The 135,008-nt window shown below is 38.6% G+C and overlaps 5 protein-coding genes across 7 annotated transcripts; 3 read left to right on the top strand and 2 right to left on the bottom strand.

The window, feature by feature from the left end:
- The first annotated feature begins 25,291 nt into the window (after window positions 1–25,291).
- Window positions 25,292–32,890, top strand: cxcl14 (chemokine (C-X-C motif) ligand 14). Its single transcript, XM_062999951.1, has 4 exons — window positions 25,292–25,533; window positions 27,929–28,034; window positions 30,128–30,241; window positions 31,790–32,890. Exons 1-4 carry the CDS (start codon window positions 25,470–25,472, stop codon window positions 31,803–31,805), a joined length of 300 nt encoding a protein of 99 aa, XP_062856021.1. The 5' UTR covers window positions 25,292–25,469; the 3' UTR covers window positions 31,806–32,890.
- Window positions 32,891–37,562: 4,672 nt separating this feature from the next.
- Window positions 37,563–92,025, top strand: fam13b (family with sequence similarity 13 member B). Of its 3 annotated transcripts, XM_063000596.1 has the most exons (24): window positions 37,563–37,719; window positions 48,219–48,375; window positions 48,906–49,086; window positions 52,168–52,380; window positions 52,977–53,154; window positions 53,646–53,787; window positions 60,449–60,564; window positions 71,416–71,457; window positions 74,411–74,536; window positions 74,695–74,794; window positions 76,278–76,387; window positions 76,725–76,779; window positions 77,490–77,610; window positions 78,032–78,097; window positions 79,686–79,896; window positions 80,006–80,144; window positions 81,923–82,004; window positions 82,301–82,441; window positions 83,890–84,104; window positions 84,367–84,450; window positions 85,168–85,263; window positions 86,617–86,909; window positions 87,901–88,002; window positions 89,376–92,025. In XM_063000596.1, the coding sequence occupies exons 3-24, from the start codon at window positions 48,936–48,938 to the stop codon at window positions 89,497–89,499; spliced, it is 2,907 nt and encodes a 968-aa protein (XP_062856666.1). In that variant the 5' UTR covers window positions 37,563–37,719; window positions 48,219–48,375; window positions 48,906–48,935; the 3' UTR covers window positions 89,500–92,025. The 3 variants fall into 3 exon arrangements, with proteins under 3 accessions (XP_062856666.1, XP_062856667.1, XP_062856668.1); XM_063000597.1 differs by lacking the exon at window positions 78,032–78,097; XM_063000598.1 differs by lacking the exon at window positions 82,301–82,441.
- A 10,858-nt stretch (window positions 92,026–102,883) lies between these two features.
- On the bottom strand, window positions 102,884–115,839 carry klhl3 (kelch-like family member 3). Its single transcript, XM_063000595.1, has 15 exons — window positions 115,574–115,839; window positions 111,229–111,348; window positions 109,881–109,987; window positions 108,937–109,058; window positions 108,120–108,282; window positions 107,906–108,015; window positions 107,068–107,184; window positions 106,821–106,970; window positions 106,591–106,708; window positions 106,314–106,511; window positions 105,448–105,549; window positions 105,119–105,247; window positions 104,886–105,026; window positions 104,335–104,478; window positions 102,884–104,231 (listed from the first exon to the last, which is right to left on the bottom strand). The coding sequence occupies exons 1-15, from the start codon at window positions 115,585–115,587 to the stop codon at window positions 104,203–104,205; spliced, it is 1,764 nt and encodes a 587-aa protein (XP_062856665.1). The 5' UTR covers window positions 115,588–115,839; the 3' UTR covers window positions 102,884–104,202.
- Window positions 115,840–120,113: 4,274 nt separating this feature from the next.
- Window positions 120,114–123,307, bottom strand: hnrnpa0a (heterogeneous nuclear ribonucleoprotein A0a). Its single transcript, XM_063000594.1, has 3 exons — window positions 122,414–123,307; window positions 120,423–120,558; window positions 120,114–120,280 (listed from the first exon to the last, which is right to left on the bottom strand). Exons 1-2 carry the CDS (start codon window positions 123,246–123,248, stop codon window positions 120,503–120,505), a joined length of 891 nt encoding a protein of 296 aa, XP_062856664.1. The 5' UTR covers window positions 123,249–123,307; the 3' UTR covers window positions 120,114–120,280; window positions 120,423–120,502.
- A 3,190-nt stretch (window positions 123,308–126,497) lies between these two features.
- Window positions 126,498–134,694, top strand: dpf2l (D4, zinc and double PHD fingers family 2, like). Its single transcript, XM_062999950.1, has 11 exons — window positions 126,498–126,557; window positions 128,289–128,449; window positions 128,524–128,631; window positions 128,740–128,936; window positions 129,441–129,530; window positions 129,977–130,058; window positions 130,140–130,271; window positions 130,409–130,540; window positions 131,862–131,974; window positions 132,095–132,176; window positions 133,989–134,694. Exons 1-11 carry the CDS (start codon window positions 126,526–126,528, stop codon window positions 134,066–134,068), a joined length of 1,209 nt encoding a protein of 402 aa, XP_062856020.1. The 5' UTR covers window positions 126,498–126,525; the 3' UTR covers window positions 134,069–134,694.
- The last annotated feature ends 314 nt before the right edge of the window (window positions 134,695–135,008 follow it).

Genomic DNA, 135,008 nt, shown 5'->3' with positions numbered 1-135,008 from the left:
ACATGCTATTTTACTTTCAGTCGGGTAATAATATAATGTCAAAAAGTGACATCCATAGTGTCGTAGATGTCATGAATGAACCAGTAAATACAGATCAATAAATAAATAAGTGAGTTCAACAATTTAGCTCAGTAGCTTAAGATCTACTTGTTACAGTAAAATAAGAATTGCATGTAGGCACTGTTCTATATTTTCAACTCCTAAACACCTGTTTGATTGCATGACCAGCCACATGCCAGCTCTTCACACCTGAATTTGGTTATTTCTAATCTAATTTTCCAGGCTGTAGCTCTGCAACAGCAGAGTCACTTTAATCACTGATAAATAAAAGTGAATGGACACCAGTTCCCACTGTATTATTTAGGTTCACTCACTCCCTTTCTTAACTGCTTATCCAATTAGGGTCGCGGGGAGTGCTGGAGACTATCCCAGCTATTCAATGGGCACAAGGCACACAGTAGCACCCTGGATGGGGCGTCAGTCCATCACAGGGCAGACACACACACACACATTCACCTATAGGAAAATTCAGTGTCTCCAGTTAACCTGACTGCATGTTTTTGGACTGTGGGAGGAAACCGGAGCTCCCGGGGGAAACCCATGCAGACACCGGGAGAACTTGCAAACTCCGCACAGAAAGGACCCGGACCGCCTCGCCTGGGGATCAAACACTGGACCCTCTTTGCCGCCCCATTTAGGTTCATTCTTTTGATATTTACAATATTTGTACAGCTTTACATTTTTCCATCTAATTTGACATGTATACACAGCTAAAACTTATGCTGCTAATGTCTAACATTTCTTAATGCTTCTTAAAATTTCTTAGCATGCAACAGTGGAATCTTGTTAACATTTCCAATAATTATTTCAGACAGCACAATTATTTGAAGGTGCCAAAGGGGGAGGTATTGATGTGCAAGCATGTGAGTCTGTGCACCTGCGAGGAGGGTGAACATGTGCAGTGTGTGGTCTGCACTCTTAGTGCTGTTTGTTTTGATTCCACACCACCTTCCAGATTCCATTTAGTCCTGCCACCAAACCCGAGTCAAGTGCATTTTGTAGCAGCTTGGTTTGCACTGAGCACCTTATAAATTCCACACCAGGGGAAAAAAATCAACAGTTTAATGATTTAAAGAAGAGCAGATTCATGGAAGGGCTTGGAGGCTTCTTGGTTGTTAGACCATTATTTAGAACTAAAAATGTAAACACTTTGAGGGGAAAAATCTGGGATAGTTCTAGGACATATATATATATTGTGTGTTTTCTCTAACTATTGTGGGCATATGCACAATAACACTGACCAGTTCAATTGCTCACTGTATAAAATATTGTAATATCTCTCAGTGGTAGCCTAGTGGGTAGAGCTTTGGGCTATCAACCGGAAGATTGGCGGTTCAAATCCAGGCTCTGCTATGCAGCCACTGTTGGGTCCTTGAGCAAGGCTCTTAACCCTGTCTGCTCCAGGCTCCGTACGATGGCTGACCCTGCGCTCTGACCCCAGCTTCCAAACAAGCTGGGATATGCGAAGAAAGAATTTCATTGTACTTTACAACTGTATATGTATATATGACAAATAACTTATATTTTATTCTTATTCTTAATAAACATAATTGCATAACCCAATATCTTTCCTGATTTCCCTTAAAAAAAAAAAAATTATTATACAGTATTATCCAAAAGGAACGTGTGGTCGTCAACTTTTCCCAAAGCCATGGACTTGGATGTGAAGACACTGATTTTTTTTCTTTCTGGCTGCTCCCGTACATATAGGGGTCACCATAGTGCATGCCCTTCCTGAAACAACCGTCCTATTTCTATCTGGGCATGCGACCGGCACTGAACGCGTACTGTCAACCCCTTCCCCATCTCGGACATTAGTGGAAAAATAGACACACTCTTGAGATTAACACTGAACTTAAATGAATTCAACTTGACAACTAAAATACAAACATAAGAAAGAATGGATGGTCTAAAGCAGGTTCCCTTACACAGCACCTTTGCAACAAATGTAAGCACACTTAATCATGTCTTCTCCAGGCTCACAGCACATGTGGACTGAATTGGCAAGAACTCATGATAACTCCCTTAGACGTGTATGAGGTGCTTTACTGTTCCATGACCTTGGTGAACTTAAGTTGTATATTGTTTCTTTGCTTCTTTGTCAGTAGGTCTGAGGACTATGATTATACAACCATAAATGAGAAAAAGTTGGGACAGTGTGAACAATGCAAATAACTTCTTACATATATATTGACTTTTATTTTATTGCAGACAGTATGAACCCAAGATATTTCATGTTTTGTCTAGTCAACAAGTAAAAACCCAAATATCATACCCCCACCCATCCAATTGTACACTTTTCCAGACTTGCTGTGGAGACTTGCCCATCTAAAAGATTTTGGGACTGCCCGTACATGTTGCATATGCTGCTCCCAGCCATTACTATAGATGAGAATGTAATCAATGTACTCTGCAGCATACGCCCTGAGTGGGCGCATGACCCTGTCCATCAGCCATTAAAACTTGGCATGTGTCCCGAAAAGCCCAAAGGGAAACATGGTGCAATCCAAATAAGGTGGAGAAGGTTGTTTTTATCTTGGACTGAGACAAGAGAATTTGCAAATAGCCCTTGGGTCAAATCCAGCGCCAAAGCAATCAAATAGCTTGTTAGTTCAAGGTATTGGGTAGAAGTCAAAACAGGACACCACACCGACTCTGTGAAAGTCTATAAAGAACCATTTTTTGCAGTTATATTTTGGGGGGAAACAATTGGGCTGTTTCAATTGTTTCATGATTCTTCTATCATCCGCATGTCCATCATTTTAATAAATTACTCCTAAACCACTTTTCTCTCGTTCAGGCAAACAATATGGTGGCCCTTCCCATATCAGCCAGCAGCACTGCAGTCACTCGCCCATGGCAAGAGAAGCTTCTTCTATCATGCCATTACAAGGCTGGTTTAGGTGGGGCTACAGTCAACAGGTGGAGCGATCTGCCATCTTTTGTGCATGCCACCCGGTAATGTTTTTTAACCAATTGAGCTCCTTACGCTAGCACCATGTTGCAGATGTGCCAGTAATGTTGTTTAGGGGTCCACCCCATCCACTCCAGTCCTGTATCTCCAGTCCTGACCTTGTAGCTTGTCCTTTGGCCAGCTGTGGCTTTGATATGCAGTCCTTACTGACTTTGTGGCCAGGATCATGCAAATACTGTTGTTTCGAAGACTTCCAGGAACAATTTTGTGTCATTTGCTGGGTCATCAAATGCCACTGTGAGCAAGAGAGAGGTATTTGGCTATGTGCCAGGCTTGCTTGGATCAGGGAAGGGTTTGATGTTCAGGAGGCAAAAGATGGCAGCTCGATTTGCAGCCTGGTTTGCCAGTCCAAAAGCCCTACACCCAACATCCATGCTACTTTAAAGAGGCATTAACCACATAACCCTAATCAAATTACTTTATTTTGCACATCTGTTGATTACAAAAACAATTTGTCCTCATGCAAACATGTATGACATGTAACATTTTAAACACGCTGCTAGGTTTTTGGCAGTGAAATTCTTGTTTTAGGTCTCGCTGGTCTACTGCATTCGTGCCTCAGCTTCAGCTCATAGACTGATGATATTACATTCTGTTTAACAATTTCTAACTGTCTAGATTATAAAATAGTAAGCACCACACAACCACCACCATGTTTTGACTGCTGGACAATAATCTTACTATAAAATGCAGTATTTGCATTTCATCAGACAGAAAAACAAAGTGTCGACATAGTTGTTGGATTTGTAAACTGTTTTTGTGTAGTTGTAGTTTCTTCTTTGCCCTTTCATAAATTTTATTTTAAGAAGATTTTTTGTATTGTAAAGTCATAAAAACTGGCCACATCTAGGACTAGAAATGTCTGCAGTTTTTCTTTTTTTTCTAGGATGCATTGTGGGTTGAAATGTGTTGTGTTTAAACAAATATAATAAACAAAGGCAACTTAAGTGTTACGATCTGAAATCAATTACTGTGATGAATATACAATAACAAAGGTAATTGGACTGTTACTTTTTCCCAGCACTGTAGGTTTGGATTTGGCATACATTCCAGCACTCGATTAAAGTTAGGTGGTATATCCAGCAAAGTAGAAGAGAATCCATTTGCAGATCTCCAGGTTTATTCTTTTCACTATTAACCAGATGGCCTAGATTGGCTTTGGTGTGCAGTTAATGCATTGCAGGCTTTTCACCTCATCTGGGTCCAGACCACCAGTCTACCACATACTTAGTACTTATTACTCACAAATCTCACATATATTGTACAATGTGTGAGTTATCTCATCTAGGGTTGCAGGGTCTGTGTGTAAGGAAGCATGCTGTGTAGAAGAGCAGAGGTTGTGTATGTATCTTAATTATTAAGGCATTTAAACCACATCTATTGTATAAAATGAATTATATAAATTTTTGATATGCTTCCAAAGCTGTGCCAGTTAGGTGACTGCGCTTTAAATTTATGACAACACAGTTTTAGATTCAGTGGGTTGCATAGAGCCCTGGCCTCAATGTCAAAGAACACCTTTAGGATAAACTGTCTGTTGCAAGTCATATTTTCTAGTCCATTGTCATTTTCTGTGGATCCTATTCTAGCCAAAGCTGCATCCCTATTCAAAACCAACAGCCATGGTTTAAAAATATGATGTCCAACAAGCTTATAGTCCGATGTCTACATATTTTTGGTGATATAGGTTAGGTACAGGGGTGAGTCAGTTTAGATACGTGCGTGAGAACATGAGTGCATGCATCTGTGTTTGTAATAAGGTCATGGAAAAAGATCCAGGCTAGCTTTTGCACAGTGTTACCCAGAGTGGTTACATAACTCCTTGATTTTAATTCACTGGAAAGATATTTCCTCTACCAACAAAGAGAATTAAGGGACAATTTACAAAGTATTTCTCAAACACACAGATTATCCTTCTTTTAATAGTAACTGATTATTAAAAAATGTTTCTGTCCGGTGGTCATCATGATGTCAGGTTTTTCTGTGGTCACGTATCACTTGCAATATAAGCTATACAACCCACTAACATTTGTAAGTGACGTCAAAGAAAGTAGAGCTGATTAACACAGACTATGGTTGAACATACTTCTTTAAGCAAACATTTTTGTTTTTTTTTGTCCTGTCAGTGTCTGAGTTATGGTTGTTGATTTTTCCTCTATTAATTCTGTATGCTAATTTTCTTAATTCTTCCTAAAATAGCTCTAATAAGTTACTTAAGGCATGCATCCTATTGCCTCTGGGTCTACTGTGTGCTCTAGTAATTGCATTTAAATGTAAAGATTTAAATAGAAAATAGAAAAAACATGAAAATAAGATGCTATTTTTATTTCTTTACTGGTTCAATGAGTAGTTTACGAAATGGTTTCATAATATTAATTTAATGTCTGTATATATTAGACACCACTCCATACAGATAAACTTTGTGGGTATACAATTACTGACTGTGGTCCAACTGTCACTCACTGCACTTTGTAACTTGCCTGTACCCCATTTATCAATCCAAAGGGATTCCCTACTAACCAGATTGGGTGGTGGACCATTCTTAGTACTGGAATGGCATAAATAGGGTAATGACATGTTGGTATGTTCTAGGTATTTAAGTACAGCGGGTGCGACAGTGTTTTGTTCTTATTTGTTTTAGTCTTTATTTCATTTTTATTTTATAAAATGACCCTAACCATTTTAATCTCTGTGGGGGTGCTGATCACTTGCTGATCACTAACCAAAAAGATTCCTTGAGTCTTTCTTACAGAAACAGAGAGGAAAGGAAAAAACACACAAGTTGTAAAATAAATATTAAGAGAACAATAAATAAATGTTCCCATTCTTATTATTTTCCATTTGTAATGGAGTTTCCAGAATGCCCACCTAAGCTGCACCTTCCCTATCATCCATGGTAAGGGCAGCTTTTTCCACCACAGGGCTGGTTTAGGCCATACGACTCAAGATCCCTTAAGTCTTTTTTACTATACATTAACCGGTTTATTGTAGAAGTGCCAAAAACAGATTTGATGAAAGTTGGGGTGTATTTCAGGTCACTGGTAAGAAGAAAATATAATGTATTAATGCACTAGTTGACATTTTGCTTGGCACCAGGTGGAAGCACATTTCTTGGATCAGGTTCTTTACTGTGCAACCTTTTAATTACCATGTTTGGCTTGTGTGGTTCAGGTTTCTGAGCGTATCAGTAAGCATTAGCTAAACATTGCTTTGGGTTGCAACCTGTTTCCTCATCTGAGGCAGCATTGGATTCTGATGTCCCACAGCTTTGCAATCCATGGTTTGGGCCAAACACTCCTGTTGTGCTGGTCTATGGTTACTTTTTATTGGTCTTAACCATTAAAATGGATTATGTCAGACCATCTGGATACATCAGCATAAGGTATCAGTTTGGGTTTCTTCTGGAACTTTGGGATGCTCAGCTGTAAATCACCAATAAGTGTAAAAGCTCACAAAACAGGACCACCAAATACTTAAGCAAGTAAAAATAGTCTGTTGAGTCAGCCCTTCATTTAAAAGCACCTTGGAAGCATGCATGCAAGTTTAGAGTCCATGCTGGTACAAGTTGCTGGTCTGTGGTTGGTGCTCTACTTTCCCTCCATGCCTCCACATTAGTGTCAGGAGTTCTTGCATGACCCACAATGCTGTGTACAGAAAGAGTAATTAGCTTCCTGCTGAGGAAGGTGGCTTTAAGGGGACATTCCCTGCTGCTTGTAAGGAATGCATGAACATCTTGCCATCACCTGTCCACACTGAGATAGGTCTGTGTTTCCTTTGCATTCATTTTCTGCCGATTGACCCCATCACGTTGTCTTTACTAAAACTTCTTTATGAGTAAATTAATAATTTAAATGGCCCAGATTGGATTATTGTGCAGGGTTTTGAGGGACTAATGTCATTGCTTATTCCAATAATGTAATCTTTCTAAACTTGTAGCTTTTAAGATGTTTCAAACAACATGATAGCTACTCATAAAATGTAACTGGTACACAATTGTGTATCTCTTTTGGCAGCAAAAGCCTAACCCCAAGCCTAACCCTAACCCAAACCCTAACCTCTCTTAACTACCTCTACCTGTAACTCCTCCACTTTCTCTTTGTTAATGGAATCCTTCACTCAGGTAGTTGGGAACAATATAATTTCTAGTCACAACAAAATCCTTACCATTACGTGTGCCTTTTGCAAAGAGGTGCAGGGTGCAGCATTTTGGCTGTGTTAAGAGTTCACTGTCCTCACCACCTTTTGTACCAGGTGTGGGCATTACATCACATCCCCACCTTTCAGAAAGAATTTGCTCCCACAGACCGCACCTTTCACATGGCTAATAGTGACTCAGCATGCAATATAAGTGCAAATAAAGTACATTGTGAGATTGTAGAGATGATTAAGGAAATTCATGCAACATATATATATGGATGTCGGCTCATCATCTAAAACTTAATCCCAGCAAGACAGAGCTGCTACTTATTCCTGGAGATCTCCAACCCAAGACCTAGTCATCTCTCTTGATGACTCCCAGATCAGACCATCTGATAATGTACGAAACCTTGGTGTTGTCCTGGATAACCAGCTGACCTTCTCTCCTCATGTAGCCAACATGACAAGATCATGCCGGTTCCTCCTCTACAACATCAAGAAGATTCAGCCATTTCTCTCCATGGAAGCCACTCAGATTCTTGTCCAGTCACTCGTAATCTCACAGTTGGACTACTGCTACTCCCTCCTGGCAGGTGCTCCTATGTCCACTATTAAACCCTTGCAACTCATCCAAAATGCAGCTGCTCAGCTGGTTTTTAACCAACCTAAACACTGCCACATCACCCCACTGCTGCGTTCTCTTCACAAGCTTCCTGTAGCTGCACACATTCAGTTCAAAACACTGATGCTCGCCTACAAAGCCAAAAATGGACCAGCCCCAAACTACCTTTGAGGTCTAATCAAACCCCGCTCTGTACCACGCAACCTCCGAGCCACTAGTCTCGCTCAACTTGATCCTCCACCCAGAACTCAAGGAAGACAAGAATCAAGGTTCTTCTCTGTACTTGCACTCAGATGGTGAAACAAGCTTCCCTTGTCTGTTCGAACATCTGAATCTCTCGCTGTCTTCAAAAGACGATTAAAACCCCATCTTTTTACTAAGCCCTTAAGCTTACTAATGCTCTTTATTTCTTGCATATTAAAAAAAAACTTTGGTTCTAACAGGGTTTTCAGCAAATTTGTATTCTTGGACTGTTGTCTTTTTAAACTAGAGTAAGGTAATGTTCACTATGGAAGCACTTTTGTAAGTCGCCCTGGATAAGAGTATCTGCTAAATGCCGAAAATGTAAATATGTGTCTGTTAAATAAATAAATACGTTTCTAAAAACAATCTCTGCAAAATGTTCTTCCATAGATAAAACATGCTATGAAGTATTCCTAAGGGCATCCACTGACTGAAATATTATTTACTTAGTTTGGTTTCAAAGTCCTCTGTTGTAGTGCTTTAGGCAAGCTGTGACGCACTCAGCAAAGGAGACAAAGCCTTTCTCCGTGACTCATAGCATGCAGCTTCTCAGCACCGCATTGTTCTCCAAGAACAAATTTGGATTATGCCAAGCTCTTAAGACCAGAATAAATCCTCATTGTCTTTGCATTGTGCCTTTCACAGGCTACCAGGAATTTGACATGTCTACCTCATAGTTATCTAATAACACCAGGGCTCTTGCTTTCTTTGCCTTTGCAGCTATTTTGATCCGAAGCGCACACACAAAAACCTCCGCATTTTTCTTTTAATCACTTGGAAATGAATCCTGAGTCATTCAATAGCAGGACTAAAGCTAGTAAAGGTCATTAAAGACTAAACCCCTATGATTTGGAGTTTGTTAATTCTGTTAGGATGATTTATTAACCAAATTTAATAGAAATTTAAATTTTGAACTAAGCACGCACCTTGCATAGCAAATCTGATGTAATGTTAGCCAGACTGACCGTATTTAGTCATCTGAGTTGGTCTCAAATGTCCTATTCATTCTTTGTTTGCAATCTAAATATGTCACGCAGCACTGTGCATAATAAGGCAAATATGATGTGATGTCAGAACTTCCTGTCACAAAACAATAAAAAGGCCTTTGTCTCGTTGCTATCAATTTTCTTGCATAAACAAGCAGATTGCACAACGGAGGGGGCGATGTCTCTAAATGACTGAATTATTAGCTCATTGCTAAGTCATATCAGAGGTTGAACAATGCTGTGGTCATTTGGAAAATTGGATATACAACTGTTTTGACATGGGACATGGGAAAAAATGAGTTAGAAAAAAGGTTTTAAAAAACTGCAAATTCACTTTGTAATAAGTCAAATAAAATATATCTTTTGCAAATATACTTGCCTTGTGCAATAGTTGTGGCTGTAAGAGTGACACACTGCTGTTGGTGCAATCACACCACTGGGCATCTGCTTTCTCTCCCGTGCCACCCATTCTAAGTAGGCTTGGAGATAATGAGAGTACAAAGCTGCCATTATGGCCCATGAAGAAATGGCCCTTCGGTTTGAGCACAAAATTGCCTTTGGACTTGTGTCTCATTCACAAATAGTTTCCGCAGCAGGTCAATGCCTGTTGCTAAGATGCTGCTTGCACTGCCTATTAGCAGTGCTATGTCTCAGCCAAGGTTCTTAACTCAGAAAAAAGGTGCATGCTTTTGATCAGAAACCTGAACTTTTGGTCAAAGTTTTATGTGCACTTACTTTAGTACAGAAGTAATGCACAATTTAAACAGCAGACAGTGTAGACTAAAAGGTAATTGGTTAAGTGAGGGGTTGCTTAGTCAGCTGAAAAAGATCATAAAAAAGGCTGTCTGTCAACATGTAGTGTTGCCAAAAATAGCTCTTAGGAGAGGTTGGACAAAGAAAAAGACTTTAAAAATTCACAGAGCTAATGAATAGCTAATGAGCATTTAGCTGAATGCACAGCCAAAAGCAATTTATTTGGTTGGCAGCCCATTCTCTTTAGGATGTATATCTTACACTAACAATAGCCATACAGTGCTAATCCTTTTAAACATATTCTTTTACGTTGCTTTAACTATTAATAGCTTTAGTCATGTTACTCTGGTTTAAAAAGAATTTTAAATTATTATAGTCAGACCTTTCTTTGAACACCTAAATACCCAAAAAATCATAAAGTACAAAGCCTAAATACAGAGCCTTAAAGTGAGAATCAGTATTAAACTAAAAATACACTATATGGCCAAAAGTATTTGGATACCTGACCATGATTTTGTTGGACATCCCATTTAAAAAAACAACCAGCCACTCTTCTGTGAAGGTCTCTCACAAGACTTATGTATTATGTCTGTGGGAATTTGTGCCCATTCAGTCAAAGGATCATTTGTATGGCTGGGCACTGATGTTGGTCAGAAAAGCCTCAATTGATGTTCCAGTGGGGTTGAGGTCAGGACTATGTGCAGGCCACTTAAGTTTCTTTAGACTAAGTTTTTCTTTATGTCTTTATAGACTGTGCTTTGTGCGCAGGGGTACAGTCATGCTGGGATAGGACAGCATATCATTTCCTTTATATAATTGACTTATTACACCTGTTGGCAACTGTTGTGGCCGAAACACATGAATTCAATTAGAAGCAGTGTCCCAATACTTTTGTCCATACAGTGTAGTTTTATGTCAATACATGATTCTATTTTCTTTAGCTGGCTGGGCTTACCTGGTGAGGGAATACTGACTACATACAGCCACCAAACTTTGTGTTGTTGGCACAGCATTTAGTGGTTTACTGATTTTTACCAGCTTCAGTGCAGGCCACACTGGAAGGAGGTTTCTAGGCCTTGGCAGCTACACTAAAAGTGTTCTACCAACTACAAATCCACTGTTCTCTCAGTGAATCAGTTTAGAAATAACAAATTTTTACCTGGCACCAGTGGTGTGTCGTAACACGTCACCACTAAATTTGGAAAAGTCAGCATTTACCCCCCAATCCTCAGGTGTCTGACTAACTGGAAATAATTTTCTCCTGGTACCTTATATCTAAGAGATTAGACCTAACCCCAGTCAAATAGGTTATGGTTTATTTAAATGCTTCAATACTTGAATATGGTTTACTTATATTTTAAAAATGTCAAGCTGCCTGTTGAACCCGACCAGTTCTTTCAGTCATCTCTCTTTGCTCACTTACTTGAGTCATTGGACTACATGCCACAGAAGTCAGCGGGAGGTCAGGTGGCACCGCAATTTCTGTCAGCAACTAACAACTCTGTATTTTGTTAAAAACTTGTGGGTCACCACAGCACTACTGGTGACACCTGTGGCTGAATGGTTTATGTGTATATAAACCCAAGTATATGTCTGATTTATTGCGAGGCATTGCCAACCTACCTTAGTTGTTTACCAAGCATTTGCTTGTTATTTTGCCTTACTGTCTGTTATTTTGCCTTATGTGTACTTGCTTGTACTTATTGTTTGTACCTAATGACTTCTATTTGGAATGTCTTGTTGTGTTTGTCTTTGTATTTGAGTTATGTCAGTATAGACCCAGATCTTTCTATCTTTTTATTTATTTTATATATTTTACATGTCTGCTTCAATCAGAAGGCCAATTTAAAAGTAACTATTATTCAAATGCTGATTTCTAGAAATCAAGACACATAGCAGGTCTGAATATATACCGCCCAGTGAGAGTGGTGACTAAGAAAAATAAAGAGAGAGTTAAGCCAAGTGGGTTTAATCAGGTTATTTAATTGCTGTTTATTTATGCAGTAATAAGATGATGACCTGGACTGCCTCTCTGTCAGCTCAAACCTTCAGGGCTTTCTTTTCCCACGAGCATCACTAAGCTCATGACACATGCAAGCTAGATTATTGTGGGCCCCTTTCCAATAAGGCATAAGTCTCCATGGGGCACTTTGCCTCCAGGCCATGCTTTAGCCAAGACACAAGTGGACTATTTGTCACTCTGAAGCTTTTCAAGTTGTAATGATGGGTTTCTGAAGAAAACACGCCAATAGATCACATCATTGCTATTTTGCTCAAATACGGCTATTACCATTTGGCAAATAACTGAAAATTTTTCTCACAGGAGGTTTTCTTCCCAATCTGCAGACAAGATTAATACAAAACCCACGTTTTCCCTCAGCTCATTACTTATAAAAGCATCTGTAAAATGCAGTACAAAAACAGCGGTGCTTTGTAACATTCCTCTGCGTAATGCAGCTACATGAGATCCAAAGATACCTGCCAACACACGAAGTCCTGGAGCCCCACAGCTTCCTGTGACTTATTACAGCTGTCTTTATTATTACTGAGTTGTCTGTTCTAATCTGTGGGCCAGATTTATATGAAGCAGTAATTTCCCTTAAGTTTTAACCCTATGCAGTAAAAATACATTATTAACTAGAAAGAATGTTACTTTTAACCTGCTTGTTAATGCCATTAAATCAGGATACATATGTAGGAGACGGAAGACTCTGCTGGGGCTGCAGCACCTTCAAAAACTTAAAACTTGACAATATGTCAACATAAAGCTCACTGTATAAGGCTAGACATAGAGCTTTTGCCATCTTATATTCCTAAAAGTGTGCTAAACTAGTTTTTGTGCAGTGAGTTTGGGATATTATAGCCAAATACACCGATCAGCCAAAACCACCTCCTTGTTTTTACACACATTGTCCATTTTATCAGCTCCACTTACCATATAGAAGCACTTTGTAGTTCTACATTTACTGACTGTAGTCCATCTGTTTCTCTGCATGCTTTGTTAGCCCCCTTTCATGCTCTTTTTCAATGGTCAGGACTCTCCCAGGACCACCACAGAGCAGGTATTATTTGGGTGGTGGGTTATTCTCAGCACTGCAGTGACACTGACATGGTGGTGGTGTGTTAGTGTGTGTTGTGCTGGTATGAGTGGATAAGACACAGCATCGCTGATGGAGTTTTTAAACACCTCACTGTCACTGCTGGACTGAGAATAGTCCACCAGCATCAGCACTAGATGAGCGATCATCTCTGACATTACATGTACAAGGTGGACCAACTGGGTAGAAGTGTCTAATAGAGTGACAGTGAGTGGACACAGTATTTAAAAACTCCAGCAGCGCTGCTGTGTCTGATCCACTCATACCAGCACAACACACACTAACACACCACCACCATGTCATTGTCACTGCAGTGCTGAGAATGATCCACCACCTAAATAATACCTGCTCTGTGGTGGTCCTGTGGGGGTCAGGACCATTGAAGAACAGGGTGACAGCAGGCTAAAAATGTATGTAGAGAAACAGATGGACTAGAGTCAGTAATTGTAGAACTACAAAGTGCTTCTATATGGTAAGTGGAGCTGATAAAATGAACAGTAAGTGTAGAAACACAGAGGTGGTTTTAATGTGATGGCTGATCAGAGTATTTTATGTTGTATTATTTTGCCAGTCAAGTACATTTGTGCTTAACATAAATAAATGGTTGCCAAGTTTCTGACAGTGTTGAATTCACAACCCAGACATTACTGTGCTGTTTACAGACCTTCAAATAATTATTTAATACTAATACTTGGCTGTAAGGCAAGGTTCTGCTCAGATTAGAGATAACATGCCTTCTTGGCAGCTTCATTACAAACACAGCACACTGCCAACATGCCTGGTAGATCATGAGATTACTGATAACACAGCTGATGTGCATTGGGGGTTCGATTATTCAGCACTTGTAACAGCAAGGGATCAAGTACATAGGTTAGTTGGTAACAATGCTGCCACACGGTTAGTGTTTGTTGAGGCTATTTGTTTCAACCCTTGTTCTTATTTGAAGTGCATTGCTTTACACTTTTACATTCTTTTGCCAGCCCCCCTCCCACTTTAAAATCTGGGTGTTATCTTATTAAATACTGACTATACCGTATGTATATTGGGCCAGTGATAGCTCAGTGGTTAAGGTACTGGACTAGTAAACAGAAGGTTGCCGGTTCAAGCCTCGCCACCACCAAGTTGCCACTGTTGGGTCCCTGAGCAAGGCCCTTAACCCTCAATTGCTCATCGTGTTCAGCTCATTGTGTAAGTCGCTTTGGATAAAAGCGTCTGCTAAATGCTGAAAATGTAAATGTAAATGTATGTTCCTGTATAAATATAAAGTAAAAGGCCATAGTTGGGGAAGATAAGAGAATACACAAATAAAAAGAGAAAAATGAGTCTTAGCCCCATTATAAAGAGACAATAGCTATAATAAAATTATAAAGAGAAAATTGTTGTAATAATATTAATATTACAACAACCAGAGCTGTAATAAATCTGTACACCCAGACAGTACGGAGGACAAAATGTCTCCAATAACTGTAGCATTTAGCAGTCAGATGCCATCTTTATGCCAAAAATATGTGGAAGGCACGCCAAAGGTGAAACTTTTCTTCAAACTTACATCAAACATAAGTTGCTAGACACTACTGGAACTTTGCCTGGAACCGGGTTGTATGGTCAGATAAGAAGACATTAAGCTTTTTGGCAAATTGGGTTTACAAAATGTATTCATAAACCCTAATTTCTGTACAGACAACATTTGCACACTGGTTATTTTCTGGTACTGTACAAAATGCTTCCTAATTTTTATTTTTCCATATATTTATTGATATGGAGTTGGGTCAAATTTACAATTTCATTGTATTTAACTGTGTACATGAAAAATACATGAACAACAAATGGTGTTTTCCAAACTGTTGCTACAAAGTTGGAATCATGCCATTTATTTTATGTAATTAACTTTTTACACCTGTTAGTGATTAATGTGGCTTAAACATAAACTGACTGTGTCTACATACCTTTGGCCATATAGTGTATATTGTAATGTGAATGAACAATTTCTTTCGGCTGCTCCCATTAGGGGACACCACAGCGGATCTTCCATCCGCATATTTGTTTTGGCACAGTTGATTTGAGTCGGATGCCCTTACTGATGCAACCCTTATTTATACAGGTTTGGGGCACTGTTATGTGTTATATTACATAATTATATGTAAGCCCAGCACGATATTCAAACCCTCAGAACTGTTAGCAGCAGTGTGGCTATTACCATTACACAACACGAGCTCATATAGTGTATATTGTAATGGGCTTCCTATCATCCTTAATTAAAATCAATATTTCTTCATTATCGTTATTATTATACACTGTGAGATAAAAATGAGATTACTTGCTGGAAAAAGGAGGATGTTAAAATTGCTGAGTAAGATCTGCTGAACTAGTATCTACAACAAAAGTAAAGTAATCGACTGAAAGCATGCGTATCTATGACAGCATAGCAAAAGTTTAAGAACTGGTGCTCAGCCAAGAGAACAAACCTCAGATTCATTTGTCAAACTTCAAAAGAAACTGGACTTAATCGATTGTCAGTCTGAATTGTTCATTGTGATCTGGCACTGCAACAGTGAAATCATTTTCAAAATTGATAAACATTTTCCAAAGCTTTGGGCAATTTTTGGACTCACAGTGTATATAAACAGTCTAAGTGTGCTACTGCCAGGTGAAATGGAAAGACTGATGTATGTCTAGTGTCAACTGATTTTTAAAAAGCATGAGAACGCATAAACGTGCTATTCACGTGTCTGGAAAAGTAAACATTAAACACATACTGTAGTCTGAAATGTAACTTAATATAGTAATAAAACCATTAAATTTAATACTAAGTAAATATGCATGACCATAGCCTATACTGGGGGTGAAACGTTAGAGCCAAGTGATTTGGTTTGCACTTTATGTAAACCAGAGCTACTTTAGAATAAACTGATTTCCCACTCGAGTTCATCGAGTTCATTCAGCAGTAAGATAAACAGTCTCTGCTATTAGTACCGCTAGTAAAGATTTAGCTGTTAATAAAATGACATTTGGATCTTTTTGAATCTATGTACTGAAAGCAGTCGTTATGTAACATTATCAGTGATCAACATACTCAAAACACTGTAGCCCACTTAGCTCATCTTAGAAATGTTCAGTTTACATAGTTTACACACAGAGATGGATAGAGAAGCATACAGATTTTGGCATGAGTTTGCTGTTTTAGCCATTTGCAGTGCAGAAGAGATTAGATCTCCAGCTTTCTGGTATGCTCTAATGCTCCATGTGTTTATACAGTATATCAAATAAGCTGTGAGAACGGTTTGGCTAAATGGAAAATGGAAACAGTTCTCTCAAGATCAGTTGTTATGAAAAAAGAAATATATTGCAGACTATAATAAATGTATTGCAAATGAAGGTCAGTGTCTCTCTGACAATGAACAGTGCCACCTGGACCGTTCAACAAAAGGAGCCAGAAATAAACTGAAGGGAAGAACATTAGCAAACTTAATCTCCAGCACTTTGAGGTGATAATGACACACTGCCCAGAAATTCCACAACGGCAGGTGTTGCTCAACACAACGAGTAAACAGGAGTAAATCTCACCCCACGGGCCAGAGCTTAAACCATTATGTGCATTTAAGTTAGATTTAACACGTGTCGTGCTATGCAGAGACATGTTTGATGGGTAACATCAAACAGGGTGTTTTCTTCCAATTTCCTGGTCAGAGAAGAATGGATTTTTCCATCAGGTTTGCTGCTTTCATAAACTGACAATTTAAACTAATCCAATAGATCCCTGATGAACCAATGTGAATGTACAAATGAACGTTAATGTATTAATACTTTAAATCCTAATGTCTGTTGATCACAGACATTATGATTTAGAGAATAAAGGTATATAGGTTTTATAAGTTTCAATTTCAAAAATAAAATCCAAAAAAATTCAAGAATAAAGTCGTAATTATTTTGAGAATGAAGTCAAATTATTAGGGTCATAGTACTCATCTCGTGTTAAAGTGTTCAGAATTTTGTAATGTTACACGTCCATAACGGTTTCACAAATAAAGAAATAATTAATCACCTGGCACATCAGCATCAATTTGTTAGAATGCTGAAACAGCTTAGTGTTTATTTAAAGTGTGTAATAGGTTTGAACTTTAAATATCAAACAAACGTTGAATATGAAACCAACTTGATGTTAATACATCACAGACTTTGAGGCAATAGTCTCTTCTGAAGCAGGACTGTCTAAGCTCCCTTTCCTCCATGCTTCTCTAAACCGACAAGCCTACTACGGCTGCACATCCTTCTGGTGTAATATTTAAAATTAATTTTCAAAATCATTTTGACTATTCTCGAAATCAAAACTTATATGGTAAAAACAATTCTTAGTGGCCCTAATACGTCATTATATATGTGGTGTGCAAGCAAGAAGTGGGCAAGTATTACAACATGTTTGCCTAAAATTAACTGAAAACCAACTATAGTGGATGTCTGGGGGCGTTTTTAAAGCAGCCAGTATTTATGGAGATAACATACTTTTGTACTATATAATTTTATGGGAATACCATACTTTTGTACTGTTACAATTCCTAACATACTAAGACTACTTTTTAAAGGAAATATTTGTGATTATTTGGTACAGTGTTACTTTACAGTGTCTGGAGGCCACAGATTTTAGCAAAAGCATAAGTACAATTTTCACAATAATGTTTTACCTTTCATTGTTTAAAAAAATGTCACATTTAAAGACTTATTATTAGAACAGTTATTTTAGAATGTGTTAGACCTCAATTTCAAAAATGTTGGTAAAAATGTAAATAACACCATTCAAAGACAAGCTATTTATTGTTTTATTTAGGTAATTTGATTGTTTTTAAGGTACAGTTATCTGGTATGTAAATTCATTATTTTATAAAGTACACCTGCCATACCAATGATCTTTGTGGCTATACAACAACAGTAGTCCATCTTTTGCTCTGTACCCTTCGTCAACCCCGTATCACACTTATCAATCCAAAGGGGCCTCCATAGGACCCCTAAATACAAGATGATGTTTGGGCAGTGGACCATTCTCATCACTGCAATGACACTACACTGGTGATGACATGGTTGTGGGTGTGTTCTGAGTGTATGAGGTGTGGCAGTGTTGTTGGAATTTTAAATACTGTTCAAGTGTACAGTACTTGCGTTGTTAGGAAAACATGTTCTGATAGCAGTACAGTTAGAAGCTATTTTTTGTGTTTTGCATGTTGTTAATATATGCATAAGTTATTTGGATTTGTAGATGTAGCAACAAAATTTTAACTGAAGTATTTTGTGCCCATTGGTTATATTAATTACAGAGGCATTAGGGTTTTTAATATAGTTACATCTGGGGTATTAAAAGTCACAGGCATCTTTGTTTTCGGCCTTGCCATTTACACAGAGATTTCATATTCACTGAACCTTTTAAAGATATAATGTAAGGTAAAACTTAAGTGTAAGGTAAAACTTATAAATCCCTGCATCATGCATTGAGAAACATTCTCAAACAGCTGGGACTATTCACTCACCTAGGCAGCAAACCTCAACTTATCTTTGCCCTTAGACAACAGAACTACTAATTTAATTGTCTTTTACATCGAGCCATAATAGCATTACCCTTTACCTATTCAACTATTTATCTGTGGAAAGTTTTGAAGCAGGTATTTTTGATCATTCCTCATATTCAGTCTTAGATCGCCCCTGCCCAAACTTTTTCTCAATCACATGTCCAACAAGCTTATGGTCAAGTGTCCATATGTTTTGGCTATATAATGTGGTGGACTAAGTGGACCAGCTGTATTCCAGTATTTAGATATTTAAACCAATAGAGCTAATACATTGTTGTCTGAAATTGCTATCTGTCATGTCAGCTACATTACTAATATGTGAATTGACATTAGGTTAAAAACAAACAATATTCTACTATTGATGGAAAATACAAATACTAATATGAACAGATTTATTCATATTAATGTTTCTGTTAAGGAGAAATTGAAATAAACCACATGGGCTGGAAAGGACTGGAACTAAACAGCATTTATGAAAATAGCTGGAATGTCCATGGCTGTCCAGAAAGATAATAAGAGCTGATTAGGCTGTAGCACCATTAATTGGTAATAGCTGACATTAAAAATTCCCACGGTTGATGAAATACATTCCTCTAATTACAACTCATGAAGATTCGTGCTTTCCCTGTTCCAATCAATTAAGAGGCCACAGAAATTGCTTTTCTTTTGTGCCAATATCAACTCTTGTTTAGCTTGCAGATAATTTAAATGGTATTTTACAATTCCAGCCAGTTTATAACGTAAACCAATGATTTATCCTTGGTCATAGACACAAGCTGAGCGGAAATTATTTGCATGTGGTGGGCCAGCGTGGGAGAAAGTGGCATTTCCTGTTTCGTTGTCTAGGCAGAGGTTGGACACTGGCCTCTCAACTGGAGAAAAATGTATGAAAGTTCAATGAAGATCTTGTGGCCCTGTGGGCAGCAGGGGTTCTGGAAACGTTCATAACTCCACTGTTCTCTCAGATTCATTTATCCACGGTTGAAAAATAGGAGACTACATACAGTATGTGTGGCTCTTAAATGATTGAGGTAGAAATAGAACACTGTCATCAACTGTTTGGCCTTTTTGTGGATATAAAATGTCCTCACGTTTGGAGCTGTATGGCAATGTGCTCACAACAAAGGGTTACTTTAACCTTACATTAACCTTCCAATTACTCTTATGTCACAAACTGCCAACCTGGACAAGTCAAAGCTCTAGAGAAAGCTTCTGAGATTCTTATTTCCAACAGTATTATAAACACCGCATTGTAACAAAAGTGGCAAGAAAACCCTGTAAATCCTTTGGTTTATCTTGAATTTCTGCATTAGTTACTTAGTAAATTAGTAAATAGTAATGCACCTGCAAACAGTATGTAAGCTGTGGAGCTAATGACTTCTCAAAGTCCAACTGGATTAGATTGATTGTGTGGGTTGTAGAGGTGCCATGCCCTATAGAAAATCACTGAGAGTCTAAGCCTTCCCCTTTTAGGAATGATTTGTTAATGTGAACATTGTCCCAATTAAAACACATTTCAAAAAACCCTAGGGAAAGAATTATAAAGGATTATAAAAAGAATTATAGCAAAGTAACAGCAAAAGACTTGTAAAACTTGCTAATGTCTCCAATATTTGCTTATGTGTCCATTATAATCAAACCAAGAATCCCACTGCTCGAAACAGAATCATTATAGATAGGAAGCATTGGTTTGGCATGTTATTTTTTTCCGACCAATAATCTTACCAATGTAAACCAATGTTTGTTTGTTTATTAGGATTTTAACGTCATGTTTTACACTTTTGGTTACATTCATGACAGGAACGGTAGTTACTCATTACACAAGATTCATCAGTACACAAGGTTATATCGAACACAGTCATGGACAATTTAGTGTCTCCAATTCACCTCACTTGCATGTTTTTGGACTGTGGGAGGAAACCGGAGCACAGTAAACCCACGCAGACACGGAGAGAACATGCAAACTTCACACAGAAAGGACCCGGACCGGTAAACCAATGTAATCCTTGCTTTAAAAGAATGTCCCATCTGATTTCATTCTGGCTAAAGTACTGTCTGATACCATTACATCACCACAATCTTCTTGCTCAGAGGGACACCTGCCATGATGAGAAATGGCAGGCAGCTTCACATTCAATCGTCATGCTTTCAATTTTTCCTCAAGCTTGTGATTGACAGCAGATGGGCATTTGATTGCAATTTAATATGTTTTTTGGCATGTAAGGAGTTTGCAGACAGAGTGTGTGGCTATAAGCATTGAGAGAACAGTGTGTTTGAAGCATTTAACCCTTGTCTTTGGGTTGTTTTTTTTGTCAAAGCATCCCCTCCCTCGTTTTGTCCTTTCATTTCAGAGTAATCTCATTCTAGAATGTGTGAACGGGCCACTTGTTTACACCTGCCAGCAAGTGATTTTTACAGAGAGCTCTGACATGTACAGAGGAACATTTTATGCCTTATTTATTCTTTCAGACAGTAGAAGACACTGATGTAGCAGCAAAGAGATGATTCCCATTCTGTCTGTGGTAAAAACCCTTAATGAAATACCCCAGAGACTGGATTATAAGTAGAAAAGAGTTTTATTCTTGTCTGCAGAGAAGGATCGCACTGACAAAGTCTCACATCAAAAACTGGTCTAAACCAGCTAGAACTGGGTTTTGGAGGTCATACAATGTAAGTGATGCACTTCTTGTCACATACACCACTTTCCAGTAACATTCCATAGCAGCAGTATTGTTATACTATTGGAATTTCACTACTGGCAATCATGCCCTAAGCATATCTACACGTTCCTAGTAGTAACTAAATATTAATACTTCTAGTGTAAATTAACATGTTTTTCCCCCACGTCTTAGGTCTTAGGTGGTTAGATGCCTGACCACCTGGTGATCTGGCGTGTTAGACTGCTATGCCAGCCAAATGCCCTGCATGTCTGTGTTTTATAAAGTGTAAAAAATAATCTATAGATAAAAAGTGAGCATGTTGTAAAAGAGATGTAAAAAACACATATTTGCCAAACAGACTTGTGTAAAGTCATCAGATGTCAAATAATATAGACCACATATTTTGAGAACACATATTTTGGTGGCCACAGCTGACAGTTCAGATTCAGTCCTAAGTTCTGATTGCTTTAGGTAGTTTAATATTCCAGGACACCTGACAAACTTAATATCATCTAAAATTGAGTAATTCTGCCAGTGTTTATGTAATTCACATCACATCTTGGCATCAAATGGTTTAAAACTCACTATAACTATAACTACATAAATCTGCACCAACATCATCCCTTAAACAAGCTTGTGTCAAAATAATAATACACCAACTATCCTTGCTTTCTATAAATCATTGAGACACTCAGGCCTACTGCATGTCATAATGACTCATTAGAAAGGATGGAAATTACTGTCATCTCTGCACAATAGGCCTCCTGGTGCAAATGTGTAGGCTGACAGCCCTGCATTTGAATTATTCAGAGGTGCAGCATGTTATAGGCAGGCCAGTTAGCTGACTCAGAAGTCAATCTTTGAGAACACTGCAGCTAAAACTGTTGCATATCTGTTAGTTACGTAAGCAACATTCCAAACCTTGAGTAGGTTTAATTGTGTTCCGCAAACAGTGTATTATACGTGTCACAGGGAGATAACAATAGAGAGGGTAAGGCACTAAATATCAAACATGTGAATTAAACATAATGTTAGTGTGTTTTTATTTCTATCACCTGAACTAACAAGACAACAAAGAAGAACAGATTTGTAAATGGTAGAAATAAATAACTTCCGTTCTGAGTGACAGGAACTCCGAAAAGGTTTTGTGGTTTTCCAATAAAAAATGTCAGGACATGTCTACACACTGAATGCAATACATAATGATATTTGTTAAAACTAACCATAAACCTACCATTAGGTTATTGGTTTGTAAAGCCACAATAGATTCAGAAAGTATTCAAACACATTGACCTTTTGCACACTTTACATACATATTGTTTTACATTTGATGGCCTTTTTCCCCTCAATCCACACTTAATGACCAGTAAAAACAAGTTTTTCAAAAATTATTCAAAACTAAAAAAAAACTGAAATCTCTTATTCACAAAAGTGTTGCTGTGGCACTAAAAACTGTGGTTAGATACATCCTGTTTGTCCTAATTATACTTAAGATGTGTCTAGAACTCAACTGGAGTCAAGGTGAAATACATGAAAACAGTTTGGAAAGTCACACACCCTTTATAAAGGGCCCACTTCATTTTCAGTACAGACAATAAGTGATAAAGTCAGAGGAAATGTCTGTGGATCTTCATGAGCGAATCATAGCAGAACGCAAATCTGGGCAATTAAATAACACAGTATCTAAGGCTTTGAGTGTTCCCAGGACCAGAGTAGCCTTTTTAATGAAAAACCTACAAGAGTTGGCCATCCTTCAAACTGGACATCCAGGCAAGCATCAGGGCAAGTTTCTGATTGTCCTTGAATGGCCTAGCCAATGTCTAGACGTAAACTCAAACATTTATGGAGTGACGTGAAGATTGCAGTCCTCAGATGTTCTAATGGAGCTTGAGAGGATCTACCATGAAGAATAGGATTAACTGCCCAAACCCAGGTTTGCAAAGCTTGTAGAGATGTATTTGACAAGACTTGCAGCTGTAATTGTTGCCAAGGGGGGCTTCTACAAAGTATTGATTAAAGGGTCTGAAGACTTTTGTTAAACGGAGATTACATTAATAAAAAAATGGCAATGACATATGCAAAAAGCCTGAATTCAAGTGTATAAGAGTTGTGGATGTACAAAATAGCAAAATAGTAAAATTTTGTTGATGTACAAAATTCATGTAAGTGATTAAATTTGGCACATTACTTTGTGCATGGAATCTTTAATAAATTTACACTGGATTTTACAAAGGCAGGTAAAGCATCAACAATACAACTAACACATTGGTAGATATCAATGTGGGAAAAACGATAAGGTGTTTCGCCCTAATTTTATGTTGCACTACTTGTTTGGAAAAAAATAATGCCATATTTAAGTGGGTCAACAGCTTTTCAATAAAGAAAATCAACAAAACATGAAATTTGCTTGGAATTTCTGTCAAAATGTCTCTATCAGAATGCTGTATATACATGTCTTCTTCATTCTTCTCCTCAAACTTCATTTATTACACAAATGTTGGTAATTAAAATGTAAATTGTACATAATCATTAAACACAGACAAATTAATAATTCAAATATACACTGATCAGCCATAACATTAAAACCACCTCCTTGTTTCTACACTCACTGTCCATTTTATTGGCTCCACTTACCACGTAGAAGCACTTTGAAGTTCTACAATTACTGACTGTAGTCCATCTGTTTCTCTACATATCTTTTTAACCTGCTTTCACCCTGTTCTTCAATGGTCAGGACCACCACAGAGCAGGTATTATTTAGGTGGTGGATCATTCTCAGCACTGCAGTGACACTGACATGGTTGTGGTGTGTTAGTGTGTGTTGTGCTGGTATGAGTGGATCAGACACAGCAGCGCTACTGGTGTCCATTCACTGTCCACTTTATTAGACACTCCTACCTAGTTGGTCCATCTTGTAGATGGAAAGTCAGAGACGATCGCTGATCTATTGCTGCTGTATCTATTGAGTTTGTCATCTTCTAGATCTTCATCAGGGCGCTGCTGGCTGGATATTTTTGGTTGGTGGACTATTCTCATTCCAGCAGTGACAGTGAGGTGTTTAAAAACTCCATTAGCACTGCTGTGTCTGATCCACTCATACCAGCACAACACACACTAACACACCAGCACCATGTCAGTGTCACTGCAGTGCCGAGAATGACCCAACATCCAAATAATACCTGCTCTGTGGTGGTCCTGGGAGAGTCCTGACCATTGAAGAACAGCATGAAAGGGGGATAACAAAGCATGCAGAGAAACAGATGGACTACAGTCAGTAATTGTAGAACTACAAAGTGCTTCTATATGGTAGGTAGAGTTGATAAAATGGACAGTGAGTGTAGAAACAAGGAGGTGGTTTTAATGTTATGACTGTAAAACAAATGCATAGCTGCAACCTTTTTTCAATCACCTTATAATAAGTTCATTGTTTTATATTATAATGCAATTATTTTAGCTTTTCTGCCAAAGGTTTACACACACACTTGTAAGGGACATGTGACAATCAGCCTGTTGTCGTATAAGTACAATGAATGCTAAAACGTTATGCAGAATTGTGTCATAAAGATGTCAGAGGTCAGTGGAGAATGGGCAAACTGGTTTGAGCTGAGAGTATGACTACAGTTACTTAAATAACTTAAATAACTATGTCTTTGCACCATAGTGAAAGGAAAAAGCTGGTGAATGTATGTCATAACAGTTTTGGAATTTCAGTGATTTAAGATGTGAGTAATGAGCAAAAAGTAGCCTGGCAGTTTTATATAAGCCTGTTTACTGGAAAAGATTCCAGTATCCAGTAATGGATGGTATTTCATTAATAAAATACGATTTTTAAAAAAATGACACATAGCTAGAAAAATGGAACTCAAGTGCTTATGCATATTTTGGATGAAAATACCATTATCAGTTTGTCCTAACACATACCAGCCTAAATGAACTGACTGTGCCAAACCACCAGCACACGTAATCCTGTTTAGATCAAGCCTGAGTGAAATAAATGAAAGACAACAATAGGCGTAAAATCGTATCTAATTATCTCCCCTAACGACGAACGAGTCCCAATGAAGTTTTCTAATTCAATTTCAGTCCTTTATGTCTTTGTGTAGCGGCGTTGTTGGAAATGCTGGGCTGTGAATATTAATGAGGTGGGAGCGCTTTTTAAACGCTGCAGTTTCAAGTGCTCTCAGTCAGTCAGTGTGAGCGCTGGTGCTGAACTTCCAACCTGCTCACTCCTGTCTCTTACCTAACAGCTTTAAAACACTTAGAAAGCGATTAAAGAATCAATATTTACACGCTCTCTGCCTAGAAGATTTTAAGTTTTGGCAGCACATCGATATTTTAGAGAGGTTGAGAGGAACTGACTGGTTTAAGGAGCTCTTTTGGGATGAGTCGCTGCGCAGCCGCATTATTTCTTCTGGTCATTGCTGTATATTCGCTCAACACTGAAGGTATTATTATTGTTATTATTCTTTTTAATTTTTATTATTATTATTAAAGTAAAAAAGACTGAAATTAAAACATCAACCGACTAGCTTACCCTTCAGTTAGTTCGTTTTGGCAGTTGTGTGGATGTCAATTACCGTCATCCTCACTTTGGGTTTGGGTTTATAGGTAAATGTTAAGACTATACGACAGACAAAACATCGCGATACTTGAATAAACGCCTCACTAAGTATCGCGATATTTCGTTTACTAAGCTTTTGTAATTTCATTAAAATTAATTAGTTTACGGTGGTATTTATTGAATAGTATTCCCCCAATATGCAACAGCTTAGTGGTTAAGGTACTGGACTAATAATCGGAAGGTTGCAGGTTCAAGCCCCTCCGTCGCCAGGTTGCCACTGTTGGGTCCTTGAGCAAGAAATCTTAACCCTCGATTGCTCAGATTGTATACTGTCACAGTACTGTAAGTCGCTTTGGATAAAAGCGTCTGCTAAATGCTGAAAATGTAATCCCAAGTTTTAACTTTAATCTTTATAAATGTATAATATTTATTATAAAGTAAATCTAAATGTACAAAAGTGAACAACTAGGATCAAACTGTTAGTCCTTTTGGACCATAATCAGTTATTACAGTGTATGTTTACCATAACCCTTATAGCCTAAATAAACTAAGTGCTCCAAATTATGTTTCATTTTGCTAATATTACTTACTTTAAAAGTGCCTTAAGCATTCATCAGGTACAATTTTTGGTTTATGTGTAAGCTGCAGCATTCAAATACAATATGAGTGCACTTACCCATCTCATATTATCCACCCCACAACAGATTTTTGGAATAACAAACCTTCAAATTGCTAATTATGTGTTTGGAGCCAAATCTGGCTGATTTCAATCGTCTCTAATCATCCTCAATTTATATCGTGAACAAATGTGTTGATGACTGGCATGGCACAGATCTTTCACAGAATTGCAAACCATCATGTTGTTGACATTTGCATAACTTGCTTGCAGACAGTTGGCTTAATTATTGAGGAACATATTAAGTAATAAATAGAGAAGTCTCTTGACTAACATTAAGTCAAATGATTAGTCTTAACAAATCACTAACACCTATTAGTACATCAAAATGTATAAAGTACTGTCAAAGGATGTTTGGGATGTTATGATTTTTAGTATTTGTATAGTAGCAGATACTGGCCTAAAATAGTGGATGGGTAAATTGGATTTACCATATTACTGTGAATATATGTTAAGGTTGCTTATATGTATCCTGTCACTGAATTTTATATATTTTTGTGTAACTTGGTTGCAGAGGGGATGTCAGTATTGACTAGTATTAAAAAGAAAACATAGCTCAGAACTTTATTAAATCAGAATTGGGGCAACCTTGGTTAATATATCTCTTTTAGTATTATAATAATGATACTGGGATGTCAGTATTATGTTGTAATACCATCTAGCCCTAATAGAAGTCTAACAGCAATAGTTTTTGTTGTTTCGTTGTACAGTTATACAGATTATCATAGTTTCAACATTTTCATTGCATACTAACTGAAAAAAAACATTCCTGCTTATCGCAGCTCAACTTTCAGGCCAGCATATTTTCTTGCTTTTAGAAAAACAAAGAGACAATGTTGGCACAGTGCTAGTGTATAGTAGATATTTGTGTTGGATAAGTTGGTTTTGGCCCCTGGCCCAGGAGATGCTGAGCGGAACAGGAGAAGATTGATAGAGCAGAAGATGTAGGTCAGACTTGCACCAGCAATCCAAACACTCGCGCACTCACTCACCCAGCATGCTAGAAGGTGCTGGAAATAATTAGATGCCAGTTTCATGGACTGCTGAACAGATAGTGGTGTTCATTATTTCTGTGGGTGAATTGTGAGGATTTGCAGGGGCCAGCTTGTAAACAAAATCATGGATGATTAAGGTTAGGGCAAGGATCAAAGTTATCACCTGTAGGCAAAATAACATACCATTATATTTGAACCCAATGTTAAAGGTTTACCTACATAGTGTTGGAAATTAGCAGTGCCACATAAAAGGTTTTACAAAATAGGGTGTTTAACTTCTTAAAGCACTTCTGTAGGCCATGAGTGGAAATAAATCAGGAAAGTATTTACAGGAAACAAAAGGGGAAATCAGCAATGGGCAGAAAAGATCATTTATCATTGGGTAGCCTGTAAATAACAGCAGTATAGAAGTAACACCTGCAGTAAGGACTGGATTAACACATAAATTGTTCAATTGGACTGCAGCTGCAGTTGCTAATCACAAAGTTATTTTGTCCAAAACTCTTAGTAAGCTATATACAGTATATACTGTTTAAAGTTTTTTTTTTATTTTTTATGAACAACTATATTTGAAATGATCTCATACAGTTTGCATCTCCTTTTTTCAGCATACAAATGCAGATGTACAAGGAAGGGTCCCAAGATACGCTACAAGGATGTGCAGAAACTTGAAATAAAGCCCAAACACCCCTTCTGCCAGGAAAAAATGATATTGTAAGTTGTATGATCACACTCTGTCCTCTTCTTGAATGTTACATCACCAAGATAATCTGTTTAGGGATGGATTTATCTACCTGACTCATACAGAAAACATATTCAGTGAAAATGCACTTTGGGGACATTTAATGTGTTTGATGTGGGTGGTAACCTGATGGATGTGTCTATCTCTACAGCTGAGAAGCTTTGCGTGGGAGCTGCTTACTGCTCATTCATTATTGATATTACTCTACATTAGAGTCATTGAGACACCAAATGGCCTCTCATCTCTTATTTATTCTGATTATCTGTCTGATTTGTATTTTAGTTTGTTTTCGGTAACCAAATCCTATATAGCATACTGAACTGTCCTAACCATAATATATAGAAGTATGCATTTAACCTTGAATTGTGAAAATTATTAGCATAAATGTAGAGTATCTAGCATTTTTTTTGTAGTATCAAACACAAAATACCTTAAATATAGACTAAATTTAGGTACATTTGTTCATGTATTTCATGCATTTAATATTACTCTCTCATAATTTGCCCTTAAAATTGTATAAAACACATTACAATACACAGCTATGTTTGACTATGCTATCTGACTTTTATTCCTTCTATGTAATGGCTTGAATTGCTGTAGGTGTTCTTTAATATTATCAAATTATCAAAGTGTGAGTTATCAAAGTTCATTTAGATTTAGCATTTACAAACAGAATAGCAGTAAGAGTATGTGTAATGCTCTAGCTTGGAGAGGTCAGTTCTCTTAATGCTATCTACTGAGCAAGGGTGAGTCATAAGCCAGGCTCCTTATGGTGCTTTTCATTTAAATTTTTTTTTTTTTTTAAGGAATTCTGTTTTATATTGTTACCCAGCACAAAACATTATAACACAGACTTCATTTCTATAAACCAGCTAACAGGAATAATAGCCTTCTCCTATGGCGCCACATCAATGTTGTTCTGCCCATGTTTAAACTTGTATTCCAGTAAAAAGATGTACCTAGGACGTTAACCATGGAAATAGGTTTTTTGAAAATGTACACACTACTGCCACCTGGTGGGGTGTAAGTAAGGACAAACTAGGGTGTATCACATTTGGTGCTTGGACCTTAAATGAAGATTAAATTAATACAACATATCAATAATTATTTAGTAATAGCTTCATTTATAATCAGGGTCTTAGTGGAACCGATGTTGCCTGAAAACAATGGGCATGAGGCAACAATACAATACGACAATACAATCTCAGACAGGCCTCCAGTCTATCATGGAACTGAACTTTTTTTTTATAACTCTTTCATGTCTTTAGACACTTGGCTGACCTATAGCACCGCTGGGGATTCAAACCCTGAATCCCAACAGTAGTGGGCTAGCACAGTTTACATATTTGTACATATCTGTCTGCAAAAGCCTCCCTGCTCTTTGTCTGAGTGTCTGGCAGTAAAAAAGGTCTCATAGTTTAGCATTCTGGAATGTTTGCAGGCCTGTATTATCCTCATCTCTGTTCAGCAAGAGTTCAGTGTAAATAAAAAAGTCTGTGGCAACAGAGGTGAAACTACAGATGATAATCAAGCCCATCTGCTACAGAAAATAAGACACAATTGTCAGCATACTTGTTGAGAAATTCATCAAAATGTTTATAGTAATAGTGGTGTGCAGTACTTGGTTTCTACATTCATTGCAGAACATATTTCTATCAAATTTAGAATAATTTTCACTTTCTGTTGAACTTATTACTGAACCAATTGTACTGACATATATAAAGCAGTGGTAGCTCAAAAGTTAAGGTATTGGAATCATAATTAGAGGGTTGACGGTTTAAGCCCCACCACCGCCTATAGTCATAGTTGAGCACCTGAGCAAGTCCCTTAACTCTCTATTTAAACTAGTAATCAGAAAGATACTAGTTTAGTCCTTCCTGTTATAAAATTGCCACTCAGTCATAACTTAAAATCATCTGCTAAATGTCAGAAATTGAATGTAAATGTTTGTTTGCACTAGTGATAGATTATTTTAAGATGGCAGTGCATGAATTCCGAACTCTCTATGTATTTGTCAGATGAAAAGAAGCACACTAAGACTTCTCGGCATTTTCTGTTTTCTCAGTGTCACCATGGAAAATGTGTCCCGTTTTAAAGGACAGGAATATTGCCTCCATCCCAGACTACAGAGCACCAAGAACCTGGTTAAGTGGTTTAGGATTTGGAAAGACAAACACAGGTAAGCTTTACTGTGGGCCAGTGATAGCTCAGTGGTTAAGATACTGGACTAGTAAACAGAAGGTTGCCGGTTCAAGCCCCGCTACCACCAAGTTGCCACTGTTGGGTCCCTGAGCAAGGAGGCCCTTAACCCTCAATTGCTTATTGTGTAAGTCGCTTTGGATAAAAGCGTCTGCTAAATGCTGAAAATGTAAATGTACTGACAACAGGACACAGACAAAAGAAGACAGGTTTACCTTTAATGTGCAAAGAGCAAAATCTTTTGTTTTCTGACATCCCTAGTATAATGAACTTGCAAAATCAATAATACAGAACACTGTATTAGCAAACAATTGAGGTCAAAAGTTTACATTCATTTTAAGAACGATGTAGATCATGGTAGCATTAAGATTAAAATGATTTCTGCAACTGTTCTTTTTCAGCTACTGAATGATTGGCTTCTTTGAATTTAATGCTTCACTGTGCAGTAAAACATAAACGTAATGTGTTTTTATGTAATATGTAATATGTTTTTAGCCTAAATGCCTGTCTGTAAGTGTTTGACTATAGCTGGAGACTTCTCTATGTCTTTAAGTGTTATATAAGTACCAGTAACATGGTAAAAACCTTATGTGTAATCTGTCACAATATTAATCCAAAGGATCCAATACCACAAATAGTATATCTTATGATGACATGGACTTTGAGTTAAGTACCAACCCACAGGAGTTTTTTAAATGCTTAGATTTTTTTGTATTTAAAAACACTTTAAATGCAATAATTATTTATTAAAGAACTCTATTTGAAAAGTTTTATTTTACACACACACATATACATGAAACTTTACAAGTTAATGTTGTTATTGTTATTGTTGTTGCAAGTTATTGTAGCTACACTCTTAAGGTGTGGTGGGAAGTATATTGTATACTGTAAAGTGCACTTGTCTGTGCTCTCTCAGTGCCGGTCTCAAGCCCAGATAAAAATAGGAAGGTTTTTATCAAGTGCATCCGGGCGCCCAGGTGGCACAGGGGGATATTCCGCTAGCATACCAGCGTTGAGATTCAAATCTCAGCTCTGCTACTGGATGGCTGATTGATGCTGACAATTGGCAATGCCTGCATCAGACAAAATTAGCCACTGAAGTGTGCTGGATGTGACTAAAAAGGGGGCGGGTCTTCAACACTGTGTGAGGACCCAGGTTAGTAGCCCAAAACGCCTGTACAGAGGTGGACTAATGCAGGGGTCGGTGTGTTCTAGCTGAAACTATGGGCAAATAAGAAGGGATCAGTGGAAAGCACACACGTCGGAGGGAGCATGTGTTAGGCAAATATACCCTCCTCGGACACGATCAGGGTCTCCAGCAGCGGAAGACAAAATTGGCTACGCTAAATTGGGAGAAAAAAGGGGACTTATATATAATATTATAAATGACCATTTTAATTAAGTTGATTAGTTTACGTGTCACTAAAGACTGTTTATCTTGTTTGTGCTTACTCTTAAAATGTACATTTTTGTCATTTTAGTGTAATTTCTGTTGAGATTTAAATCTCTGGTTACTTTTGTGTTGTAGGGTGTACGAGGCCTAAATGACACACGTGAGCGAGCCAGGCTTCATGTTCTGTGGAATGTACAAAACCACCAGTGGATCTGTGGATCAGCAGAGGACCAGCTTTCCAAGAATTGCAGGGCATTTGTTCAGAAGCACAAAAGAAAATTTCTTCAGGCACAATGTCCAGGAAGATGTTTGTAAAATAAATAAATAATTACCTGTATTTTAAACATCATTATGGTCTGAAACAAGCACTATGTATTTATTCCACATATTAGAATTGCAAAAAAGACTGTATAAGAAAGTCTGTGTGAATCAGATTTAGATGCAACAAGTGATCACAACTGTTTCAGGTGGAAACTGTATTCCCCTGCTGTAGGCTTTTCATTTATTCTCAGTCTAATTCATTGTGTTGTGGTATTTTAGGGTCCTACAACACATCATATTTAACTATCTGTTTGCTTTCAGGTGGTTCGAACAATATAGAGTACCTAAAAAAAGGAATGTTCGTTTTAATGTTGTCGTCTGTACATGAATACAGATTATCTTATTACGATATCTGAATAAAGCTAGTTTCATATGTGGTACTATAGAGCACAGACAAATAAATACCTTGTTGTGGTTTGTAATGTGACATACCACAATAGAGCATTAAGTTACAATTTAACATTTACAATTACAACAGTTAACATTGTTTCAAATCCAAATATGGATTAGTAACAGCAGTGACACATTATTTATTCCTACAAACACATACATTCATGAAATATAGGCACACAAATCATTATTTTCATACATACCCCATTCTCCAATATAACCTTTTCTATACAGGCCTTTAATGTGATTTTTTTTCACACAGACTTATTTGTTATTACAAGTCTGGAATGTTTTTGTTGTCTAATTTTTTTTTCTCTGATGTAAATTATGTACAAGAATTCATACTTGTAATTACCCAAAGTTGGCATAGGTGAATTCATGTTGTACAGTAGTATGTTGTATCGCTATTTAAATATTCAATAAAAGACACACGAGTCTGTTTGAAATGACAACACACCAAACATGGCTTCAGTTGCATTCCATGGAGTGTACAAGTACAGCAATAAAATTATTTAAATGACTAAATCTGTGTTTTTTTTGTCATGCTATTCAAGTCACCATTTATAAAATCATAGTTTTAGAATGTTTATTGATTAAATAATTAATTAAATAATTTATTTTGTATTAAATACTTCAACCACATCAGGGTCTAATGAAACATTAGTCCAACGCAGATCATGACATACACATTTAATTACTCACTCATACCTTAAAGATATTTGGTGGGGAAAAAACCCACATGGGCATGGATAAAACATTCAAAAAGCTTCACAGGAAGCGACCAAAAATGAGGTTTGAACTCTCTGGACTTTTTTGGACAACTGCACCCATTTTATTAAGGAAATAAGATATTAGTGAGGTGCACAACTATTTACTGCTCAAACACATATACGTTTTGGGCTTTAGTTAAAAGTCAGTCCCTCTTTTCTGCTATTGCAGCCCTCATCGTTTTGAGGTTTTCCACAAGATTTTAAAATATAGCTTTAGGGATTCAGTTTCATTTAGCAACAAGAGCACTTCAAAGCTTGAGTACTGATGTTGGGTTATTAAGGTTATTATAGGTCTTTCTCACAGTTGGACTGGGTTGAGGTCAGAGTTCTGTGAAGGTCAGTCAAGTTTTTCAACACCAAACTCCGCAATCCATTTTATAAGCAACTGTTTAAAGTATTGCTGCTAAGATAAAAACACACAGTTTTCTAATATTTTTAGACTTTCCTTTACTGAAACTAAACAGCCCTGCACAATCCATCAAGGACTGCTAAGTGACAATGAAGTTACATGGCCATGCTTGGCAGCTACAAAACAAAAAACAAACAAAAAAACAATGCATAAAGGACCATTTTTATGTGTTAAAGGCTTTAGACCCAGTTTGTGTTTGATCAGAATGAACCATTTTCTAAAGATTAATGGCTTAGAATTATGGAAGTTACAATACTTATATAGAGTTGTATGTTTCCTAAAAAAAATAAGGATTAGGATTGTAACGTCATGTTTTACACTTTGGTTACATTCATGACAGAAACGGTAGTTACTCGTTACACAAGATTCATCAGTTCACAAGTTTAATGTTAAACACAGTCATGGACAATTTTGTATTTCCAATTCACCTCACTTGCATGCATGGCTGGATTACTGACCGGGCCAGTGGGGCCAGCGCCCAGGGGCCCTTGAGGTCAGGGGGCCCCGGGGGGGCCCTGGCCCAAAACATTTTGTGATGCCTATCAACATTTATGATACAATATATTTTTATTTCCGAGGGCCCTCCATTTTAAGGATCCTCTGACTATTAGGGACTTTGACCCCAGGGCCTCTTGGGGGCCCTAGCCATGCTTTTGGGGCCCCTAGCCATGCTTTTGGGGGCCCTAGCCATGCTTTTGGGCCCCTTATGAAAATGGATGAGGCGTTGTGGCACTGCTCTGACTTCGACTTCTGGCTATTAGGGGTCTAGAAAGAGGGGGGCATATTTTTAGAGGGTTATGAGTGGTTATGAGAGCCCCTACCAGGGGGCCCTAGAGAAGAGCAGGGCATACCATTAGAGGGCCCTTGATCACGAGGGCCCCTGCTATGGGGCCCTTGACTTCCATAGAAGTCGTTTACCATGGCTCCTTGACTTTCTAGGGAACTACAAATTGCCAGGCAAGCTACCATATTTCATAACAGACGTTTTGTTGCAAATATGCGATTCAGGCCCTTACTTTTGCCCAGGGGCCCAGACTATCCTTAATCCGTCCTTGCTTGCATGTCTTTGGACTGTGGGAGGAAACAGGAGCTCCCAGAGGAAACCCACACAGACATGGGAAGAACATGCAAACTTCACATAGAAAGGACGCGGACCGCCCCACCTTGGGATCTTCCAGGACCTTCTTGCTGTGAGGCGACAGTGCTACCCACAGAGCCACCGTGCCCACCTATTTTAATTTAAGATCAATTATGTTAATCAAATTGTTGCCAGGTATTGATTTATTATCAAAATATCATGATGGTACATTTTATCTAGGGTGCTTAGTATTTAAATATTGAGGGTAGCACGGTGGCTAGCACTGTCACCACACAGCAAGAAGGTCCTGGGTTCGATCCCCAGGTGGGGCGGTCCGGGTCCTTTCTGTGTGAAGTTTGCATGTTCTCCCCGTGTCCGCGTGGGTTTCAAGCACCACCAGTAAACACTGTGTGCAAAGCAGGAATACTCACTGGAAAGGACACTAATCCACCAATGGACATGTCTTTTGAAAGAGGGGAGAACACTGGAGTAAACTGGGGGAAAGGTTAAACTACTTTCCCTGCACTAACTGCTGTACCACTATGCTGACCAGGTCTGTATTTATTTTGATTTGATTTTATTAGTAGTAGTACTGGGCAGAATAAAGGTGCAGTGGGCAGCAAGAGTGGCCTGGGTTTGATTTCCCGGTAGGGTGGGCAGGAATGCTCTGTGTGGAGTTTGAGTTTTCTGGAATTACCGCTGTAAGGCTGTGCTGGATAAAAAAAAAGTTTAAACAGCAGATGGCAGTCAAGTAAAGATTATATTATCCACCTCAGCTTCTGAGATGTCTGATGGGTAGATTCTCACTATCAGACAGTTTAACCTCATTATAAAAGCTATTAATTAAAGCTATATAACTCTCGATTCCACTCCTACACCACACTGGTATTATTATTGTTATTATTATAACTGTTAATAATTCATTTTTAATGTATTTTCTACGTCAGAAATAACAATTTGTGTATTTTTGCGAATTGATATGTTTTGGGATTTTTTTTAAAGTATCTTTACAAAAAAATAAAAGTTTGGCTCACCAGCTTGATTGTATTTTGTTAATATAAACAAAATAAATTTGATTCTTGCAACACACATAAAAGTTGGGACAGAAGCAAAATAGAATGATTAAGTTACACCATTTTAAAACATTACACATTAAGCAGGTGAATTGGTAACAGATGAGGTTTTTCACCAAAGATTGTAAATTACCATCTGTGGTACATAATTTTATATTTTCAGCATACGCAAAGTGACTTACAGTACTGTGACAGTATACAGTCTCTTGCTCAAGGGCCCAACAGTGGCAACCTGGCAGTGGTGAGGCTTGAACCGGCAACCGTCTGATTACTGGACCAGTACCTTAACCACTAGGCTTGTATACAACTGCCTACATAATACTCTAAAAAGATCCAGGAATTCTCAGACCTTGCACGGCAAGGCTTGAAACCACTGTTGAATGTGCATAACCTTCCAGCCCTTAGACTGCACTGAACTGGGATAAGTATAGCCAGTATAGTTTCCAAAGTATAGTACTTTTAAAAAACGTTTCTACCGCTGCATTAAAAACTGCAACCTGAACCTCTGTTATGTAAAGAGAAAGACATGCATCAATTATATGCAAATAAGCTGCAGAGTTCTCTTGTTTTAATGGAGTTTGTAAGAACTTATTTTTTTAATAAAAACTTTTTGTCGTTTTAAATGAAGTAAACAGTATTAATTGTTAACTTCCTAAAATTGCCTAACTTAAGCCTTTGCAAAAACCTGTTTTTATAAAGTTTTTAGTTTTTGATCAACTTTGTTAGTGTGCAAATATCATGTCTAGTCATTCAAGTCTAAACCTGTTTTTGCTTGATTTTTGTCAGAGGTTTATGCCGGTAAATGTAAATAAAAGGGAAAAGAGTCACTCTCCTGCTTAATACAGATTTTGATTGATTGATTTACTTTATTGATCCCCGAAGGGAAATTGCGGTGTAGCAGCAGCAATTACAATTATTACAAACATCAAACAAACATCACACAAAGACATTACAATGGGGTAGGAAAGAATAAGATATAAAGTCTACAAAATGTATAAAAAAGAAAATAGAATATAATAATTTAAAAAATAAGAGTATAGAACATCCAACAGAACAAAAAATAGAAACTAAGGAGGGAGCCTAGAGGTGAGGTTACATAAATTGTGCAATTAAAGCTGTGCAAATAAGAACGTACTAGTGATTCAGTTTTGTCTGACATTTTCAAAACTATATAGTTGTGAGGAGAAATAATATGATTTTAAAATGCTCTATTGCTTTTTCTGACATTAAAAAAGTAGCCAACCGTGACAGTTCCTCTTAGACTTCTGCTATTATACACCAGCAAGAGATGCAATGCCTAGCGTCATATTTTATTATACAAAAATGTATTTCCAGTCAGGCTTCCCAGATTCCAGTCTGCAAAAATGCAGATATTTTTGTTCACCGTAAGTCCCAAACCCACAACATAAACTTGACATTTGGTAACCCTAGTCGGTCATAAAATGAACAAATTATACATTAGTAGTTAACAGCATGACAATAGGCAAACAGATGACGCATTTTTAAATATTTGTTCACCTGGTTTGCATTTGCCACAACGTTTGATTATCTTTGTAGTTTTTGTAGTCTATTTGACCTGAAATTGGAAATGCTAACACATTTTATTTGACTAAAAGACGGAAAAGTACCACTTTCTCTGCGTTTATTGTTACAGACTAAAGCGTCTCACATCTAAACGTTCACTCAAATCGAAACTTCTAGAAACTGCTCTATTTATAAAGTTACCGGAGGTGCTAGAGCAGAGTGCGCACGCGCAGAATGAGAGGCGGGGACAGGGTGTTGGCATGTCTCAGGCCTCTGTGCTGTGGGTGTGAGCTGTAGATCTTGTAGCTCTACTGTAAACCATTTCCTCACCACTAACGCTTTTACTCCATTACTCAACTAACAGAGGCAGCTAGAAAAGTCGAGTAATGTCCTCGCTGTTCCTCAGTTAGTATTTCCTGTCCTGGTTGTAGGAAGGATACGCTTGGACGGTGATATTAGTGAAAAGCGGTTGGTTGGTGTCGGTTGTTGGAGTTGATCTGGTAAGTGCTCGCTGCTTCTTCTGAACTGACTGACTGACTAGCTGCGGCTAACGCTAGCTTCTACTGTCCTAGCTTACTAGCTCGCGACCTGTCCAGCTACACTTGGTCGAATATTTACTGCTTTATTGCTTGCAATAATTGCGTTATAATAGTTATGATGTATTGAATACATTGTTTAAATATGTTAATTTTGTAGTTTTTGTTATACGCTTACGTTATGGCTCTTGCATCTGCAGCAAGAGGGAAATGACATTCCACTGCTCATCACCGACATTGCTAGGTGACACGACTCTTAGACTGGTTTAATAACAATTTATGTTACATGAGTCAATCTGTTAACAAGTATAAAACACACACCTAATCGATTAATATATTATTTTTGATTTACCATATTTTAATTTATATATCTTTAGCCTGGGTTAACTGCCGCTTTTTTAATTCATCTTCATATCGAAACAAATGTTTTTCTTTCGGATTTACACATTAAAAGCTGCAGTACGTGACTTTTTGAAGATATGGAGGCTCAACATGAATGTATTTGCAATCATTTTTTAGGATAGTGGATGTATTTTGGAGACAGTTGAATTCTTTACTCATTGTTGTGACTGTAAGTCTGGGGCATTTATCAGAAATCCTTGAAAGTCCTTGTAATCTATCTGTCCTTGTCAGGAATCCTCAACTTGCTAAAACTGTCTTTTTGCTTTTGATGTTTGTCAATGCTGTAATGAAATGAAGGTGCTAATTATAAGAAACTTCAACTAAAATACAAACAATTAAATAACATTGGTTAAAATAGTCACATTTAACATGTTTTTTTTTTATCTTATGCTTTATTTCACTATTTATTTTTACATTAAATTTAGCACATAAATAGAATTTGTGCAAGAACATTCAGAAAAGACACCATATTAAAGTGTCCAAAATTGTTAAATCTGTTCGTATTTATGAGGAGAAATTTTGATCAGGCTAACAAATGTATAGCACAAACAGACCATTCTCTTGAAATACTCAACAAGTTTTACGTTAGCTACTGTACTAACAAACCATAACAAAATACTTATAATATGTGTAAACATAAGGATATTTATGGAAATGTAAAATTGTAGAATAGCTTACATATTGTGGAATAGTTTTGACAGATCTACCCAATTATAACTTTTACAGGGTTCTGTTTTTTAAAGCCAGCCAACAGTATAACAGTTTAAAATGAATGTCATTGCTACATCACTGATACTAATTACTGATATTCTTACACACTTCAATATTTTTTTAAATAAGTATTTAAATATTTACACACATCAGGCCTTTTAAATGTATATATGCAGGGGTTGGACAATGAAACTGAAACACCTGGTTTTAGACCACAATAATTTATTAGTATGGTGTAGGGCCTCCTTTTGCGGCCAATACAGCGTCAATTCGTCTTGGAAATGACATATACAAGTCCTGCACAGTGGTCAGAGGGATTTTAAGCCATTCTTCTTGCAGGATAGTGGCCAGGTCACTACGTGATGCTGGTGGAGGAAAACGTTTCCTGACTCGCTTCTCCAAAACACCCCAAAGTGGCTCAATAATATTTAGATCTGGTGACTGTGCAGGCCATGGGAGATGTTCAACTTCACTTTCATGTTCATCAAACCAATCTTTCACCAGTCTTGCTGTGTGTATTGGTGCATTGTCATCCTGATACACGGCACCGCCATTGGATGCACATGGTCCTCCAGAATGGTTCGGTAGTCCTTGGCAGTGACGCGCCCATCTAGCACAAGTATTGGGCCAAGGGAATGCCATGATATGGCAGCCCAAACCATCACTGATCCACCCCCATGCTTCAGTCTGGGCATGCAACAGTCTGGGTGGTACGCTTCTTTGGGGCTTCTCCACACCGTAACTCTCCCGGATGTGGGGAAAACAGTAAAGGTGGACTCATCAGAGAACAATACATGTTTCACATTGTCCACAGCCCAAGATTTGCGCTCCTTGCACCATTGAAACCGACGTTTGGCATTGGCACGAGTGACCAAAGGTTTGGCTATAGCAGCCCGGCCGTGTATATTGACCCTGTGGAGCTCCCGACGGACAGTTCTGGTGGAAACAGGAGAGTTGAGGTGCACATTTAATTCTGCCGTGTTTTGGGCAGCCGTGGTTTTATGTTTTTTGGATACAATCCGGGTTAGCACCCGAACATCCCTTTCAGACAGCTTCCTCTTGCGTCCACAGTTAATCCTGTTGGATGTGGTTTGTCCTTCTTGCTGACATTACCCTGGATACCGTGGCTCTTGATACATCACAAAGACTTGCTGTCTTATAATAATAATAATAATACATTTTATTTATATAGCGCTTTTCAAGATACTCAAAGACGCTTTACATAAGACAAAATGGTCACAGATGCGCCAGCAAGACATGCACCAACAATTTGTCCTCTTTTGAACTCTGGTATGTCACCCATAATGTTGTGTGCATTGCAATATTTTGAGCAAAACTGTGCTCTTACCCTGCTAATTGAACCTTCACACTCTGCTCTTACTGGTGCAATGTGCAATTAATGAAGATTGGCCACCAGACTGGTCCAATTTAGCCATGAAACCTCCCACACTAAAATGACAGGTGTTTCAGTTTCATTGTCCAACCCCTGTACATACATTTGCATACTAAGGAACAAAAAGTCTTAACTTTTGGATGATGTTTATTCCATGTAACAAGGAAGTAATGTGTGTCATTTTGTATTTTTGTAGCATCTGTCATATTTCCAGCAATAAGCAAAAAAAACTATTAGAAATTTAGTTTAAGTCTAAAACATATAGCAAAATCAAAAGCTTTATTTTTACTGTGAAGTGCTTTATTATGGTTAAGCGTTATTGTTTGTGTTTTTTTTGTTTAACCTTGCTCATTGCACCTATTGAATTGCAGACTAATTTGGATGAGAGTACCATGCCTTCAGTAAATATACAAAATCCCTCAGCCTACAAACACAATTCACCCTTTTTTACTAATATTATCAGGAGTATATAACAGAAAATGCCACAGCTCATAACCACCTCTTTAACACCTCTCTAGTGGCAAATCTAGAGTACATGATTTACCAACAAAAAGGCAGTTGGGGGATATTGTTATTCCTGGCTTGATAGACACATTGTAGTCATTCTTCACATTTTTTCTTGCTTTATCTACTAAAATGGCCTTAAGGAATGATCTTTCAATATTTTCAATGTAATGCCAAGCTCTGGCATGACAAAGTCTTTTGCTTAACTGCTTATCTCCATAGCAGCTTTTAACAAATGACTGAGACTCAGTGATGCAATTGCAAAGACGTTGATAGCACAATCTTACGTCAAACTGAATTGTTCTCTGATTAACCTTGTTCTTATCATCTGTTATGTGTATTTATACGTTACCCAACACCCCTTGTCAACATGTCAGTTAATAAAAGAAATAAATTTTTAAGCCACAGGTAGTGGGCTTATTTTGAAGCTGTTTCAGACACAAAACATTAACTATGCAACATTTATGCTTGTTGCCTTACACTCCCATACACACACACACACACCCTTATCTTCATTTATTTTCTAATGCTCAGTTTCAGAGCAAAATAAATATCACCTGATGAGTCGAGGACAGAATGTCTGAAACATGAGACAAACTCAAATGTTCACACCAGCTTGAAACCAACCCTCATTCCCAAAACAAAAAAGTGAATGCTAAAGTTACTTCTTTGAGAAGACACTGGTTGCCAGAGGGGCTATATGGTATGATGCTGCGTAGAGATGCCCTGACTTTTAAAACATGCTGAATGCGTATTGTACAGATTAAAGCTAAAGCCAGCTGTCCTCCTTTTTCTCACTTGGCTCAGATGAAGATCTCGTCGCCATCTGACAGATTTTCATCAGACTTATCCCGCAGTGAGCCATGGAAACAGTTGGAGTGCCATATGGGTGTGTGCGCATGCTAGATAAGCGCTATCACTTATCTGTGTTAATGCTATTAAAATTTTGACTAAATTCCAGGTCAGCTAGTACCTAAACAATTAAAACTGTTACATGACTTGAGTGATTTTTTCAATAATAATAATGAGTCCAATTTATAATAAAATAATAAAAGAAACAATAATGAAAGTGAAATCTGAGTGTGCTTCCTGTTGCGTTCAGCAAGAGTGGGGTTTGTTATCTCGAAGCACAAAACCGACAACCACACGAGTCACGAGAACAGATCAAAAAAGAGCACAAAAAAAAATTCATCAGCAAAAGTAATTTATTGTTCACAATCATGATTTGGGAATATATTTTGCATTACAGTTTGTGACATTTTTATCCTGTGGCCACCTCCTGCTTGTTGTCAGCAACTGATCAGCACAATTTGTCAGCTTCTCTGGCTGGCATACTAATGATTAGTGCTTAATTCTGAGTTGCCTATTTGCTTAGTATTAAAAGTATTTAAGGGGTTTGTGCAACAGTGTGGAAATTTCCATTTACTACAGGTCAGAAAAGAGCCTCTTTGTTTAGCTGTAGTAATTATGTGATCCTCATCATTTCAACATGCAATTTGTTTTGCTGTAGCAGTAGTGTTTGTTTTAGGTGGAAGCACTTGTATTGTGGCCACAAATCTGCCAAGCTGCTTCACAGAATATTTAATATCTGTGTGTAAAATGCAGACATTTACATTTGTACACCTTGTGTAAAGAGTTGTAATGGGCACATAAATTCACACAAAATTCTGTTCGACCTTACCAGAGTTGATTTACCTTTAAGCACACATATCACCACTGTGATATGCTTATCTAATAAATGTAATTTGGATCATTTAAATTACCTTGCCGTGACCTACCCCAGTGTGACCAACATGGCTTTTGTTCAGCTGTGCTTTAAAAGAGCCATCATTATTAATTAATGACCGGCATTGGAGTTCTACCTTCTAAAATCATAATGCCTGCGTGCACTAGCTTTTGCAGAAGCAGTTATTTTAATGTATCTGTGCTAGATCCCTAGAGCTTTGAAGTGAAATGGGTGAATCAGTTTATTAATATGTAATTTTAGAACAATCAGATATTGTATTGTATATTGGATTAACATATTTTCAAAATCCTGTTCATTGGCATATTTTATGCCTAAATGCAAGTCATTTTCCTAGACGTAACACAGATAAACCAAGGACTCTCTGTCTTGAAGTCACCCCCCTGATTCATGTTTTTTAACGTGCTCAATTTGTTTGCTGTAAGCCAGTTTTATTTCTGAAAGAACATCAGGATTAATGTTGTTATCAGCTAATACTCAGAACATTGATGTCAGAATCTTGATAAAAATTTCAAACAAATGATATACTTGAAATAGGATAAAGTATCAAATCACCTCGCCGGCAGTGAACTTCTCAAACAATGACTGACTTTGTGAGCTAAAAAGTCACTTGCATTGTGTGTAGGACTAACAGCCGAGTTATTCTGTGTTGCACCAAAGCCAAGATGTTTGCTCTAAGGGTCACATCATACAACTTCCCACTCAGCGTTCGGAACATTTTGTTCCTGTTCATAGAAATGACATTAAAAGGCTAATCACATTAAAGTTTTCTCTGATAATTTAGGAAACATATTAACTAATTTAAGGAAAATTAGATTTTAGAGTACTTAGTTAAAATATGGCTTCCAGCCATCCCTTGTATATGAATTTTAAACATGGGAATTAAAACATAAAGAGAAGCTATACATTTAAATAAAATAAATAAATACAAAATAAATCAGTAAAATGAACGTCAGTAAAATAAAATGTAAAAAAAAAGAGTAATAGAAAAGTAAAGAAATCAGGATGTATGAGGCTGTGATCTACCCGCTCATGAAGCACACTAAGCAGTCAGTCATAAATTTCAGCTACCTGCCTGCTGGACAAGGATTGTGGCATGTGTCTGCTTCTTTTCAGACATGCAATACCTAGGGATGCAACAGTTCCATTCTTTCCCTTCACATACAATACCTGATTCTCAAGTATCGGCCAACACCGAGCTCCAGTGCCATCTCTATTTAACAAAGCTTTATATTTTCCTGAGAGTCCTTGAGAGTGACATTTAATGTTTGGATAACTTCACATAAGAGCTTGGTAGTATAGCCAAAATGTGACTGTAATTTGTCCTATATTGACTAATTGTCATTGCAATAAAGACACAAAAATATTGTTGTAAATAATGGAAACTGGATATGCCAGATGTGAATGCTGCTTGTTTTTGATATCACCGTTTGCATGTAAGCAATCTGAATGTATTTGCTTATTCATTAAGAGAATTATTAGTTTTGCTGGTCATGTACATTTAATAGTTTAAAACATGCTTTTTAAAACAAAAATGTTCAACAAGGTTGGGTAGATTTTCATTATGAAGGAATAGCAAAAGACTGGATTAACTGCTGTCATAATTCCTAAATTAATACTACAAAACCAACTTAAACTACAAACCCCATTTAAGGAAAGTTTGAACATTTTGTAAAATGCAAGAAGAGCCAAAATTTGGGATATGCTAGTTGTCCTAAACTTTTATCTTACTCACAAGAATACAAAGAAATGACTTTTAATGTTCTGGCTGACTGTATTTTCAAAATATCAACAAATTTTGAATTTAATGCCTGCAACCCTTAAAGGTTGGGACAGGACGACATAAGAGTGAAAAGGCTGTAGAATATTCAAGTTACACTGTTATAAAACATTCCACAATTAGCAGGTGAATTGGTAACAGGTGAGGGAATTATGATTGGGTATTAAAGGAGGATCCACCAAAGGCTTAGTCTTTGCAAGCAAAGATGAATCGTGGCTCACTACTTTGTGCCAGACATCTAGAGAATAGTCAGGCAATCAAAACAAGATTGCATAAATTAATAACATCGTGAAAACATTGTGAAAAGATTCACAGAATCAGGAAATCTGTAGTGAGAAACCTGCTGAATGTGAGTGATAACCATTGTCGCTTAACACAGTCTCTGTATCCAAAAATGCAGCCTTAAACTAGTACACAAAGAGAAAGCCTTACATCAATTCTCTGCATAATGCTGCAAAGTTCTCTGGGTCTGACCTCATCTCAGTTGACTCAAAAGACCTTGGAAAGATGTGCTGTGGTCGGATAAGTCCATATTTTTTGCCGTTTTGTGAAAAACACTGATACAACAGTGTGGCTTCTTAGTTTTTCAATTGAACACAAATCAGGACTGCAGGCCGGCCATTCAAGCATACACTCTGTATCTATGTCACATTATGAAGTTGGTAATCAGACAGAACTTAGCAAAACAAAGATTCTTATTTTTATTGCACTTCAAAAGCACTTACTCTGCACCACTTTTTTGTTAAATGTGAATCATGCTATATACACTGCTACACTACAGTGGGGCCAAAAAGTATTTAGTCAGCCACTGATTGTGCAAGTTCTCCTACTTAGAAAGATGAGAGAGGTCTGTAATTTTCATCATAGGTACACTTCAACTATGAGAGACAAAATGAGGGAAAAAAATCCAGGAAATCACATTGTAGGATTTTTAAAGAATTTATTTGTAAATTATGGTGGAAAATAAGTATTTGGTCAATAACAAAAGTTCAACTCAATACTTTGTAACATAACCTTTGTTGGCAATGACAGAGGTCAAACATTTCCTGTAAGTCTTCACCAGGTTTGCACACACTGTAGCTGGTATTTTGGCCCATTCCTCCATGCAGATCTCCTCTAGAGCAGTGATGTTTTGGGGCTGTCGCTGGGCAACACGGACTCCACAGATTTTCTATGGGGTTGAGGTCTGGAGACTGGCTAGGCCACTCCAGGACCTTGAAATGCTTTTTACGGAGCCACTCCTTCGTTGCCCGAGCGGTGTGTTTGGGATCACTGTCATGCTGGAAGACCCAGCCACGTTCCATCTTCAATGCTCTTACTGATGAAAGGAGGTTTTGGCTTAAAATCTCACGATACATGGCCCCGTCCATTCTTCGCTTAACACGGATCAGTCGTCCTGTCCCCTTTGCAGAAAAACAGCCCCAAAGCATGATGTTTCCACCCCCATGCTTCACAGTAGGTATGGTGTTCTTGGGTTCTTCTTATTCCTCCAAACACGACGAGTTGAGTTTTTACCAAAAAGTTCCATTTTGGTTTCATCTGACCACATGATATTCTCCCAATCCTCTTCTGGATCATCCATATGCTCTCTGGCAAACTTCAGACGGGCCTGGACATGTACTGGCTTAAGCAGGGGGACACGCCTGGCACTGCAGGATTTGAGTCCCTCTCGGCGTAGTGTGTTACTGATGGTAGCCTTTGTTACTTTGGTCCCAGCTCTCTGCAGGTCATTCATCAGGTCCCTCCGTGTAGTTCTGGGATTTTTGCTCACCGTTCTCATGATCATTTTGACCCCACGGGATAAGATCTTGACCCCAAGGGAGATTATCAATGGTCTTGTATGTCTTCCATTTTCTTACAATTGTTCCCACAGTTGATTTATTCACACCAACCTGCTTGCCTATTGTAGATTCACTCTTCCCAGCCTGGTGCAGGTCTACAATTTTCTTCCTGGTGTCCTTCGACAGCTCTTTGGTCTTGGCCATGGTTGAGTTTGGAGTCTGACTGTTTGAGGCTGTGGACAGGTGTCTTTTATACAGATAACGATGTCAAACAGGTGCCATTAATACAGGTAACGAGTGGAGGACAGAAGAGCTTCTTAAAGAAGAAGTTACAGGTCTGTGAGAGCCAGAAATCTTGCTTGTTTTTTATTGACCAAATACTTATTTCCCACCATAATTTACAAATAAATTCTTTAAAAATCCTACAATGTGATTTCCTGGATTTTTTTTCCTCATTTTGTCTCTCATAGTTGAAGTGTACCTATGATGAAAATTACAGACCTCTCTCATCTTTCTAAGTAGGAGAACCTGCACAATCAGTGGCTGACTAAATACTTTTTGACCCCACTGTACATGGCCAGAAGTTTGTGGACACCCATTTTAATTATTATTTATTAGGGATGCATCAATACCATTTTTTCCCAACCGAGTACGAGTACAAGTACATGTATTTTAGTACTCGCCGATACCGATACCTATTTAGAATGATGCAATCTGGAGCATTATGGAATAGTGGAGTTTTTAGTGTAAAATAGTGCAGTGGAACAGTTGCTTGGGTTGCCATCACTAATTGTAAAAAAAAAAAAAAAACACCGCACAGACATCATTGAGAAAGCTTCTGACAAGCTAACGTTAATTAATAAACGCACGTAATTAACGTTGTGCACATCATACATGCGATGCGATTCTGCTGATTGAAATATTTACTTTAAAAGGATAATACAGTCCGATCCCATCTGAGCCGATTCTATCAGCACATACATTCGTGGTTCACCTCGGTAAATCGTAAACGACTCTGAGTCGGCTCCCGCTCTGTGGTAATAACCAGTATAATTAAGCCTGAGCTTTATAATGTAAGCGAGTCACACAAAATGTTCTGTAGTAGTTGGTGTTTATTTACAACCGCAACATTCATTATAACAGTAAACACGGAGAGATGACTGAGAAAAGAAGCTTAAAATGAGTCGACTCCTGAATCACTTGTATCGACACTGAACAGAGTATTGAACACAAACACGTCCTATAACAGCGGTCGCTGCTTTTGTAACCGGTTATCTTCGCTGTTAGCTCTATTTTGAAGTTTTTTTTTTTTTCAAACGGAACTAAATAACATTAAACGTGCGTGTGAGCGTGGTCAGTGAGAATAATTCAATCTGTCTCCCGTGGGTGAAAAATGAATTGCTTTAGTTTTAGAAGTAAAAAAATCTCGCAATGTCACGCCCCCCCCGGTCAGGCACTCGCGCCCCACAGGTTGAAAATCCCTGCGTTAACGCAGCAACGTGCACTAGGCACAAGGTATCGGATGTTTAGTATCGGAGCCTCGTTTGCGAGTGCGAGTACGAGTTAATGAGCGCGGTATCGGGCTAATACCCAATACTAGTATCCGTACTCATGCATCTCTATTATTTATTATACTCCTTGCTTACCTTGCTTAATTATAAAAATTATTGACAGAAAATGTATGTATGCCGTCAAAGTTGTGGCAACAGTTTAAGTAAGGCCCTGTTCCTGCTCTAGTTTGTCCTTGTGCTCAATTCAAGGGTAATAAAGACATGGTTTAATGAGTTTGGTGTGACGAAACTTCCGTGACTTGCATAAAGCCCTGACCTCAATGCTACTGAACATTACTAGGAAGAACATCAGTTGTGGGCCTTTTTGTCCAGCATGAATGCCTGACTCGTGAGCACAAATTCCAACAAAGACACTTACAAATTGTTGTGGAAAGCCATCCCAGAGTAGAGCAGGATGTGACATACTCATAATTATGTGACATGTAATGGGATGTCAAACCAGTTCATAGTTATGTGTCTACAAATTTTTGATCATATAGTGTAAGTGTATATGTATAACCTTTATATAGATAATAGTTTTTTTTTCTTTTAAGATAATGCAATTAATAGCTCAATGTGTCTTTTTTCTTATCATCAGCGTAAATACTGACGTCCTGAACGGGATTTGCGGTCTGTCAATGAGGAACTACAGGCTCATCTTTTGTCATAACCTGAAGCAGCCATAGATTGTATTCCATTTCACTGAGTAGAGCAGGAGAAACAGTGAACTTCTGAATTTTTTGAAGTAAAACAACGTAAGTATAATTCTGTTTGTAGAAAAAGCTCACCAAATACCATGAAATCCTATTTTCTGATTGTGCCATAAAATAACATGCAATTTTAGAAAACAAGAAGTTAATGCATTATTATTATTATTATTATTATTATTGCCCTGTGTATTTTTTTTATTTATGCACTAATGTCCCTAATTGGCATTGAAATTGGCTTTTGAAGTTAAAAAAAACTACAATGGCACTTTTACAGTATTACTCTCTATCCTTGATCTTGCATCGTTGCTCCATCAGCTGTTTATGATGGTCTGGAGACGACAGTGTAGCTACCACTGGTGTTTTGCATGCCACATTCAAACTTTGTCAGATTTATCTACTGACATTAAAATTTTCATCTCGGTTTACTTTCACCATCCCAGTCTACGTCCCAGTCTCAGGGCAAGATAAGATCTCCGGCTCCTAGGGCTGGAGCAACCGTGTCCACTCCCTGTCTTTGTTTTTGTGTTTGTATCCTTTCAGTGACAGTGATTTGTGTGTGTGTCTTGACTATGCAGAGCGACTTAAAAGGTGCGGCTGTGGAAGCGATGAGGAAGAGCCTCTCTCGTACTCTCAGCGAGTCCCTTAACACAGCCCGGGTGTTTGGCATCCCTTTGGAGGAGGTGCAGCAGAGCGGCCAGCCAGGCCACGAGGTCCCCCTGTTAGTAAGGACCATTGTAGAGTACATTGAGGAGCATGGTAAGTAAAAGTGGGTTTCTTAAAAGTCACGACTTTGTGTTTTTTTTAGGTAAATGTACAATACTAAAAAGTATGTGAACATGGGAGTTTAAATGAAGTTGATCTTCTGTGCTGCCTCCACGCATCCAGAAAGGGTGGCTACTAGGTTTTAGAACGTGACTGGGATTCAAATTGACCTTTGACCCAGTTTGCAGTGACTTTCCGAAATACATTCAAAACATATCATATATAACATGGTCAGAAGTAACTTGCAGGGAGGTTTGGGTAGAGCAGCAATTTAAAGTGCTAGTCCACCACTGCTAGGGTTTCGCAAAAGATTCTAGACCAGGCTGTCAGACTCCAGTCCTGGAGAGCCATCAAACTGCACACTTCCTCAGTTAAAAACCTGTTTCCTCCTGTTAGCTAATTTGAAGAACTAACTGGGCTTTATGGTAGAGGGAAACACACATCTATGTAAAGCTTTGGCCCTCCAGTATCAAGAACTAAGTTCCTCAAGGTTTCATTACACAGTAACTGCACTTCAAGTTGACCGAGACTACCCTAGCAGAACTGACCTGTTGGAAAGGTGCCACATTGAAAACGACTGAGCTATACAGTGTGACCTTCAGCTTGATTTGTATGCACGTGTAAGTGCCTAAACTGGTGTCCACATAATTTTGGTCTTCTAGGTAATAATGGTTTTTCTCTTGTTCTGTAGCTTTATTATCAAGTACCTTCAAATCAATGCCAACTTACTGCAACCAAATAGCTTTATTGTTCCTGTAATTGTAACCATCCATCGTGTTGTTGGCCATTCTCTTCCTCTTTCACCTCCAACTCTTCCAGGCATTATTGTCTTTTCCAAAGAGTTAATTCTTCTAATAATGTGACCAAAATAAGAGAGTCTTACTTTGGTTACCTGGGCTTCCAGGTTAGGTTTGATTTGGTCAATGATCATTTGCCATCCAAGGTACTCTCAAAAGCCTTCAGCCGCACCATAGTTCAAGGGCATTAATAATATTTCTGTTCCACAGTCTGGACAAATCTTTCCATGTTTGAATATCTTTTCCAGTTCCTTCATAGCTTATTATGCCAATATCATTAGTCTAGCTATGAAAAAAATGATAGACTCTCATCTGACTTCCTATACTCAAAATGAACTTGTATTTTCCAGTGGGATTTGTCAGCTTTTTTAAATCAGGCCACTCCTGGAAATAAATGGATTCAAAAAGTTATTCAAAGGGTGTAATTGTTTGCTCCTGTGCAGGTGTTTTTCTTAGAAGTTCCTGTAATTCTTGGTATTTCAGACCATCTGCATCTCTTTTTAGAGTGTTAGAGCATTAAGCACAAGAACGCATAATTACACAAAACAGGCAGCAAGGGTTTAGTTACATTCCTGCAGTGTGAAGTTGATGAGACAGCCAGGCATGTAAATGGTTGTCATTTAGTAAAATTTTGGGATTTGCGGAAGCTGCCTTTGTACAGGCAAGATGCACTTTTTAATGAGGACTTGAAATAGTTTCTGTAGAGACTTAAAGGAAAATGATTGTAACAGAATTGTAGCTTTAACTCATTTCTGGTTTGAGTTTGACAAGACCGATGTTTAACACACTGTTTTATCTGTTAGCTATTTAATAGCAACAATCTGTGCTCGGCCAGACTTAATGTACACTGTTAATCATGGCTCAGACTTGACACATAAACTATCCTGTGTGCTCTATGTAGCCTTTCACACCCTCACTCTCTCTCTCACACACACACACACACACACACACACACACACAGAGAAGTTTATATATGTATGCATGGGATCTCGATGAACAAATAATTCAAGTTGAAAATCTTTTCTGACAAAATTTGTGTAATTTATTAAGAACGAACGACATAACGACAGCCAATAAAAACCAAAATCATCAACCCACAGAGGCCTGGATTCAAAATGACACCATAAATCAAAGTAAAAAAAATTCAAATCACATTTGTATGATTTTCATCACAGCAACTCACTCACAATAGTGTGACTCAGTAGTGTGTATGGGCCTGTATGCACTCCCAACAATGTCTGGGCATATGCCTAATGAGATGGCAGATGGTGTCTCCCAGACCTGGATCAGATCATCACTGAACTTTTGGACAGTCTGTGGCACTGTTTTACGTCATCAGATGCACTGACACATAACATCCCAAAGGTTCTCAGTTGGATTCTTGTCTGGGGAGCGTAAGGGCTAGTCAATCACATCAATGCTTTCAAAATTTAGAAACTGTCAACACACACTAACCACATAAGGCTGCCATTGTGCTGCACTAAGAGGAACCCAGGGCCCACTGCACCAGTGTAAGGTTTTCATCTTGGTACCTAACAGCAGTCAGGGTACTGTTTGCTATCATATTGATTGACAGTTTGTGTAGCCCTCCATAGAAAAGCCTTCCTAGACCCTCACTGACCCTCACTGTCAGTCAAGCAGCATAACATTCACCACAGCATCTCCAGACTCTTTCACATCTGTCACATGATTAGTGTGAACCTGCTTTTAAAAAGAACGAGGCACCCAGGCACCAGACCTGCCAATTCTGGTGTTCTCTGATCAATAGCACTCAAGCTGCATGCTGCTGAGCTGTGAGCGCAGGTGCCACTAGATGATGTTGGGCCCTCATGCCACCCCCATGGAGTCTGTTTCTGACAGTTTGTTCACCAGTAGCCCGCTAGAGGTCATTTTGTAGGGCTCTGGCAGTGTCCCTCTTGTTTCTCCTTGCACAAAAGGAGCAGATACAGGTCCTGCTGCTGGGTTGATGTTTTCCTATGGTCCTGTCCAGCCGTAGACATAAGCAAAGCACAGACCCCGCAGAGAGAAACTGGTTCTTGCTGTACAGTTAGTCCTGTCAGTCATGGCTGGTTCAGATCCAGTAGTAATAATAAAGAACAAAATTGACATTGTTGTATATACTCATGGACAATAATAGTAGTGTAGATACATTTTTATTACATAATGAAATTTGATATATCCATATGGAATGTTTGGTTGTGTCAGCTGACATGTTCAGTGAGGTGAAACTCAAGAGAGAGTTTTACTGTACTGAATAATAAACTATGCACTTGTGCAGGGGGACTGGGACTTGAAGGTCTGTTCCTGGTGAATGGAAACGCCGAGCGCGTCGAGTGGCTGCGGCAGCGCTATGACAGTGGTGAGGAGGTGAATTTGGAGAAGGAGGCAGATCTGGCCTCAGCTGTAAGTCTGCTGCGCCTCTTCCTGCAGGAGCTCCCAGAGCCCATTATACCTGCAGGCCTACAAACGCACATTCTGCATCTTTACCAAGGTAAGTGTGGTGCTCTTCCACCTGTATCAACTTGTTGGTAGTAAGTGTCTGTCACACTTAAACAAAGGGTTATATTTAAGGCCCTACCCAATTCCCATCCATGAAAATTGCCTCGTAAAATCAGCTGTTTCATGTGTAATATGCAATTTGCTGTGAAATTCAAAATGTAAGGTTTGTATTTAGCGATCTAAAGCAGCTAAAAACACTACACGGGTAACTGATTTTGGAAAACCCGCAGCCAATTCTGTGGACGCATGAGGGTTTGAAAAACGAGGTCCATGAAATTAAGCACATTTTACCATGAATTTAGTAGGGCCCTAGTTATATTATAATGGGTTACATGTCCGACTGCCTTCTTACATCATCCGGTCTTCATTTCAGACATGAGTAATAAGCCGAAATAAAGTACACTTATCAACTTCCCTCTCACTCTCGCTCTCCATGTCTGTGACTGATCTCTGTAAGCCTTGAAAACGATCATGCAAAAGTCACTCCGTTTCTTTCATGTGCTCCACTTTTTATCTCAGATTGCTGGTTAATTTCCATGTGCATTTTTTTTTACCCTTATTCACCTGGCTGTGTTTCTCCCTCATTAGAGAACAGCGGCGAGGAAGAGTTGGCAAGAAACATGAAGTACGTTTTGCAGCAGTTGCCCCAGGTCAACCACAGTCTCCTGCGCTTCCTATGCCGCTTCCTGTCCAATGTGGCTTCTCTTCAGGCGGAGAGCTGGAGCATCGGTGCCCTCGCTGCCGTCTTTGGTCCTGACATTTTTCAGTAAGGAAGTTTGTCACCCACAGTGTGGGCTCTTATGTTAAACATAAAACACAAGAGCACAATGCTAGGACATGGAAACTAATTTTGTATATATGGAGGGGTAGTGGTAGGTCCAACCACCACTATGATGCCACTGCTAAGTCCCACTAATCCTCAGTTGCTTGCAATTGTACTAAGCTTAGTCAGAATAACAGTCCATCTGTGTTGTAAGAGAGCATAATTGCCCTGTTTCTGGGTGCAAAGCTTGGTTTACAAATAATGAAAACATACCCAAATCATAGCCTTTATTGAATGTTCTCTCACAAACATTTTTATTAAAGCAAAAACAAATTTAAATTCTTGTAAATAAAAAAAACAACCTTCTGGTGAAACACAAGGTTTATTGTGCTCTGCTTATACAAGGCTAGCTTCTTCTGAAACTTCAGTTGACCTAAATTGGCTCCAGAGAGGTTTGTTGGGGGCTAAAAATCCTCTTCTCTTGTGCACTGCAGCTTAGATACGGACGGGGAGGAGCTGAAAGAGCAGGAGTCTGTGAGCCGCATCCTGGTGGAGCTGCTTGAGAACTGGGAGGACTTCTTTGACACTGAAGATGATATTTCTACAACCAATGACTACAGCTCCATTAATGAACAGGTACATACATAGTTCATGCTAATCATAAAGGCAGTTTTTTTTCCAAATCTATTGTCTACTTAGTACACAAAATGGAATGGAAAAATGGGATGGAAAGTAGAATGGAAAAAGGGGATATTTCTTTTGCACAGATCTCCATAGTCTGAGTTGTAAACATTTTCAAAGTTAAAATTGAAGACCTTGGAGACCTGTCTAATAGATAGTCTATTGCTATTTCTCGTTCAACGTTACAAGGTGCAAGTAAAGACACTGCTGCTAATATTAATGCCGCTATTCCAGTGCAAATCTCTAGAGCACAACATTGACAGAGGGACAATAATGGGCATACTAATTAATGGTTACTGAAATGGTATAAAAATGCTTGACATTTACCAGCAGTGGAACAGGATTAATTTTTGGGACATTGGAACACTGGGAGAAAAGTAAAGCAGTATTTGGAGCACACTGCCTTTTGGCTCATGTAATACCTTTTTATAGATGTCATCTAAATATTTGGTTTTCGTGTCCGGCCTGGACATTCTCTCACTTCTGGCTTGTTATTGGACTTATTTTGGGTCACATTGTTGAGGCTAAAACTGTGCTCTCAAAGCTTATTTGCCTTTTAAATGAATATGGCTGCTTTGGGCCAGACTGCCATAAGTCAAGGAGCTGAGATGAACAAATATAGTTACACTTAAAGATATAATAAATATGAATGAGTTTTCCAATATATTGGATTCCTTCTCTTGTGTGTTTGTAAAGTCACTATTTTTTGGGGCTTGAACATCATTTTAGAAACATTTAGCCTGGCACTACAATAGGATCAGAGAATTGATTGAGCCATATGGGCCCATTTTTAAAGCTGCACCAATTTTTTTATATTTTACTACAATGAATATGATATAAAACAAGTATACATTAATCACAACGTTTTATTTAATTTGACTCCTTCCCACTCTCTTGATGACTTTTATTAACACACATGATCAGGTGTCCAAATACATTTGGCCATATTGTGTAGATGTTTTATAAAAATGTGACTAACTGTAGGCTTCTGTTGTAAATGGTTAGGTAAGGGTGGATCTAAGTTGATCTTGTTGTGTAAACAGGACAGAACAGGACAAAACAGGACAAAACAGCAGGTGATTGTCTTTATTGCTCTTTGAACGTTGCCTGCCATATATTTGCTGGTTCAGAGGCATTGATGCACTTGTATTTAATTAGAGATTCAGCTTTTAAGTTCCAGAATAATGAAGGACTCTCTGTTGTGCTTCATCTTCTGTTAGGGACTGGTTGGATGTGGTACGCTCTTTTAGAGAACAGTTCACACGTTGGCATCCATGCTTCTGATAATGCTGTGGAGATTCTATTCCAAAAGCAAACAACTGCCAAAGGCCATGCCCTTTTGTTCCTCACATTCTTACTGCTTCCCACTTGTATGGACAACCCCACTCCAGCAACTCTGATCGTTTGCCAGTGCTGCTGGAACATTCCAGTCATGCACAAACACTGGACCATGCTGTTTTTTTGTGACAGAATTTTCTAGAGGCAGTCTTAAGAGCCCTAATCAATGCCTCTGCTAATTAGCAAATCAAGTTGTTTTGTAGGCTTTTACTGTTATTGTTATTGTACTGTTGTGTAATCAAATCATTACTGCATATTAACAATGCCTTTGGGGCCAAACGAAGGTTCTTTTCTTGGCATGCTTCACCTGCTCACATAAAACTAACCTGTAAATAGGAATATAAACAAATCCAAATTTCTAGTGTCTTTCTGTGTGGAAATAAATATTTCCAATTTGTTGTGCTCATTTTGGGTTTAGGTTTAGAATCTGTTCCATATCATATGTAACAAAGCTTTAGCAAATAACACGGGGTACCAGAAACTTTATATTTTACCAAATACAGCTAAATGCTTTGGCATCTTTGCACATTTACATGTTGACGACAATATGATGACAAGAGGTAAAAGTACCACTAATATTTGGTTGTCAGACAATATAAGGGTTTTTAGAAGCTGGCAGTAATATTTAAGACAAAGTAAAGCAAAAACTAATGCAGATATTCAGTTGTAAGTAAGAAATGTTTGTTACAAAACTGTTGAATTAGTTCAATTATAATAGAGCATAATAACACTAAAATACTATCTTCATTTCTGGATAAAAATGGGGACAATTTGTATAATGCAATAAAACAAGAATCTCTGATGTCAATTATCTTGAACCTTTATTTAACTTTTAATAGTATTTAAAAAATATAAGCAAAATTTGAATTTAACAGTAAAAAAAAAAATAAGATGAAAAGTTTATTGAATATTGTATAATTTTGATCCATGTAAGGGTTTAATGCTTGGGTATAAAAGGAGGATCTGCCAAAATCTTCTGTACATAATATGGTTAAAAGATTTCGGGAATCCAGAGAAAAAAAATGTCACTTAACACAGTCCGCCACTGCATCAAGCAATGTAACCAGAAAGCCAAAAAGAAAGCCATACATCAATGTTATGCAGAAATGCCATAGTGCTCTGGGGTCATTTAAGATGGACTGAAAGACAGTAGGAAAGTGCGCTGTGGTCAAGTCCTCATTTTAGCTGGTTTTTGTGAAAAATGTGCAAAAGATGAAAAGGTGCCTGTCATTGTATGGGGGTGCAACAGTGCCCAGGGTATGAGTGCCTTGCATCTGTGTAAAGGCATTATTGGCATGAAGGTTTATATTTTGGAATTTTAGAGACACAAATGCTGCCATCCAAAAGTACATTAGGCCCACTAAATAGCACAGATTTCCCTTGATTTAATGAACAACTTTATACTAGTCGGTTAGCCAATCTGGTTGGCTGTATGTAATCCTTCAGCTGTTTGTCCATGCCTCTCTCAATCTGTACCATTGTGCATGGAACTTAATTTGTAGTTAATTTAATCTCTGTAGTCCTTATTGGCTCTTAAGAATTGCATTGCAAACAATCACACATAATCAGCATAACACAAAAGTAACAGTAGACCCAGTCAGCTTGTTGTTACTTCCTGATTCTTTTGTGCTTTTTTTTTACCCATTATGCTGCTGCATTTTTGTTGTGTGTTTTGTGCGGGTTTTAGGGTAGTCCCCTGACAATTGAGGTAAGATTTCCTGTGTGATTATGCACTACAAATAAAACTATAAGCTTCTTTTTTCAGTGCTACAGAGTTATTTTTAACTTTGACCACACGGACATTGTCTCATGGCCTATTCAAATTTGATAAAGGAATCGTCTAAATAAAAGTGCATTCTGTGGTTGACTTTGTAAGATTCATCAAAGGTTGTGGTCTCGTAAGAAGTATTTAACCTTATTTAATATACTTCCGGTACATATATTCACTTTAAATTTATGAACATAATTCAGTACACAAAAACAATACCAAAAAGAAAGAAATTATATTCAGACACCATGAATATTTGTTTGTGTTCAGATACAGGGGAAAAAATTATCCAATATCAACTGATTCTGTGTGGGGAAAAAAGTTTATTTAAATAAATTGCTGTAATTAATGAAGCAATCAGTTCTTCACACTACCAGAAAACGATGGAGAATCTCTGTCACACTGTGTTATTGAGCTCAAGCACAGCTGACCAGCCCAACCTCATGTATGTTCTTTTATGTTTTCCTGTGCAGCGTTATATACAGAGAGCCAAACTTTAAAGTGCAAGCTTAACAAATGCTCTTTTATACTTGTTCACCAAGAAACAGAAAACACAGAGACATTTTACTCTTGTTTTTTCTGCTGCCATGAAACAGATTAGTGGACAGCGTTTGTATCGATGCATTTGCATTTGTGCTCTGTGCATTTGCATTTATGTCTCACCCCATAATCCAGTCACATGTTGGGAAGATGAAATGGTTATTGTATTACCATGGCAGCCCAAAACTTTATTTATCAACAACAGCGTAAGATCAGTCGCTCACTGAAATGATTTAGAGTTAAACATGCCTTGGTTTTATTTTGGAATTAATCAAGCCAGAATCTGCAAGTTCCTCAGCATTATATCACAGTTTTCAGCGCTGTCCTTGTGTTCGTTCAGTATCTGTATTTGTTGAAAGGTAATAAAGGCTGTAAGCCTAAAGGACTGTGTGAAAAACTGCAGCGTGGTCATTACATTCAGCGCATGACTCATATCTGCATACAGGATGAGCGGCGAGCACACTTGGCCAATCAGAAGCTGGCTTTGTGGTTGCCATGGCAACGTGGCAGTAACACTGCAGCAGCTGTAGAGGACGTTTGAGAAGCGAGACGCTGCAGCTGGAGATTGTCTGGGACTTGGTGAAGGAAGAAAAACAGTCATTGTGAAAAGCCTTTTGTGTACATATCACCTGTCGTGCAGCAGTTCGTTTGTGATGCATTCATCACCAAGGCAGCGTTGTCCTGCACTTTGAATGTTGAACAATACAGCAGCATTCAGCTCCACTATTAAATAGTAGGCTAAAACTACTTATTTTAATTTTATTTTTAACATTAAAGCTTTGATTATCGGCTAGTAATGATGATAATATAGTACTCACGTCCTTAGGTTGTATTCACACAATATGAGGCAAAATGCTTCTGCACTGACTGTGCCATTGTTGTCTGTTAAGTAAGGCTGCAGATTTGCCGCTTTAATCCCATTTTTGCCGCTTGCCACTGACCTTTTTAAAGCACTGCCTTGAGACAAATGATGCCAAGTTCACACTACACGACTTTCTGATTTGCCGGGTTGCTGTACAGTTCACACTACACGACTGAATCTCTTGCACTCGGGAGTCTTTCAGTCGGTATGTATTTCACACTACACGACTGATCGGTGATGGGGGGTTTCACACTACACGACCTATCACCAACTGGAATCGTTGGCGAGCTTCTCTGCTCTCCCAAATATCGTTTTGTTACGAAAACACACGCGAGATGTGACGAAAGGTTTAATGATACCACGTCCTAAAATGCACAAGTAGCGAGCGATCAAAGTTTGTGCACGTAAAAACAAAGAGAAAAAATAAATGAATCTTAGTGGATTTGGCTTGGGTTGTTGTGTAGTGAGTTGGAGGTTAATAAATATTTTTGCAATGCAACGTTGGTGTTTTGTAGAGAACGATAAGGTCAGAAATACTGTAAAACTTGTGTGTAACACCTGTTTTTGTATTATGATATAAACTATATTAATGCCTGTACAGCCTTTTACACTCCTCCCCTGCATTTCTTCTCACGCTGTATCTTGCGTTCTCATTGGCTGTTCGACATAGCACTCATTGCCAGTTGGGAAACACCCATTCAGATATCTGACATGCTAGATATCTCGATCGGATCGAGTTGTTGAGTAGTTCACACTTAGCGATTAAGAGCCGAGTTTTGATCGCCGAGCGAACGCCGAGTTGCTCCCGAGCCGGCAAATCTAGCGCCGACCAGTCGCCGAGCGGAAATCGGGGCAAAAATCGTGTAGTGTGAACTAGGCATTAGACAAATTGTTGACATTGTCCAAAGTAAAGCACAGACATGACGCAAAGAAACTGATTCTCACTTTCACGTCATCCATAATTCAGTCATTACACCTAAAGAAGCTAAAACCATGACCATGAATCAAGACAAAAATATGGCATGGCGACTAGTGAGCTGTGAATTGTAGAGACAGGGTTTGCATTTTAGATAGCAATCCCACTTTTACTTACCTTAAAATCACTTGTTGTGGCTCTTTGATAAGACTTAATGCACTTTTTGAATGAAAAATTAATGTTACACCAACCCATATCTCCGTGCTTACTTGTTTCAAACTGAAATACATTTTATACAAAACTTCATATGAATAAACCAACAATATTGTCAATATTGTAGCGGCAATATGCCTTTGTTGTGAACGAAGCATTAAGTGTTAAAATGTTTGCCTTTAAAATAGTGTAAATGTAAATGGTAATGCACTTACAGCATAGTATGTTAGTGGACAGTTGTGGCGTAGCGGTTAAGGTACTGGACTAGTAATCCAAAGGTTGCTGGTTCAAGCCCCATCACTGTCATGTGGCCACTGTTGGGCCCTTGAGCAAGGCCATTGACCATCAATTGCTTAGACAGTATACTGTCACTGTACTGTAGGTCGCTTTGGATAAATGCGTCTGCTAAATGCTGAAAATGTTAATGGATCGGATCAGAACATTTGTTAAATACCAGGAATTTCTTAATCTAAAATCAAATATCAATGAATTAAAGTAAAAATTAGTTTTTAATTAATTTTGTTTTTTTCTTTTCAAGGTTTATGTGGCTTTAATTCTAGTTTAGTGTGTAAGATGGCAGCTGCCAGAAGAAAGACTACTTGCACTACAGTTCATTACAATAATGTTACATAATGTGTAGAGGTGTTTTTAGACTCTTTTGTCTTTGAAAGATTTTTTTATCCTCTGACCAATGTCCATTGCTGTTTTCTTACTATTATTAAAGACAATGTATCTTCAGCATTGGCATATTGTGTCTTTGAGGACTCAGTATCCTCCTACCAGCATTGGACTGGCGACAATAGTGGCAAACACCACTTGGGACATAAAGTTGTGCAGCAAGAACCCTACTCTTTGTTTCAGCTCCATGTTTTATCAGTGGAATAACAATAGTTATGATCAGAATGTACTCCTGCATGACCACGTGATGCAAAACCTAATGCTTTTTCACTCAGTTTGAAAACGTCTCTCTCTGTTCTAGATCACTGAGCTCCTGGAGGATGAAAAGATAGAAGCATGCGAGGAGCTTCCACAAGATGTCGAGGACGGCTCTTCTTCACTCTCCCCAAAACACCCTCACGCCCCCGCTTCTTCCAGGTTAGAAACCATTAATCACAGAGATTCCCAACTTATTTGTGAAGAGACAGGTGAAATAACATTAACAAGTCTAAATCAGTGAGTGCATCTGTTTCCAGGAAAGTGTAATTAACTTCATATGATGACTGGTAAAAATGAATGATTAGGCCTAATTGACCTTAATTTTGAATTGAGGTGGCAAAGGGATTATTGCAAGTGAATGTTTTCTGCCATAATCTCCACAACTGGGTGAAATCATTTGGCGTACACCAATGAACAATACACGTCTAAAGGCCTGACCACTACAGTGTTCTGGTCTGGTGCCTCGACCCTGGTAGTAATAGTTGTCTCCTTGCGGATGGCAGTGAGTGTGTTTGCATGTGAGTGTGTCTGATTGAGGTTGTTTTCAGATTATAAGTAAGACGAATGAGATTTGGGTTATTCAGCTTGTGTTGTGCGCAAATGCGCATGTGTGAAGATAAGTCGCTGGCTTGAATTTCTATGTTTTTTTTATTAGGGTACTAGAAAATGTGTATGTAAGCAGACTTGCTATTATGCTAATATACTTCATAGTAAGCTACTTTTTGCTTTAAAGTGCTTGATGCAGGAAAAGTCATTATCACCTCATAACCTTGGGTAGGGATTATACAGCCTGTACACTTAAATATACAGATAATGTAATTTTAAAAACCGCACTCTAAAACTAACAGTTTAGATGTGTATAATAAATGTCTGTATATACATGTTAAACATGTTAAAGAAAATAATAAAATAGAAAAACAGTACATATATTTATAACATTAATGCATATGCATTTACATTGTCATATTTTGCTTTATCCTGGTCAGGGTCACACTAGTCAGACTTTCTCCAGAATCACTGGCCACACACCTCAGACAGGACACCAATTTATCGTGTGGCCTTGGCCATGCCCCTCTTCGACATAGTCAATCATTCCTGTATGCAGACACCTGACTGGCCAGTAGCACCACTTGATATTTGAAACCTGAATCCCAGCCGTAGTGGGCCTGCACAATTTACTGCCACCTAAGTGCCCACGTTTAAAAAGTATTTATTTCCTTTTTACTGGAAGGTACATTACTTCACTGCAAGCCCTAACTCTGCAAAATCACACTACTCATGTTACTCATGAAAACTCAGTGTACAGTACAGGCCAAAAGTTTGGACACACCAGCCAAAAGTTTGGACACACCTTCTCTTCAATGTTTTTTCTTGATTATTTTTATTTTCTACATTGTAGATTAATACTGAAGACATCCAAACTATGAAGAATTATGTAGTGAACCAAAAAGTGTTAAACAAACCAGAATATGTTTTATATTTTACCAACTCTACCTCTGCACAACCCAACTGATGGTCTCAAACACATTAAAAAAGCAACAAATTCCAAAAATTCACTCTAGACAAGGCACAAACATTCATTGAAAACCGTTCCAGGTGGAAACCTAATAAAGCTGGTTGAGAAAATTTCAAAGAGTGTGCAAATCTGTCATTAAAGCAAAAGATGGCTACTTTGAAGAATCTAAAATATAAAACATATTCTGGTTTGTTTAACACTTTTTTGTTTACTACATAATTCCATATGTGTTCCTTCATAGTTTGGACGTCTTTAGTATTAATCTACAATGTAGAAAATTTAAAAAAAATTAAGAAAAACCACAGGAATGAGAAGGTGTGTCCAAACTTTTGGCCTGTACTGTATATAAAACCCAATAATTGAACATTTTTGGAATTTGATTTTTTTTGCAGTAATTTTATCATTGTGCATGTGTAAGAACTTGAGACTCTATGCCTAAAAAGTGTAATCTCTGTACTGCAGTAGTGAGATAGGAGTCTGTCTTCATCACATGTACTGTGTATGTGTATTCTGGGCTTGCTTCTCTACCCCTGTCAAAGCTCCTGTAATGCCTGCTTGGCTAAAGGGGTTATGTTTTGTTTGTAGAAGTCAGCTGAGTGTAAAGGTTGAGACCAGAACAAATTCGTTGTCTTTCATTTTTTTCCTCCACCTGTTCTGGCTTTAATGTAAGGTGAGCAGTCTGGACTTTTAGAGCGTGGGCCGAGACCACCTCGTCCTAAATGTCAGTACATGGTTGTGTTCTAATGCTGTTAAATAATAATTGGTAGGTAAGCGAGGTACCAGTTTTGGACAGGGAAAATCCACTGAGCCCACATGTACATCCTTTTAAAATGTGTGGTTGTTTTTTTAGACATGCTTGACATTTTGAACACTGTGTGTACAGTTGGAGAATTTAATTTTTGATGAGCAACATACAGTAAGTCTTTCCATGGGCAGTCTGAGAGTTAAACACATGGTGGAAACAAACATATGCTTTTGAGTATTTTATGACCGTTTTCAATTTTAAAGGTTTGATTTATATTTGAGATTGTTGAATGAATACTAAATTTGTTCCAAAGTATATATCTGTATTTTTAATACTTTGGAAGGATTTGGGATTGGATTGTGTTTTCCTGTAACCAAAGAACTACTTGTCATTTAGTTAACTACTGCTAACACAAAGGGTAGCTACTATTTTTTTTTTTCCTAGATATGTGTAGACCATGAAATGTATTTAAAAATAAGTTGGTATTCTGATTCTAAAAAAAGGTTTGTGAGGCAGTTAACAGAAATACTAAAACATGCGACTAGTCATGAAATCAATTTCCACATTACTTTTGAGCTACAAAACACTCAAATGTTGCACAACAGTCTAAGAAGTGTTTAGACAAGTCCCTATATGAAGTAATTGTGTATAAACGAGCACTGAACTTAATACACTTTTAAGCAAGTTTTACCTTTAGCGACAGTTTCACACTTCGGATATTTCATACTTCTGAAGTTTCTACCCATAGACGTGTAATTCAACTATACATACAGTGTATCACAAAAGTGAGTACACCCCTCACATTTCTGCAGATATTTAAGTATATCTTTTCATGGGACAACATTGACAAAATGACACTTTGACACAATGAAAAGTAGTCTGTGTGCAGCTTATATAACAGTGTAAATTTATTCTTCCCTCAAAATAACTCAATATACAGCCATTAATGTCTAAACCACCGGCAACAAAAGTGAGTACACCCCTAAGAGACTACACCCCTAAATGTCCAAATTGAGCCCTGCTTGTCATTTTCCCTCCAAAATGTCATGTGATTTGTTAGTGTTACTAGGTCTCAGGTGTGCATAGGGAGCAGGTGTGTTCAATTTAGTAGTACAGCTCTCACACTCTCTCATACTGGTCACTGAAAGTTCCAACATGGCACCTCATGGCAAAGAACTCTCTGAGGATCTTAAAAGACGAATTGTTGCGCTACATGAAGATGGCCAAGGCTACAAGAAGATTGCCAACACCCTGAAACTGAGCTGCAGCACAGTGGCCAAGATCATCCAGCGTTTTAAAAGAGCAGGGTCCACTCAGAACAGACCTCGCGTTGGTCGTCCAAAGAAGCTGAGTGCACGTGCTCAGCGTCACATCCAACTGCTGTCTTTGAAAGATTGGCGCAGGAGTGCTGTCAGCATTGCTGCAGAGATTGAAAAGGTGGGGTGTCAGCCTGTCAGTGCTCAGACCATACGCCGCACACTACATCAAATTGGTCTGCATGGCTGTCACCCCAGAAGGAAGCCTCTTCTGAAGTCTCTACACAAGAAAGCCCGCAAACAGTTTGCTGAAGACATGTCAACAAAGGACATGGATTACTGGAACCATGTCCTATGGTCTGATGAGACCAAGATTAATTTGTTTAATTCAGATGGTCTCAAGCATGTGTGGCGGCAATCAGGTGAGGAGTACAAAGATAAGTGTGTCATGCCTACAGTCAAGCATGGTGGTGGGAATGCCATGGTCTGGGGCTGCATGAGTGCAGCAGGTGTTGGGGAGTTACATTTCATTGAGGGACACATGAACTCCAATATGTACTGTGAAATACTGAAGCAGAGCATGATCCCCTCCCTCTGGAAACTGGGTCGCAGGGCAGTGTTCCAGCATGATAATGACCCCAAACACACCTCTAAGACGACCACTGCTTTATTGAAGAGGCTGAGGGTAAAGGTGATGGACTGGCCAAGCATGTCTCCAGACCTAAACCCAATAGAACATCTTTGGGGCATCCTCAAGCGGAAGGTGGAGGAGCGCAAAGTCTCGAATATCCGCCAGCTCCGTGATGTCGTCATGGAGGAGTGGAAAAGCATTCCAGTGGCAACCTGTGAAGCTCTGGTAAACTCCATGCCCAGGAGAGTTAAGGCAGTTCTGGGAAATAATGGTGGCCACACAAAATATTGACACTTCAGGAACTTTCACTAAGGGGTGTACTCACTTTTGTTGCCGGTGGTTTAGACATTAATGGCTGTATATTGAGTTATTTTGAGGGAAGAATAAATTTACACTGTTATATAAGCTGCACATAGACTACTTTTCATTGTGTCAAAGTGTCATTTTGTCAGTGTTGTCCCATGAAAAGATATACTTAAATATCTGCAGAAATGTGAGGGATGTACTCACTTTTGTGATACACTGTAAGTCCTTAATTATTTGTTTATAGTAACAAAAAGATCTGTATTTTAAGCAGCAAGATTTACTGTTATATGTACTATTAGTACCAATGTGGTAAATCTGGAGAGGTCCTATTTACATAACCCCAGCTAATGTATTTCTCAGGAAAAGTGACTGGCTTGTATCTAAGACCTCCTTGTTAACCTGGTAGAACTAATTATCTTTTAATGATCAACTCTTTCTGAGAATTCTAACCGTGGTGTTTAAGTTTGTTTTTGGTTACTAGGTGGGCAGAAAAAAAACACAACTGGAAATACTTTATTGAAACTTTTTTAATCCAAAAATCCAGATTTTTGTGAGTGGGTAAGACTTTCCATAAACATTTGAAATTGCCATTTTCAGTTTTGGTAATCAGAAAGTATGTAGGTGTTCGAGATCATGCCACTCAAGGCTGAAGTTCACTAAACATCAGTTTATCAGGTAATAAAGACAGTTGTGTTTGTGTGGACACCCAGCCTGGTTGGTGGCTCTGCTGGGATTCAAACTTTCAAGTTTGAACACCCCACAGTGATGTGCTAGCACGTTAGACCGCTTCACCATCTGAACACTTAAAAATTCACTTAGATATACCTACCAACTAGCTAACAGATTATGGCACATGGTTGCCATTATTAAAATATACAATGTCTGTTCCTTAACGGAGTTGTTTAAAGTACAGTGGTACCTTGTAACTCAACGTCCCCTAAACTCAAAATCTTTAAAACTCGACACCATTCGTCAAGAAATTTTTTCCCCTTAAACTCAACGTGTGAGCGACTTCTGCTTTGTTCAGCGCTTGGCATGAGTGGTGTGATAAAACGTAATGCGAATATGAGACGAATCTGCATTTGTGTGGAATAACCGTCATATTCACTCTGAAAGCTCCACATGTATCTGTGTTCAGCTGGATTTTTCTCCTGTTTCACTTTTAAACTTGTGTCACAGCTTGGGGTTCTGAGAAATTGTAAGAATCAGCTTTTCATAGAGAAAAAGCTTATCATAAAAAAAAAAAAGTAAAATAATGTAACTTAATGTATTAAAAGAACGACAAAGTTAAAGTGCAGGGTTTTTTTTTTGGTTTTTTTTTACTGATTTACTGATTTTTAGTATTTCAGTGTTTTTTTTCAGTGTCAAAAACAACCCCATTTTTTACATTAGCCTAAAATATATTCACTTCCACAGGACCATGGAACGCATTAACAAGGCTCCCATACTTCCTTATGGGAAAAAAATACCTTAAAACTCAATGCCTTTTAAACTCAACGCCACTTCTAGAACCACCTGATGTTGAGTTTCAAGGTACCACTGTATTACAAACTGGTGATTGATGTTGATGTAAATGATTTAAAAAGATTTTTAGTTAATGTGGACAAACAAAAATGTTTTGGAGACCATGCTTGCATAAACCAGTATTTACCTAAAAGCGTGACTTGTGTTGCCGAATGAAACAGAAAATATAGCTTTGGTTTACATTATTACTTTTTAAAAAGAATGACTGGACAGTCCTTAGTTGTTTGTGTCTCTGTCAAACAGCTATCCCCATTTGTACCACAGTCGACTGTGACAGGCCGGCGCACTTCAAAGCTAAATTTATACCCTGCCATATCCCTTTCATCAGTTATGGAAAGTATTTGTCATTTGTGAGTGATACAGACGGGTGTTCTGAGTTACTTTGTTGCTAGCGGCCAGACTGGGCTGTAAGAACAGCTTATTTTGTTGATGTAGCAGTACACAAGAGGTGGAAAGGTCACCTTCATGTTTCACCATGGCGCCATGGAGGATTTTACCTAGTAGTGCCAACAACTTGTGTGTTCTGTCTTTCAGTCCTCCTCAAGTGGCAGGTGGCTCAGTGTACAAGCAAGGGGACTGACAAGTGTGTCTATATTTATAACGTAACCATGTAAAACACATGTCTAACAAACTTTCTTCTTATACTGGAGAGTTTTACATCAGACTCTCAAGTGAAGTGACACCCAACCTCACAGCTACTCACCCTTCTTAGATGGCTGACAGCTTGCAATCTGGCCATGTGATCATGTTGTGCAATCATAACAAGTAGACTGTCCACTCATCGTTCGTGCCTGTCTTATACCCACAATTCAACTCAACTCATATTTTCAGTGTTCAGTACATACTTAGTCACTTTGTGCTGTTTTCTATGACTTAATTTCTGATCTTACTGGGTTAGACTTTTTTAGACAAGATTACGTGCTGGAGAATCTAGTGTGAGATTTTGGTTCTGGTTTGACTGAAACAGCTTTGAGACTTTAAGAACTCCTTATGTAAAGCAAACCACTTCATATTCTCAGAAGAAATATTTGGACAGATAACCGCTGGCTTACTTTTGTGGAGCAGGACTTTTTTCTTACCAGATCCAGAAACTCTGAAGTCTAGATGTAAAACCTATATTTTAGTCTTTTGATGAAGTTTGAGTTGTTTTTGCTTTTGTAATTATTAATCCCAGACTTTGGGTTGGGCTGTGTTTACAAGATGGGAAAGTTTTAGGCTGGTCAGTTGACCTGGCATAGCTGCCCTTAATTTGGGCATTGAGTAAAAGCTTGTTGCTTTAGGCCGGTTTTGGAACTCGTACTGCTAGCTGTTTTAGCCAAATGCCACCACCAATAAAAGACAAATTTAGTAAAGTTTTATATAGTGGTTTACAGTTAATAACAGGCTTTTTATTGGGCATATTACGCCTTTTTCACCCAATCTAGTCAAGGCCTGTTGGAGCTTATCTCTATTTTGTTGCTGCTGCCAACCCTACTTCTGATCGAGGAGGGCCTACATATCAATATCAACTCACCCTATACCTCTACTACTGGGATCCAGGGTTCAAATCCCCTGCATTGCTATCGGCCAGTCAGTGTTTACATACAAACATGGTTGGCTGTGTGTATGTGTTGGGTGGTTGGGGGTTGCCCAAGGCCCCATGATGGATTGGCGTCCTGTTTGGGGTGTGTTACAGCATTGCGCTTAGTGATTTTGGTAAAATCAGACCTGCTGTGTCCCTGTCCAGAATAAAGCGATGTTCAGTATATATTGATTGAAGTAAAAATTAAAAGAAATTGGTGCATGATTTCTTTCAAAATCAAAGAGGGTTCGAGAAAGTGAACAGCTCAGCTCTAGCACAATCCAGTAATTGGTTGAGGAGTTGTGCTATTAGGATGCTGGGCCATATTTCACGCAGGTGATCGTGTAATCTAAAAAAAGGAGTGTGACAGGTGCTGGGCTGTGTGTTTTTGAGCTCTGCAGTGTGGGGGTGCTCAGCAATTCGAGTGGAGGAATTCGGAAGAAAACCCTCCTCTGCGGCGTTGCCATTGGCTCTGATAGTTGCTAATAACGTTTCGTCACGCAAGCCTGTATTTGAGCGAGGGTCCAGCTTGTTTACTGCAGCACTTTCTAGCAGAGTGCCGAGCCCCACACATACAGCACTGACCAGAGGCCGCATGATGAGCACGTGCAGCCTGTGCTTGCTTTTTGACCTGCTCATACAGACTTTAGCTCCTCAGAGCGCCCAATCCGGATAAACAGACGCTCCAACTGGAAAGGCTACAAAAACGGCTCACTGGGGCGAACAACTCCACCGAAGAAAATGGCTTGTGAAGTTCTACTGCACAGGTGAGGGAGGTAGTGGGAGGAAAGCTGAGGTACTCTCGAGGGAAAGACTGGCTTACATAATAGGGCTGAATTACTTGTGAAGGGCTGTGGAAATGGAAGGAGCTGCTCACTGAGAGCGCTACTCTTTTGAGTGGTCTGATTTAAATCTCTTTTATCTCTCTGGATCTTATACTTGTTTCCTTTCTGGCCAGGGTTTCAGGTCACAGTCGGATCAGATTAAATGCTATTTACCCACTAGCCCAGCTTCTGTTTTGTGCATATGCTTTAATGACAGAGTCCCTTCTGTGTGGAGTTTGCATGTTCTCCGTGTCTGCATGGGTTTCCTCCGGGAGCTCCGGTTTCCTCCCACAGTCCAAAAACATTTAAGTGAGGGGAATTGGAGATACAAAATTGTCCATGACTGTGTTTGACATTAAAAGACTTGAACTGATGAATCTTGTGTAACTAGTAATTACCTGTTCTGTCATGAATGTAAACAAAGTGTGTAAAACATGACGTTTAAATCCTAGTAAATAATAAATAAGTAAGTAAATTAATTAATAACAGAGAGTGGGTGAGAATGACTAGCTTGATATTACATTTTGGTGAATGACTGTTGCAGAACTATTTGTTCTGCTTCTCCAAGGAACGCTGAACCTGCTGAATCATGACGGGCTTCTAGCTGTTTAATGCTTTACACACACACACACACACACACACAAACACTTTTATAGGCTGAAATGCAGAGTCAGAGGAAGTGTATTGTTTTTGATAAGTTCTGCTTTTACTGCCATTTTTGGGAAACTCATAGAACGTGGAAGTATGTTCTTGTAAACAATTCATTGTTGTCAGCTGTGTTGTCAGACAGTGTACAAACCCAGTTCCAAAAAAAGATGGGACTGTAGATCTAATCTACAAAGTAGTGACATGTCAGTTTTGCTGACTTTCTTCAGCAAATATGTAAGGCCAGCAGCACAGTTCTGTAGACATGCTGGCAGCCATCCAGACTGCACCAGTTTTCTTAACCGACTGAGAAGGTGCGCTGCTACAGTGTTGATATGCAAGCAGTTACCTTTGTGATTGTTGTGTGTTACACTGGGACCCTGATCTGGTTGATAACAGCAGTCTCTGCAGCTTAGCTCCTCAGTTATGTAAGCAGCATTCCTCCCATGCTGGACTGTGTTTATAGGATGAGGTAAACTGCTGAATAACCCCCACCCACACACTTCCTGTCAGGCACGTTCTTTCTGCTCTGTTCAATGTCATGTTGCATTTCAAACAAGAAAAGGGCAAAATACTGTATTCTGCATGTTTTGCCTCTGGTGGCCATGCTGGGAATTGCAGTGTAATGTAAGTAAGTACTTGGATTTGGTCTCTCAAAGAGTGCCGGGCTTTAGTTGTTTTATTAGGATTGCTGCCAAAGTTATGTTTAGCAAGCTGTAAAGCTGGATATCCAAACTCTTGCTTTATTGGTCAACTTGATTCCTAAGTTAATATCACTGATACCAGTACTGCATTAAAAGCTGGATTGAATCATATCTTAACATGTTAATTTGAAAGCTTTTGGATACATTTCGTAGTTCTTTATCAGGAAGTTTCCAGGAACTCGCATTCTAGGATCCATTAAGTGCTACTGGGAAAATACAGTGGATTCAGAAAGTATTCAGACCCTTTTACTTTCTTGCACACTTCGTGATGTGGATTTGATTTTGAATGGATATAATTGCTATTTTACCCGTCAATCCAATCCACTTAATCAACCATGATGAAGTAAAAAAATATTGTTAGTTATTCTAAAATTACTTAAAAATCAGAAATAAAAAAGCCTTATTCATAAGAGTGCAGACCCTTCATTTAATACTACCACTGACGCCCTTAAAAAAAGCAGCAGCTACAGCTGAATTTTCTGGACACGAAGCCACTTGTGTTGTTTGGGCTGTATTTCATTTGGTTATCATCATGTCGAAAGGTGAACTCTCACCCCAGTCAAAATTTCTGTGCACACTGGATGAGGATTGTTTTTCATCTTCTTGGATGTTCCTGTATTTGGGTGCATTAATCCATCCATTACATAACAGTCCCTGCTGCTGGCAAGCACCCCATAGCATGACACTGTCACCACTATTCTTCAAAGCATTTAAAACATGTTTTTTTTATTATGGGTGATTGTGTTGTTTGTTAAGTATAATATATGACAATAAAATGGCAATTTTATCTGTTTGAAGTCAAACCCACAACACAGTAAAGTGTGCATTAATCCAAGGGGTTAGAATACTTTCTCTGGTGTTGTGTGTTGCACCCTGGCCTTGGAGGAATTTTGTTTTGTTTCAGTACTTGTACTTTGTACTTGTTCAAAAAAGCCTCTTGCACTCAATTCTCTGTATCTTATTTCATTTAGCAGTTCGTTTACAGTTTGTAAGCAACATGCTACAAAGGACATGCAGTACAATAAGCTTATTATGAAATAATTCACTAAATTTGAATTATTGACAGTGGATTACATTGTACATTTGTTGATCATGTTTTGTTAAGAGTCAAGACTGGGATAGCTTTAAACCGATAATGCTATATTGATTGGCAGTGGCACCTACTTTAGCTATTCCAGCCAGTTTATTGTGCAATAAACCTGGGTTTATAAGGGCACTGTCTTTGTAAACACAGAGCTACTCAAGGACAGTGTGCAGTGGTGATGTCCTAATGTTTTTTTTGTTTTCTTCTTTTTCAGCTCGCACATCACTTCCATCAGCATTCTTCCAAGATCTGCAGAGTAAGTGCCAGTACATTCTGTTTTCTCTACATTGCAGCAATCAGTCACACAAATGTGTTACAGGACCAGGCTTGTAGAATCATTTCAACTATTATGCATAAGAAGGTGCATATGATATGCCTAGCCTGTCCACAATTATTATATAAGAATAAAGTTTAACGAATGAGTTATATTGAATAATGATTTAAACTTTTACTAAATGTACAGTATAAGACTGTATTCACATATAATGCGGCTAAGCCTCGCTGGCTGTTTCTTTGTTTCCTGTGGATGAGGCGGCGCAGCTTACCTTCCCGCTGTGCCGCCCTAAATGGCGTGCACTGGAGATTTGTTTGATCTGTTTGAACTTTTACCCAGCTTGTCGCTGACCTTTTCATAGCGCTGCCAATGAGACAGATTGTTGATACAATATAATCTGAAACAAATCACAGAAATGGTAGAGAGAAAATGATTCTTAGTGCATCTAATAGAGTGACTGGTAGTCAGGTGCCACAGCGGTACATGCTAGCATACCACTGGAGAGTGTCTAACCAGTGCCACCGACCTGGCTGGACATACACACAAACACAGTTGTCCATGTTTGAGAGAGGGAAGTTCGCTCCTCCCACTGCGATATGCAGTCTCAGGGACTGGTCCGGGCACTTGCGTAAGTGGGGCTTTGCGGGGTTGGGGGGCACATAGAGCCTAGCATAGCTCTCTGTACATGGAAACTCAACACTGGCAGGTGTTAAGAAGTTGGCGCAGATTGGACATGTCTCGAAGTGGGCGTGTGGTGATCCTGCTCTACTTGATTCATAATTGGGAATTGGAAATAAGAGGAAGAAAAATTATGGAAAAGCCAGGGAAAATCTAGCATGATACTGTGAGGAAAAATACAAAACAACATGTAAATAAGCTGTAATACTGTCAATCAAATTCATGTTTGGTGCTTGGTAGTACAGCCAGCAGAAAGCAATTTTGCTGCGTATCATGTAAAAGGCTTAAATGCTGCCGTAAGCAACGATATGCTCCCAGCCTCACATTGAACAAACGGCTTATCATGTGATAGCCGACTAAGTGCTGCCATAAACATTTTTGCAAGAAAGCCAACATAAACAAAACACAGTTTAGTGTTGTCACACAGATAAAGTTTTAGTACTGTGAGAACTGAAGCGCTGTAGAGCTGCCAAAATAAATGAAATTACAATGTTTGTCCAATTCAGTGAGAAATTGTACATGTAAATGTTTGAACAGCTGTTATCTGTAGCACCGAGTATAGTGGCGATGTTTGTTGTGTAATCACGTACTTGGTGGGAAAAGAGAAAATTAATTCGGGAAAAGTCCTGACGCTACACGAACATTTAGGAAGTGTTCTATAGTGCTTTTTAGGGTTTTAAAATATTAAACAAAAAATAGGTGCAAAACATATTTGAACCATTTGTATATTTTTATTAGCACAGTTAACACATCTAAAACACACTCACATTCCTAAGCAAGTATTTCTGTTGAATATGCCCTACAACACATTTGACTGTTCTGTACTTTATTTTACTTTTATCTCATTTTAATGTTTTACCATTGCTTTATTCTGGACCGGGTCAAATTGGGTCAAACTTCGCAGGGAATTATCGGGCGCAATGCAGTAACACACACCAGATTAGACACTAATTCATTGTGGGGCCTCTGCCTCAGACAAAGCCAATTACACTTGCATGTAGACACCTGTCTGGTCAATAGCAGCAGATCTAGTAGATTTTATATCAGAAGGTTGTCGTAACTACACAACCTCACAACACAGTGCCTAGTATTGCTTCCACTAAAGTGTTTTAGAATACAATAGAATAGAATACCTTCATTTGTCAGGTGTACAGTACAACTAAATCATTTTTTCTGGGATTTGAACTTTCAACCTATCAGTTCCTAGCCCAAGGCTCTACCCACTAGGCTACTAGCCACCACTAGATCACTACATCAGTGGTGATTTGTATAGAATTGAATGAAAATGTACAGAGAGAGCATATTTACAGATTTGTACAAGCAAATTTGATAAGTAGACATAATTTTTTGAGTATGAATGACAAACATTTAGTTCTCTTGACAAGTACTTGGTGGAAAATTCTTTTGCCTTTAATAAGCGAACTGTACCTACAGCACAAAAAGTAATTTTTTACGAAAAGCTGATGCATCTAATGTAAATACAATGGAGGCCCCAGGCTGTTACGTATTACCCAGGACTTGAAGCCTCTGTTTAAATTTAAGTAAAGGTTAATGCAGTGGGGTGTTTGGCTTAGTTGCTGGATGACACAGCAGATGCCTAGGTCTCAGTTGTGCACATAGAAGAGGCCAGTCGAGGGATTTTGTTTTCCACTCATGGCCAAATGACAACACAGCTTCAACATACAACTGCTATACATAGCAGTGTGGCCTTAAAAACTTTTGAACTTAACGTAGAGTTGAACCCAACCTTATTATCAAGAGAGTGGCTTATTATTCACGTCTTACAGCACTCATAAAACTGCTTCCTCTCTGTGATAACATCCAGGTTACACTCAGCTGTCATTCTATATGGTTTATGTAATGTCAAGCTTAGGAACTGAATGTACTGGCCTAATTATGCTTTTGCGATGATGTTGAATGTCTGTTCACACACACACACTGTTCACCAGCTTTACTGTACTCCATTTCTATTAAATCCAGGGTTCGAATCCCCAGTGGTGCTATCTGTTGGTCGTGTGGGGGTTTGTGTGGCGTTAGCCGAGGCCCCATGATAGATTGGCATCAACCTGATATATTGCAACCTGATACAATGCAGTTATGGTTTACTCAGCACTCAATAACTTACTTGACTCTGAGCTGCCTTCACACAGCACCTGCATGGTTTATTACTGGGTTCAAAACCAGGCAAACATGCATTTAAGAGGCTTTGGACTAAGTTAGTACTAGTGTCATGTTGTCTTTGTTTGTGTATCTGCAGGATCCTCCAGACCTCTGTGCTACTCTGTGCTGCAGTTGAGCAGCATTTCCTGGATCTACAAAGCTCCATAGACCAGGATGTTGGCAAGTATGAAAGCCAAGACTCATCCTGCCAGCCTGGCCTGGGGTGAGTGTATACCAACCCACACAAACACACCTTGGTATTACCTGGCATGTTTAATTTCTCTATTTTGGTGGACGCTGTTTTGCTTGGTGGGTGTGTATTTTTTATCTCTATTCATGTGAGTTGGGTTCTAACATGTACTTCTCCGGACATTGTGCAAGTGAGAAGATGGCTGTGCCAGAAGAGCATGAAGAAGAAGAGCAGCCTGAGATTGGATCTCTCAGCCCTGCAGATGCAGACCAGTCTGAACAAGACAACAAGGTGTGTGAGAATGTGCACTTTATGTTAGTGCCCTGGTATAGCAGCCAAGGCAGTGCAAGAAATGCCTAATCTACATAAGTGTCAAGGCAGAGTTATGAAGTGGACAATCTAACCTGATGTCACTGTACTATAGGTACAGTGGAGTACCGAGATACAAGTACAAGTACTATAGTTTAGTCACATAGTGGGATATTATATGAAAAGATTATAAAGTTAATTAGTTCTACTGGATTTAGGTAGTTGACATTCAGAGGCTTGACCCGAAACCACTCCATAGTTGTTTTAGCTGTATGCTGTGAATTGTTGCCCCAGTCTTAAGTTTGTCTATGCTTTTCAAAGATGCTTCGGTATTTGGCTGCATTGATCTGTCTCTCGATTCTTCTCCCTGTCCCTGTTGCCAGGAAGCACCCCCATAGCATGGTACTCCCACCACCAGACTTTAACCTAGGGGTTGTATTAGACAGGTGATGTGCAGTGCCATTTTTTTTTACCAGACAAAGTACTTGCTGTTTTGCACAAAGAGTTTAATTTTCATCTTGTCGGACTAGAGAATCTTTTTCTCAGTGGCACTAGTCCAGTCCAGTACCCCAGCCGCAGTCCACTACTGTAAGACCTGATTTGTGGAGTGCTGCAGAGATGATTGTCTATCCAACACGTTTATTGTCAGCATGGAACAGCTAGTGCTTATAGCACAGGAAACACAACACAAACTACAGATTACAATTTGCTTTGTATGTGAACGCCATAAAGAGAGCTATAAACATTGAGCATTGCACATGTCTCATTAGTACATGTTGTTTTCACCAAGTCTTCTTACAGTAGTACACAATAATTCTGTTCCACATGCTGACCTCTTAAAGAGAGAAACAAGAGCCAAACTGTCAAATAAACAAGCTTCATACTGTTCCTAGCTGGCTTCAACTACACTGCTGCTACTTTTTTTTTTTTTTTTTTACACATCGAATGCGGGCCTGTCTCCAGATTTGAAAAGCCATGAAATGGGTCACCACCTTTTAATAGAACATCCTTTAGGACAGACAGCAGCATCTGCACAACAACCCTACATACACACACACACACACACACATACCCTCCCGCCATGCCATCAGGACCTGCTTATCACAGGTCGTCCTTGACAGTTTGCAAGGTTGTATATACACTTATAATGTCACCTAAGCATTAACGTTGTGCTGCTGCTATATTTTTATAAAATGTTACATTTACAGTGTATAAATACAGTTCAAAAATTCGAAACTGCAGGCAAAATAGAAGTAAAAAGGCTAAGTTATTTACAAGCAAGGATGTGTTTAAGTTCACCACTTTGCAGAAAACTGTGGGCATATTTTAAGCAGTTTATGTTTCAAGCAAGAATGGGAGTTATATGACCCTGTCTAATTTTTTGGAACATGTTCTCTGCTGTCTCTTTCCCCTGAATGTGGGGTTGTATGTTTATGCATGAAATAAAATCCTGTTTTTTTTACAGACATCTCAAGGTTTCCAGACTGATGTCCTTGTATCAGAGGAAAATTCAGGAATGGAATTTGACACTGAGGCTATCGTGGATGCTAAGAACAACATCAACATGCATGCAAGGTCGGCTTCAAAGAATGAGTGATTATGATAGTATTTAGATTTAGCTTTGTAGATAATTTGAGAACGCTTGGTTTGTTATAAGTCTTATGATCTACCAGCTCATACTTTAAATTTATTTAGATCATAAAAATAAAGTGCACAGTTAAGCTCTTGTAATTGTCAGGTGCTTGTGACTTGTAAAGTTCCCCAGTCAATTATTTCTTTTTAATATACACCAGATTATTATTTAGCTATGTTTAACTTTGAGGATGGCTCCCAGCTGCTATTTAATAATAGCTATTTGCCCACCATGGGATCACAATGTTTCTGAAGTATTTTTTTCTCTTCTTTCATACAGACTGCAAACATACCCAGAGTACGAGTGCATGGAACTGACTGATGTTACCACCCCAGTGAGTATAATCTTAGAGCTTCCTTTCCTTAAACCATGGTCTCACTAGAAACTTGCAATTTGTGTCTCGCCCACGCTGGACATTTAAAACAGCCTTCCAGTCAGCGTGCTTAGCAGTTTACTGGGGTTGCTAGCTTCCTAATTGCTAAATAACTCAATAACTAAATGAATTGCTCTTGGGTGCCACAGCCGTCTAACACGCCAGCCCACCACCGCTGTGGTCAAGCGTCTAAACACATAATGAGGTGAATATGGCTGAAGCTCTGTGATGGACTGGCACCATTTCCAGGGTATTCATGTCTTGAGCCCAGTGTTTCCCACTAAGAGCACACTGACTAGCACACCACCCAAAGATTAGGCTGTTAGACCACCCCTTTCCACTGAGATATATCAATGCATATCTGTTTAGACTCTCAGCTGGTGTGTTTTACCGCTGCACCACCAAAACACCAATCTGATAGTCTAATATGCAGAGCTGGCTCAGCTGCCACATTGATAAAGCACAAAAGAAAACACATTCTTTAATCCAGCCTTCTGACTGCCTGCCAGCAGTGTTTTACCCTATATGAGAATTTTATAGTCCGAGATGACAAAATATAGTCATTATAGTCATCGATTTGAAAAATTCCACTAAAATAAATGTTGCTAGTGTGGAGGCTTAATAATGACACTGTGTTGAAACACTCATCTTCACTCTGTGTCTGTGTGTAGGAGTCTGCTCCGGCTGTGTGTGATCTAAACGCTAACCCTGAAACCGAAGATCAGATCAACCAGGCAGTCAGTGCTGGTCAACATCAGCCCAGCTCTGTCTTTCCTGATGGAGAGGAAGAAGGTAACTTTACTTTTTTATGACCCACTAGAAAATAATGTCTTCCATTATCTTCCTGGATGAACAAAATGCCCAGTCAAAGGGTTTGATGCCAAGAAAATGTAAATTCCCATGTATATCCACCGTATATAAACAGGCAAAAACATATAATATATTAACAATTAATGAAAAGTTAACAGAGCAGATCCACATTGAAAGACTAATAGATCCGTTCCAATGCCTTTTATTGGCATGACAGAGGGGCAAAGCAGGTCTTTTAAAACTTTACTGTTCATAACTGTTCCTTTAAGTATCAGCCATTACTCCATATCATTGTGAATGTGTCTATATGGTTTGGATGGCCATACATAAAGCTCACCACAGTCTTCTGTTCTATCTTTCTGTCTTCTTGTCTTCTTCTGTGCTTTTACCCACGTCTGGTCAGCATCATGCCCCAACAATTTTCCTCTCATAGACTTCACATGTATGCATCTGCAGAGGGAAGGGCATGGTAAGTAGTAGCTTATTTAGCTACTCATCTTTTCAAAATGATCGACTATGTTAACCACTCCTCTGAGATTGTGACTAACCCGTGTTTCTTTGCTGGCTCCCACTGGCCTCATTTTACCTTTCACTAAAGCTGCCCTCCAGTGAATATCCTGTCAGAGATGTGGAAACTTTTAAGCTGACCACTTCCGTTTCCATAGCATTGGGTTTTGGTCCAGCACATTCTTTTTATTCATCGACACTCTGGACCTCTTTGGCTCTTGCCAGTGCAATCTCACACTAGTTCTCCCTGCTGGCCAATGTGAGACCATTAGCATGCTGTGCAATGCCCTTTATTCCTCTATTGCTGACTGCCTTTGTGCTAGTTAATAGTGAGAGTGTGCGTGATAGGAAATCTTCCAGCATTCTTTAACCTAATCTCTACTTACCACACCCATGGACACACTGGGAAGCCTGTAAACACACTTCTAATGGACACCTAGGATAAATTGTTTATACAATTTCAGTAAGAACTGGCAATTTTCACAGACAGAAAGCTGAGAAAACATTGGGGCCTAGTGATGCAAAAAAATTGAATAGAGTTTAGCTTGACCCAAACAGAAAGCAAAATGATGAGGTGACAGCCAATGGGTGTGATTTAGTTTTTTTGCCACTATGGAAAATGATCCTCCTCTCTAGTAAGAATGCATTTTATGTAGCTTATATTGTCATTTATGTAGCTTATATTGTCTAAAGAGAGCTCCAACAGGACGCCTAAGTGGCACAGCGGGCTAATACGATATAACACTACTGCAAAGTGGTTAAACTTGCGAGTCTTGCGTCCACACAAACACAATTAGACTTGTTTGAGGAAGGGAAGGTCAGACTGGGTCTCTTCCCGGAGCTCTTCATATGCTATATGGCTCTATGTGGGAACCCAGCTTTGGCAGGTGATATACGGCCGCAAATTGGACACATTTGATGAGGCGTGTGGAGTTCCGGCTTTCCTTGATCAGATCAAGGGTTGTTCATGGGGCAGTGGAGTTAACACAGCCTCAACAGGAATTAGAAATGTCTATATTGGGAGATAAAAGGGGGGAAAATCCAGAAATATAAATGAAAGAGCTCTAACCTCAATAAATAGGCAATGCTGTGCTAGAATTATGTGGTGCTAGAAACTTCAAATTAAGTCATTTCAATTAAACAGGTTTTCCTTTTTTTTTTTTTTTTACAGCAAAATACAGTGTTTGAATTGTTTGTATCTGCTCGTCCTTACGCTACAGTAGAAGCAGCTCGAGATTAGGCTAAAAAAAACCTGAAATATTTCCTTGAAGCATCGTGCAGTTTTCTAACCTATGTTTGAGGACCAGGGGAATCGGATGGTGAACAGGCGATCCATTGAGTTCACCAGTATGCTGCTGTTTTTCCTAAAATGCCCCTGTCACTTGCTACATGCTATAACTTATGGAACCTGCAGTTGATTTTCTCACCATGCTGAAATCCTGGACCTGTGTGTGCTGTCTGAAGCTCTTGTCTTTCTCCCAGCTTAGATTGCAGACCGGCCGTAACGCCGAACGTTTTATTTGCTGACGGACTTTCTGTGTGTGTTGCAGACCCCTTGCCAGTGTTCATGTCATGGCAGGAAGAAACTGAGTCTGGAGAGGCCCAGCTGTCTCCGCTGGCAGGTCGCATGCTGCCACTACCTTTGGGTGAAGATGCCCAACCGCTGCTGGCACGTCATTTTCTGGACTTCGGGCACAGCCAGCGTTTTCTGCAGCAGGACTCCGATGCCACTTCATCAAACAAAGCACTGTCCTGCGGGAGGTAAAGCCAGCACTCGAATCTATCGCAGATACAGACAATTAAGATTCCTACATGAAACAATTTTTCTCATTGCCCTATTGAGGTTCAGTTTTCTGGTTCTGTTCTTCAGGCCTCGCCGTGCCTCCTTCAGCTCCAAAGAAAGTACAAAGGGAGATAGTGTGTGTCAGCAGCTCACCAAGAAACTTCAGAACCTTAAGAAGAAAATTAAGCAGTTTGAAGAGCAGTTTGAAAAAGACAAAAACTACATGGTGGGCTTTTACAACATCATACGTTTGCATTTTCTTAACCTTTGTATAATAATGTTATTAGTGGAAACAAGCTTAAAGAAAATCGAAATTTAAGGATACAGTGGTTAATTTATCCTAGTCAGGGTCGTATAGTCACGGGGCCGTGATAGATTGGTGTCTAGTCAGGGGTGTGTTACTGCATTGTGTCCAGTGATTCCGTGGAAGCTGGATCCAATACAACCCTCGGCCACCCTACCCATTGCTTTTGACATATAGTCATGTCTATATGTAGACAATGTATGTAGCCGATAGCCTCCTTGGGGATTTGATCTATAGATTCTAGCGGTAGTGGGCTAGCACAATTTACAGCTGTGCCAGTGCAGTTTTTTTTCTGTAAATATAAAAACACAAATTAATATTCAGTGTCTCTTAAATTTCACATGGCTTCTAGTTCAGTAGAGAAAATAGAAGCTGCTAGGAGTAAATTTTGTTTGGAAATGTTTTCATGTTTAGGTTCTAATGATATCGGACCATGTAGTGCCCACTTTTCTCTGCATACTAGTGATCAGTGAAGGTCTAATCTGACCGCATTTTTCAGTAACGAGTAATCTAACGCGTTACTATTTCCAATCCAGTAATCAGATTAAAGTTACTTATCCAAGTTACTGTGCGTTACTATTTTTGTCATTTTCCTTAGTAAAAAGATATATATTTGCTTTCTTCTTGCGTCTCTGGGAGTGACGTCTGGCCTATGCGACAGTTAAGTCACGGGCTGCGTCCGGAATCGGTTACTTACAGAGTGTGCACTAGATTGGAGGAAGTGTGCACTACTCGGCCAACGCCGAGTGATGACGTGGTACGTGATGACGTAATATCACCATGGTTACAGACTCATTACAAATCCCACTCGCCAAAATGTAGGATATTTATCGTCTTTTTGTTATTTATTTGTCTTTAAAAATGTTATTTTATTTATCTTACTTACACTTGTGAACAGAGGACTCCGTTTTCCGCGTCTTTCTTGTTTCTTATTCCGCTTCAATCGCAGCTCCAGTTGCATTATGGGATACATTAGCGGACCGCATTATATAACTAATAAAGTAACTTGTAATCTAACTTAGTTACTTTTAAAATCAAGTAATCCATAAAGTAACTAAGTTACTTTTTAAAGGAGTAATCAGTAATCAGTAATCAGATTACTTTTTCAAGGTAACTATGCCATCACTGCTAGTGATGTGCATTTAAAAATGAGCTTGTCCTTGTGGTATCTCCACTTTAGTGCAGCAAGGCATTCACTTCTATGAGAAGTTACATCTTAACAAGTCTTTAAAAATGTTTATTACAAGTAACTCTCTTACACACACTCACACCCACTCTCCCTCTCAATCTTATACACACTGTCTCTTTCACACTCTCTCTCTCATACACTCTCAAACTCTTTCTCTCACCCACTCACACACTCTCTTTCACACTCTCACAAAGGGCCCTTGTAATCTTGGATAAATGAAGACCATTTTCCAAAAGAAATGGGGAAAAGTTCAATTGAAATCTCAATATTTCTTGCTTTAGTCTCAAATCTATAAATTTCCATGACATTATGTGTGTCCATTTGAAGTGGATATATGCACTGTGTGTGGTTATTGTGGTTAAGTACTTGCCCCCCACACATACTGTCTCCAAATAGTAAAAACTAACAAACGACCCAAACCATACGAAAAACAAACAAATCTTAAAAAAACGAATTAAAAAAAACAAGCTAAATGTTTTAATGTTAGCCCTTTCAAATCTTTCTTTTTCAGCCATCTCATGCTGACAAAGCAGCAAACCCTAAGGTCCTGAAGTGGATGACCGACCTCACCAAAATCCGCAAACAGCTTAAAGGTAAGCCTTAAGTGTGTATGAGTGTACACTGAGAGCAAGGGGGCACCTGGGTCTCAGGTAGGTAGGTCATAATCTGTTTGAATGTGGCCATGGTGACCCACTGAGCAGAGGGCTCCCCATCACTGCTCCATGTCACATGGGACCCCCACCCACTCTCTCATGTGTCGGCCTGTTCTACTGGCCTCCACCCTTTATTTCATTCTCCATTACCATGTGACGCTCCATCGTAGGTGCACCCCCCAAATAAGTTTCTCTTTCTCTTTAACCAAACTTCCCCGGACGACCCCGATCGGCAGGACGACAGCACCTCTTACCCAAAGCATCCCTGAGACACCAGGCGGTGCTTCACTTACACAGACGCCACTCGTCCGCCTCGAACACACCCCATTTTACACAGTCACGTCCCCACACGGCCTCTAGACAGGCACCCCTTTTCTGTAAGTACACTTAAGCTGCAGTAAGTAGAAATGAGAACTTGCTTGTTGGTCCTGTCTCTTGTCCTCCTCTTTCCTTGGTTTTGTCTGTTGACTGCAGCATTGTAGAAGCATTCCCCCCCAAGGGTGCACTCTCAGCTGTCAGTTTTGCAGTCCATTACAGATTTTTTTGTTTTTGCTTTGTGCTTTTGTTGTGTTATTATAAGGGGGTCTGTGGATCCCACTAGCAGCAATCTCTATTTGTGCTGACGTTTTTATTAGAAACACCTTACTGAGGAAATATATGGTGGGGTTAACAAAATACTTCAGTTTTTTTAATTAATTATTATTAATTATTATTAATTAATTTAATTTTTTAATTTATTAGTTCTACCTATTGCATCTCATAGCCTATGAGTGATTACCATGGACAGAAATGTTATACATTCTCATAACGTAGAGGGAATAAATAGGGATGGGGCAGCTATTAAGTACTATCAATACATGTTAAAGTAAACAAGCTGTAGAAACAATTCCGAATGATAATCTTAAAAATCTAACAGTCCAATAAATTACAGACACAAGAGAATGGCTGAGGGGATAATTGTATAATGGATAATAATTTAGGGCTTAATTTAAAAATAACTCGTTTACTAGGTCGTACCTCTTACAGTTAAAGTTCTGTTTTAATTTAAACTCTTTGTGGTTTGTCTTTTAGCTTTATTTTCCCTGCTGTGATATTGCATTATTATGGGGTTTAATAGTGGATTGGCTTACAAATGGCTGTTTTACAAGTCTGTGCAATTTCCTTAAGCCCTCCTAAAATGAAATCCCTGTCATAAATGGTGCCAACATTATATTTGACTTTAAAATCCCTCTGATGCCTTTTCACTGTCTTTTTTTGTAGTGTCAACTTGTCTTATTAAGCACTGTAGTGGCTTTTGTGTACAAATGAGCCCTTCTGGTATTAATCCATGAATTGTGCTTGGCCTCATCGTGGAAAATTGGTGTCAGTCTACCCAGATTTTAACTGTTCTCTTATGCTTAGCTTTATGCCTAACCACTAAATATTTTTTTGTAAATTTCAGAGTAAATGTGCATATGGGTTAAAGGCTATCACCTGCCAGAGAGTTCTGTGGCAAATGACACAGAAACATTTGGAGATTTTTGTCTATGGTAATCACAAAGGAATCACAGATGTGGAAGATTTTATTAACCCTTAGACCCCTGCTAGAATACATGATTAAAGACAATAGATTTTCATGTGTTTTAAGTTTTTGTCTGGTGTTGTGGGTACAGATGACTTTCCTACACACACACACACACACACACACACACACACACAACCCTTTACAAAATCTATTACCTCCCTCTCTCACTCTCTCTTTCTCTCTGATTAATTTGGTAAATTTTGATGCCTACTCTCAAAGTTCTCTATATTTTCTGTGTGTGTGTGTGCATTAATTGCACAGATGCCAAACAGAAGGCTGATAGCGAGCTGACCCCACAGACTCGGCCACGCAGCAACACACTGCCTAAGAGCTTTGGCTCCTCCTTGGAGCAGTCAGCTTCTGAGGGCCTTGCTGACAGGGAGGGGCGCAGACCCACCTGCGAAGAGACACTCCAGCTCATTGAACAACATCTCAGAGCCAAGAGAGAGGAAGATGGCTGGCCCGAAGACATCAGAGTTAGTATCACTTATATACATGCTTTAAATTCTGTAAAGTGTGCTGTGCAGGTCAAAACTATGAAAATGAATCGTCATAGCTAGTAATTGCCCACATTGTCTGGCTTTAGCAACACAACAGATTGTGTCTGATGTTAGAGGTAAATTATATCCATCAATAAAGTCGCACACAAGTCCCATAATACACAAAGCCACATTTGGTGCACCATGAAGCCAACGTAATGTGGAATATATGTACATTGGATTTGTTTTCTGTTGGCAGAAAATGACCAAGGAGCAGCTTACTTGTGAGAAAACTGTGCTGCAGAAGAACTTGCTGTATTACGAAGGACTTCATGGTCGCCCTGTAAGTTTAAACTTCCTGATGTAAACATCTTTATAAATTAAAATCAAACTGTTCTGTTATGTCTATGAGAGAGTATTTTATCATAACGATTACTTTAAAGCAAAAAAGCACAATGATTTTTTTCTAATTATTAGTGCCTAAAACTTCTTTCCCCGTGCTAAAATCATAACAGTAATGCACGGTCTCGAGTGGCTTATTGCTTTTATAAAACGGCGGTCAACATAAAATATAATAAATACAACAATGTTTAATTCATAAATGTATTTATTGTGTATAAACTTACAATAAAGCATTCTTCCGCGACGCAAAATAGTTCGATTAACAGTGTTGCTAGGCAACATGAGGGCGAAAATAACATTAACTTTTTCTATTCAGTGGCGTATTAATATGGAATGATGTGAGGTGGTCATAGGTGTGCGTTTATCGGGGATTTTACAACGGCTTCGAACGCGGCTCAGCCAATCAGATTTTAGGACCGGAACTATCCGTTTTATAATAACACATTTTATCACTGCATTACAATTTATGAACTCTGTTATGTCAGATCATCTCTGAACCGCTAAAAGTAATCCCTCCACAAGAGCACTTTTCAATTCGAATTATTTTGTAAATGCTGTAAAAGAACTCTATATAAATGCAGAATGTTGCCTGAGCAAACATTGAGTGTATGGCTATTGGTGTCCTAAAAGCACTGTTGATTTGTGTTCATTCCTCCAGGTCACTCGTGAGGAGCGACTGATTGTAAAGCCCTTGTATGGCAGATACCGGATGGTAAAACAAATGCTTACCCGCGTCAGCATCACACCAATTATTGTAAGATTTCTTCTTTTTTCTTTTTCAGTTTTAAATGCACACATTTGCATTTACAGCACTTCACAGATATACTTGGGAAACAACAAGTAGGCAAATGCTAGTAAGGTTAGTCTCCATTTACATACTTATTAATAAGGTGGGGCTTTAGGCGCCTTTTAAAGAAAGCTCAGGTGTTTGAGCAGAATTCATTCCACCACTTGGGTACAAGATAAGGTTGCCAGATTGAGTATGTATACCTGCGATTAACTGGTTTTGATAGCATTGTGTGCTTGACTGTGGGTATATTTAATGTTGAGAATATGGCAACAATGGTCTAGTACAGAGAAGAGCATTGGTGTCTTCTTCAATTCTGATGAGTAGATCAAGATGAGCCAAACTTGTGGCTTGAAGGGTACGTGATGTACAGAACACTTTGCTTTGTAGGCAAGCATGGTTGTTTTAAATTGTATGCGGGCCTCTGCAGGAAGCCAGTTAAAGGGAGTGCAGCAATTAAGGGGGGTGGGTTAGCACTTGGGCTGATTAAAAATGTGGAGGGCAGCTGTATAACACACACACAATCAACTGAAGTTTATTTTTAAAACAGTTAACTCAGAAGTAACAGCGTACTATATAGATTAACCCAGTAGTATGAAGACTGTATGTTCAAATTCTAAGCATGCCATGTGGCATCTATAGTTGGGAGTCCAAAAACGCATAAAAAATCCTGCTGTATGGCTGGAAAGTTGGCCTTGTTTTCCTCCCTCTTAACTATTAGAGATACACAAGCCAACCGCAGGTAACTGTTAGCTCATGCATACATGAGGGAATTGTGCTGTCCTCCAAGTGTTTTCAGCTTCTCTGTGTATAGCTTGAGGGGCAGTTTAAATGAACGTGTTGGCTTGCAACACCTGTCCCAGAGTAACTTGTGTTATCTTACACCACTCAACACTGGCAGCTGTTATTCTACAGACCTGAGCTGGCTAGGTGTTGAGAATTGCGAATGACAATGAAAGATGAAGATTGACTGATTGGTGTATTTATTAGTCAATAAAATGTCTTCGTCTCACTAGCTATGTAAGTTAAAGGTCAGATCACTTTCCACGACAGCTAGAAATAGAAGCAGTAGATTGCCAGCATTGCTTCAAGACAAAGCATAACTTTAGGACATTAAATCCATGTGTCTCAAAACTCATGTCTGCTGCCTTGCAGCTGATACTCGAACCACATATCTCAACATAAGTGGGCTAGCGGGTTTTACTGCTGTGCCACCCAGGCACAAAAACAAAACCAAATTGTTACCAAAACAAACAATCCTAATCATAACAGGACATATTCAGACACTTCTATGACCCAAATAATATCTTTCGGTTTCAGGCCTCTCCCTCAAGCAAGAGGCGCAACCAGACCCTGCAGCCCATCATTGAGGGTGAGACTACTCACTTCTGCGATGAGATTAAGGAGGAAGAGGAGGAGGAGGATGCTGATGGAGAGCAAGATAGTGAAGAAATGCAGAGTGAGGGGTCAGAGGACAACATCACTTTGGACCCAGCAGCCCAGCCCAGCTCAGAACAGCCTCAACCTGACAGTGTTCTCAGGCCCAAAATGAAGGAAAGCTCAGGCAAGCTGACCCTTGATCTGCGTTTGTCCAGCACCAATGCCTCGTCCATGTAAGTGTGGTCATCAGTGCTCACCTGTAGTAGTAGTGTTAGTAGTAGTTACACTCAACAGGTAGTGTTGTAACCAGGCCTGTCACAGTAATAACAAGCATCTAAATGAGCTGATTGAGTTGGCAACAATCATTTTCTACAGGTGTTGGATTTAGTGGTTGCCACAACATATAGAAGTAACAAGCATTGCAAGGATATTTAAGTTTTCAAGGCTGTTGAGTCAAAACCCCCCCCAGACATAGCCAGTCAAGTCAGTGTAGATGCCTGACTGATCAATAGCGCAGCTGAGATTCGAACCCCAGATCTCAACATTAATGGCCTAGCATGTTTTACTGCTGTGCCACCCAAGCACACAAACAAAACCAAATTACTACCAAAACAATTTTAATTGTAACAGGACATGTTCCTATACATATTCCATATTCATGTAAAATCGAACTGCCCTGACCTTTTAAACATTGTCAAACATTTAAAATTTTGATCTTTTCTATCTTTTTTCTTCTGTAACATGAGTGCACGTGTGCATACACGTGAAGGTCCCACAGTGATACTTAGCAGATTACGGTAACTATGGTTCTCTGGCGCACAAATGAAAAAAAATGTACTATTTAAAGCATTATTGACCTCAAAGCCTCAAACTGCACATGGTTATTCTATTAGAAGGAAATGAGAGAAACGGGATGCTCAATGGTGCTACTTCTAATGCTGTTCATGCTGCATGAACAGACGGTTCTGCTGCAGCCTGCTCAGATGGCAGAAATGGAACAGATAATATCCATCAGTCTTAATCACTGGGATTAGACAATATGCTAATTGTGACAGAATGTGTTTTTTAAGCAGACCTGTACATCTGGTTTATAAAGTTTTTCTGTGACCGTTTGCATGAATTGTTTTCAGCTTGTATCTGCTTTGAGGTCACTTAACCTCCTGAGCATTCCATCTTCACATATAGGCTATAAAAAGGAAGTAACGGTACTCTTGTCCCCCACAGGCCTGAGCTTCTGGAGCAGTTGTGGAAAGCCAGAGCTGAGAAGAAAAAGCTGAGAAGAACCATCCGAGAGTTTGAAGAGGCATTTTACCAACAGAATGGAAGGTATGTTAATCAGGTCACTTGTGTAAAAGCTTTCATTCATTTTAGATAAATTGTTCCAGAGTCTATGCAGAATTAGCTTAGGTAATCAGAATGAAAATGAGATAACTAAAGTGTTTAGCAAGCGACAATGTGACCAGCAACCTTTTATTTTATATGTAGTTAAGCCACACAAAGCAACCCAATGATCGTGGATCCAGTTGACCAGTCTAATGACAGGAGTGTCAGACATCATCTCCTCACAGCTCCAGTTTTCTAAGTGCTAAAAATAAAGAGCTGTCTGGGTTTTGTTAAGATATTAAAACAATGGAACACCACGTTATGTAAATATTATTCAGTATACTTTTTGGCCATGAGCTTTTTAACAGAGACAAAACATGATTCATATCTGCGGCTCGTTTGCAAATGTGAACTTTAAGTCAACAATTTTACTGACAATATGTGCGTCACTGAGCATTTTAAAGACCGGCCCACATCTACACCAGTTTGAAAGCTAATAAACACAGCGATCTGTTCTCCACAAACTAAACACCCAGCTTTATATCCAACTTTACCAACAGTAAATAAATCATTCATGTCTTGTTAATAACTCTACTCACTTAGACACTACACTTAATGTAAATTGAAAAAAAAAGTCCCTTTAAAATAAAAACAATGCTATTGTTTTGTACGATGTACACCTATTTTCATCTCATTTCTTTTTTTTCTTTTTTAATAAATTTAGCACGTCCAATTTCATCCCATCTATCATCCTCTCATTAGTGCGGATTCCCGCTCCTGATTGGGGCTGACGAGGCCGTTCCACGCCTCCTCCGAAACGTGCACAGCCAATCGACCGTCTTATCACCCACACTTGACGAGTGTAGCGTGGCAGAGTACTGTGCACGGAGGATCACACACTCCGCCACACCCCCTCCCGTCTCCATACAGGCGCCAGCAGAGGGCGCAACCGCCCCGTTCCTGAGAGAGCATCCCGCCCCCCACCCGGACAACAGGCCAATCGTTGTCCATAGCCGCCCAGCCTCGACCGTGAAGGCAGAGCTGGATTCGAAACGACGCTCCTTCGAAATCCAGCTCTGGTTGCAGCGCGTGTCTTTTACCGCTGCGCCACCTGAGCGGCCATTCATCTCATTTCTAATGATCACTGACCTCGTGCTGGCCGGTTGGGAATAGCCAAAGGGCCGAATGTGGCCTGGGGCCGTACAATGTCCAGGTGTGGATTATGCAATTTCAAGTTGGAAATTTTGCAAATCAGTTAGGGTTTAGTGCTTTTAGTACTTAGACACCAAATAACTGCAATTTTTCTCAAGGTTATCATGCAGTGTGTATGACAAACTGCGACCTTTACCCTGATTTTTTTGTATTATTTTAACCAGGACTGTCCAGAAGGAGGATCGTGTGCCTATGATGGACGAGTACAAGGAGTACAAACGCATCAAGGCCAAACTGCGTCTGCTTGAAGTCCTCATCAGCAAGCAGGATTCGTCCAAGTCCATCTAGAATCCAGAAACCTTATACAGCTTAAAATGAAACTCCATCACTACCACAGCACAGCACACTTCAGTTCTGCATGCCCAGCTGCATCTTATAAACCAACCAACCAACCAGCTAACCAACTCGGACTTCAGCGTACTGTTTGTGTTCAAGATCCAGAGGAAAAATTTCTCTCTCTAAAGCCCTTATTTAATTTGGACTCTTCTTGCTTTTTCTTGATTTTGTTTACTCATAGTGAGTGAAGAGAGACACCTGTCATCAAATCACAGTGGAGGCTTTTAATGTGTGAGCGCAGCTGGAACAGAATTCCAGACCACATTTAAAGTCGGCACCTTTTAGCACCCCATACCTGGGAAAAGTGATACACTATTGGTGTGTGTCTTACTGGACTGAACTATGTGTTGTTACATCATATTCTGTGTATGCATGATACTTTATTGTGTTACAATATGTCCTTAACAGTTACTGACAGATACTGTACTGAATGGCGGTGGATTTCTTTATAACTTTTTCAAGACAAGTTAACCCCCAAGGACAAGTTGGTGCTCTTTTTCTTTTGTTTTTGGAGATGAACTGTCAGCCACTGCATCATTAATCAGACTGACATGAAACATTATGATCACATAGTATTCCTGATTGCCTACACGTTTGAGTAATATGAGCAACATGTAAGTAGTGTGTTTTATTTATAGCTCTATTCTTGCTTTCTTGAATCTGTGTGAGAATAATGAATTGATGACTGAATGGAAGTAAGAATGATGACATACTTACAGGTATTACTCTGACATTAGAAAAAGGGTTTGTACCTTACTTATACAGCACTCGGTTGTTGAAATCAGAGCTGGTTCGCTCAGGCTCTGCACCACTCCAGTCCATAGCGGTGGTTCACAGCAGCTTTACTAAAATCCTGTTCCAATCCTGTAACCAATGACAACAAGAGTCTTTGATCTAGCCAAGCATGCAGTCATGCTCGAGAACTGGCTTATCCGGTACAAGCAGACTAGATGGATTGGAAAGGTAAAGGAACCAAGTGGCACTGCTTATACAGACAGTTTAAAATCAACATTCCACCAGCTTCACAGCTTTATACACTAAGCAAGCTAAGCTGAAATGTGGAAACGTGGGTGTTTGTCATACCTTCCTCGTGAATATACTTCCTCCTGGAGGACACTTACTGTAAACTGTGGCTAGTAGGGGTGGGGATGTGGCTGTATCAAGACATTTAGAGAGATTTGCTAACACTGCAGCGAGTTTATTGTCTTTTTATCTTAAAAGTGTGCAAAATACATTGTTATTTACATTTAAATATAAAAAGTACCAGATTGTACCTATAATAGATTTTAAAGCCTTGATAATACCATAGCCAGCCATGAACAGAAGTCCAAGAGGGCATAAACGACCCTACGAGAAGAGATGGCATTCCTCTCCCCTATCAGTTGAAACAACATTGGACACCTGTGAGCTAAAGTGTGAGCTCAAGGTCGCAGTAAGCACCCCTGTCTGGTGGTGTTAATCTTTTCAAAGATTTTCCAAAAGTCAGTGACCGACTTCACATGTCTTGGAGGAAGCACATCCAAGCCCTCACCCACACAGGTTGGTAGCTGTTGTGTCAAAAAAAGGCTCAGTGCATGGAAGTTAGCAGTGCCAGGTATCAATACCTAAGCTGAGTTGGGCAAAGTTGTAAGTCCTGACTGTCTGCTTCCTGATGGCATATTTTGGTTTGATGTATCATATGGATATATTGGCTTATCGCCCAACCCTAAAGACCAGGTTTCTTTTTTTTTTTTTTTTGGCTAATAAGGGTGATCGCTGACATGTATCCTGGATATCAGACACCTTAGTGTAGTTTAGCTGTTTGTACAGTAGTCTGTTAACTGTAGATGCACCTTGTGTTAAGCTTTTCATTTAGACAGAAGGGCACTGCTGGGCATGAAATGCAGAAACAACGAGCACTTGTAATGGCAGAGTTTATGTTGGTATTTTGGTGTGTTTAGAGATCACTAGTACTACGGTAGGGTCCGAGCTTACTCCAAAGATGCACTGGAAGAGTTTGTAGCCGTGTGCTAACTAGAGGTCAGTGAATGCACTCAATAAAGTACATTAATATTAGTGTGGAAGCTATTGAATGTTATTTGCACAGCATTCTGAGAATGCAGCCCACTGTTTGTTCACCTTTGCTTGTATATTAAAGCACTAATTATATCTGAAGGATGTGTTTTTTCCATGCATGTTAAAACCCTGTGTATCACTTTGTGATGGTGACACAAGGATCGTTTTTAAGGAGCGTTATTTTGTACTCATTTTTAAAGCTTCACTTTAAACTGTACGCATATATGATGTAGCCGTATTGACGAAACGTCTGCTTGTTTTGTAAAAACTTGTCAGTAGTGAGTTTGCATGGCAAAATGTTTGTATTTATATTTTTTTGTGCCATGAAAAAAAGCAATAACTTCAGCATCAAGGTCTTTATTAGTGGAATGAGAGGCCTTCTGTATCCAGTCTGTGCATTTCCAATAAATGGCTTGTGAAACATTAATGCTTATTTTTTCTAAACATAAGATTAAGACTGCATAATCATATTTATTCTATGACTGCATAATTAACAGAATCAAGGTCACACACACTAACCGAACACTAGGTATTAGGTAATGTGGCAGTCGTAACCTAGCAGTTAAGGTACTTGACTAGTAAGCAGAAGGTTGCTGGTTCAAACCACACTTCTGCCAGGTTGCCATTGTTGGGCCCTTGAGCAAGGCCCTTAACACTGAATTGCTTAGACTGTATAATGTAAGTCGCTTTGGACAAAGGTGTCTGCTAAATGCCGAAAATGAAAATGTGAAAAAGGTAATAGGTATGTTGACTCAGACCTTTAACTACTTCCGTCCCCCATCTGAAAAAAACAGCAAAGTTTACTGTCCTTTTAAAAAGTACTGCAAAAGAACAAAAACAAATAGTTCAGCTTTAGAAACACAACAAGCAAACAGCACAGAGAGGGTTATAACCCAAACAAAATAGTTCGTTCCCTAAGCAAAATGTGGAATATGTAGACAACAGGCCGGAGTTGTTGGAAACACACAATAGTCATGCCCTCCTCTAACAAAATGTCATAATTAGCCTTCACATCACAACAGCGCACACACAGCCAAGCAACCATTAACAACAGACGCATTAGAATCGGAAAAATGACTGGTAATTCTGCATAATGGCCGTCTTTTCAAAGAAACCTCCACAAACAGTATCAGCGGCAGCCAAAAATCAGCCAGCACAGCAAAACTTGTTATAAAGTTAACACTAACAAAGCCCACCCATTTAGAGGGAAGATATGATTGGTCAATTTTACTGTCATTTGAAATTGGTCTCTTAATTACTACTGTCTGGCCCTCTGTAAATGTACAATGAATATTTTTCATATTCATTGTTCTGAATCTATTTTTTAACAATTAACACTTAAAATACCACTACAGTGGTATTATTGAAGCACTTTTCAGAAGTTTGTTATGAAAAAAGGCCTGAGCAGAAGCATCCTTTAGGTAAATAGATCACTATTGATCCCTAAGTGAGATTTGTGTGTTCTCTACAACAATAACCCAATTACAGCTGACATATAGACCGTTTCAAATGAATATTCATGAGTCCAGGAAGTGACGTAGATGTTCCTAAGACGCTTCCGCTTGGTGGTAAACAGCGCTCAGAACAACAGCGATTGACCACAACTGCTTCAATTCCTTTGCGTTAGTTCAGGTCTGATTTATTGACAGTATGTCTAAATTAAAGTTAGGAACATGTTGTTCGGTTGTCGGATGTTCCCTCAGGCCGGGTACAAAATTGCTTTCAGAAATAAAGGTGAACAGATTTCCAAAAGAACGCACAGCGAAACGCTTGGATTGCTGCTATAAATAGAGACGGCTGGATACCCACCATCAACTCTTATAATTAATGTAATATACTGTATATTATTTCATAATAAATATTGTGAACAAATGTACTCAGTTGAACGCTGTTCTCATGGTGTCTTGTCCCTGACGTTTAGCTTAAGTGTATTAAAATACGCAGGCGCTTAATATTTGTATTAATAGAACAGAATAAACATAAACCTAACATAAGCCTTAAAAAGTTTACATTCCCCTTATAATACTGTGTAAAAGCCATAACTGTATAGGACTATATTTTGGGGAAATGTCACTATATGGAATTATATTAACAGCTTAATTAGCTTAGCTTCATTATTAAATGACATGTAAAGAAACATGGTTCTACTTTTGTAATACAAAAAGTAAATAAACTATTTATGAATACGTTGTGCTTACTGTAATATATTTCATGTATTTCCAGTTAGGCTATAAAAAATAGTTTTAGCATTAGCTAACATGTTCTAATTCAGATGAGAAGTAATTCACTGTGGTTTGTCATATTTTTATCATATTATAATGGCTCTTAGCTCAACAGACACAAAAGGGGAGATGACACAATAATGATTTTAATAATTAATTGTATGCGTTCAAACTGCGGTATGCTTTCACTGCCTCTCTGGTGTAAACACACTCCGTTTCAACAGGGTAGTGATACACGTCTGGGTATGTTACCTCAGGCAAACGTTTTAGGTCAGAGGAAAAACACTGACTTCTTAAATTCTCCTCAAAAGTGGCTGGTAAATATACTTGATGATCTATCATTCATTTCTGCTTATATCGCGTTTGTTCCGTGTTCGGGAGACTCGCAAAGTACGAGCTCGTCATGTTGACAGATGGATGGATGTTTAAAAATGGCGCTACCGGAAAGGCAAAAGGAACAGACATGCGCAGTAGCGTTGTTATTGTTTACCCTCATTGAAACGGATAGCAGATATATAGATATAGCCCGTTTCAATGAGGGTAAACGATAACAATGCTACTGCGCATGTCTGTTCCTTTCGCTTTTCCGGTAGCGCCATTTTTAAACATCCATCCAGCAGTCAACATGACGAGCTCGTATTTTGCGAGTCTCCCGAACGCGGAACAAACGCGAGCAGAAATGAATGATAGATCATCAAGTATCTGTACCGGACCCTTTTGAGGAGAATTTAAGAAGACCGTGTTTTTCATAAACATAAACAGAAAACGTTTGCCGTGTATCACTACCCTGTTGAAACGGAGTGTGTTTACACCAGAGAGGCAGTGAAAGCATACCGCAGTTTGAACGCATACAATTAATTATTAAAATCATTATTGTGTCATCTCCCCTTTTGTGTCTGTTGAGCTAAGAGCCATTATAATATGATAAAAATATGACAAACCACAGTGAATTACTTCTCATCTGAATTAGAACATGTTAGCTAATGCTAAAATGATTTTTTTATAGCCTAACTGGAAATACATGAAATATTTTACAGTAAGCACAATAAATTCATAAATAGTTTATTTACTTTTTGTATTACAAAAGTAGAACCATGTTTCTTTACAGGTCTGCGTGTCATTTAATAATTAAGCTAAGCTAATTATTACAGCTAATTAAGCTGTTAATATAATTCCATATAGTGACAAGTTTATGGCTTTTACACAGTATTATAAGGGGAATGTGAACTTTTTAAGGCTTATGTTAGTTTATGTTTATTCTGTTCTATTAACACAAATATTAAGCGCCTGCGTATTTTAATACACTTAAGCTAAACGTCAGGGACAAGACACCATGAGAACAGCGTTCAACTGAGTACATTTGTTCACAATATTTTATTATGAAATAATATATATTACATACATTATAAGAGTTGATGGTGGGTATCCAGCCGTCTCTATTTACAGCAGCAATCCAAGCGTTTCACTGTGCGTTCTTTTGGAAATCTGTTCACCTTAAAGCAAGTTTGTACCTGGCCTGAGGGAACATCCGCCAACCGAACAACACGGTCCTAACTTAAATTTAGACATACTGTCAATAAATCACACCTGAACTAGCGCAAAAGAATTGAAGCAGTTGTGCTCAATCGCTATCCGCTTGTTAAGTGGTGACGTGTCGACCTTATGAAACGTCACATCCGGGTCCAAGTTGGCCGAGTCCCTCGTATTTTCAATGGGCTTGTTAAGTCTGACGTCACACGTGACGTTCGGACCATTTCCGGGTCCAAACGCAAACAACTATGATATGATAAGATAAGATAAGGCTGAACCTCTGAACCTTTTTATATATATTGTAAAAGCAATATTGCACTAATTGTAATTTTCTATGTTTATTGTCATAAATAGTTCCTGTTTGGTTAAATAATACTTATTTGAAGTGGAGACTTGGTATTTTAACTATTGATAATTTTTCCTGGTAATCAATGTATGCTGTTATTCATTAGTCCTCTTTGGTTAGCCCTTAAGAGGGCAGAATTGTATTGGCTCTATATACAGAAAATATATATAAAATATACGGAAAGAAAGAGGACGCGGAGCAATAGATTTTTTACTGTAGTTTTGTTTGTTATACGCCAATTGCGAACATATTGAGTTTTTATTTTGTTTTTATAAGAAACTTGGATTAATGGATAAGCCAATTTAAGAAGAAAGTTAAAATAAATAATGTTTGTGGAAAACTTATGGAACTCTGTGTCGCTGTCATTGGAAATTGGGTTTACAAACACGAGTCATAAACTTCTAGTCCTTCTCAATAGCGATCTGGACGAGAAAAGGTCTTTTTTATATATATATATATATATATACAGTGTATCACAAAAGTGAGTACACCCCTCACATTTCTGCAAATAGTTTATTATATCATTTCATGGGACAACACTATAGAAATAAAACTTGGATATAACTTAGAGTAGTCAGTGTACAACTTGTATAGCAGTGTAGATTTACTGTCTTCTGAAAATAACTCAACACACAGCCATTAATGTCTAAATAGCTGGCAACATAAGTGAATACACCCCACAGTGAACATGTCCAAATTGTGCCCAAAGTGTCAATATTTTGTGTGACCACCATTATTATCCAGCACTGCCTTAACCCTCCTGGGCATGGAATTCACCAGAGCTGCACAGGTTGCTACTGGAATCCTCTTCCACTCCTCCATGATGACATCACGGAGCTGGTGGATGTTAGACACCTTGAACTCCTCCACCTTCCACTTGAGGATGCGCCACAGGTGCTCAATTGGGTTTAGTCCATCACCTTTACCTTCAGCTTCCTCAGCAAGGCAGTTGTCATCTTGGAGGTTGTGTTTGGGGTCGTTATCCTGTTGGAAAACTGCCATGAGGCCCAGTTTTCGAAGGGAGGGGATCATGCTCTGTTTCAGAATGTCACAGTACATGTTGGAATTCATGTTTCCCTCAATGAACTGCAGCTCCCCAGTGCCAGCAACACTCATGCAGCCCAAGACCATGATGCTACCACCACCATGCTTGACTGTAGGCAAGATACAGTTGTCTTGGTACTTCTCACCAGGGTGCAGCCACACATGCTGGACACCATCTGAGCCAAACAAGTTTATCTTGGTCTCGTCAGACCACAGGGCATTCCAGTAATCCATGTTCTTGGACTGCTTGTCTTCAGCAAACTGTTTGCGGGCTTTCTTGTGCGTCAGCTTCCTTCTGGGATGACGACCATGCAGACCGAGTTGATGCAGTGTGCGGCGTATGGTCTGAGCACTGACAGGCTGACCTCCCACGTCTTCAACCTCTGCAGCAATGCTGGCAGCACTCATGTGTCTATTTTTTAAAGCCAACCTCTGGATATGACGCCGAACACGTGGACTCAACTTCTTTGGTCGACCCTGGCGAAGCCTGTTCCGAGTGGAACCTGTCCTGGAAAACCGCTGTATGACCTTGGCCACCATGCTGTAGCTCAGTTTCAGGGTGTTAGCAATCTTCTTATAGCCCAGGCCATCTTTGTGGAGAGCAACAATTCTATTTATCACATCCTCAGAGAGTTCTTTGCCATGAGGTGCCATGTTGAATATCCAGTGGCCAGTATGAGAGAATTGTACCCAAAACACCAAATTTAACAGCCCTGCTCCCCATTTACACCTGGGACCTTGACACATGACACCAGGGAGGGACAACGACACATTTGGGCACAATTTGGACATGTTCACTGTGGGGTGTACTCACTTATGTTGCCAGCTATTTAGACATTAATGGCTGTGTGTTGAGTTATTTTCAGAAGACAGTAAATCTACACTGCTATACAAGCTGTACACTGACTACTCTAAGTTATATCCAAGTTTCATGTCTATAGTGTTGTCCCATGAAAAGATATAATGAAATATTTGCAGAAATGTGAGGGGTGTACTCACTTTTGTGATACACTGTATATATATATATATATATATATATATATATATATATATATATATATATATATATATATATATATATGTATATATATATATATATATATATATATATATATATTATATATATATATATATATAGACAAGATGTGCAGTACACTAGTTCATGTCATTATTTAATTTCATGTCAACTCATCAAGAGGTAAGCGGTCATATTTTTAATTCATTACATGAAAACTGACATTTCTGACTCTTTGGTTTTACTTTTAATCAGTATAGCTTATAGCTTATAAAAATCAAAAATCCAGGATATCACATGTAAATTATATGAACATATTACATGTAAATTAAAAACAGCTTGAAACACGTGTAATGAATATACAATTTGACAGTTTACATTAAATTATGAACAAAAATATTACTTCATGATATCTAATTGCAAGAAAAGCGGTAGAAAGACAGTTGGGTAGTTTTTTTCCGACTCGGACACAGCACTGTGGTATATTGAAAATACGAGGGGTCTCAGCCAACTTGGACCCGGATGTGACGTTTCATAAGGTCCACACGTCACGACTTAACAAGCGGATAAGCCACAGTGCTGTGTGCCGTACTGCTTCAACAGGTCCGAGTCGAAAATAAACTACCCAACTGTCTTTTTACCTCTTTCCTTGCGATTAGATATCATGAAGTAATATTTTTGTTCATAATTCAATGTAAAAAGATAAACTGTCATTGTATATTCATTACACGTGTTTCAAGCTTTTATTTATTTATTTCATATAATAATGTGAGATTCTGGATTTTTACTATATAAGCTATAAGCTATACTGATTAAAAGTAAAACCAAAGAGTTAGAAATGTCAGTTTTCATGTAATGAATTAAAAATATGACCGCTTACCTCTTGATGAGGTGACATGAAATGAAATAATGACCTGAACTTTTCATGATATTCCGATTACCTGAAGTGCACTAGTGTACTGCACATCTTGTCTTATTTGTATCTTAATGTATGTTTCTAATATATATATAATATATGTATATAATAAGACCTTTTCTCGTCCAGACAGCTATTGAGAAGGACTAGACATTTATGACTCGGGTAATGTTTGTAAATCCAATTTCCAACGACAGCAACACGAGTTCCTTAAGTTTTCCACAAACAGAATTTATTTTAACTTTCTTCTTACATTGACTTATCCGTTAATCCAAGTTTCTTATAAAAACTCATTATGTTCGCAATTGGCGTATAACAAACAAAACTACGATCATAAATCTGTTGCTCCACGTCCTCTTTCTTTCCGTATATTTGATAAATATTGTCGGTATATAGAGTCAGTACAATTCTGCCCCCCCCCCCCCCCCCCCCGCACCCCCCCCCCGCAGGCTCCACCGAAGAGGACTAATGAATAACAGCATACACTGATTACCAGGAAAAATCATCAATAGCTGAAATACCAAGTCACCTCAAATAAGTATTCTTTAACCAAAGAGAAAATATTTATGACAATAAACATAGATCATTACAATTAGTGCAATATGGATCTTACAATATATATATAAAAAGGTTCACAGGTTTAGCCATAGTTGTTTGCGTTTGCGATTAGGTTCGTTTGGCCCCGGAAATGACGCGTGACGTCACACTTAACAAGCGAATTGTTCTGAGCGCTGTTTACCACCAAGCGGAAGTGTCTTAGGAACATCTACGTCACTTCCTGGACTCATGAATATTCATTTGAAACGGTCTATAGATATACTGTATATATATATATATATATATATATATATATATATAGATACATAGGTTTGTCAAGCAAATGTGATATTTTTGTCTCTCTTATTTTGCATAGACACCTTTAAATTCGTACATTCATGACTTAAAGCTAGACAAAATCTTTGTCCCTAACCGGAAATGTACTTTCAAAGAGCTTCAGCCTGCCGTATTTGGGTTTGTACAGAGTGTTTAGTAAGAATGACCTTTCCCCTATTTTTTACCGTCCTTTAATTCTACGTTGTTGATGTGATGCTGCCCTCCAGTGGTCGTATGATAAATTACATGTTAGACTTAATCCGTTTAACTTCCGTTAATAAGGTAAAACTGGATAAATCAATTAAATTAATAATTAGACGAAACATATATTTATTTTTATTAAACTCAGAGCATGCGGAGACCACAAATCAATTATCAGTTACAGAGCTGATGATATCAGGTATGAATACTTTTGGCTTAACCTTCTGTAACAGCTTACAAAATATCCTTAGCTTGACTCTTTGGGAGGAAACCGGATCATCCAGAGGAAACCCACGTGGACACAGGGAGAACATGCAAACTCCACACAGGAAGGACCTGGACCACATGGGGATCAAACCCAGGACCTTCTTGCTGTGAGGCGACAGTGCTACCAACTTAGCCACCATTAAGTATTTTGTTTAAATAACATAGATTTTGAATTATTACTTTTTTTATTTAATTAAAAAGGCTTAGAGTTGGAGTAAACAACTATTCCGAGGTCGGCTGTGGTACTACATTTGGGAGATGTACTTACCATCAGTTTACCAGTGAGAACCACCAGTTCACGAATGCGAACCACTGTGCCAGATTTTTAACAGATCTTACAGATCAAATGTTGAATCGAGACACAGTACACTATTCAGATTATTTTTGCAAGGTACAAAAACATTGCTGTTTATTGTTCATAAACATCTTCACATTCTCCAGCTCATTACAGATTAATACAGCTTGTATTCAGGGTGTCTGCAGACTTATTGATACTATTGATATGGAGTAGAATGCACTGAGCTTCAGACTTTTCAATACTTATTAAGGTCTTACATTCATAATATGATGTTTAAGGCAAGCTAAGACTTTTGGGGTGCTTGAGTGGCGCAGTGGAAAAATACATCCATGGTACAAATCCCACAGGTGCTATTGGCCCGTTGGGCGTCTGAATGGATATGATTAGCTAAAGTCTGTCTGTGGGGCGGGGGGGCTGTTGCATCAGAAAGGGCATCCAGTGTAAAACTGTACTGTCTGGTATAACCCCTACATACAGGAACAGGCAAAAAAGCAACTTTTAAGGACTTGCAGACACCCTGATATTTTATCTAAATTACATAATCTGTTCGAATCACAAGCAAATGAAATGTTGAATGGTAAAGTAATCTATTTTAAAATGTACAATAATATTTTAAATTGTCGCTTTTATTATCATATTGCATTTAACTGCTTATTTATTCCCACATATTATTGCCTTTAAAGATGAACTGAGTTCTCTTAGGTTACACAAAGCGTATTTCAGACCAAAACACCTTAGTAACATTTGTAATGTACACAGAATTTTTGGTACACCCACCTTCTACAGAATCTTACTGTACATTTTATCACACAATTGATAGACATTAATTAAATAACTTCACTACATTTACTGGTGTCTTTTGTAACACAAGGAAAAACATAATCCTCTCCCAAGTTTTTGGAATGGGCTGAAGGGATTATATTCAAAATAGGCAGATATTTAAAATAAAAAAGTAGTAATTTTATTTTAAATAGCATAACAACAGTGAATACTAGTGTTATATATAAACCAGATGCCTTTTGTAGCCTACTGTGTTAAAGCAGGCTAGGGAATTGTTACTGTTGCATAGCAACAACTCGGAGGGCATTGTCAGTATTAAAGCATAACCAGTAAGAAATTTAGGGCTTCTTTATTTTGTTTTATGTTATATAAAATTGTTGTATACAAGCAATAGAATACTCGTTAACATGCCATTTGAATGACATACTTTTCTCATTTGTACAATATAATACTGAAGGTTTGTTATTTCCTGCTTGGCAGCAATATGCCACCATAATTACAAGATTTACTGGTTCTAGCTTTATAATGACCCATGATACAAAATACCTACATTTTACTAAATGAAAATCATTATATAGTTAACTGCAGTTTAAGATGTAGTCAGACTCCATACTGACTCAAAAGAGCTTCCATTTGTGATTTTAATGCCTAACAAAGGTTATTTTTTTCTTCACACATTAGAATGACAGCACTCTCTAAGGGCCGCAACCAAGGGTTTAAAAAAACCTGCAGTATGTGATATGTCAAATGGGATGGAGACTGGTTTGAGGACACTGAAGACCATGTTCACCAGTAGTAAAGCTTAACTTCATTTTCAGGTATTAGGGTGGTTTCTGCATTCATTTTTAAAAGGTCTGGTAAGAATGATCTAAAGTATCTAGTAAAATGTTTAAAACAATAGATATTGCACATAAAGGCTATACTTAATCAAGTTATACTATATTCTGAGTAAAGCCACATTTGTCTTTTAACCAAGTGCAAATGAGCTGTGCTTAGTGCGGTCAGCCAGCACAGGGATTTTAATGCGAGCTGCGAAAATAGAGTGCAGTAAAAAGGTTTTGTGGCATGTCTATAATGGGACTGAAGAGGCTGTTTAGCTTGCTTTTTATTTTTGTAGTTTGTTTTCATGTTTATGATAAGTGTCATTAAATCTATTCCACCTCACGGGAACAATATGGATAGTGTTTCTTTAGAATATCTTGCTTTTTGTTTGGGTCTTCAGGCTTCTTATTGGCTTGTTCATTGTATTTCTAATTATATTCATCGTCGTCTTGTTGGTCGTTCTCCTCCTTTTACCTTAAACTCTTCGAAGCATTATTGTCCTTTCCAATATTCTGTTTTTAAATGATTTGTCCAAAACAAAATAGCTTCACTTTGGTTATCTGGGCTTTAAGTGAAAGGTTAAGTTTGCTTTGATTAAGAGCATTCATATCAGCATCGATATTCTGACTGTCCTGCTTTTCTTACTGTCCAGCTTTCGCATCCAGAAAGAATCAAAGAGAAGACCCTAGTCTGGACAGTTCTGAGCTTCTGACCAATGAGCCTTCATTGTAACTTATCCAGTATGGCTTAAATGGTGTGATCTCATGCAAGACACTGAACTCCATTGGCTTACAGTGTAAAAGCAAAACTTGGGCAGCTAAAACATGCAACTTCATGCAAGGATTTCAAATACCTTGTATAGTCATGACCCCCTATAGATTAAAATAATTCTCAGTATCTCTAGTGCTGACACTATAGGCCATCATCTAAACAATAACAATGTTAGATTATACATTTCCAACTGCGAAATAACTAACACCAACATTTGGTATTAAAAGAAACAAACAAACAAATAAAAGCCAGCTTGGATGAGAGTAGTCTTTTAACATTATAATCATGACATACTGTAGTTCTGTGTACTTAATTTTTGGTTAAAAAGCCCTGGCTTAATGCACCAGAATAACAACATAAAAGGGCTCACACACCCAACGTTTCTGAGTTTTGTTACGTCCTATAAAGGGTGTGCTTCTCCTTGTACTGTTTTAATAAACAATAAATAAAGAATTAAATTTGTTTCTGACAGGGTTTTTAAAATACGGCACTGACCATTTTAAACTGTTATTTTTACACTAATTTAACAGATCCTTGCAGTAAACAATTGTTAAACACCGTGCTTTCACTTGAGAAATTGAGATCAGTAAAACAAATCTTCTTTGAATATTTAATATTACTGTATTTGTTTAAAAATCGCAAAAATGCCTGTGCCTTGTACATAGAAGGTAGGTGTACCAAGTGCATTACTACTGAACAGATCTGCCTCACTGATAAAAGTGCATATATGCAAAGTACTCACATGAATGGATCATTTTGGCACATTTCCCTGTAGTGTTCATGATGTTTATCAGTGTCCACGCACACGTATGTAATACATTAAACACATTATGGCACAAAAGCAGCTGGCAATAGCCACGCTTCAGTTAGTTGAAGCATTGTTTCTACAGTACAGCTTGTCCGCATTCATGGTTGAGTAAAAAACAATTAAAAGAAGGTAAACAACATAAAATCCATTTATGAGAATGTGGTCAGCCTAACACTGAGCATAATCTGCTAACTGGAGCAGGACTAATATACTTTCCTGTTTGCAGCTGTGGTGGTGAGATATAAAGCAAGTCTGTGGCTGTTGCTAAACACCATGTACGATGTGGTGACCTATTTTCATGCCCCAAGCCCACACATTCACCCTTTCACCATAAAGTTCAATGGCGGTAGCAATGTCAGTGATTTCAATCAGAAGTGGAGCAGGCAGAAAAGGGGCACTACACCTCAGACTGGACGCTAAATAATTTAGCTTAGCCCACCTGTTCATCCCTGATGGCTCCAGCCAGGCCACTTTAGCCGTGGACTTGCAGGTAAAGTGGTCATTGGGGTATGTGCAGCAGCAGATGGCACATTACAGCAGGCGAGAAGCTGGCAGTCAATCAGTCTGACTTGTGCACTTCTGTGGTAAGCGCCGGCTCAGCGTGACCAGTAGTGACAGACTGCTTCAACAGAGCTGATTTAAAAGATGGTGTGTCTACCACTGCTCTTCAGGTCAGTCAACGAACTCCTGCTGGCCACAGTTCTGGGTCATAATGGCTTGTCGATAACCGACACCCCTAAAAGAAATGTAAAACAGATTAATGTATGTGCCTGTGCATTCCTGTCCGAGTGTGATGATAAAACTAACTTCAGACTTATAGGTCGGCACTGAGAGCTCACCTGCATAGCTACGGCCGTTGCTCATGTTGGTGGGAAGTAAACTCCACTTGTCTATAGCGGGGTTGTAAAATTCCACAGAGGAGAGGTTGCACGAGCCGTCATCTCCACCAATTACATACAGCAAGCCGTTTATGGCACACACTCCTGCACAGACAAATTACAAATAGAATCCAGATGTTTACAACTTAAGAAATTGTTTCTTTTGCTTTTTAATGTAAATTGTATTATTAGAATGTCACCAGGAAGAAGATGGGTGGTCATAAGTTATCAAACAAAGCAGAGTTGTCTAAATGTTTGTGCCAGCAGTGGCAAAAAGTCACCCAACAGCAATGTGAGAAATTGGTGAAGGCTAAACTTTCTGCATGTTAGGATGCATGGTCATGGTGAGGTGTTCAAATATTTTTGGCCATATAGTGTAAAATAATATTACAAATAATAATATTTAGGTTCACAGGGCACCTTTTCCTGCATTCCAATGGACTTAAATGTTTGAGGATTGATATTCTTAATCATTCAGTCACTCTGCCTCACATAATGCTGCCGCTACTCACCTGCATTCCTCCTGCACATGTTCATGTCACACACCTGCCTCCAGGTGTTAGTACTTGGGTCATACAGCTCTACACTCTTCCTAACCAAAGGACCATCATGTCCTCCTGCTGCATATAGCTGCCCATTTAGCACCCCAACACCTGCACATACACAGTAAGCACATTGTTAACACAAACACAACCAATCAGCACACGGCAGATGTTGCACATGCAAAGCCGATCAGCTTCAGTACCTGCTCCACTGCGCCTGGTGCTCATGTCAGCTACATACTCCCATTTATTACTAACTGGATTATACTCCTCTACTGTGCTCAGACACTGACGAGATGCCCCGTCATATCCTCCTACTGCATACAGCTTTCCTAAAAACACACGCATTCTCACTGCAGGTACTTACAGAAGTGCACAATTTCAAAACACATGTAAAATAATAGTGAGTCTGTGTTTATGAAATCTAAAAATACATCTTGTGTTAAGAGATTCATAAGCACAGAAGGACAGCTATGCTTTCTATAACATCATTTCTAACAGTGTTTCTTAGGCTGACATCGACAGTGCTTACCATCCACCACTCCCACCCCCACACTGCTGCGCCTGGTGTTCATAGGAGCCACAAAAACCCACTCGTTAGTCTTGGGGTTGTATGCTTCCACTGACGATAATCCTGGAGAGGAACAAGTTTGAGAGAGTGAGTAAATGTATATAGCAAAGTCTATAAACCTCATGTCAAAATATGTTGTATTATTGGAATGTGATCAGGAGGAAGATAGAGGTCGCAAGCCATCAAACAAAGCCGAGCTGCTTGAATTCTTGCACCAAAAATGGCATAAAATCTCCCAACAGCAATGTGAAAGACTGGTAAAGAGCAAGCCAAGATAGATAGATAGATAGATAGATAGATACTTTATTAATCCCGAAGGAAATTGAGGATGATTGAGATGCACGAATTGGGGTTATTGCACAAAATATTGATAACCTATGACCCTTCTGTCCATCTGCAGTGTAAATATAAAATAGCTTAGCCACCTACTACTATGTTTTGAGATATGAAAGGAGAATTGGGTACTTTAAGGAACCCCACATAGAAACCTCCCAATTTTCATATGAACCAAAGGAATTAAACAACCTGTGGTTTAATTATAAATAAGTTTGTTAAATAATAATGTAGTTGAAATCGAAATAAATAGTATCATTGTGCTATTACTGTGTCATGCAGCAGTACGCACTGATTTTCCATTCCCATTCTCCATTAAATAAGCCAACTCAAATTTCTAACACATCTGTACTGCTCATGCTTTCAGGTATCAAACTGCAACACTACCCTTCGAAATTTATGCAACCACAGCCTCCAGGTATCACTTATTTAAGAATAACTACAATAACAGAGAACAACAAACACATAATGAAGTAGGGAATGGCTAGTTGTACCTGTGCTGCCATCAAACCCCCCAACAGCATAGAGCAGTTCCCCCAGCACGGCAGCTCCCAGTGTACTGCGACGCTCCTGCATGCTGGGAACGGTGCTCCACTGATCTCTCACACCATCGTACACATCCACTGTTCTCACACGTAGAGAGCCGTTAAATCCCCCCACTGCATACACCTTACCAGCCATATACACCACCCCTGGACAAGAAACAAGCACACAGATGAGCTGAGAGGACACCAACACACAGGAGGGTAAAGTAAACAGTACATGTCTGACCTGCTCTGCAGCGTCTAGAGGGCAGATCAGCTACTTGGTACCAGCGATCCTCCTGAAAATCGTAGCACTCAACACTGCGGATGGCTTTAGGAGCCTGACCACCCACCACAATCATCACCTAGCAGCAGAAAGAAAAACAGTTAGTCTTAGGGCAGGAACTTCTTATTTATCCACTCAAGTACAATGAATCAATACACTGCACATTTTAGAGGACACTTAAGAACTTTCACCTTAGGCAGGCTGACAGGCGTGCGTGGTCGAGTCCTGTCTGTCTTTATTAGATGCCGCTGGTCTGCAGGCAACAGGTGGTACTTCATAGCTTCAATGAGGAAGTCCTTACACGTGTTATTGTTTTTGATTAAGGCCTCCTCCTCTACAATCTGCTCACAGAAACAATCCAAATAAAAAAATCAACTGACCCTAAAACCACATAATGACAAAAAAAACAAGGCACGAGCGGCTAAAAGTCTGACCAACCTGAACCAAGTAATCTCTGGACAGCAGTGGCAGCCTAACATGCTCCATGAGTTTAGGCATGTGCTCTAACCGAGTCTCCTTATCGTGCTTTATCCATGCAATCATAGCTTCAAAAACCTGTGGGAAAAAATCAAAAGTGCTTCAGGTTTAGCTGTTCACCGTGTCAACATCACTGTGCTGGTTCTAATAGCAGATGACAGTTGGCAGCAGCAAAGTGTTTTATAACCTGCTGATGTGAGAGATAAAGCAAATAGCAGTTAATGGTGTGTGAGGGCTGCACATAGCTCATCTCCTACCATACAGCAGCCTGCTGGGCTGGATATGTAACACAGCCTTAAGTCGTCTATCTAAAGTGTGAATTCACCTTCAGTCAATATTTTGTAGAAACCCCTTTGGCAGCAATTACAGCTGCAAGCCTTCCTAGATACATTTCTAAGCTTTGCACAACTGGATTTTGTTAGTTTATAATTTTCTACATGCCAGATCCAAAGTTGTGTCGAGTGTTAATTTATTTTATGCATGTCAAAAAAAAAAGAATGCTGTGTGTGGGAGGGGAGCGAGTGGGGATGCCATTGGACATTTGTCAATATGTAAAAACACTGTTGCCTGCTAGTGTAAATGTGGGTAAAAGAGACAACTAAAAAGTTAATTAACACATTGCTAGTTTGGGCCCACACCTACGATTTAGACACATAGTGTCTAACGATTTAGACACATAATATAATATCCAACATGAGACTCTAGTGGAAGATTAAAGAAGCAAACCTTAATTTGAATGATCAATTTGATTTTGTTTAATTGAAAACATTAAACCTTTTACCATTAAATTTATTATTACCTTTTCTTCAGTGGATACAGTTAGCTTGTCGCTGGAAATGAGACTGCACACCTGCTGCAAGGAAAGCCCCATGAATTCCTCTCCCAGCATGACCTCAGAGAAATGTTGCTCTGCACAGCACCAAAATATTACACAAACTACTGTGACATTGCTGCTACATTGTACAACATCAGTTTCACATGCTTTAGGCACAATATTGCTTTAGCAAACTCACCAGCGAAAGCATGGGCCTGGTTAAGCAGGTCAGAACAGGTGTGCAGGTCAGCAAAGGAGCGGATGCCCAGGCAATTAGTAGGGTGGAGCTGAGTCTGCAGAAACTCACAACATACTTGCCTCACCTCCATTAGTTGCAGCAGGCTAGCTGCTGGTAGAAGCACCTGCACATTACACAAAATCAGCCCTAAACACTTAAGTCTTGAGCTCCAGGGGTGGTATGCAGTTGCTGAACATTTAGGTGACCATAAACCGAGCCATATACAGGTTATAACATCTGTAATGTGTACATAATTTTATGTAATTAATAGTATAGATAGTAATTCTAAAGACATGACTTCAAAACTCAAAACAAGCTGTCGTAGGTAGAACGTTTGAGTACTAGATAATAATGAAAGGTGGTGATTACTAAAATAACAGGCAACATTTTTTGACTGGCAGGCCTGGATAACCCTCTCCCCCCCCCAATCCTAATTAAGGGTGCATTGGTTCCAGAACCTATTCTTGGATGCCTGTGCACAAACTTGAAAAAAAATGTTCTGGTTAGGACACTAGTCTGTCATAGACTAGGGACATTTTGTATTAGCATTTAAAGTATGTGATCTTCCTGACAATGAAAGCTAGGTCACTTGACTTTGCTTCAAGATATATTTGGTTCTATTTCATAATATGTACTTATATATCAAAAATAGCTATTTGTACCCATAAACCATTAGTGCACAAAGACAATAGCTGTAAACAAGAAAACCAAAAAGCATACAAGCACATTTTAAAGTGGTATTTGTCCTGAAAACCCAATAAAAAGATGTTTTACCCACCTGAACATTGTCCTCTGACACATCAATTTCTGCTGTGTAGATATAATCCACTAGTTTCCTGAGAGTTTGTCCATCCACATCCCTAATCTCCACACACGTGGCTTTACTTTCACTCATTTCTCCTGAATTAAGGAAACACAACACAACAGGACAGGGATTTAAAATCTGGAGACTGTGAAGGCCACTTCAGGATATTTCAGGACTGATTTGGAAGTGTGCTTGAATCTCAATCTAGCTGGAAATCCAATTATCACCAAGGTTCAATTTTACTACAGAAGGCAAAACATTCCTCCTTGAAATGCCTTGGTGTTTCTAAGAATCAATGATGTCAGTCTCGTGGTCAAGCCTGCCAGTTTCTGTTGAAGAAAAACATCATTTGAAAGTGGTGATAGTATTCTACTGGTCATGAGACTCTGCTTTCTTGCACCAGACAAACAGCTGATCCATATAGCCAAACAGTTCGAGTTTTGATTCATCACTCCACAGAGCTGTATCCCACAACTCTGCAGGCCTATCAGAATTCCTTCAGGTGTATTCCAGTTTACCATTCCTGTGTTTCTTGATCAAGAGTAGCATGCATCATGGAGTCCAGTCATGAGTTCCTTGGTTGTTAAGTGATCTTATGGTTGTCACTGATTTATTTGTCCCAGCCTTCATAAAGTCACCAATTGCTAAGACATCTGGCCAGAATTTTGAGCTTTTTGAGCTTATTCTGTCCCCAATATAAATGCTGATACTGCACTTCAATGTGTTTCTGAGGAAGTATGTGTGATGTATGTGAAATGTATGTCGACTGACTGTAGACTCATGAATTCTGGCTTATGCTAATTATCTAACGTGCACAGATTCTCACTTATTTTATTTGTTGCTGACATAGGCAATAACCAAAATCTGGTTTAATCAATGCTGATATACATGCTACATTATGGCAAAAAGTAGGATACCTGTAAACATAGCACAGAAGTAGGGACTACAGGATGCCAACACCACTTTATGTACAGGAATCTCCACTTCGCCAGCTACCAGCAGTACGTCACAAAGCATCTTTCTGCTGTCCTCACATGAAGAAATACAATAACTTTATTAGCTTCTTTCAATAAACAAAAGTTCTCCACACTGAAGTAAACAGCCTAATGATATTGTCACAAAAAAGGCATTTGCACTATACACAAGGTGTATTAAATGCATCTAACACTGCAGGATATTTCAGTGCCCACGTATAAAGCATTTTCTAGAGCGGTGCCATATTTCATATTAACTATACATGAGAAAACGTACCGTAATAAAAAAAAATACTAGAACCTAGGGCTGGATGGTATGACCAAAAATTTGTATCACTGTATTTTTTAAGATTCTGACGGTTTCACGTTTTTTACAGTATGTTTTATTTATTTGTATGATTTTTTTGTATGACTGGGACTTTTTATATGTATGTGACTTATTTTGGCTTAACTATTACTAATTTCAACATGTATATACGGTTTTGAGGTTTGCTTGGAACCACAATATATGATGGAATCAGTATGCGTGAAACAATTTAATTGTTTATTTAATATTTAAGTATTATACCATTACCCTTAGCTCTCCCTTTAACAAATAAAACAACATTTGCAATTTCCCAGTCACCAAGTGCAGTTATACCGTCATACTGATGTATGACTCCACTTTATATGTCTCTGCTTCCATCTTGCTTCTGTGTTGTTGCTATAGCAACTGACCTGAAGTTTTTTCGCCCCAGTAAGAGATACCTCGAATCCAGGGTTTAATAGTTTTAATTGGTTCCATAGTGCTTTTAGCGGCAAACATTATTATACGATTTGCTGCCTATTGAAGCCTACAGGTGTTGTATTAACTATTCTTAAGTATGGCTGCATAAGAAAAATCCATACTGGAATCAAAGCCAGTATACCGAATGAAGAGTCATACCGCCCAGCACTACTAGAACCTTGGATCAAATAAAAACTATTCCTATCGGCCAGGTGGGCACCTTCACAGACACATTATTGGCTGTTATGTGTTAATATAGGGTGAGGGACCTCTGCTGGTCTGCCTATTATTTGTAGGCAGTAATGATTGTGACTGGAAATAAAAGGTGCTTGGGGGCATGTCTGTAAGCTGACTACTAGGAGGCATGTAAACAAGTCAGCTTGTTTTTTTAATGCTGTTTTTTAATCTGATAAACATTTTTGTTTAATCACACTGTTTTTTTACTCAACATTCAACAGTATTTAAATAGTAAGAACAATCAGATATTTTCAACAATTTTATAGAAACTAAATCTCATGCACTTACCTTCTTAGATCATTCATGACTCTAAATGCTTTCCTCATATGGGTATGATTGAAGGTGTGCATCCCTGGGTCTCTTCGATCCTCCTCCAAATCCAACACTGTCCTGGCTGGAGCTTGGCTCCTGGTGTTCACATAAAAATATATTATGCACACATCTTCTACATACAGGGGTTGGACAATGAAACTGAAACACCTGGTTTTAGACCACAATAATTTATTAGTATGGTGTAGGGCCTCCTTTTGCGGCCAATACAGCGTCAATTCGTCTTGGAAATGACATATACAAGTCCTGCACAGTGGTCAGAGGGATTTTAAGCCATTCTTCTTGCAGGATAGTGGCCAGGTCACTACGTGATGCTGGTGGAGGAAAACGTTTCCTGACTCGCTTCTCCAAAACACCCCAAAGTGGCTCAATAATATTTAGATCTGGTGACTGTGCAGGCCATGGGAGATGTTCAACTTCACTTTCATGTTCATCAAACCAATCTTTCACCAGTCTTGCTGTGTGTATTGGTGCATTGTCATCCTGATACACGGCACCGCCTTCAGGATACAATGTTTGAACCATTGGATGCACATGGTCCTCCAGAATGGTTCGGTAGTCCTTGGCAGTGACGCGCCCATCTAGCACAAGTATTGGGCCAAGGGAATGCCATGATATGGCAGCCCAAACCATCACTGATCCACCCCCATGCTTCACTCTGGGCATGCAACAGTCTGGGTGGTACGCTTCTTTGGGGCTTCTCCACACCGTAACTCTCCCGGATGTGGGGAAAACAGTAAAGGTGGACTCATCAGAGAACAATACATGTTTCACATTGTCCACAGCCCAAGATTTGCGCTCCTTGCACCATTGAAACCGACGTTTGGCATTGGCACGAGTGACCAAAGGTTTGGCTATAGCAGCCCGGCCGTGTATATTGACCCTGTGGAGCTCCCGACGGACAGTTCTGGTGGAAACAGGAGAGTTGAGGTGCACATTTAATTCTGCCGTGATTTGGGCAGCCGTGGTTTTATGTTTTTTGGATACAATCCGGGTTAGCACCCGAACATCCCTTTCAGACAGCTTCCTCTTGCGTCCACAGTTAATCCTGTTGGATGTGGTTTGTCCTTCTTGGTGGTATGCTGACATTACCCTGGATACCGTGGCTCTTGATACATCACAAAGACTTGCTGTCTTGGTCACAGATGCGCCAGCAGGACGTGCACCAACAATTTGTCCTCTTTTGAACTCTGGTATGTCACCCATAATGTTGTGTGCATTGCAATATTTTGAGCAAAACTGTGCTCTTACCCTGCTAATTGAACCTTCACACTCTGCTCTTACTGGTGCAATGTGCAATTAATGAAGATTGGCCACCAGACTGGTCCAATTTAGCCATGAAACCTCCCACACTAAAATGACAGGTGTTTCAGTTTCATTGTCCAACCCCTGTATATGGTTCTCACTGTCAACAAAAAATTTACACTTGTGTTTTCTTGTTTAAACAAACCTGCTTTAACCCACTCGCTTTAATTTTATCCCTAAGAAAGATGAGCCTTGTGTTGAAGCAGGACAATACAGTATATGCTGTATATATACAGTGTATCACAAAAGTGAGTACACCCCTCACATTTCTGCAGATATTTAAGTATATCTTTTCATGGGACAACACTGACAAAATGACACTTTGACACAATGAAAAGTAGTCTGTGTGCAGCTTATATAACAGTGTAAATTTATTCTTCCCTCAAAATAACTCAATATACAGCCATTAATGTCTAAACCACCGGCAACAAAAGTGAGTACACCCCTTAGTGAAAGTTCCTGAAGTGTCAATATTTTGTGTGGCCACCATTATTTCCCAGAACTGCCTTAACTCTCCTGGGCATGGAGTTTACCAGAGCTTCACAGGTTGCCACTGGAATGCTTTTCTACTCCTCCATGACGACATCACGGAGCTGGCGGATATTCGAGACTTTGCGCTCCTCCACATTCCGCTTGAGGATGCCCCAAAGATGTTCTATTGGGTTTAGGTCTGGAGACATGCTTGGCCAGTCCATCACCTTTACCCTCAGCCTCTTCAATAAAGCAGTGGTCGTCTTAGAGGTGTGTTTGGGGTCATTATCATGCTGGAACACTGCCCTGCGACCCAGTTTCCGGAGGGAGGGGATCATGCTCTGCTTCAGTATTTCACAGTACATATTGGAGTTCATGTGTCCCTCAATGAAATGTAACTCCCCAACACCTGCTGCACTCATGCAGCCCCAGACCATGGCATTCCCACCACCATGCTTGACTGTAGGCATGACACACTTATCTTTGTACTCCTCACCTGATTGCCGCCACACATGCTTGAGACCGTCTGAACCAAACGAATTAATCTTGGTCTCATCAGACCATAGGACATGGTTCCAGTAATCCATGTCCTTTGTTGACATGTCTTCAGCAAACTGTTTGTGGGCTTTCTTGTGTAGAGACTTCAGAAGAGGCTTCCTTCTGGGGTGACAGCCATGCAGACCAATTTGATGTAGTGTGCGGCGTATGGTCTGAGCACTGACAGGCTGAACCCCCACCGTTTCAATCTCTGCAGCAATGCTGACAGCACTCCTGCGCCTATCTTTCAAAGACAGCAGTTGGATGTGACGCTGAGCACGTGCACTCGGCTTCTTTGGACGACCAACGCGAGGTCTGTTCTGAGTAGACCCTGCTCTTTTAAAACGCTGGATGATCTTGGCCACTGTGCTGCAGCTCAGTTTCAGGGTGTTGGCAATCTTCTTGTAGCCTTGGCCATCTTCATGTAGCGCAACAATTCGTCTTTTAAGATCCTCAGAGAGTTCTTTGCCATGAGGTGCCATGTTGGAACTTTCAGTGACCAGCATGAGAGAGTGTGAGAGCTGTACTACTAAATTGAACACACCTGCTCCCTATGCACACCTGAGACCTAGTAACACTAACAAATCACATGACATTTTGGAGGGAAAATGACAAGCAGTGCTCAATTTGGACATTTAGGGTTGTAGTCTCCTAGGGGTGTACTCACTTTTGTTGCCGGTGGTTTAGACATTAATGGCTGTATATTGAGTTATTTTGAGGGAAGAATAAATTTACACTGTTATATAAGCTGCACACAGACTACTTTTCATTGTGTCAAAGTGTCATTCTGTCAGTGTTGTCCCATGAAAAGATATACTTAAATATCTGCAGAAATGTGAGGGGTGTACTCACTTTTGTGATACACTGTATATATGGGCATATGGCACAGCGGTGCTGTTTTTGTTCCTGTTCCTTTTGTCATTGCTGGGTTAAGAATAGAATGTCAAGCAAAAATAATCAGCCAGAGTGCTCTTGTCATATTGTGACATTTATGAGGAGCTGGGTAAGACATACACAAAGAGACAAGCAATGGTGTCTAATGGTCCTACAAAAGGTGTGTACAATGTTTAAAAACACCAGCAACAATGGTGTACCTGAAACTCTTATACTACCATGTCAGTGCCTTGCTGTTATTGGTCCAATACCCTAATCATTTCTGGTCAGTGGTGGTCTTATGGTGGTCTCTTTTCAATAATAAACTAGAGAGGCTAACAATATCAAACAGCCTACATGCACAGTGCTGCTTTATGGAATGTCTACTTAATAATTACATCCAGGAAAATAAAACAAGCCAATATTTCAGCAAACTGTTGCTCCTTTTTGTTCTCCATCAGACAAATGGGAATCAGAGGATATTAACATTTAAAGTCAGTTAAGGGAAATCACATTTATTCTTTTTAACCATTTTAGCAAGGTCATGCTGCTGGTCTGTAACCACCAGAAATACTGGATTACTAAGCTACCACATGGCACCACACACTTACACATTAATTTACTCACACCTGGGCACAGTTTCGAGCTTAACTATAAACTGTTTTGAAAGGTAATAAAAGAACCCAGAGAAAAGCACATTGACATGGGGTGAAAAAACAAAACTCTTTACAGTAAGTGGAGGCAATGATCAAACCCAGGTACCAAAAACCATGTTATTGTACTGCATTGTAGTGCATAGTTAAACTTTATTAGTGAGATCCATATCACTGACACTACTCAATACACTCCTAATTTTTTAATTCTTTCAAAAAAGAAAAAGGCACAGTATCAGTTGAAATAATTTAAAAGTTGATAATAAAGTTTGACTGTACGGAACACTGTGACCTTACTGTGAAGTGGTTTAGGAAAGCTATAGCTAGCTAGGTTAGCTAACGTTACAAACTATCACATTAAGGTGTCCTGTTTCGCTGTTAAGGCTGGTTTGTCTTCGTCACCAGTTTAAAAAAAACGTATTTAGTGGAAGTAATATTAATAATATTAATAACAGAGTACTTACCTGACCAACTCCATTATAACCGGAGCACTATCAGGCTAGCACAGTCGCTAACGGACAGGTTTGCTAAGGCTAGCTGCTTATTCCGTTCATTCGGTTGCAGTTCATAACCGCACGGGTTTTTCGGCTCGTTTTCGTCTTGTAGTGTCAGGTTCGTGTTTTTTTATTTATTTATCGGTGCACCCAGCTGTGCTTTTTAGCTCCGTGTTACACAATGTGCATTCACACGCACTTGTATGTTTACACACTCAACAGTCGACAGCCTGACTTTCCTTCCATCTCTGCTCATTGACCCTCACTCAGCACCGTCCAATCGGCACTGAGGACCCACGTTGCCAGGCAACAGACTTAACGTCTCCAAGATAACGTCTCATTCGGTATCATCTTCTATAACCACTTCATCCTGATCGGGGTCGCAGTGGATAGGTGGCTGCACAGATAGAATGCACATTCTCGCTTATTCTTTCAGTTATGAGCAATATAGAGCAGCCAATCTACCCAAGGCCATTTTTAAGACAGTGGAAGGAAATCAGGAGGACCTACCCGAGGAAACCACAAGGGCACAGAAAAAACAAAGACAACTTCTCACCCTAGAGCTGTGCAGCACCCACACTACCTGCTGTACCACTATGTTCCAATCAAGCAATTCAAACTACTTTATCCTTTTCACGGCTGCAGTAAGTCAGGCACCACTGAGCACAAAGCAAGATTAAATGCCACCCTATATAATATTATATACTTTTTTAGTTACACATATGGACTCTTAAGAGCAACTAGTCTGATGCAGGAGTGCTTGGAGGACAGTCATGCATACACTGGAAGAACATGCAAAAACTCCATACAGACAGTGGCTAAAGATAATTCATTCTGGCCAGCTGTGTTACAAATGATTTAACAATATAATTAAAGCTTGTGTCCATGACACTATTTTTAAGATAGGACTTTATTAGATTAGATTAGATTAGATTAGATTAGATTAGATTTAATTCAACTATATTGTCATTACACATGTACAAGTACAAGGCAACGAAATGCAGTTTAGCATCTAACCAAAAGTGCAATAGGCAGCAAGTGCAGGATAAACGGTATCTACGATTATATACAGGATATGGGCAGTGGTATGAACAAGATATACAGGTGAATATATTATTAAATGTACTACTGTATAAACAAGATATCCAGCTAAAGACATAATATACAGATTAAGGTGCAGATTAAGATTAAGGTTATATGCAGATTAAGGTGATACAGATTAAGGTGCTATGAACATAATAGAGGAATGTGTATATAAACATAGTAAACAGATGTATACAGTATAGATGGAAATTATGAACAAATGAGATATGTACAAATGAGGTATGAGGTATGTACCAATGATATATTGGCAGAAAAGGTTTGTAGTGCAGGTTTATTGATCCCCTTGGGGAAATTAGTGTTCCTCCTGCCCTTCTCTTTACCTTTTACATATCTGATTTAATATATGGCTCTCCTATATGTCATGTGCAGAAGTTCTCAGATGATACTTCTGTTATGGTGTGTATCAGAGAGAAAGAAAAGGAAAGAAGAGCCTGACTAACACCATCGACTGGTGTAAAAACAACCATCTCCAACAGAACACCAAGAATAAAAGAGATTGTGGTGAATTTCAATAGAAGTCCCCACCAACCCCTCACATTCCAGGAAGAGAACACTGAGGTGGTTAAGACCAGTATGCGTCTGGGTGCTCACCTAAATAATAAGCTGGAATAAAAGACAAACAGAGCCAGCTTTACTGTTTTTTTTTATTTTTAGAAAGGCTGAGGTTCTTTTGTGTTAGGGGTCAGTTGCTTAAAACATTTTATGACTCCATAGTGTTAAGAGCCATCTTTTATGCTATTGTGTGCTGGGGCAGCAGCATCAGGACAAACTGGATAATTAATAGGCCAATCAGACTGTACATGGTAACCTTCCAGTTTAAAAACATGAAAAAATATTTAATTATTACTAATAATCAATGCTGCCATTGTTTGCAATTTGTACTTATTTACTTGCTGTGGTTCGTTATTTTTCAACATTATCTAGATCTGGCAGTGAGGCACATTGATTGTCTCTTAAAAATGCATTTTTAATGATTTTTTGTTTCTGTGGGAACTAAGCATTTAAATATAAATACAGTGGTGTTAAAAATAAAGTGAATAAAGCGCAAAATCATTATAATAACTTTTATTTCCATAAATGCAAATGCACTGAAAATACTACACTTTCAATTGTAAATCAAAACATTAACTAAATGTAGCCAGTTTGTGTCAATCCTTTACAGAAAGTTAAGAAAAATGAATATTAGGCTGTTCAAAATAATAGCAGTGCCAGCATTTTTTTTTTTTTTTTTAACTCAAAAAATGTAAGTATAAATTGAAAAAATGTTTGAGGTTTCACTTTACTTTAAATTACTGAACTAATATTTAGTGGCATAACAATTGTTTCCGAGATCTGTGTTGCATGGAGTCGACCAACTTCTGGCACCTCTGAACAGGTATTCCAGTCCAGGATGATTAGACGACATTCCACAGTTCTTCTGCAATTTTGGGTTTTGCCTCAAAAAATTTGTTTCAGATATCAGAACACAAGTTCTCTATGGGATTGAAGTCAGGGGATTGGGCTGGTCACTCTATTACCTCAATCTTGTTTGTCTGTAACCAAGATGTTTTGGGTCATTGTCATGTTGAAACACCCATTTTAAGGACATTTCTTCTTCGATATAGGGCAACATGATCTCCTCAAGTATTCTGATATATTTAAACTGATCCATGATCCCTCGTCTGTGATAAATAGACGTAACACCAAGGTATGAGAAACATCCCCATATCATCATTTTGTACCACCGTGCTTTACCACCTTCACAGTGTACTGTGGCTTGAATTCAGTGCTCGGGGGTCGTCTGACATACTGTCTACGGCCACTAGACCCAAATAGAACAATTTTGCTTTCACCAGTCCACAAAATGTTGAGCCATTTCTCTTTGGATCAGTCAATGTGTTCCTTGGCAAATGTTAACCCATTCAGGACGTGTCTTTTTCTTAACAACGGGACTTTACAAGGAGTTCTTGCTGGTAAATTGGCTTCACTTAATCGTCTTCTGTAACTTCAGATGTTCATTGATCTTTCTGGAGGTGATCACTGGCTGAGCCTTTGCTATTTTGACTATTTTTCAATCCATTCGAACAGTAGTTCCACGCTTCCTTCTGCGTCTTTCACTTTAAGGCATTTGAGATCATTTTAGCTGAGCAGCCCATAATTTGCTGCACTTCTCTGTATGTTTTTTTCCTCTACAATCAACTTTTTAATCAAAGTACGCTGTTCATCAGAACAATGTCTGGAACAACCCATTTTACCCAATATTTCAAAAAGAAATGCACTATGACCAACCTGTGCAACATTTGCCACCCTCCTACCTTAAATAAGGGCCAAAATTGACACCCGTTCTTCTGCAGAATGAATGACTTCACCAATTGAACTCCTCACTGCTATTATTTTGAACAACCCCCTTTCAATCAATGCTTCAATTACTCTGAATGAGCGACATGCATGTCCTAATTGTTGGGTTTGTTTTGTTTTCATTACTCTACTGCACTTTCAAGTGAATTATTTGCAATGTAGAAATATATTTTCTACTAAAAACAGTGATTTATCAGGTTAATGGTGTTGGACTGCTATTATTTTGAACACCACTGCACGTAGCCACTGTGGAGGTTTGAGAGGAGCTTTATTTGTATAGATGACTGCTGAGCGCCACCTATTGTGTCAGAAACGCATTGCAACCTAAATGCTGACAACAGCTTGTAAAAGATACTAAAAATAAACAGGTTATGTAAATATTAAGCAGATTTCAAATGCACTTAAATTGGAGGTAACTAAAATAAACGACAGCTTTTGGACAGCTAGAAGCCATTTACAAAGATCAAACCGCAAACCTTTTAACATTACCACTTGAGAAATAAGAAAAGCAAAGTGATTCCTTGGTATTAGACCATGTTCATCAATCTATGTATTGACCTTGAGCAGTTAAATACTGCTATTACTTGCATCTTTGCACAATATTGCATTTCTGCACCTTACCCTTATCTCTGCTGCTACATATATATATATATATATACACACACACACCTTACACTTAATTGTATATCAGAATGTTTGTTTTTTTACCTTACTTGTTTACACAGTACCATGTACCGGCCAACACTACTCGTTTTTGGTCCTATTTCTTTAAATTAGAAATGCCTGTTGTATTTATTGTACTGTATATATTGTATATATATATTGTATTGTTTTGCACTTGTGTTCTCTTTTGCACCCTGGTCCTGGAGGAACGCAGTTTTGTTTCGATATGTACTTGTAGATAGCCAAAATTAACTGTAATGTCATGTACATCAAGTATAAATCAAAAACCCTATTTTAAGAATTGTTTCTGCACTACAATGGTCCAAGTAAAAATTTCACTGGTACTTATAATTAATAAACCTTAACAACAACAAAAATTCACTTAAAGGACTAAAAGCAAAAACAGTTCCTTTCACATACTTTATTAACTCCACTGTATATGCAGATGTTTATTTTCATTACACTACAAACAGCTTCAGACATTAGTTCCATTCAGTGGATCAGCCATAACCCCAGCAGTTCTTCTTCATGGCAGTAACTTGCTCACAGATGGCATACCATGCTCTTTTGAGTCTGAAAAAGAAAGACAATGTGATATTTAAGTACTATAACAAAACAGGTTTAACAGTAAACAAACCACTACAGTATTATCCTTTAGCAGTATGTAATCTGCTCTTAAATGTAACCACGATCTCATTGTGCATGGTATGCTTACCTTGGGATACTCCAAGAGCTTTCCCCAGTATTCACACACCAGGTCAGAGTCAAACCAGCCTCAGCATCTGCAAAGCTTCATCAACCGACTGGACTCAAGACTGTAGAGTTTCCAAACTCCACCAGTTTTGTCAGTTCTGCAGAATGGAAAATAAGAAATGTTAAGCATTATCCAACAACTCACAGTCAGCCTGAATAACAGGCTAGTTAGTCTGCCCAACCCATGTTCACATGTATGACTCACCATCCCCTCAGGGCTAACTGTCAGTAATGAAAGGGGTGTAAAATGTTAGACAAAGTAGCCAGTACTACTAAAATGACTACATAATATTGAACCCCTTTTAGTGTGCCATAATGTAAGGGACAAAACACAAGCAAACACCGAGATGATGAGGGAGGGGGAAATTGATAGGATGTAAGGTAAATAACTGAAACCACAAACCTTGCTTAATAATGCTGATCTCCTTGCATTGGTTGTCATAAATATCTGGAGCTAATGCATCAAGTAAACAGGAACTAAGCCCCACACTCCGGTATGGCCTTAAACTGAGAATTGCCTAAAATGTTGGGATTAACACATAACTAGAGACGGAAAAACCACAGCTTCAAACACAGAACCAAAAATTCTAATTACCACCTTGATCATTAACATAAGTTACTCAAGTACTTAGAAATAGATGTTGCATGCACGCAAATAGCCGAGTTCAGTCAATCCAGGTGGATCCATACGATGTAAGACAATGTGATGTCTTGTGTATAAAGTATTTCTACAAACCTGAAACCTGGTGTGAATATCCTATGGACTTTCAGCTGGGTTTCTACAGCTCTGGAGTATCTCTGGAGAGTCCAATGACGTAGTAGTGGGCACAGCTAAGGCCTAGGTCCACAATATGATTCTAAGAGTACTGGAACAAAGCTCTAAACATATTTTACAGTAAGTAAATACAACATAAGTTTAAGTGAGGGATGGAGAATTATTACATTCCCCATTCAGTGTGTGTGATTTTGACTGTGACTAATGCATGTTGTAATGAACGTGGTGTTTTTGATGAAATAACAGCTAAGAGTTTAGAATGGCTGTTGGCACCTAAACTCTGGTCTATTGAATGGCAATAAAGCTCATCTAGTCAAAACGGCTAAGAGTAAGAACTTTATTTAATAGAAATACATACAGTGTGCTCGTAGCTGAAACATAATAGGGCAATAACTTTCGAAGTAATACAATGAGATGGTATAAATGAAGTCAACTGAAGTTCTTAACTGAAGTAGGAAAAACCACCAAAACCTAGGAACAAATGCACTGCAAACCACTAGGACATATTTATAATAACTATATAATTTAACATGGTGTTAATATTAAACTGCGCGTCAGTCACTATAGCGTGTGCGATGAGCGGCAGGACACGTGACCTGGTCCTTTCAGGCGGGGGCGCTATAGAGGGGTCAGAAACGCCCAGTCGGCCATAAGGCCTAAGACTTCTATTGAAAAATGTCCCAGATGTATCATCACAGCCGTAAAAAATAAACATACAACACATATGCTAAAATAGAAAAATACAAGCCTAGACTAGACAAGCAAATACTAATCTTAACTTAATTCAGACTTGGTAAAAAAAAAAAAAAAAAAAAAAAAAAAAAAAAAAAAAATAATAAAAAAAATAAAATAATCGACATAACCTGTTCACCTTTAATAGACACATAAAATAATCTGGAGTTCGAGTTCTATGAAAATTAGGCCTATTTCGGTGGAAGAGATCGATGAATTGAAGCTGCGTGTGACCTTGATTGCTGGGTTTATTGAACACGCCTAGTCTAGGCCGGTTGAAGATGCTTGTATGAAAGGATGAACTAGTCCTGGGGTATGGAGGTTTTAACCTAGGCCTCCTAAAAGCCTTTAATAAGAGGCTCCGTAACCCCCCCTGCCGCCTCCGTAACCACCAGCCCCGCTGCCACCTCGGGAGTACGGAGCGTTGGTTCTGCCCGAGTAATTACCTTTCATTGGACCATAGCCCGAGGCCTGCTGGCCGTAGCCGGTGCCAAAATCATTGTAGCCGTTGCCGCCACCGTAGCCCCCCATCTGGTCGTTGTAGCCACCTCCGTAGCCACCACCGTAACCGCCTCCGTAACCACCAGCGTAGCCGCAGTCGTTTCCACCTCCGTATCCGCCGCCATAGTTGCCACCGTAGCCGCCGCCTCCACGTCCAGCGCCGTAGCCGTTCTGAGGCCTGCCCATGCCGCGGCCTCCTGCTCCTCTTCCTCCGCGCACACCGCCTCGCCCGGAAGCCGCCGTCTGCATTTCTGTCTTAGTAAGAGCTTTCTTCACTTCTACTTTGTGTCCGTTAATATGGTGGAACTTGAGCACCACCGCTTTGTCGGCGGAATCGTTATCTTCGAAGTAGACGAACCCGAAGCCGCGCTTCTTGCCGGTCTCTTTGTCTGTGATCACCTCGGCCTTCTCGACGGCTCCGAACTGAGAGAAGCAGTCGATCAGGTGCTGTCCTTCGATATCGTCTTTAAGACCACCGACGAAAATTTTCTTGACCTTAGCGAGCGCTTCTGGCTTTCCGGCGTCCTCCCGAGCCACGGCTCTCTTCAGCTCCACGTTGTTACCGTCTAACACGTGAGGCCTGGCCGCCATTGCTGCATCGGCCTCGCCTGGAGAGGAGTAGGTGACGAAGCCGAAACAGCGCGAACGCTTCAGCTGCTGGTTCTGCACCACCACGCAGTCGGTCAGGGAGCCGAACTGTTCGAAGTGTGTCCGCAGACCTTCGTCGGTGGTCTGAACGTTCAAGCCACCGACAAAAAGCTTGCACAGTTGATTCTCCATTTTCACTACTGTTGGTTAGCTGGCTTGTCCTAGGAGAGCAGAGTGGTATGAAATGGCGGACTCTGTGCGCTCAATAAAAGGCGCAGCACCGGCGGGCGGAGTGATACCACATGACGTCATTGAGTGCGCTGTCCTTATTGCGTCCCCATTCGTCAACCCCCACACTCTTTTCAAATTTAAAACAGGAGCATGCGCACTGCAGCTCATGTATCCCTGCACCCCACTGATCAGAAAATTTAGGTAAAATTCCTTTATTGGGATAATTAAACCCTACATTTTATAACATATTACTCAATCTAGCATCTAAATCCAAAATATTTTATAAAACTGTAAATTGTAACTGCTAATAAAATTTACAGAACAATACTAATACACCACCTTAATATTTTATTGAATAATTGATCAGAAAACAATAGGAGTTCTGGTATAATCTCAGACATGTTAATAAGATTGGCTGATCAAAAAAAAAGATCAATCTAAGATACATTTTAACGTGTTTAACTGTGTTTTACACTGTAGGCTTGTAATATCTATAGTTTTTGTGTTGAATCGTGCATTTACAATTTGTGTTACTTTATTTAGCTTTGTTAAGGAATTTAAGTACTTTTTCAGTTTCATAGGGGGTCATGGGAAAAAAAAAACATTTTAATGAAATCTAAAATAATGTGTCTAAAATTGTGAAAGCCTTAAGACATTTGAAATTTTTTTTAAAAGCTTCACATAGCTGCAGCCATCACATTTTAAACAATGTTGTTTTTTAAAAGACTAACCTTAAAAACCTAGAGGTTCACAGTTAAATCATCATTTCTTAAGTTATTAAACAATGTTTTAATTGTCTGCACCCCACTAATATAAATTACATCAATAATGTGTTTATAAAAATTTTGAGGTGCTGGGTTAAGGTCATAAAATGCAAATTTTCAGATTTTAGAAATGCCCATACGTCTTTTATTTATTAAGTATACATTTCAAATGATTAATCTACTTAAATGTAATTAATTTGTCAAAGATCAATTATTCTGATATTTGTAAAATATTTAGATATTTATTACGTATGATAATGCCATACTTTTCAAGCGACCTTTTTTATTTGTATTCATTTAATGATAGGCTTGTGAATCATACATATTTAGTCACATTTTTATATATCAAATTAAGAAAGTATAAAATATACCCAGCCTCTGTGTATTCCTTAGTAACTCATGTCTAAAAATTTTTGTGGTTTAGTGTATAAAGTGTTTTGGCATCACTTGTTAAATTACAGTTTAGGTAAAACAAAAACATGTAAGTATGTGAACACACACATGAATATAAAATTAACTTAAACAATGTTTTAGGGATATTTCTCTGGTATATTTAGAGGTCCCATTTAAGTGTCACGAATGTTTGTTGAATGGATTTCCTGTGAAAAACCATCTGGTCCAGATGTCCCATTGTTTCCGTTGATCATGTTATATATCTTTACTCTATTGTACGACCCAGCATTCTGCTTGTATTAGTATAACGTTCTATTTTTTCCACAAATGTTTTAAAGTGTAAAGAAACAACTTTTAGTAATTACTTCCAAAGATCAGGGTCTTGCTAAAATGTAGTGAAAACCTAGGATGTGGGAACGACGCGGTCTTTGAAGCTCATGTTGCCTTCAGTTCAGAGAGCTGTGTCCGAAATGGCGCCCCTCTCCCTACTCCCTACAGATAGATATATGTATTTGTTTTCGTATTTTGAAGAAGTTTTCCTACATTGTTTCGATATTTATCAGACACTGTTTATTGTACGAATTTATGTGCGCAGTAGTTAATTTGTTAACCATTTAAACTATGCATATAAAGCGTACACAGTGCACTATATAGTGAAGGCAATGTGATTTTAAACACGTGGTTGGTCTGAGTAAAGAAAATGGCGGACGGGAATATGTGCGCCTATGCGGCTATGAAAATGAATGAAAACGAATTTCTAAATACTTTTGTTTATAACGCAACTACTGTACTCGACTTCTGTTTCTACTTACAAATGTGCAACAATATGTCAATAAAAACAAGTGCATATAAAGTCTAGCGCGGATAGAATAAATGCAAACAGTTTGTGGAAGGTCTGCACAGGATTTATATGTAGACTTAAAGGGGTTGGACAAAAATATCAACTTTTAACTATACACAATATATACTTACACATAATGAGATCATTTAACAGTTTAAATCGCATTCAACAATTTAAATTATATAGTTTAAGGTTAAACAAATGCCTATGAATTATGCAATCTACCTATGCAATTCTTTACATACATCAATTTTGTATGTTACCCATTTTATTAACACACCTTATTTTAATTTATTAAATAACTGTTTCAATGTTGTTCGCTAACCCATTTAAATGAAAAACTATATTCAATCCTTGTTTTTTGTTTTGATGTTAAAGTGAATTTTTTTTTAACAATAAGAACATCAGATTTGAAGATTTTATGGGTACATAAATACTGACTTTTTACAATGAAAATCCAGCCTTTTGAGATTAAAACATTTTTGTTCCATTAAAAGGTAATGTTTAACCTGTGTTAATACTATATGTACTACTTTAATGTATTCTAATCAGTGGTTACATATATTATTATTCTATCGTTAGTTAGAACAAAATATAGTACTACAATTACGTTATATTACATGTTAAAACTGTCAAAATCTAATTAAAGTATTTACTCAGTATTTCCTGCTTTTACTTTGACAAAAAATGGGTTTTTTTTTCAAGTCAGCATAAAACTGTTATTTTTATTTTTTTTTAGATTTTTAAAGATAAAGATAGACTTTATTGTCATTGTAGTTATACAACGAAACTTTGGTAGGTCTTCAGTGAGACCAGCAGCAATAATAATAAAAAGATAAACATTAAAATATATAAAAAAGTAAAAAAAAAAATATGAAAATGTAACTCTAAATATAAGATTATAAGAAATATGAGTATTAAATGATTAACTAGTATTAAATTAGATTTCAGTGTAATGCTTATTCACCTACATGATGAAGTATTATTAAATGCTTGTAAAACCAGAGAAAACGTTGTAAATGTGGTATGATTTTAGCACAAAAGGGGAGAAGCAATCACTACTGGTGTTTCACTGCAGTGGGGGTTTAGATAAGTACCACATTAGCATATTTAAAGATTAAGCAGCACAGCCAGAAAAAGTGATTGTAATTGAAAAGGGTTTCGTGGGGGTGCGCGCAGCTGCTACAGTTACTACACTGCGCATGCGCAGAAGCATCATTTCGACCATTACAACAAAAAAATGGCGGCGGCCGTTGAGAATGTTGTTAAAGTGTAAGTTGGTTTTACATTTTTTTAAATATCAGTTCTCGAAATATTTCTTGTCTATCAATATCTGGTAATCAGACAGTTTATTTTTATGTTACCGTAAGAAAGTTGGATGTGGATAATAGAGAAAGTGGTTACCTAAAGTTATTGATTTAAGCAGACATGCTAACCGTCTCCATTCATTGTTTTTACAGAGATATTAGGTGTATAATTAATAATTAATTTTACTTTTTTCTTCATCATTGATCGTTATTAGCAATTATTTATTATAAACGCCCTTTACAAACAAATGCAGTAGTGCGTGCTTCACGCTTTTAGGTATAATAGTTCAGGCTATTGTTTGTAGTAGTTTCACAATACATCGTTAAAATGTGGTTTATATTATAAACAAATGATTAAATAAATAATATAAACAAATGTTTAAATGCCACAGACATTATTTTATAAAACAAAAGTAAATTAAATAAAAAAACTGGTTAGACATTGTATGTAACATGTACATTGAATACTCTCAGTGTAACAAAAGCTGCACTGCACATCTGTGTTCAGTTTCAAATACTTAAGCCCCGTTCACTACTAACTACACTAAATATTGCTGCTTGTCTGTTTGTTGGACAAAATAAGCTGTTAACACCAGTATTTTACCAATTTGGGGCATTTATGCAGCATGTGTAATCCATCATGGCTCCACATGGCGAAAGGTTGTCTGTAAAGGTACGAAACCAAATAGAATAGGATACAAAAACATTGGTAAGCTTCTAATCATAAGCCAAAACATAGTGGCTTTAGTTAGTAGGACAGTTAGTTAGTTAGTAGGATCAGATAAACCACACTACAAGTAACTTAAGGTGCAGTGGCCATCCCCAAAAGATGCACAGTTTGCTATTTGCACAATATTAAACTACAATGGACCAGTGCCTCCAATTTAGAACAGGATCTATACACAGAAATAAGTCTTTCTGTGAGTGTTTAGATAGTATGCTGATTTTTACATAAATTCAACATGTATGGATGGCGGCCAAAAAGAAAGCCATTACTAACAAATCGGCATAAAACTGCAAGACTAAAATCTGCTTAGGAACATGAAACGAAGCCAGCACATTCTCTGCTCTTATAAAACAAAAAGATTAACCTGTGAAACATGGGTGAGGTAGTGTGTAATATGGGGCTGTATGAGTTCAGCGGGTGTGGGGGAAATGAAATTTATAGATGGCATCATGAATGCTATGGTGTACACAAAAATAACGAATTAAAAGACAATTCTCACTCTCAAAACTCTAGGCAAGAAAGAAATGTTCCAACGTTACAGTCATCCCTATCCCAAAATAACAAAGAGCTGAAAAATAATGGCGGAATATCTTTAGACAGATTTGTGCTTCACTTTTTCTGACCCATAATTGCAGCTGCTGTTCTACAAAACTATTCAAACCATTTAGTAAAAAGTTATACTGACTTTTAATAATAATAATACGATTCCTTTATTGATCCCCATGGGGAAAATTTGTTTTGTTGTTTGTTTTAATGTATGAGCTCTTCATGACAGTTTAACCAGTAAAACGTTTATGTTTAATAAACTATTTGGATTTAATGATTGTGTTTTTAAATAAAAAAAATTTAATTGAATTTAAATGTAACTTTGTAATTTTCAAACATGGTAGTAATGTTTAATGGTGTGTATACTGTGTATGTGTATAAAGGAACTATTATTTATTATTAAAATACTAATGTATACCATAGAATGGGGGAGCAGTACTACAAAGATGCCATGGAGCAGTGCCACAACTACAATGCTCGACTCTGTGCAGAAAGAAGCATCCTTATGCCCTTTCTTGACTCCCAGACTGGAGTGGCTCAGAGCAACTGTTACATCTGGATGGAGAAAAGACACAGGAGTGCAGGTTTGTGATTTTTCCTATCACCTTAACCTATTTGTTCTTAATGTTTTCTTACTACATATTTTGTTCCTGATTAGGCGTTGGACCAGGTCAACTATATACATATCCAGCTCGTCGTTGGAGAAAGAAGAGAAGGGCGCATCCACCAGAAGATCCTGCTTTGGTTTTGCCTCCACTTAAAGCAGGTAATTACTAGATTATGTGGTTCATCTTAGCATCTCAGCTTCTTTGGTTGCCAATTGGAAACTTAGTGGTTCATATCTCTAAAACTTCTCTTGTCTTCTGTCTCAAAGCTGATGTGGAATTAGGATTAAAGAAAGATGGATTGGGACCACTGGATGGCAGCAGCCTGGAGGCTCTGCTGAAAGGAGAGCCGCTGGATAAGAGAGTTGCACCAGAACTCAGAGGACCGGAGGAGGACCCAGCTGTTGCGGACATTACAGGAGCCACTGGGGCCAGCACCCACAGTGGATCCACACGTGCCAGAAAGGTACCCACAATGCATTGTTCTGGTACTAAGAACCAGAAGTCTTGTGGTTACCAGTAAATTATAGTGTTTACTGGTCTGATCCACAAAATCTAAAGAAAAACATACAAACTTTATTTCCAGACAAGATGTGACATTTTGTAAAATGCAATAAAAAGAAGCAGCTGTGATTATTTCATTTGCTTGAAGCTTTAATTAACTGACAATAGTAGAAATAAAAGCTTAGAAGTCTTCAGTGATCAATTGCCTAATGCAGACTAAGAAGACTGAATCTTCTTCCTCTTGTTATTATTATTATTAGTGTTTTAGTCTGACCTTCTTCACCCCAGACATAGCCGGTCGTGTCTGTGTAGACACCCAGTTGGCTAATAGCATAGCATTTATCTTGATTATTTTGTACATGTGAACATAAACAATATTAAGTAATTAAGTGTTATTAATAAGTGATTGTGTTACCAGGCATTTTTGCATACATTTAGCTTTGAGTTCTTTATCATCTGTTCTCAGAGAATCTTAGATCCAGAAGATTATCTGGATGACCTGGACGATGAAGACTTTGAAGAGGAGACCCCAAAAAGACGGAAAGGAAAGTCCAAGGTAGATTGGACTGACACACTTTTTTTCTGGATTTTCCTCCTTTATATCCCAATCTAGTCATGACCTATTCTCGATTGAGAATCTGCTGCTGCTTGCGCAACTCCCAATCAGAATCAAGGATAGTCGGATAGACACAACGTCTCTGACCTGTGTCCAATTTGCTGCCACATTTTATCACCTTCCAATGTTCCCACACAAGCCATATCGCGTACAGAGAGCCACGCTAAGCTTCATGTGATTCCCCCTACACACGCAGTGGGAAGAGACCCCGTCTGACCTTTCCCACTCAAACACAGCCTACTGTGAGATACGAGCTCGCAAGTTCAAACACTGGAGTGGTGTGCTAGTGCTAACGTAGCGGCACCCATACTGACACACTTAAGTTGAATTACAATTTGTTGATGAAGTGACTCTGGTGGTATTAATCTTACTGCTCTGTGTGTTAGGGTCGAGTGGGAAATGGGAAGAAAAAATCAGAAGCTGCCGCAGCAGCACTGGAAGATCGTGAAAAACCATATGCCTGTGACAGTGAGTTATATTCATAATGAACTGCTACATGTTTAGAAATGCTGCCCTTCAGAATTTTATACACAGTTGTCTTTTTTTTAGTCTGTGGTAAGCGTTATAAAAATCGACCTGGCCTGAGTTATCACTATACCCACTCTCACCTGGCTGAGGAAGAGGGAGAGGATAAAGAGGAGCCTGAGCCCCCTCCTCCTCCACCCCAACAAGAGACCAAGAGTAAGTTCTGTACATCATGTCAATCCTGATGAATACAACAGAAATGACTAATAAATGATAAATAATTATACATTGCATTTTTGTGTTTGTTTCTAACATGTAACACTAAGTCATAGTTAATTCTTTTTATTTTGAAGCCCCTAAGAAAGGTCCTAATGGTTTGGCAACACCAAATGATTACTGTGATTTCTGCTTGGGTGACTCTAACATGAACCAGAAGACCGGACAATCTGAGGAACTTGTGTCCTGCTCTGACTGTGGACGGTCAGGTAAGAAGTTTATCTCTCAAGCTAATTAGCTGAATTCCTGACAAAATGTTTAATAATAAAGGGTTAAAGTTACACCTCATTTAAGTACATAGATAGATACTGTATTGATCCAAAAGGAAGTTAAAGCCCCAGTAGCATGATACAACAATGAGTACACACTGTAAAGAATTACAATACAAAGGCAAAAACATACATAACAACCAAAACTGAGTGGCATATGATGGACAACTGTAGCAGCAAAGTTATAATGAATTAATGTGTATATACACATACACACACATACTTCTGGGTGCAATGCAGTAAAAACCACGAACAGGACGCCAATCAAACCCCCTCAGACATAGCCAATCATGCCTGTATGTAGACACCTGATCGGCTGATAGCACCACTGGGATTCAAATCCTGTATCCCAGCGGTTCTGGGCTTATGCGATTTACCGATGCACCATCTGAGTGCCTTTGATTTGATTCAGTTTGTCAAAAATATAGATAACATTTAACAGGTGTTTAGTGGAAGGGGGAAATTTGACAAAATCTAAATTTTCCTTTCAGAAGTAAGTACTAGGCCTGCGTAAGCCATGGTGTACTTATTGTTAAATTTAGGATATTCTACACAAATATTGAAATACAACATGAACCATGTAGTACACTACCTGTAGTATTTGTTATGCCTGTGTTCAGTTTTGCTTGCTTTGAGTTACTATGTAGTGCACACTACATAGTTTATTGTTGATTATTTTAAACATAATGGAGATGACTGGAGCCTTAATGTTTAATGGGAATTCGTTCACTAAGTGGTCAAGTCAAGTGTTAGAAGGTTTGTAATCAAATCCCTATACATATATATACATATATAGTGTGTAAAGCGAGGCAAGACGATGTTCCTCCAGGACAATGGTGCAACATTTTTAACATGCATCATATAAAAATGCACAGTACACAGAATGCCATAAAGTGCATAGACAATAAATACATTATAGACTGGTGCAGTCTACATACTTGTGACTGGCACACACCCAGTCTACTTGCGAAGTACCCAAGCTTCTCTAAGTGTGCACTAGGCTTTCATTGTTGTGGATTAAAATGTGATAAACCAAAGCTTTTGTGTTAAATTCTGGCACTTTTGTAACACCTTCAGTGTGAATTGGCATGGAATTTAAGCAAACCTAGGCTAATGGCCCTGTTTACCATATTTGTTTGTCTAGCCGCTAGCTCTTATTGAAATTTAATTAACACTCCAGTGTTTATGGCAAAAAACTGTGGCCAGTCTTTTGTCTGTTTTAGTATTTGCGACTTTATAAATATTTTTCTTTCTTTTACAGGTCATCCCTCCTGTCTGCAGTTTACAGCAGTAATGATGGCCGCAGTGAAAACATACCGGTGGCAATGCATTGAATGTAAATGCTGCAATGTCTGCGGTACATCCGAGAATGATGTAAGCTCAACGATTGACCAGAACGGAGCCTTCATTTCACACATGCAAATGTAAACATTAAGCAGCTGCCCTATTTCCTTACACATTTATGTTAATCCTGCTCTGATTGTGCTGATACAGGACCAACTGCTGTTCTGTGATGACTGTGATCGAGGATACCATATGTATTGTCTCACCCCACCCATGTCAGACCCCCCAGAAGGTAAATCAAACACACAATCAAACACACAATCAATCATACATAATCTTTTTTTATGATGGCTATATTTGTACATCCTTGACAAGGAAGAATATAGTTCCTTTAATAATTTGGGCTAGAGAGAGGTTTTGTTTGCCAAATATCAGTGATGCCACCACTAATTATATTCAGCACTGTTTTAAGTATATTTTGATGAACCATGTTTTATAAAAGAACTATTGTATAAGAAGTATTGTCTAAATATCTCATATAATAAACTAAATAAATACAATAAATTGTTTTCCCCCATACATATGTTCACACATTGCTTTTTGTACTAACGAGTACAAAAAGCAATGTGTGAATATATGTATGGGGGGGAAAACAAGTTTATGTTTTGATGTTTTAATTAATTAAAGTGAAATTAGAAATTACACTTTGGTATTAATTTTTCCTCTTTTTTTCTTTAACATACAATTTATATAGATATAGATTTTATGTAGGATTTTTTTTTTTTTTTTTTTTGTTCTTTTCTCCAATTACCCAATCAAATTTCTCCTCTACTGCTTTTGACTTCCACTCCTGACCGAGGAGGGCTGTGACTATCACACATCACCACAGACACGTGCAGTATCCAAAAGCTTCTTTTTACCTGCATGAGGCGGGTTCATATAAAGATCCGTTATCATGCATTAAGAGTCCAAACTCCACTATCCCAGGTATCTGTGCAGGTGCTATCAATCAGCCAGCAGAGGTCATAATTGCAGCAGTTATGAGGAATCCCCTGTAGCACTCCTCAGTTGAGCCAGTTATTGTCCGTATAGGTTCCCGGTCTGCTGGTAGCAGAGCTGAGATTCAAACTTGTGAGTCTGAGACTCCATCTTTAGCCAAATTCATTGATGATTACTGCAAGCAAGCAAAACTAAAGTACAAATATGCCAATGCACAGTAGAATTAGAAAGGGTCAGGCATGAGATACCAAACGTACATTAAGTTATGGATAAGCTTTATGGATTGGGTTTATAAAGTCCAGCAGTAGTACCCAAGCCTAGGCTCACTGTAAACAATACAAAAAAGTAAACATTTTACTTTAACTGTTATTCTTAAATATTAACATTACTTTGTTTATGGATAATAATTGTAGAAGCTATAAATGACCTAATACATTTGCATCATGAATCAATAAAAAAAAAAAAACTTGTTATACGAAGTCATAAATGAGTGAGAGTTTTAACATGAACCTGCAGGTTAACAGGCAGCATGTAGTAATTTTATTAAACCCTGCACATATGGATGAGTGTACATATGTTATTTAAAAAAATTAAAAAATATTTGGATTTTTTTGCCCCCTGCCTTAATTCAAAGACTGCTGATTACGATTTATTTACCTACCTTTGTTGGTTAAAGCTTTGACATAATTATTACTCCATTAGCCAGTTTAGTTGTAATAAACTGCTTGCTACTGACTTCCTTTGTTTAAAACATGCATTCTATATGCTACACTAGCTCTGGTCATGAATGTTCTTGTTACTGTTCAACATGCTAAGCTGCCTTGTTGACAGGAAACTGGGGCTGATGTTCTAATTAGTCGCTATAAGATTCAGATAACAGTTAATTGTTGGTTAGTGATTAAAAAAGTCCTGTTTTTAAATTGAATTAACTAAACCTAGATCAATGCTGCCGTCTGTGAAAATATTCAGCTGAGAATGTATGCAAATTGAATTGCCCTTAATCATTCAGGCTGGTTGTTTCTTGTTTGTGTTGCTTTGGCAGGATGTAATTAAGCACTCTGCTAGCACGTTTAGCATTAACACTTTTTGCATGTGTCGTACATAGGAAGTTGGAGTTGTCGTTTGTGTCTGGATCTTCTGAAGGACAAGGCTTCAATCTACCAAAGCCAGAATCCTACAGAGTAACAACATCAACTAAACTGTTCATAAACAACACTAGATTCCCATCATCTGTTTATACACACCCAGTAAAATGTTTTTACACTACTAGAACCTTGTAACCTCATTACACCAGTACGGTGGCACTGAGGAGGCTTAAAACTAAAAGTGAGATGGAGACATTTGACAGCTCAATGACCTTCACTTCACATCACTGTTACCATGTTCTTATGTGACACATTGCTATATATCTATATCTATATAGTGGTTGTTTCATTGAGCACACTAAAATGCAAAGGAAATTGATTATTGAAAAAAAGAAATCCTCACTAGTTCATATTTGAGCTGGTTTATTTTACAGCATACTTGTTACCAGTATATATTTTTTCTTGTGTTGTTTATAGTGCATGTTAAGAAAAGTACATTGCCTTTTTGACAAACTATGGTGCATTTTAGTATTTGACTTACACACTTGTTGTTAAACTTTTACTTGCAGATATCAGTGGTGCCAAGTTTCACAATCTTAAAAGTTTTGTCTACATTCCTTTAAGTATTTGAAGAATTGTTGAATATTGTATCGGTTAGTATTTGATATTGAATGTGACACCATCCATTTTTGTATTGCCTTTGCTCAATAAACTCATGTTACACAAGTGGTAATTGTTTTATAGTATAAATGTGCAGCTTTTATGGTCAAAACTTTGTGGAGATTTTACCGTGAGCTATTTTTTTTAGGAAAGCTTTTCACAAAAGATTTATGGCATTTAGCAGACACTGTTATCCAAAGTGACTTACAATTGGGATTGAATATAGTGCAAGCACCTGAGAGTTAAGGGCCTGGCTCAAGTGCCCAACTATGGTAATTTGGCAGTGTTGGGGGATTAAATCAGCAATCCTTTGATTACCAGTCAAGTTTCTTAATAGCTGAGTTACCACTGCCCAACAGGCCCTATTTGTGCCCATCCAA

Source organism: Trichomycterus rosablanca, chromosome 8 (genome assembly GCF_030014385.1).
Source record: "Trichomycterus rosablanca isolate fTriRos1 chromosome 8, fTriRos1.hap1, whole genome shotgun sequence".
In the NCBI taxonomy this organism is placed as follows: Eukaryota; Metazoa; Chordata; class Actinopteri; order Siluriformes; family Trichomycteridae; genus Trichomycterus; species Trichomycterus rosablanca.
This window is presented reverse-complemented; position numbering and strand designations above follow the sequence as displayed.

What these genes read in the sequence shown, in the direction of transcription:
- cxcl14 (XM_062999951.1), top strand. Translation starts at nt 25,470, where the DNA reads ATGAGTCGCTGCGCAGCCGCATTATTTCTTCTGGTCATTGCTGTATAT. An exon ending in ATATTCGCTCAACACTGAAG is followed by an intron (nt 25,534 to 27,928) that starts GTATTATTATTG and finishes TCCTTTTTTCAG; the next exon opens with CATACAAATGCAGATGTACA. An exon ending in TGCCAGGAAAAAATGATATT is followed by an intron (nt 28,035 to 30,127) that starts GTAAGTTGTATG and finishes CTGTTTTCTCAG; the next exon opens with TGTCACCATGGAAAATGTGT.
- fam13b (XM_063000596.1), top strand. Translation starts at nt 48,936, where the DNA reads ATGAGGAAGAGCCTCTCTCGTACTCTCAGCGAGTCCCTTAACACAGCC. An exon ending in AACATCAACATGCATGCAAG is followed by an intron (nt 76,388 to 76,724) that starts GTCGGCTTCAAA and finishes TCTTTCATACAG; the next exon opens with ACTGCAAACATACCCAGAGT. An exon ending in TCCTGATGGAGAGGAAGAAG is followed by an intron (nt 77,611 to 78,031) that starts GTAACTTTACTT and finishes ACGTCTGGTCAG; the next exon opens with CATCATGCCCCAACAATTTT.
- klhl3 (XM_063000595.1), bottom strand. An exon ending in CTTCTGTGCTATGTTTACAG is followed by an intron (nt 109,059 to 109,880) that starts GTATCCTACTTT and finishes TCCTTAATTCAG; the next exon opens with GAGAAATGAGTGAAAGTAAA. An exon ending in TGTCAGAGGACAATGTTCAG is followed by an intron (nt 108,283 to 108,936) that starts GTGGGTAAAACA and finishes TGTAATGTGCAG; the next exon opens with GTGCTTCTACCAGCAGCTAG.
- hnrnpa0a (XM_063000594.1), bottom strand. Translation starts at nt 123,248, where the DNA reads ATGGAGAATCAACTGTGCAAGCTTTTTGTCGGTGGCTTGAACGTTCAG. An exon ending in GGGCTATGGTCCAATGAAAG is followed by an intron (nt 120,559 to 122,413) that starts GTAATTACTCGG and finishes TCCATTCTGCAG; the next exon opens with AACTGACAAAACTGGTGGAG.
- dpf2l (XM_062999950.1), top strand. Translation starts at nt 126,526, where the DNA reads ATGGCGGCGGCCGTTGAGAATGTTGTTAAAGT. An exon ending in GTTGAGAATGTTGTTAAAGT is followed by an intron (nt 126,558 to 128,288) that starts GTAAGTTGGTTT and finishes TGTATACCATAG; the next exon opens with AATGGGGGAGCAGTACTACA. An exon ending in CATGTCAGACCCCCCAGAAG is followed by an intron (nt 132,177 to 133,988) that starts GTAAATCAAACA and finishes TGTCGTACATAG; the next exon opens with GAAGTTGGAGTTGTCGTTTG.